The sequence below is a fragment of the Mangifera indica genome, chromosome 16 (genome assembly GCF_011075055.1).
Source record: "Mangifera indica cultivar Alphonso chromosome 16, CATAS_Mindica_2.1, whole genome shotgun sequence".
NCBI classification, from domain to species: domain Eukaryota; kingdom Viridiplantae; phylum Streptophyta; class Magnoliopsida; order Sapindales; family Anacardiaceae; genus Mangifera; species Mangifera indica.
Window position 1 is genome coordinate 414,576 of NC_058152.1, and position 112,804 is coordinate 527,379.

The 112,804-nt window shown below is 34.1% G+C and overlaps 12 protein-coding genes and 1 non-coding gene across 30 annotated transcripts; 6 read left to right on the plus strand and 7 right to left on the minus strand.

The window, feature by feature from the left end:
* Positions 1-10,797: 10,797 nt before the first annotated feature.
* On the plus strand, positions 10,798-12,619 carry LOC123199277 (cytochrome P450 84A1-like). Its single transcript, XM_044614175.1, has 2 exons — positions 10,798-11,783; positions 11,865-12,619. The coding sequence occupies exons 1-2, from the start codon at positions 10,881-10,883 to the stop codon at positions 12,483-12,485; spliced, it is 1,524 nt and encodes a 507-aa protein (XP_044470110.1). The 5' UTR covers positions 10,798-10,880; the 3' UTR covers positions 12,486-12,619.
* A 2,140-nt stretch (positions 12,620-14,759) lies between these two features.
* LOC123199279 (protein FMP32, mitochondrial-like) lies at positions 14,760-18,342 on the minus strand. Of its 5 annotated transcripts, none has more exons than XM_044614178.1 (8): positions 18,241-18,342; positions 17,576-18,137; positions 17,349-17,480; positions 17,122-17,181; positions 15,651-15,727; positions 15,492-15,548; positions 15,320-15,386; positions 14,760-15,235 (listed from the first exon to the last, which is right to left on the minus strand). In XM_044614178.1, exons 2-8 carry the CDS (start codon positions 17,798-17,800, stop codon positions 15,116-15,118), a joined length of 738 nt encoding a protein of 245 aa, XP_044470113.1. In that variant the 5' UTR covers positions 17,801-18,137; positions 18,241-18,342; the 3' UTR covers positions 14,760-15,115. The 5 variants fall into 5 exon arrangements, with proteins under 5 accessions (XP_044470113.1, XP_044470112.1, XP_044470115.1 ...); XM_044614177.1 differs by lacking the exon at positions 18,241-18,342 and having other exon boundaries at positions 17,576-17,882; positions 17,995-18,217; XM_044614180.1 differs by lacking the exon at positions 18,241-18,342 and having other exon boundaries at positions 17,576-17,674; positions 17,995-18,216.
* A 959-nt stretch (positions 18,343-19,301) lies between these two features.
* LOC123199711 lies at positions 19,302-22,860 on the minus strand. The gene is made up of 5 exons (XM_044614762.1): positions 22,549-22,860; positions 21,477-21,679; positions 21,304-21,367; positions 19,935-20,007; positions 19,302-19,817 (listed from the first exon to the last, which is right to left on the minus strand). Exons 1-5 carry the CDS (start codon positions 22,748-22,750, stop codon positions 19,697-19,699), a joined length of 663 nt encoding a protein of 220 aa, XP_044470697.1. The 5' UTR covers positions 22,751-22,860; the 3' UTR covers positions 19,302-19,696.
* Positions 22,861-24,355: 1,495 nt separating this feature from the next.
* LOC123199430 (transmembrane and coiled-coil domain-containing protein 4-like) lies at positions 24,356-33,102 on the minus strand. Of its 3 annotated transcripts, none has more exons than XM_044614435.1 (15): positions 32,714-33,100; positions 31,643-31,724; positions 30,244-30,735; positions 29,687-29,852; positions 29,425-29,577; positions 28,585-28,682; positions 28,315-28,406; positions 27,086-27,156; positions 26,856-26,991; positions 26,154-26,213; positions 25,978-26,060; positions 25,815-25,891; positions 25,625-25,695; positions 24,876-24,933; positions 24,356-24,756 (listed from the first exon to the last, which is right to left on the minus strand). In XM_044614435.1, the coding sequence occupies exons 1-15, from the start codon at positions 32,938-32,940 to the stop codon at positions 24,634-24,636; spliced, it is 1,989 nt and encodes a 662-aa protein (XP_044470370.1). In that variant the 5' UTR covers positions 32,941-33,100; the 3' UTR covers positions 24,356-24,633. The 3 variants fall into 3 exon arrangements, with proteins under 3 accessions (XP_044470370.1, XP_044470371.1, XP_044470373.1); XM_044614436.1 differs by having other exon boundaries at positions 31,624-31,724; positions 32,714-33,099; XM_044614438.1 differs by lacking the exons at positions 24,356-24,756; positions 24,876-24,933; positions 25,625-25,695; positions 25,815-25,891; positions 25,978-26,060 and having other exon boundaries at positions 26,179-26,213; positions 26,824-26,991; positions 32,714-33,102.
* Positions 33,103-35,158: 2,056 nt separating this feature from the next.
* Positions 35,159-42,939, minus strand: LOC123198858 (zinc finger CCCH domain-containing protein 44). 2 transcript variants are annotated; one of them, XM_044613654.1, is made up of 10 exons: positions 42,314-42,939; positions 41,989-42,068; positions 41,574-41,761; positions 40,206-41,160; positions 39,937-40,064; positions 38,769-38,828; positions 38,635-38,685; positions 38,357-38,427; positions 37,489-37,628; positions 35,159-37,379 (listed from the first exon to the last, which is right to left on the minus strand). In XM_044613654.1, exons 1-10 carry the CDS (start codon positions 42,739-42,741, stop codon positions 35,539-35,541), a joined length of 3,942 nt encoding a protein of 1,313 aa, XP_044469589.1. In that variant the 5' UTR covers positions 42,742-42,939; the 3' UTR covers positions 35,159-35,538. The 2 variants fall into 2 exon arrangements, with proteins under 2 accessions (XP_044469589.1, XP_044469587.1); XM_044613652.1 differs by having other exon boundaries at positions 37,474-37,628; positions 42,314-42,935.
* Positions 42,940-49,306: 6,367 nt separating this feature from the next.
* LOC123199826 (PHAF1 protein At3g51130) lies at positions 49,307-53,710 on the plus strand. Its single transcript, XM_044614897.1, has 15 exons — positions 49,307-49,507; positions 49,691-49,773; positions 49,911-49,985; positions 50,163-50,230; positions 50,307-50,412; positions 50,509-50,569; positions 50,659-50,825; positions 50,963-51,025; positions 51,308-51,355; positions 51,439-51,552; positions 51,668-51,767; positions 51,848-51,915; positions 52,835-52,939; positions 53,091-53,155; positions 53,496-53,710. Exons 1-14 carry the CDS (start codon positions 49,405-49,407, stop codon positions 53,136-53,138), a joined length of 1,209 nt encoding a protein of 402 aa, XP_044470832.1. The 5' UTR covers positions 49,307-49,404; the 3' UTR covers positions 53,139-53,155; positions 53,496-53,710.
* A 6,349-nt stretch (positions 53,711-60,059) lies between these two features.
* Positions 60,060-68,212, plus strand: LOC123198682 (probable pre-mRNA-splicing factor ATP-dependent RNA helicase DEAH5). 6 transcript variants are annotated; one of them, XR_006498106.1, is made up of 4 exons: positions 60,060-63,616; positions 64,564-64,974; positions 65,200-65,323; positions 65,443-65,639. XR_006498106.1 is itself a non-coding variant. In XM_044613429.1 (3 exons), exons 1-2 carry the CDS (start codon positions 60,432-60,434, stop codon positions 64,955-64,957), a joined length of 3,579 nt encoding a protein of 1,192 aa, XP_044469364.1. In that variant the 5' UTR covers positions 60,060-60,431; the 3' UTR covers positions 64,958-64,974; positions 67,776-68,212. The 6 variants fall into 6 exon arrangements, 5 of the variants coding, with proteins under 5 accessions (XP_044469364.1, XP_044469363.1, XP_044469365.1 ...); XM_044613429.1 differs by lacking the exons at positions 65,200-65,323; positions 65,443-65,639 and adding an exon at positions 67,776-68,212; XM_044613428.1 differs by lacking the exons at positions 65,200-65,323; positions 65,443-65,639 and adding an exon at positions 65,654-66,007.
* On the minus strand, positions 65,672-68,097 carry LOC123198684 (probable pectinesterase 53). The gene is made up of 4 exons (XM_044613432.1): positions 67,613-68,097; positions 67,337-67,526; positions 66,823-67,265; positions 65,672-65,964 (listed from the first exon to the last, which is right to left on the minus strand). Exons 1-4 carry the CDS (start codon positions 68,095-68,097, stop codon positions 65,817-65,819), a joined length of 1,266 nt encoding a protein of 421 aa, XP_044469367.1. The 3' UTR covers positions 65,672-65,816.
* Positions 68,213-69,965: 1,753 nt separating the features above from the next.
* TRNAE-CUC lies at positions 69,966-70,038 on the plus strand. The gene has a single exon. It is a non-coding gene; the product is annotated as a tRNA-Glu (tRNA).
* Positions 70,039-70,116: 78 nt separating this feature from the next.
* LOC123199119 (protein CHAPERONE-LIKE PROTEIN OF POR1, chloroplastic) lies at positions 70,117-74,371 on the plus strand. Its single transcript, XM_044613969.1, has 5 exons — positions 70,117-70,273; positions 70,926-71,131; positions 71,272-71,363; positions 72,871-73,315; positions 73,950-74,371. Exons 2-5 carry the CDS (start codon positions 70,989-70,991, stop codon positions 74,104-74,106), a joined length of 837 nt encoding a protein of 278 aa, XP_044469904.1. The 5' UTR covers positions 70,117-70,273; positions 70,926-70,988; the 3' UTR covers positions 74,107-74,371.
* An 860-nt stretch (positions 74,372-75,231) lies between these two features.
* LOC123199118 (probable serine protease EDA2) lies at positions 75,232-81,191 on the minus strand. 3 transcript variants are annotated; one of them, XR_006498189.1, is made up of 14 exons: positions 80,788-81,191; positions 79,830-79,958; positions 79,357-79,512; positions 78,571-78,753; positions 78,250-78,366; positions 78,073-78,126; positions 77,928-77,999; positions 77,314-77,519; positions 77,032-77,126; positions 76,844-76,918; positions 76,230-76,313; positions 75,507-75,605; positions 75,331-75,405; positions 75,232-75,275 (listed from the first exon to the last, which is right to left on the minus strand). XR_006498189.1 is itself a non-coding variant. In XM_044613967.1 (13 exons), the coding sequence occupies exons 1-13, from the start codon at positions 80,962-80,964 to the stop codon at positions 75,398-75,400; spliced, it is 1,455 nt and encodes a 484-aa protein (XP_044469902.1). In that variant the 5' UTR covers positions 80,965-81,191; the 3' UTR covers positions 75,232-75,397. The 3 variants fall into 3 exon arrangements, 2 of the variants coding, with proteins under 2 accessions (XP_044469902.1, XP_044469901.1); XM_044613967.1 differs by having other exon boundaries at positions 75,232-75,405; XM_044613966.1 differs by having other exon boundaries at positions 75,232-75,605.
* A 2,182-nt stretch (positions 81,192-83,373) lies between these two features.
* On the plus strand, positions 83,374-90,996 carry LOC123199116 (kinesin-like protein KIN-7G). 4 transcript variants are annotated; one of them, XM_044613963.1, is made up of 15 exons: positions 83,374-83,624; positions 83,724-83,867; positions 84,311-84,764; positions 85,095-85,184; positions 85,271-85,371; positions 85,477-85,590; positions 85,666-85,747; positions 85,830-85,897; positions 85,990-86,052; positions 86,156-86,280; positions 86,957-87,293; positions 88,781-88,897; positions 88,991-89,923; positions 90,075-90,388; positions 90,479-90,996. In XM_044613963.1, the coding sequence occupies exons 3-15, from the start codon at positions 84,554-84,556 to the stop codon at positions 90,798-90,800; spliced, it is 2,877 nt and encodes a 958-aa protein (XP_044469898.1). In that variant the 5' UTR covers positions 83,374-83,624; positions 83,724-83,867; positions 84,311-84,553; the 3' UTR covers positions 90,801-90,996. The 4 variants fall into 4 exon arrangements, with proteins under 4 accessions (XP_044469898.1, XP_044469897.1, XP_044469899.1 ...); XM_044613962.1 differs by having other exon boundaries at positions 83,724-84,764; XM_044613964.1 differs by lacking the exon at positions 83,724-83,867.
* Positions 90,997-91,580: 584 nt separating this feature from the next.
* On the minus strand, positions 91,581-98,404 carry LOC123199115 (protein PHYTOCHROME-DEPENDENT LATE-FLOWERING-like). Its single transcript, XM_044613961.1, has 13 exons — positions 97,823-98,404; positions 97,645-97,699; positions 97,498-97,562; positions 97,326-97,403; positions 96,987-97,067; positions 96,450-96,617; positions 96,266-96,364; positions 95,066-96,183; positions 94,592-94,812; positions 94,353-94,501; positions 93,399-93,437; positions 92,844-93,303; positions 91,581-92,653 (listed from the first exon to the last, which is right to left on the minus strand). The coding sequence occupies exons 1-13, from the start codon at positions 97,973-97,975 to the stop codon at positions 91,695-91,697; spliced, it is 3,645 nt and encodes a 1,214-aa protein (XP_044469896.1). The 5' UTR covers positions 97,976-98,404; the 3' UTR covers positions 91,581-91,694.
* Positions 98,405-112,804: the final 14,400 nt, after the last annotated feature.

A 112,804-nucleotide genomic window follows, 5' to 3' on the forward strand; every position in this document is an offset into this window, starting at 1 on the left:
CTCAAGTGACATAATTACACAATGGTATTCATCTTGCGACAACACTGAAATTTAATTAATGGGAGACTATGAGCATGGAGCGGTGGCTGGTGGGTAAAACATAATTTGAATATTAAGCTTATACATTGATGGATCCTCATGTGAAAATAGGGTGGGGAAAGTAGTTTGCCTTTTGCTTCACGAATCAGAATTGAGATTGGAAGGGCAATTGCTGGCTCCATTTAAAGTGAATTCCAGATAGGGAATTATGTATAGAGCAAGTTGTATATATTTAGAGGGCTAGCTCCTCCATATCATCATTTCTCCACTTCTTCAGGCTAATATTGTAGCCCTGTTCACCAACTTTACAGCTTTCCAAGTTAAAGCCTTGTGATCAAAGTTTCAGGCTTTTTAATTTGCTTGTAAATCAGCTATAGTTTATAAGAAAAAAGACTAGCCCAGACGTTGGAGAACTTGCAGGACTAAAAGGAAAAGATCTTGGGTTGTTTCAGGCCCAATGATGAGCGGACTGATCCGGTTTAACTAACCAAATCAATGTTTTTTCTCACCAAGCACACACTTATGCCGAGACATTTCAATGGACTTGACTAGGCTTGACTTACTCAAGATACATTAAGAAGGCTGGATTTAATTTGGATTAGGTCCGAATAAGGCTCATTTTGAGATCAATTTGAATTTTAAAAAGATTACTTAAAATTGATGAATGAAACTTGAAATTAATTTAAAAACAATTTTATTTTAGATTTGATTTAAATCAAGTCAAATTCAAAAACTTGAATTAGCTTAATTGTTTCATGAAAATGATTTCAATCCTTATTTCAAACTCGTTGCATTCAATCCAAACTCAATAGTTTGGATCAACAATAACCCTATACACAAAAGGTCTATTTTAGATAAACTATTAATATTTAAAGGTATGAATAACTGTATAAATATTAATATTGAAATCTTTGTTGTAATATAATTAGATATATTAAAGGAACAGGTTGACCTGTGACATGATGTGACCCCCTGAATTTTGGTATGATCCGTAAAATTACAAATCGTATTTAATTCATGAATTTTACGAACTGTGTTGAGGACCTTAAGGTCCAACCCACAAGGCCCACTAATAGGTTGGTCTTCCACGGCACGACAAGTCCTGTCTAATTATGGTATATGAATCAGACCATTCAAAATGAATGTGAAACATTACAAAAAAAATCAAAATTGATAAATGAAATGAAATTGACTGGATTTTACATAGCATTGCCGGAATTTTTATTGATATAAGATAGAAATATTTTTGTATAATTTATTTATTCTTTTTGCTGATGTTTTGATTTTTTTGTTTTAAATATTCTGACTATTTTGGTTAACATGGTCTTATCGTTGAAAACAAAATTTTGGTGTCCTTGTAACATATTAATTGTAATTGAAATTTCAATAGTCAGCCAACTTTGAATGAATTTTAAAAGAAAATTGAACATGTGCAGTGACAATTTTCAATATTTGTCATAAAAAAGATTTGAAATTTCTATAGGGACAAAAATGTGCATTCAGATTTATATTCTGACAAAGTCATTGCTGGAAGTGGGTTAAGATTCGAAACAAGTCGGTTCCAACTTTTGCTTATATTTGGTTTGAATGAAATAAATTCGAATTAAAATTTTAACTTGATAATTTTATTTTTCATTAAGGTCCCGTTAGTGTTATTGCATTAAATCTTGTTTTTTGACAAATTTTTTATTTTTTTAGCAATTCTTTTTTTCATTGTTGTGCACCATTTAAATCAATTTAAAATTAAATTTAAGTTTAAACTGACCTAATTGGACAATGATCTAAGGTTAGATTTCATTATCTATTCATTAGTCATTTAATCTTAACATTTTTTAAGTTTAACTCTAAATATGTTGATAGATATAGATTTAAATTGAGATTAAACTAACCTTGTTCGAACTCTTCTTATCTCTAATAGGTATATGTAATTTTTTATGTTCCCGTGTTATTCTAGATTATTTTTCATAATTAAATGGAAAATGCAGAGGCCAAGTTGTGAAAACAAGGGTTTCCATCCTGGACCATTCCTCGTTACCATTTGTCTTATTACGATTAACCAATCTTGATGCCATTTTCAACTTCTCTATCAACCTTAATTCCTGCTTTACGTAACATTTTATTGATTCTACACCAAGCTTTTGTATCATTTTAGATAAGAAAAAAATATACATACACTGTCCTAGTCTCTCAAGTCCACTCTTCCATACGCTGAGTCTTGTGGCATGCAGCTATGGCCTATATCAACAAGCTACCAAAAATGTCCATTCATGTTGAATGAAAGACAGAATCTTTCCACATGTTCACCTCAAGAACTCGCTGTGTTGCTGCGTTACTAGGAGACAATAATCTTCTCAAGTGCCGAAGGTTTTGGGTTAAAAAGTCCAAGGAAATCAGCTGACAGTTTAGATTGTCGTCGCTCAAGTTGCTCGAGTTTGATAGGGAATTGTTCATCCAGGGCAACTGTATCATATTCCGATACTAGTGAAGCAATTAAGAAAATACATTATTATTGTATTTTGCTTTTTTGGCACCAATATACCATCAAATGATACTAGCAATTATGCTCACACCTGGTATTGACATCCCATTTGGAAAAATAAAATAAAATTTTGCCTAGAAGAACATGAAGAAAATGGAGCAATTCTGGTCATGAGCTCATGGTGACCACAGGTTAAGGTGGCAAAACAGCCATTTTCTATAGCCTTTTTTAATTGAAAATTGTGTTTCAATTACTTGTTCAACAGCCTATTTAATTACCTAAACTTTTGGGTGATCTTGCCGGCTGGTTAATCTGTTAATGCTCATCCTTGAGATGTAATTGGAGCAAGCCGCTTTCTTTGACACATAATAAGATCAATAAACGTTTGAAAATGTCACCATCTAACTTACGTTACAGTTCTGACACTTGCGATGTTGATGTCTTACCATTCTTGATTATTTCATTAACAAAATATACTCAAGGGAGCCATCAAATTTGGTAGTTTTTGATCGTGCAAGTAATTCTATATCATAACTTTCAATATATGTTTTACTGACTTTAAGTTTTTGCTTTTGTTCATAGATATTTGGAATTAATGTGAGCATGAAGACTAGAATGGCAAACCCTAGTGAGTAAAAGCCTTTTTGCGTGTTAATCATCGAATGCATGATTTATGGTAGAATTAATTCATCAATTCGTATTTCAATAAAGAAGCAAAAATGTTTCACATTACTTTATAATACTTCTTTTCAATGTGAAGCTGAAGAATTTTATAACTATAAACTTGCTTTTTAAATTCATCACTCAGCAACCATATGAAATAGTAAAATCCAACACCTATATAATTCTTTAATATAGCAAGTACAACTATATAATTCTTATCTTCTTCTTGTATGAATATTTTTTTTGTTTTCTATATTAATTTTTATATTTTATATCATAGATAATAAGTTAATTATATAAAACACTTCTAAAATGCATGTGAACATAATCTTAATTACGATCATCCTCTCACAAATTTTTCTGGCTACGCCCTCTTGCCAATATTATCTTGCTTACAGATTCTCACGTGATATATACATTCAACTTGGGCTTTGCTTTTGAAATTATTGAGAAGATAAAAGATGATATTTTATTTACATGAATCGTAGTAGTCAGTATCTGATTAATAATTGTTTGAAATCATTTCCATCGCCCTTGCCAACTTGGGCATTCTTAAATGAATATAGTATAAACAAAAATGGTTTCCCTCCCCCCTCCCAAGAGCCGGAGGCAAACAATGCTGGCAATTCACCAAATAATATGGGGGTCTAATACAAGTGGATTCCAACTAAGTTAAATTCAAATAAAAATTAAATTAAGTTTGACTAAAATTTATAATAATTATTTTGAGATTCAATTTATTTTATTTGAATTTTAGATTAAAAAATCATTTAAATAAAAAAATTATTAAAAATAATAATAAGATGGGTTGAAAAAAAAAAAAAATCTTCCAGCAGCTTTCATTTCATTTGATGGAATGACAAAAAGTCAACGAGTAGGCCATTGAAAATTTTCATTTTTTTCAGTCAAATTAAGAAATATTTAATTGCGTTTTCATTTCGTATGTATGACACATGAAGTTTTTTTTTTTGTTTTTTGGTTTTTCAAAATGTTTTCATTTAACACGGCGCATACTTCTCAGTCAATGTTCAGTATCGAAGACTATCATTTTTATTTGTTTATAAGAATTATTAATACACCTTGTTATATTTTAATAATTATCGAATGAGTAATTAACATTTTCTTTAAAATATTTTTTCATTCTTAGATTATATAAATAATATTTTTTTTATTTAAACTCAAATTATATTAAAAAATTATCGGTATAAGAGTAAAATAATAAATTTGTTATTTATTAATTTTAAAAATAAACCGTTACAACTTTTTATTAGATTTGAACATTTTAAATATGACAATTTAACCTTTAAAAATACTATTGCATTTTATTTAGTTTTTTGAAAATGTAATTATCATTTTTAAAATTGTTAAGAGGCAAACTGATATTTTAAAATTTTTTAAAAGCTCCCAATTTTTTTTTAATTTCAAATAACCCTCTCAACAATTTCATAAGGACCTTTGATATTTTCAAAAGTTACAATATTATTTTTAATTTTTGTTAATTTAACTACATAATAATTTTAGAAAATAAAATAATAAAGATAAAATAGTAATTTCACTCTTTAATATTATTATTTCGTTAACAAATTTTAATTTTAAAGGAGAAAATGTTATTTATATTTGATTTTATAGTGAAAAATATTACTTATGTCAACGAGAGGTGAAAAAGTGTTTCAAGGGTAAAACTTGGGTAGGAAAATGTAATTCGCTCTTGTCAAATAAATTGTGGTGATTTCTAACTAGACACTATGAAATTCTCAAACTAACAAAACGTATAATTTTATTATTATGATAGTCATTTTAAGTTTTCTATAATTGTTTTTCTAGGATTATGGGATGTTTTTATATTTTCATAGATATTTTAAAGATTTTCAACGTTTTATATCTTAAAGGTGTTCTGCAATTTTGAAATTTTATTAAAAAAATAAGAGTTATTCTTTTTATTTAATATCTGAATATCAAAACAATTCACTGATATTTATCGTATCATTTATTTTCTATTATTTTCGGTCAACGATGATTTTATATTACATCATATTCAAATATTAGAATGCAATAATAATTTACTTTAACACATATTATTAATATATATCAATGTCATCAGAACTATTTTTCTTTTCTTTTTCAGAAACTTAAAAATCTTTTGTCACGAAGGTAAACCAAGATTTCATTTGGTTGACTTGGAGGCTTTAAAATTTGGCTTCTTCTTAGAATTCTTCATTAAATGTCAGCTTTTTCTGCTTAATCGTTGGAGGATGCACGCAGTCTCAGTTACTTGCTGAAATTTAATAAGTTTTATTCATCAAATCACGAGATTCAGTAACAATCTAAAATAATTTCTTTTCAATATTTCGAGTCTGTATTCAACGGAAAAAATGGTTTTGTCAGTATATATGTAGTCTCTTTTTATATTATTAATGGTATTTTTGACTTGAACAATTCAAAGGGGAGCCCACTTAAAATAAAACCTTCATGAGAGTTTGACAGAAACCTTGTTGATTCACACCATACTTCATATGAATGTTCACTGTTCTTGCTCGTTTTGCACCTGGAAACTTGAAAAGCCAGAGAGAATGCACAGCCACATGACTTTGAAAACGTTTTAAATATTTGCTCAATTTATATTAAATTAACAATCCTTAATTTATAGGACCAAAGGTAAAGTTACAATTTTATACATCACATTTTGTATATTAAATTCAAATGTGATTTTCTTTTATATTTCATAAAAAAATACAATAATTATACACAATAAAAAATCGAATGTTCAACTTCATACAATTAGTATCTAACACTTAAGTTCAAGTAAACATTATCCTAAAATAACCGAGTCAACTCTTTAAAAAAAAAAAATCCAACTACGTGATAAATGAATTCCATTTGTGGAGGTGCCATTGTTGAGGTAGGTAGGTATCTTTTGCCCACATGCATGGCTCATTTATATGGTTAGATTAGAAGAATTGAGAAGCCAGCTCAACACACGTCCTTATCGGTCCAAAGCCTCCTTTCTCTTCATTCTTCAATCAGTTTTATGTCATTTTTGACAATACAAACAACTTAAAATCTTTGAATTAGTTTAATATGAAAAGGGAAATTAAACTTTCTTATAATTTTTTAACGTAAAATATCATTTTTACAGCATTTGTGAGTGTAACATTTTTCTATTGAGTCATGTAATAGCAAAAAATTCTACTTACAGTAACTTTTCCCTACTTCTTGTAGGTAATTTTTCTGCATCATCTAGAGTAATGTTCCTGCTTGCTTCTCTTTTACCTCAAACTTATGAATATTACCAAATATACATGATAATGTTCGTTCGAACATGCAATCACCATAAGGCGACAAATTATATATATTTTTAAGAAATGAGTTTACATTTTCTTTATTTATTTATTTTCTCTTGAAAAGATACGTTTTAGTTGGAGATTTTGACCACAACCAACCCTTCTCCTTTCCATTGTGTGTGTGGTCATTTCTGCTGCTCATAGAAAATATATATAAGTTTTGTCAAAGAAGTGTCTAGTCTCAGCAAATGACTAGCCAAGTAAGCATTATATGATGACTAATTATATTATCACAAATAAAACGTTAACCATATCTTCTATTTGAAAATTAGTCTTGAATGCTTCTCTTTAAAAGCGATAAGAAATATAAATTTTGACAGTATTCTTGTCGTTCTTACGTCCTATCCTAATATAATCACATATTATTATCTCCTTCCATTACAGGATTCAATATACTAAGATTTAAGTTATCTCTCTCTATGAAATTATTCAAACAACTCTTTCTCTTTTCTTGTAATTAAATACAAGATAATACACAGAGTAAAGGGAAAGTTCTTTGGTAATTCTTATTGTTACTGTATTGAAATTCTGTACAGTTGAATAACATAAAAATGAATGTAACTTTTTAAGCTGTGTACCAAATCACCTTGAAAAATTAGTTCAATTCATCAAAATTATCACTTCCTTGCACATTATTACACCTCTAATTCTACGTACTTCTCTTATTGTGCAGGTTTTACGCAATCACCATTAGGTGACAAATTATAAACACATATAACTCCAGAGAAAATGATTGATTTTGTCCTCAACCAATTGAGTCTTGTCCACTTTTCACAATTCACTGTTTAGCCTTTCTAATCCCAGTTTAATTCACCGAAAAACCTGGATGACCCCAAGTGTACAGGCTGATGATACCAAGTAGCAAATTATTATCTAGCTTGTGGTGGTCCATTTAATCTCAAAATTTTAACAATTAAGTCAGAAATGATCGAAATCCTTTTCAATCTAATAATAATTAAGCTTTAAGGCTTTAGGGTTTTATTTCCACTTCATTTTCAAGCTTTCACAAAGTGGCTTTCATATTGACATCACTCTAAATGGAATAAAAAAATATAGTGGTGGATATGTTTTATATATTAAAATTATTATGACGTTATAATGATGCTAAAACACGTAATCTAATCTCTATCTTACATATTAAGAATAATTTATTATTTATGTTTTACTTCAATGAAGATTGTTGAACAAAGGGCAGGGTATGTATGTGTTGTAGTTAATAAAGGAAACAATTAGCTTACCTAGAGAAAATACACACGGAAGTTGAGGTTACGTCAAACAGAGTTAATATTATTTAAATATTTTTTTCATTTATAAAAAATATTGTTATTAATAAATTGTTGTATATACAAGAGAAAAAAAAAATTTATATATTAAAATTTTTATTTTTGACAAAAACCCTATTTGATTTTTATTTATAAAACAAACCTTATCAAAATTCTTATTCACGAGAAAAATCCTATTAGGATTCTTATTTATAAAACAAACCCTAATTGAATTCTTATTCCTGGTGAAGAAAACCTTACTAGAATTTTTATTTCTAAAACACTTACTTTTATTATTAATTTTTATGAGAAATCTTAGAACAGTTTGTCATTGGTTAAGCTCAAATTACTTACATGCTTGAGAACGCTTCCTATTGCACCTTCACCCACTGACGAGGCAGTGAGACTTGTATGTGTTAGCATGATGCCTTACAGACGAAATGGTCATCAATTCCAAAAAACAAGAATTTAAATGCTAAAAACATTTTGAATGAAATGGTAAGATGAAATTGTCAACAGTTTTAATGCCTCACAATGACAATGACCCAGAAGAAACTAGTAAGGTGTGGCATCAAAATCCTCTTACCTTTTAGGCATAGAAGTGTAAAATTGCTTTCTCATCACATAATAACACATGAATCGTATTTATTGGTTAATATGAAAGCGTGCCGTATGCAGAAGGGTCAAGAATTAACTAATTAATCAGCAATTAAGTAGACATTAAGCACCCAAAATTATAATTATTGTATACAATAAAAAAACAACAAATATGACAAGTAGGTGGTATCTTATCCAATATTGTGTCTGAACGTTATAATATGGTGTCCAATTTTGGATGTCCTGATCATGTGTACATGACTTTATAATATTTTGATTTTAGTTGTGATGTATATTTACGTATAAACTAATCCATTAATAGTATTTGTTAAAAGTAGGAGTAGCATCAATCACCGTTTGAAAATTAAACTATATTGGCCGGTTTTACCAATTCAACTAAAAACTAGAGGTCAATTTGATCAAAGTGATGGATCAAACAGGGTAGGGACTATGAATCAGGATGAACTACTATTCATCTGTTCATGGTTTGATAGTTTTACCCCATATGTCAAGGTAAAAATAATCAAATTCTTTACAATAGTTTAAACTTGAACGTAACACTTTATCAATGAACATAGTGTGTATTTCATGAGATCTAATTTATTTTCAAGTAAATGTAATTCAGGTTTTATATTTAATAATTAAATAATCAAAATTATTTTGAATATTATTTTGAATATTTATTTAAACAATACTTTGGTCTGATTGTCCAATTTACCCAAACCAATCACTTTATGTCTAATCTAGTCTGACCTCATCCCATTTACCCCTACGCTAATGTAAGCACGATGTCAATGCAATTTTTTTAAGTTTATCTTTTGAATATTATAAGAAAATTTAAAAAATTTACACTTGGCGAGACTTGAATGCAATTCTTATCTATTGACAAAGTGCCTATGTCATAAGGTCAAATTCATTTTCAAGTAAATACAATTTAAAATTTATATTTAACGATTTAGAAATCAAAATTATTTTCAATATTTATTTTAACAGTGCATTGGTATGACCGTTGATTGATCCAAACCGGTCACTTCATCAAGGTAACACCTAATCCGAGTCTGAAAACATTGGCATCAATATTCAAAATTCATTTACTTCTTGTCTCTTTCGAGATTGAGGAAGATGGTTTTATGAAGTTTGGTGAATATGAAATAAAATGGTCGGAAAAGGCACAAGAGGAATGATTTTATTATCACTTCATTCTGCCAACCTCCCGAAAAGCTCCGCAGACCATTTATCCATCAGAACTTCTTATCAATTATATACATACATCTTAATCTTGGAGCAGCTCAGCAGTCCTAATTGCTTAAGTATTATGTTTTCCATCCAAAGTTTGGTCTAAAAACATTTTTTCCACTGCGTAGAATTAGTTATTATGTAGTGATACTGCACATGCAAATTAAGAATTTATATTCTATATTGTATCATTCATTCTTTTATTATCATCACATGCACAACTTTGGAGGTAAAGGTTGAGAGAGTTTGGATAGTTGAACAAGTTATATATAGGGGTGGATTCGATCCAAATCAAGTTTGGGGTTAAAAGTTATAATGTCTAGTTTAAGTTTAAACTCATTTGAGTTGATGTACAATATCATCAAAGATGACCGATAGGGTGAAAGTATCATTAAACGAGTTTAACTATATTATCGGTAAGATAAACAATATCAACGAATAAACATATATACCATTCGATTTCAAATTAAGTTATCAAGTTATAATTCCAGTTCAAAATCAAATTATTTAGATCAAGTCATAAACTAGATCTGAGCAAATATCAAATTGGATCCACCCCTATATATAACCAAACATAAATGATAAGAGTACAAACTCGTTCAAACTAATGTACAATGTCTCTAAATAATCATCAATAGAGTAAATAGTATTATTAAAAAGGTTAATAGTATTACTAATAAAATAAATAATGTTATAAAATAAATAAACAAATCAATTTTGAATTAAAACTTTAATTCAAAATCAAATTATTTAAACCAAACCGTGGATTCGAGCAGATTGTATTCAGCCCCATTTATTGGGCAGGCATACAAGATTGGAGCAGACAGTGTGAAAGTTTGATCAAGTCTTTGCAATTAGTTGCGTACTTAACTTTTACTCATTTAAGAACCGACCTGTGTTCATTATTATTTGACAAAATTGTAAAAGGAAAAAAAAAATCTAAGATATTGTTCCATACAATATAATTATATGTATAAATAATATATATAATTTTATGTATAAATAATAATATATTATTATATAATTAAATATTATTTTATTTATAATTTAAAATTATCAGATCTCTTGATAATATGTTATTGTTAGTATAAAAAATTATATGATATGCACATAATACTGTTCTGTTTATACTAGCTGTCCATGTCCATGCCTTCAAGTTGTATATAAGAATCCATAATATCATACCCAACTTAGCTACATTTTTGAGTTGCAAAACAAGAGCTACGTATATACTCTCTGATTCAAGTTCACCATTGGCGAACCATGGATTCCTTTTTTCAAGCTTTGGAACCTTTAACCACGGCCCTCTTGTTCATGGTTCCCTTACTTTTCTTGTTAGGTCTTGTCTTTCGTCGTAATAAGTTACCTTATCCACCAGGGCCTAAAGGGTGGCCGATTATCGGTAACATGTTGATGATGGACCAGTTAACTCACCGTGGCCTGGCGAAACTCGCTAAGCAATACGGTGGTTTGTTTCATATGCGTATGGGGTACTTGCACATGGTGGTTGTTTCAAATCCTGAAATGGCTCGCCAAGTTCTTCAAGTTCAGGATAACATTTTCTCTAATCGACCCGCCACCATAGCCATCGCTTATCTAACTTATGACAGAGCTGATATGGCGTTTGCTCACTACGGACCCTTTTGGAGACAGATGCGTAAGCTGTGTGTGATGAAACTTTTCAGCCGGAAAAGGGCTGAGTCATGGGAGTCAGTAAGAGATGAGGTTGATGCTCTTGTAAGATCCGTGGCTGAACACAATGGAAAGCCAGTGAACCTGGGGGAGTTGATTTTTTCACTCACTAGCAACATCACTTATCGGGCTGCTTTTGGGTTGAGTTCTTACGATGGCCAAGATGAATTCATCAGTATTTTGCAAGAGTTCTCCAAGCTGTTCGGCGCTTTTAACATTGCTGATTTCATCCCTTCGCTTGGCTGGCTTGATCCTCAAGGCCTCGACACCAGACTCGAAAAGGCTCGTCTGTCTCTTGACAAATTCATCGACAGGATCATCAACGACCACATCAAGGAAAGAAACCATCAAGCTGCAGCCGATATGGTAGACGATTTACTCGCTTTTTACAGTGAAGAAGCAAAAGTTGATGAATCAGAAGATCTACAAAATGCCATCAGACTCACCAGAGATAACATCAAAGCTATTATCATGGTAGGTGAATTTTATATTCAACAGTATAGATTTGTATATGTATCTATATATTAATAAGAACTTGGTATTATTTATATGCAGGATGTGATGTTTGGTGGGACAGAAACAGTGGCGTCGGCGATAGAATGGGCCCTGGCGGAGCTGATGAAAAGCCCGGAGGACTTAAAACTAGCTCAGCAAGAGCTTGCAGACGTTGTTGGATTGGAACGCCGAGTTGAAGAATCAGACTTGGATAATTTAACCTTCCTAAAATGCACAGTTAAAGAAACTTTAAGGCTTCACCCACCAATTCCCCTCCTCCTCCACGAGACCGCAGAAGACGCCGAGGTTTCCGGTTACCGTATTCCGGCCAGGTCACGTGTCATGATCAACGCCTGGGCTATCGGCAGGGACCCCGGCTCATGGGACGATCCAGATACTTTCAAGCCATCGAGGTTCTTGAAACAAGACATGCCTGATTTCAAAGGAAGCCACTTTGAGTTAATACCGTTCGGGTCGGGTCGGAGGTCGTGTCCGGGTATGCAACTCGGGTTATATGCGCTTGAATTGGCGGTGGCGAGTATGCTTCATTGTTTTACGTGGGAGTTGCCCGATGGGATGAAACCGAGTGAGCTCGATATGAGTGATGTGTTTGGACTCACAGCGCCCAGGGCCAGTCGACTCATCGCCGTACCCAGTAAGCGGGTTTTATGTCCTCTTTGAGAGTCCGATAAATCTAGATTCTCTTTTTCTGCCTGTGGATAAACAAGTTTTATTTGGAGCTTCTTGTAAAATCTCTTTTAGGTATGACATTTGAAATAATAATGGTAAAACAAATTATATTTTCTTTTTTTAAACCTTTGTTCGATTTCTATACCTATTCTATTCTATGTTACTCGAAACCTTTTTTTTCTTATTTTTTTGACCTATTCAGGAAAACACTATAAACCTAGTGTTTGTCTCACTACTACTGCGTTTGAGGAATTTTGAACCGTGACAACTGACATATCACAAAAGGAAGGCTTTCAGAGGCTCAGCATAGGTAAAGTAAAATGGAAGTGGGCTGTAGCTCTTAGCTCATACCAATCAAGGCTGATAAAGCCTAATTAATTTACTTGTCTGTCTCCATCTTTATTCATGGGGTCAAGAGGTGGTTCAAAGTCTTAGATTTTTTCCATCCATAATCAAATTGATGAACTATTTCAATATTATCAATTTAAAATAAATATTTGATTAAAAAGGAATGATTCTTAATATATATTTTTTACCTAATGAACTTGGGTTGTGTCATAATAATTTGAATTACAGTTAATCAATGTGTCATTGACATTATATAAAAAAAAATGGCTTATCTTATAATAACGGTAACATGATAATTTGACTAAATTGACTAAACAATTGAATCATGCCTTAGTACAATTCTCTTGATTCAACTATAAGTTGATTTGATATATTGTTTAGATTTTGAATTGTAACTCAATGTAATTCATCAAATTCAACTGCAAATTAATTTAGAGAATTGGTTTGTTTAATAAGATTAACACAAAGATTAAATCAAATCTAAATTGATTCGTCTAATTCAACCATAGGTTAATTCAATTTATTAATTAAATTTTGTTTAAATCTTGACTCAAATTAGAATAGTCATTTGTTTTAATCAGACCAATTCGGCCTACATCCAAACTTTAAAACACTACTTGCATAGAGTTAGGTGCAATGGGTGCACATTATCTTACATAATCAATATATCATTAATCAAGGAGATGGGGAGGTGGTTAGTGGTTTCTGGTCATTCAAAGAGTTGGGACTTGTAAGTATGCGGCCGACGGAAGTAGATGGGTATTCTATAATTTTAGGTGAGAAATAAAAGGACTTAAAGCCTTCCTCTTATGGTGATGTTACTTTGACAGGCACCTCCGCTTATCCAAATTTGTCTTCTCTCTCTCTCTCTCTCTCTTATTTTCAATCTTCAACAACACCTAAAGCCCTGTCTGTTTGTTGTTACACGTTGTGAACAGTGCGACAGATAAATTCGGCCATTGGCTGGGCCGCCCACACTCACCGGTTCCCACCCACCAAATCCAGTTACACCTTTGCCAGTTAAATCTTAACATCTGGAAAAGTAAAACAAAGTTCCAAGTTTAAGTTTTGGTGTTTTTGTCCATATTTGTCTGAGTTAATAGATATGATTATTTATTGTTGGCGGTAGGGGTGGATATCTGACCAAGGAAGCTCAACGGTCAGCTGAAAATCAAACTCGACCTGGTTGAACCGTTGAAAAAAAAATCACTGAAGAAAAGAGAAAATTCACCAACAAACCAATTATCTATGGCGGTGTAAACATGGACAGAGGGTTCAAGTCAATCCAAACCTAAGCTAAAATTTTTTTAACTCAAACTCAACCCATTCAAGCCTAACATTAATCCAAACTAAAGCAACCTCATATGAATCTATCCCCAGTTGGTGGTCATACATACTGGCTCAACCTATTTAATGCCATGGGTGATGATGTGACATTCTCTGCTGGAAGAGACCCCCATGGAGGTCCCTGTTATGCCATTTATGGCAAAAGCATTTTCAATGCAAATGGGCCTCTCCTGATAATGCGGGACCTCGTGTTCAGTATTAAACAAGGTCATGTCATCATGACATACTATTATGCTAAAGGTGTAAATCGAACCAAAACACTCATGGCTAGCTCATGTCAAGTCGAACTTAAATTGATTAATATCAAACCAAATTCAAGCTTGAGTTGTTCAAATTTGGTTGTCAAGCCAAGCTTAAGCTTGAGCCACTTGAGTTAGGCTCTTAAGCTGAGCTCGAGTTAACTATTAATCAGCTCAATAATGGCTACATTGAAAGTAAATTATCAATAAATCCATAAAAGTTATCAAATCTTAACTTACACCCTACACCCCTAATATTATTATCTACATATCACCATATGCTGCCACATGACCCCTTTAAATGTATGTGAAAGACTCATACACAGATCAGTTACATCACTGGAACCCAATTATTTCTGATAATGAAACTGGTAATATTCTCCAGATAACACAAAATAGAAATTCACCTAAAAACGCATAAGACTAGGCAGTTCACAGTCTCACATGATGACTGATACATTCCACCATTTTGAATCTCGAATTAGATTCCAAGGTTTCTCCATGATCAGGAATGAATATATAAATGATTACAAAGTACAAATTTGATGCAAGAGATACAGTAAATAAAGATCTTCTTGCCTCATTTCTTTTTCTAATGAATTTTTTTCATCATTAAATTGCAACAAAAAGTTAAGCTGTTCTTTTTTCCCCTTTTGGGTATTCCACCATTCTGTAATCGATATGTTTTCACATCAAGATACGAACTACAGCAAGACCAACAGCGGAGATGGAAACAAGAGTACCTATGCAGTATTTTATCACATCATATTTTGCTGCTTCCAACTGGGCCCTTAGTTCATGAATTTCCTGAAGATTATAAGAGAAAGGAGCAATCTCAAAAATTCAATTAACTAAGCAGAACTATTTCTCAATTTTGTTCACATGACTCACCCGATCAAGTTTGCTAGTAAGGTGAGAGGTTTCAGCATTCTGGTTTGCTAACTCATCTCTTATCCTCCTACATTTGATGTCACCAGAAGCAATAACATTGACAATGTCAGAGAGATTTAACTGAAAATGGAGCTATGGCATACAACGAAAGCACCAATCAAACTTTCCTTACCCTCTTTCAAGATTCAAATCCAACCGTTGCCCTGCAGTAACTTTGTCAATTTCATACCTACATCACAAACAAGATATTTGCACTATGAAGTGCCAAAGAAACCATAGAATTTTTCAGATGGTAAAATATAAACATAGCTCGCTTTTCTGTAAAACTGACCTCAATTCACTGCGCATCTTCTCTATATCATTACGAAGTTTTTCAGTTTCATGTTGCAGTAAGGCAAAATGATGGTCCTGAATTAAAAGGTTCTTCAGAAAATTATCCACAGAATTAAACAGGTGTGGAAAAGTTAAGTGGAGTCAACTCTATTCGTCATCATAAATAAGGATAGTTCAGATCCAAAAAGAGCTAACAAAGACAAAAGGGTTGTTTTTTTTTTTTTTTCACTTCACACTTTATATCATTTGGTAAGAACTGTTTGGTGAATTTATCTCAAAATAAGTAGAATTTCGAAAAAGATCAAACAACTGAAACTCTAATTCTAATTACATTTAAGATTTAAGAGGTAAGGCTGCAATATTTAATGTAGTTCTCAAAGGACACTTAATGAAAAAGCAACAAACCAAAAAAAAAAAAAAAAATACATGTCAAATGTGCCTCCAGCACTTTTCATTTTGACTCGAAGAGAGGAATTCTAACAGTCTGATATGTGATTCATAAGACATACACACCGAAAAAAGAAAACTAAGGTTTTCTCAAATATATCTCCAGCACCTCTAATTTTGAGTTCCAAGGTGAAACTCTCTAAACAATCATAAATATAATCTCATTAGTGCAAACATGCTGTAGTCTAGGAGTCTGTGAATGAACATAGTTTTAATAATGACGCTATCTTGAAAGGAGACCAGAAAATCATTGTAACTCCTCTTTTGCAACAACAAAGCATTTCAATTTCAAAGGACACAAAATTGACCAGATCACAGGCCTTCAGATTTCAAACAATGTCTATGCTGTCTAAACCAAAACTGAAAATTTTTATTTGTTTTGCATTCTACCCCAAACCACTTCTAAAACAAAGGAAAGGTCTGAGATAGAGTGTCAAGGGTATCAATTCTTGTTAATTTGCTTCATTCAAGGCTTCAAGCAAGTAGATTTTCTTTTAGAAAGTTTATCATCATTAAGGTGTGGTCTCTAATCATAAGTGATTATGATCAATCTAAAATATTCACCATTAAGAAAGGCAAGATGATAAACATAAAAAAAATAATCTCTGGGAAAATGTATATAAAATATAACTACAACAACTTCAACCACTAATGCTGTCGTAAACTGAAATGAGATAAATATTAAAATATGCATAATGAAACCCAAAAGCAACAGAAACTGGCAACAAAAAGACTTGCATAGGCAGAACACATAAAATCACAAGTGAAAACAAAATAAACATACAAACACTAATGCAATTACGTCAAGTGACCACAATGTTGGTCAAATAGATCTTAATCATCACAAAAATGGTAGCATCATTTGCAAGAACTATTTATCAAAAATATAAAACGAAAAGATATACTATTGAACCATGATAACAATCAGCTGTACAAAGGTAAATACAAAAATTACGATCACACCAAGACCTACTGGCCAAGCAGCTCTCCATATAAATCAAATAAAAAGAAAAAGTCAATACCTGCGAACTTTGAACTTGGGATTTGAATTGAGACAAATTGGATTCCTGAACCATTACACTCTACCGACAAATAAAACCACACATCCAGTCAGAAAGTTACACTACAAATAAAATAAAAAAAATTAAACTCATAATCCTAAAATGGCAAGCCATTCTATCATAAATTTCAATAGTCCATCAAAACCAACCTAGCATTAATAAAGTCCAATTATGCATACAAAGCTTACTTTCTGCATCTCTGCCTTTGAAACAACCGATTGAGACACATTTTCCAAGCTGTCATTCAAAACCTCAGTTATGGCAGCTGTTATTGCCTCCGCTTGCTTAGAGGGCACACCTTGCCCCTCCAATCTCCTAACCTAAAAACAGCATAACGCAATGAAAAATCATTAACACAAGGAAACAACCCACCAATAAAAGGCAGCAACAAATCCATTTCAATGAATTCAGTTACCAGTGCCAACGTGTCAACGAGAAACAACCTCCTTCCATTAGATGTCACCAGCTGAGAAATCTGCCTACAGTCGAACCTCTTACGCATTGAAGGCCATAACTGTACGGAAGAAAAATCCGAGGGTGGGGCCCTTTCAGAAGCACCAAATCCTCCGAATCTAATCACATTAATACCTGAATTGGTTCCCATCTGTCCCACACGCTTACAAGCCGCGGCAGCGGCCATTCGATTCGGCAAAGAATATAGAATTTAACGGATAATTTAAAGCCCTAGAATACGGTAATCCCAAATCTGGCTAAACAATATTCTAATTCGAAGACATAAACAGAAAAAAGGAAATATTATTGAAACGACACCGACTAAGTGATGACATAAATTACATATAGAATCAAATTGAAGAATCTGATTATTCAAAATACCTCAGAGACAGACAGCAATTGGCAACAAATTATTTGGATATTGAAGGCAAATAAAGAGTAATTGGATGCGCGTTCTGGTTGGCGACGACGACGGAGCGATGTTCGCGCCTTAGCGGTTGCTTCCTTCTTTGAAAAATCTGACGCTGAATTCAATTAGATAGATTATCGGAGCAAGTTAGTTTGCATCGTGAGAAACGTGCCTGAACAAACTTTGTAGCATTTTTAGAAAGAGTAAATTTTAGTTACCAGCCAAGATTTGAGGAAACTAATTTCCAAGGGCAGGATTTGAGTCCGGCCCAGCCTGAATATGGATTGATTCGAATTGTCAAAGAGATGACATTAGATGATCGTTACTGGGATGAATATTATCACCGGTGGAATAAATAATAGAATCAATGGGTTGAAAAATGTCACCGACAGAATAAACAATATTATTGAAAAAATATTTAAATTAATTTCAAACCAATTATCAAACTAAAACTTTAACTCAAATTGAATCTAATATCAAATTTAGCAAAATTATTTCGATTTTGATTCACTCCTACTTTTTCCTCTAAAATTTAAAAACTAAAAAATAAAGATAAAAATATTATTTTTCTTCCAAAAAAATTCACCAAACTATCATATCACATTTACCTAGCCCGCTCTAGCTATTCTTGTGTAGAAATCATATCGAGTTGTATGATTTCAATGCAATTGCACACAAAAAAAAAAAATGATCAAACCAAAATTCCATCAAACAAAATGTTATACAACAAAATCATACCTCGGATGTGATTTCAATAGTCAAATCCAACTACATTAGTAATAACCTCATTTAAATGTAAAATGATAATTAAAAAACAAAATAATTAAAAATATTATAATATGTTTTAATTTTAATTCGAAAGGTATAAATTATTTTTCGCGAGGGGAAATATAAAATACTCTTTAAAAAAAGGTATTCAAAAGCCAAAAACTAGCAATAATACTTTATAAACAAATGGTGAATATAAACGACACAAACAAACTAATACATTATACATTATCACATATTCATATCATCATTTAATTAAATAATATAATTATAATAATATATCAATTTGTTTATATCTTTTAGTACCCACATTTTGTTTGTATAATTAAAAAGCTATGTGATTAAATAATGGCAATACTAAATACTAAGTTGAAAATTAATTATTTCTATCATTATATGTAGTAACATTATATAACATAGAGTCAAGTTTTTGTCACATGTAAAAGATGTATGAATTGAACTCCTATTTTACATTATGACGGCAAAGACCATTACCATATATGGCCATATATAGTCTTGAAGCCATCTCAAAAATAAATTTATGGGGAAGAAGGGAGGGTAACAATTCATCTTGTACAAGAGAGAACACCATCAAGTAAAGCTATAATTAGACAACCAAAGGTGGTAAATATTACTTTTACTAATGAAACCTCTGTTAGTTGTCACCTCTTCCTACCTAGGTCAACAACTACAACAAACCATAGACACGAATAAGCTGAATCAACTCATCTCTCTCGCGTTTGCATCGGTTATTTATTCCGCAAAGAAGGAAGCAGAGGCAATGGGTGTCGAGCAAGGAACAAACATGAACCAAATATTGAACAAGCATAAATTTATGATGATGCTAATCCTGCTTCTTGGCCACTTTTTTATGCACTGTTTCTTACACACAAGGATGGGCAAACCTTACTTAGGTCGCTTCCGATACGGGTACATAATATCCTCAACACCCTCTTTTACGTAGTTCCCCACTCTCCGCATGTTCTTTGCCACTCCTGATGCAACCAGGTTTGCATTCCTTGTAAACCTGCAGTGTAGAACCAAAAGCAGAAATATAGCCTTCATGTAATTAGTCCATCAATACAAATTCTAGAAACTTAAAAAGTTGGGTTAAAATTATTAATTTCTCAAATAATTTGCTTGCCTGTTCAGGAAGTTTTCTCCTGATTGATGAGCTGGCTTATTATGCACGCGAGATTGAGGGCGTTCATGCATATCTTCAACCAAAAAAAAAAATCCCAAAAAGAAAGTAGATTATAACAAATGAAAAGGTCCCTAATGAACATTTCCTCACCCCCGAAGTAAAAAACCTTCTGCATTCTATTACAAAGTACTAGACTGTTGATTCAAATAGCAAATGGGACATGAGAATATAATCAAAACTTCACCAAGAGAACTATAACAATACTAACCAAAATAGGGAGACCATATAAACCACCACCTTCAGAGATTCATCAAGAACTACTTCATAATTTCAAGAGCGTCCCGGGTTTCAAATTTAGATGTAATACTTTCGTTGTATGGTTATTTTCCTTGCAAATCTTTTTATGTCTTAATGTAATCCTCTTTCCCCTTTATCAGTATATTATCTTAATTCCACTGAGGTTTTAGTTAATATATAAATACACTAAAATCTTCAAAAACAATGCTAGTCCCTGCATGTTAGAAAAGGCATTAAAGAGGATGTGTGCTGACCGTAGACTAAGCACCTACAACCACTACTATTAACAAGGCCATTTGCATGCGGCAAATGCTAGTCATTTATACTACTTATACCAAATAGACATACCCTAAATTGTGCATTTATGAATGCACATGATCATGGATACCCACATGATCTCACCTACCCGCATATTCACAACAAACACACAAAATCAAGAAAGAAAGGATTTTAGAAAATCAAAAAAATGAAACAAATTTGAATCATTCAGGAGACGAAATAACTGTATATATATTCACCACATATCTCAGGCTTAGATTTCTTACAACTCTCTCAGGTTTAAACCAATAGCCATTGCGTTCAAAAGTTCAAACCCCAATCTGCATGGACAAGTGATGGCCTTCGCCAAACAGGGAGGTTAGGGTCTGGAAAAAATCATATTTCTCTTGAATTTACAAGAACCAAAAAAGGTATTATAAAATGGTAGGTTAATCTAATAAAGTTCACATTGAATCATTTGCTTTTATTTTAATTTGGCATACCACAAAAAGTGTAATTCCGAGTAGATTGTCCATCTGACTTTTCTCCCCCTTATGGAAATATTTTCTTTCATTTGTCTATGCCATAATGAAGAAATGGGGGTCCAGAATTCCACAATTTTAAATAGATTAATATTGTTCTATATTAATTATAGTTTTAAAGCGAATCACTAATTAAATCAATTGTGTTCATTGCATTGTTGTATTTCAACAAAAGTGGACACAATGAGCAACAAGAGCAAGACTACATTAAACTGAAGAAATAGAAAAATAATAAATCACAAAAAAACTGTAAACTAAGACAATTCCCTCACCTTCTCTATCGTGAGCACGAGCAGGAGTAGGAGAAGGAGCAGGAGCTTTTCTATCCACTAGAAGCTGCGGTAACTCATACAAGTCAGACAGCATATGTTGGCAATAAAAAGATAGTTAAAAACATAAATAGCCGAACACAATATAAGCAAATCACAAGGCAAAAGAACTTAACCTCCAGGCCAAAACAGACAGGCAATTGTCTTCTTGTCACTCCCTTATCAGTTGAAACATCATTCACATTTGGTAGCATATCAGTTGAAACCGCATTTACATTTTTGTATACAGAGTAACCAACACAAGCATAATAGAAATCTATAAGCACACGCCCATCCTCGGAAGCTTCAAGCTCAGAGTGTCGGATAACATAGTTGGGTACTGGCAAATAAAGCTGAATTAGAATGTGCAATGAAATAAACAGAAAATACAACATCCAGAAAAGATGTTAACCTTGAAATCATACAATTATTCATCTAGCACTCGATTTATTCGAAGGTTAAAATTCCTTTAAAATATGAAAAGGAATCTGATAGGATTCTACCTGCAAATTCAATCAAACACACCAAAACACACAAACAGATGGCCAAAGGATAAGAGAAACTCTGGTTTTATTTATCAACTAGCAGGAGCATCCCACTATATACGCTCAACTTCTTCAATCAGCACAATAAAGAGAACAAAATTGGAATTCAAAAATGGATAGTTCCGGCAATCCAATGAGCCGGAGACCTCCCTAGCATCCAACTAACAAAACAAAAATCCCCTCTGACTAACCAACCGCTTTCTAATTAAACCCCCACTCATGTCTCTCTCTTTCTTTCGATCTGCCGCTTCCAGGTTGCTTCCTCACCTTTTTCATGCGTCTTCCAAAACCCTTACAGCCCTCATCATTTTATCCTTGTCACGTGTTACTTTCTTTCTCCTAGCATGCACCTTGAGAGCAGCGGCAGAACCAAGGGGGTGAAAGGGAGACAGCTGATCCCCCTAAATTTAAAAATTTTTTTAGTTTAGTCCGAGTAAAATATCAATATAACTCTTTTCACCACTTTTTTCATTGTTCATCCTCAACTCTCCTAATTTTTATTAGTTTTATTTCTGGGTTCAAAAATGCTTGAGAGGTCTAACAGAATCAAATTTACAAGCTCTTAACTATGATCGAGCAAGTTTCAAACCATTACACATGTAAAGCAAATTGGAAAATGTAAAGGAGATTGAAAGCTGAAAAGGTGAAAGAGAAATGAGTAGACCTTGAGGAAGAGCACGAGGGATGCCAATGCAACGAGGGTTTCGATGATGGGATTTGAGAGAGGAAGAGTAAAAAAGATATCCCTTACAAGATTTCCCCTTCACGAGTTTTTCAACAAGATCAATTTTTTGTTGTTTTTGTTGTTGTTGTTGTTGTTGTTGCTGTTCGTCGTCTGCTTTTTCTTCTTCTTTAGTCGTATCCATACTCCTTTGCTTGATCAGTCCTCTGTCTGTTTCGCCCTCAGCAGAGGAGGACTCACCTCCGAATCCAAATGCTATCCTATGATATGATAGAACTCGCTTCGACGTCGTTTCGTTCTTGATTCATTCATTAAAATTCACTACATGGGATTGGATTGCCAATCTTACCATGAGAAAGTTTATAGCGAGGCGGATTCAAACCGCTCCGGCTGGACTGTTTGGTTGACGTTTGGTTTGGATAATATTTTATTACTAAAATATAAAGATTACCTTGAAAATAGATTACTTAGAAGATTATTGGGTATAAATATTACTATGTTTGATAAAATTTAGTATGTATAAATAATTATTATATTTGGTTAAAGGTAATAAAAGATTACTAGTAAATTATTTTACTTAAATGTTCTTGAATATAATTATTTTTAAATATTTTTTATATTATTTATCATATTCATTAAAAATAAATTTATTTTTATCTCAAAAAATTAATAAATTATAATAAAATTAAAATTACCTTAGTAATATTTAAATCTCTAAAGTGAAAGTGGTAATATGATTACTGACAAACTAAACAAGAGAATAAAAAATAGATTACCGAGATAATCTTTGATAACTTGAACCAAACATCCTTTTATTGTTTCCTTGGACGATTTTTTTTTTTTAATTACCGGCTCTTCTTATTCTCGTATATTACTGTTTATCAATTTGAGAAGCGGAATTCAAATTCAAATTAATCATTCTAAATTCAAAATTAACCCATTCTAATTCTTATTGGAACTAGACTCAATTGAAATCCACAACAAATTTAGTATTTTCATTATTGTTTTGGGCATTAGCTTTATTAAAATAATATAAAATTACACTTGGAAAAAAATAACCTGATTTTGTTTTTTTTAATTTTATTTTAAGCATTGAATTCTCATAATAAATTGAAAAAACTAAAATCTCAAATTTTTTGTTATAAAACAATTACACTTTTAATATTTTCTATTAAAAATACTTAACAAAACACTGTTTTATTCTATTTTAAAAGTAAGATCGATAGTTTAATAGAAAAAAATATAAAAGTTTATTTCCTTCCATAAGAAAATTTGTTAATTTATTGGCTTCAACAATCCTAATTTAACATAAAATTTTAGTTCTAATCCGATTCAAATTTTGAAAGTCGAGGACCTTTGACCCAATTAAAAGTTTGGTCTGGATTTTCCGAATTGACTAATTATCAAACTAGAAAAGCAATATTGTATAGATAATATTTATTTATAATATGATAGTGTTGTCCATACATTGCTAGGACATAGATTCGAGTCGTAACATAATTTTAAAAAAAAAAAATTACACAAAGCATGCTAAAGTCAACATGCCCTTGAAACCACCGTGATAACGGTGGATTTACTGAATACTGGCACTGTTTATCTGGTTGGACCCAATCCAATGATTAATACCATCAGGCTGCTCACCCAAATTGGACTAACCATCAGGTCCCAATAAAGCCGGTCCGACTAAATGATCTAGTTGGATTTTCATAACCATAAAAAGGAGAAAGATTCCATACTAATGTTACCGTGATCTTTCACCTGAGAATCAAAGATCTGTAGCCTCTACAAATGGGTTAACTCACTCTTGATGATACAGAAACTTGTACATAATTCTTCAATGATTTCAATTTTGTCAAGGCCTCATAGTTTTATTTATAATAATTTACAATGAGCTTCTGGGCATGGCAAGCTATTACTGAACTTGCACAATCAATATGTGAAACTCATACCAGAAGACGCATTAATGGTATGAAGCAGAACAATAAAACAATATACACCCAATTTTGAATATTCAAAACTAAGTGCACCTAAAATTACTTGAAGCATAAACTGTATTTGCAGGAAACCCTACTTTTTGTCAATGTTGCTTCTAAAAACAGGAAAATAAGTATCCAGTTCAAGCTGATCCAGTACCTGCTGAGTTGCCCATAGATAGGAAGAGTGCCCTTCGATGAGATGGGTTACATCAACCTAAAGAGTTAAAAGCATATTCATTAGTATGGCTAAAATGTCAGCCATATAGATTGGAAGCAATCTGAACAATCAAACTCATGGGAGGAAAGAGTTGCGCAAAAGCGGAAACAACTTACATTCTCAATCCCAGGAACATCAATCGCTTGAATTCCGGCTAATCCTTGTGAAAGTAGACTGTTTGAACAAATTTGTTAGTTTCTCCATAAGTAAATCAGTTGAAAACTATAACTTTCCTTTCCTCTAATAAATTAACTAATTGTTTCCTTATGAGGAAACAAAGCTTCAACAAGGGTTGCAAATGGCCTGAGTCGAGCTTGGTGTTATTTAGCTCGATGAACTTGCAAGCTCAACAAATCTTATATCTACACCACTAAAATCTTATTCTCTGATTTTAAATATGGGAGTAACTAATAAACATAGAAATTATAGTGTTTAAATGTAATTTCTCGTGCCGAGCTTGAGTCCTCACTTTCATTCCTAAGCTTAAGCTCAAGTTGGCAACACTCGAATTCACCAAGTTCAAGTTCAAGCTCGAGCTCACAGCTACTCTATCAAATTGAGCTCAAGCCAAACAATATTCGGTTCAACTCATTAGCATCCCTAGCTTCAACCTACTATTGATCAGAATTGCAAATTGGAAACCAAAGATACTTTTTTACCAGACTCAATTGCGCAATTTGTTTTGATTCAGAAAACACCCAATAAATTTCTAGGATCTGAACAAGAACCTCCCGGAAAATAGCAATAAAGTAAACATACAAAAGACTATCACATTACTATCTAGATTGCCGCTCCCAATTATCCAGTAAGTCCTACCAATTACTAACCACACATTTTCTCTCAGTGCATTGTTCATCATGCATACCTTGTGCGGAAGGCAACTCCAAGCATCCAATCATTCGTGGAATAAGCATTAACAAATCTTCCGGCCACCATCTGCAAAACAGTAGGAATTAACATAGAACAACCAAGAAATAATGTATATGGTGTAATGATATATATCCATGCAAAGAAATTGCTTTGAATATGTTTTTTATAACAAAAACTGCAATTACCTTTCTTACAGCTTCCCAGTTCTGATCTTTAATTGAGATGGGTGCTCCAAGAAGAACAACCCGTTCTACAATTCCAGCTGACCAACATTAAGAGCAAATGCATCAGGATCATGCTACCTAATCAATCTCTCATGAAGTACAATTAGTGCTATTTATTTATTACCATTGCGTTCAGTCTCGGACAAACATTCAAGACACTTAAATATTACACGTGCTCCAAGTGAGTAACCTATAAGGGTCACAGGCCTGGAACAGTTGCCAAAAGACAGAGAAATCAAAGAAGTTAATAGAAATTTCAAGGCACTGAACTCTGGTACCAATATCTTTTGGTCAGCATACCTGTTTCCTTGCAGTCCTTTCAGCAACACCTCAGCTAGCAGCCTCCCTGCTTTGTCTGACCTAGAAAATAGCAGGAAAAACAAATTTTGACTACTTACAAGCAACACTACAAGAAAAAACTGGTAACAACCTATCCAGTACTAAGTTTCCTCGGTAGCTTGACATACATATCAGCAAAAGTCCATCTAGAATGCACAGTTAATATGTTTAGGCAGCCTGATAAATGGAACTTACATCCTAGAATAGGAAGTTATATAGCAACAACCAACCCAGTACTAAGTTATATCCCGATAAATGACATTCTCCAAAACATTATTCTTGAAAACTGAAGGCAGTCCCTGTATTTTCATTAGCTATTTAGTTTATTATTCCATAAGACAATGAAAAATTTTAAAGCTTAAACATGATGGCATTAAAATTCAAGATTTGTCCTAAAATGTTCTGTACAATTCAACATTACATCAAAATATTTATTATGTAAACATGCAAAGTTACTCTCAACTGCTTAACATTCTTCATTACTTCTAGAATAATTTTTTTACCAGGTCCTGAATACTTCTACATTTCTACAACAGAAAGTCAGAAGGATAAACAACAAACCCATGACACTGCAAAAATTGCAATTAAACAAGATGGAAGGATAAACAATTTTCCCCTTCTTCCCACGTACATATTCAGCTTACAGTCAAGACAAGAGATAACCTGTCCACAGCAACAGTCCATTTGCTATCTATAAGATCAGCAGCGTAAACTAAAGTTGCTGGCCAAGCTAATGCTGCTATAAGTGAGCTTAATACAGTCATCATTGCGCCTTGCTTCATTAATGCCAAAGCTAAGTCTACAGCAGTGGAAGCAATCTTGAAATCATAAAATAATTGTTCACAATTGCATTAATGACAAGATAATGGCAAAAAAGTGTTCCAAGCAATTACTTGAGGTAAGCCAATCCTGAATTGCAGTGCTCACAGCAATTAGATTTTTGGACTCCCACTGCAGTGCATACCTAAAAATTTATTGGGGTCAGTAGATATGCATTTTTCAAATCCATTTCTGAGCTTCAAAAACTATGAGCATACATTTTGAAATAAAAGAGCTATCAAACAGATCAATTAGAATAAAATAAAGGAAATACAAGACAGATTCAAAATGTCAAGAAGTTTATCTAACCAGGTAACTTCAATACCATGCTTACAAAAAAGAATGTTACTTAGATTCACCAACTTGAGCCGTAGTAGTTAGCATTAGATGCTAATTAAACCCAACCCATTTCTAAGAAATATTCAACTTCAAATCTTTCATTATTTTAAAGGTTCGAAATGGTAAGGAAATTTGTTTATGGGAGGATAAATGGTAAGAGGGTTTTAGCTTGAATCAATGTTGCCCTTTCTTTATAGAGTGGCCCTTAATAGAATGGTATCACTATTTACACCTCTTGATTCTTGTTCCCCACATGAATGCTATAACTTAAACTTCCAAAGGAATTAGATGCGGTTCCATTAATGAGTCCAGAGGAGACAAAAGAGTATGGAAGCTTGACTCTTCAGGCTATTTACTTGCAAACACTACTCTAAGATGTTGAGTAAAGAAAATCCTCCACTTGATTTCAAACAGTTCAACTCTAAGGTGAACAACATAAAAGGATTTTTGAAGCCAATAGAGGAAGAAATCAGGGTTTACTGGGACAAGATCAAAGTTACTGTCATCTCTTTTGGCTTCTGTCTCAAAAGACTTTGAAAAAGCATCTATTGCCTTATTTGTCTTATATGGCTTTGAGCTGGGAGTTGATTATGGTTCTACTCTTGGGTCTGTTCAAGCATTATAAATTTTTCCTTGACAAATATATATTGCAAAAAATATTAATGAAAATAAAGGAATCAGATTCCCTTATCCAATTAAAGGCAGAAACTTTCACTTTATTTGTGGACAATGAACTATCTTGTGCGCCTGGATGCTTTACTCTCTTCAAATGATAGCACACTCCAATAAGAAAATCAACAGTTCCAATTAAGTAAATGCAAGAAACAATATGCCAGAGCCCAGTGGAAATAACTAAATACATAAAATGTGAAAGAATCAATTAATTTCTGGTATAATTAACTTGGAAAAAGAAAACTGACAAGTAGAAATTTCCAGCAAGTGGAAGGTGGTATAGAGTCCATACCTCTCCATATTGTCACGTTTTCCTTCCCAAGGCCTGGTAAAATCCTCCTCATGAAAAACTAATCCAGAGACCATAATTTCAACTGCTAGCCGCTGACAAATAAGTAGAATTACCACTTAAGTTCAGAATAATCAATTAAATATATACAAATACCATTGCTGAAAGGAAAGGAGGGTTAAGAGAGAGAAAGAGTTCATAAAATGAGAAAAAGATCATAAAATAAATACAATTAATAGATTATCCCCAAAAAAGGTGGATGCAGAAACTCACGCCTTGATTATTGTTTTCTCCAATAGGTTTGAATTCAAATTCATCAACGCTTCCAGTTCTCCTAGCCATTTTATACCCCGTAAGTCCAGCTCCAGCAGCTGGTGGCAATATGCAGAACAATAAGCAAATAAATTTTTCATCACAAATAACTCATTTTCCACACAGAGACAGAGGCGGAAATAAAAAAATTTTCATTATAAAAAGAGGGAAAAGATTGCCACACCATTTTCTACGACATAGAAGGAAGTAGACATGTGAATGACGATAGATTTGCATTCTCTCCGTTAAAATCCAATAAAATGTATAAAAGATGATATATAAATTTCTGTCTAAATAATCATGAAATAATCTATCAAATCTATAAAAGAATTTATTATATATAACCATACACTGCAAAGAATTGTCATTTAACATGCACCAGGCCTTAAATAGGTAACGGAAAAACCCCTTGAGAGCACAAATGGAAAGAAAATCAAGCATATCTTGAACTTGTCCATAACAGTGTGGGTCTCCAATTGGTTGAGTATATTCTTGGAGGAGCAAGAATTTAAGGGATCTATTCCTCATATCAATTGTGGCAGAGGAATTTAATCCATGTTTGTCAACAAGGAAAGATGTGGTACTGTGTGTAAGACACCATGCAATAAGTCAAACACAAATTAAACATGTGCCCAATTGTAAACTTATGTTTTCAACATCCATAGATGACCGACTTTTTGCAAATACATATGCAGTGAATGTGTCAAACATATTTGTTTTTCCTTGTAGAGAAAATAAAATGATAACGTGCCCGAGCAGATTCTAGAAGATGCTTGTTAAGACATGTAATCAATAACTCACCTCCAAATGATGCAGCAACGGCAACAGAACCAACAACAGTTCCAGCAGCACTAGCAACTGCAGCAAACCCACTTGCTCCGATTACAGGGATGAGAGTGCCTAATGTTGGAGCTAAAGCACCAAATCCAGCAGCAATTGCTGGAGCAGCTAATCCTGTTTAACAAAAAGATGTGAAGTGAAATGTCCACAATGTCAAAGCTATGAGAAAATTGTTTGGTGTAAAAATTACAACACTTTTTGAAATTTACAGATATTCAAATACCTCCAGTTATTGCCATCAAGGTTCCCCCAGTTAATGCAGCTGCACCAATTATACCACCACGCTTCCATTTAGCCCATTTGCTTTTTGGTGAACTACTTTCTTCCTTTGATTCTTCAGCTTTTCTTAAAGCCATTGCTGAGCAAGCGACCATCATCTCTATGGCCTCCTAGAATATAGAAGTTCCATTAATAAGAAGAATACATAGATCACAATCTTTCAATTTAAAATCAGTAGACATCCTGAAGCACCCATGCAGTGGAAAAAAGAAAAGTGTGTATAACTTCCAGAGAGATAAAACAACTAGATAAAGAAGGGCAAGCAACTGAGAAACATGTGCATAAAATGTAGTATAATATCTTTCTGCATGTTTTAGAGTGCTGAAACCTTTTTCTTATTAAACATAAATATGGACAGCTGACATGAAAATAAATTAATATAATTACTGTAATGATCAAAAGTCATGCTATCAATATTGTTGGTATCAATAGTGGGAGAATTTGATAAACAGATAGTGTAAAAACTGTATGGCACCTGATAAGGATGACTAGCATGCATACCATTTTTATCCAATTGATATTAAGCCACGCTGCCAACAGTCGAAGAGCCACACGATGTCGAGCATCATAACCCTTTCTTCGCTGGTTAATTTTTTTGCTATCGTCAGGTGCGTCTGCCAGACAAGCTGACAGAAGTTCATATAGAACTGTAACTTTCCTCTGATAACCAAGGTTTGTTCCCCCTTCAATGGGTCTCTCATCAACATTACTGCCAGAACTAATAGGAGCACCTTTGGACATATTACTTTCTGAATCTTTCTGAGTGGTCATGTGCTTATTTACTGATTCAGAGACCGACTGCATTTCAGCAGCAGAACATTTCTCACGACATTCAACTTCATATTGTTGATGTTTCTCTTTCTTGGACTCAGAAGATTCAGAATTTGTCTCTAGGCTGCATGCTGTAACATCAACAGCTTTTGCCAAGGCTAATTCCTCATCTGAACTCTGGGAAGAACTATCATCACTTTCTACTGAAAGCAATCTCAAAAACTGTGACAAGATTTATATTCATTGTAGTTAATCAAGATAAGACACAACTAAAATTTTAAGCATGGGCATTAAAGAATCTAAGAAAAAGATGATGGGTAGGGAGAGAAAGGAAAAAACAAAAAGGCAGTAAATTACTGGAAACACTATCCGATTCCTCAAAGCTATAATGTAAACCTTTCACTAATTGAGAGCAAAGGCTATGTTGAGTTCTTTATTTCTATTAAGGAGTATTTGGTTCAAAGTAATAAAAAATTACTCCAATAATCTATTTTTTATTAAAGACTTTGTTTATCAGATAATAAAATATTTTAATAATCTTCTATTACCGATGATAATGTGATAGGTAATATAAAGAGTAATCTAATTATTACCTCCACCTTAAGTATTAAAATATTACTAAAGCATTAATTTTGTTACAATTCTATCCATACTTATTAATTTTTTAAGATAAAAATACCATCATTTTCAATTAATACAACAAGTAACATGAAGAATATTATATAATAATTATACCTAATAACTTTAGGACATTTAAGTAAAATAATATCTTAATATTCTTTTTTATTACATCCAATTAAACATAATAATTATTTAAACTTACTAATTTTTATCAAATAGAGTACTAATTTATATCTAATAATCTTTTAGGTAATTTATCACTGTAGTAATCTTTTGTTTTTTATAATAAAATATTACCCAAACCAAACGCACCCTTAAAACTACATATAACTAGTTTGGTCACAACTTAACCAACAAACTTATTTTAAACATACAGTTCTCTTTCTAAACCATTAAACTGGATATATTAACACCTCAAATTGCATAACAAGCACCATGACCCCGTTAAAAGGAAAAGCCTTGATAGCTTTCTGTGGAACAGAAATATACATGAGACATAAGAACATACAGCTCCAACATGATGCTGAGCAGGACAAGATCCAGCTGTTTCCTCAAGTCCAAGCCATGCTGCTGAATCAATCTCCAGAAATCTGTTCAAAACAAGGTTAACAAAAAACTTGAAAATAGAAGAAACTACTTCTAAACTAACATTTATACAAGGACTAAAGATAATTGGTTATCAATCTATGCTATAAACAATCACAACTCCTTGTGCTATAAGCTCTAAATGGTTAGACAAGATTAAGTTTCAACTAAATGCCAAATGTAGATTGCCCATGAATACTCCTTATGCACAAAACTGTAGACCACGCACTTAAATTAAAACAGAGACCAGTTTTATATGAAGACCACTGTGAATAAGTACACTGCATCTAAACCGTTGGTGCAAATTCCTGCACATGGCAGGCTACTTAAAGTTGCCAGTCCACTTTGGCCTTTGTTGACCTCATAGTTTTGTCTTTAAAAGGGACCTAGCAAAGAAGAGGGAGAAAATGAGTTTATATTAACCCAAAGCCCTCAGCTCCTGTTCAATGGGGAATTTTGGCACCAAAATAAGCAGTATGGGTCCTAAATAAGAAAATTTCAGGCATTAAACCTTATGTTAATTATTTCCCCAAACTTCTGTCAATGACAAAATGAACATTAAGGTACTAACTGACACAATGATCAATAATCAATGCACTGTCGATGGAGAATTTTGGCACCAAAATAAGCAGTATGGGTCCTAAATAAGAAAATTTCAGGCATGAAACCTTATGTTAATTATTTCCCCAAACTTCTGTCCATGACAAAATGAACATTAAGGTACTAACTGACACAATGATCAATAATCAATACACTGTCGATTTTAAAACCAATTAATCAATGATATTATCAATCTTTTCAAATGGCAGCTGAGTCAATGCAAATTAGCACAATTTGAGCTCCCAGAAATTGACCAAACTCAAATGCATTAACAGAACTAAAAATATAGAACTAGTGTATCAGTTCCAATTCCACTACCCGTAATGATTTTTAAAGAGATTATCAATTACAATAAATCATAGTCCTCCAAACAATCATAAACAACCGAAATCACCTGAAAACGGGGCGGAGCAGACCCGACTTTTCATGGACCCAAAGTTCAGGGTCTTCGGAGACCGAGTCACTGCTACTGCTACAACTGCTTCGGTCCTCAGATAAATCTTCTTCCGTGGACAAGCCCAACGGGCGAGTCTGGTGGATCTGCGCCTGGTGGAGAGCAATAGCGAATAGTGCACCGGCTGCATACCGGTGCGTGGGCGAGAGATACGACGTCGTTGACATCAACAAATGTATGAATTATGACAAATCAAACATTTTTATTTTATTTTTGTGATTTATTTATAATTCAATAGTCAAAATTGGGTTTCATAATTTGTACAGGACAGCAGTGCAGTCCTTCAAATTTTGCAACGCTGTACCAGGGAAGCTCTGGAATCAATGTAGGCCTCAGTCCTAATTTTCTATTTGGAAAAGGCGAGGCCGTTCAAGTCAAAAACGACCATCGACCACGTCGTATTACAGATTTTATTTGAATCCGTCCACAGGTTGAATCACTATATATATATTTTTTAACGGCCAAACGACTATGTCCCCCCCAAGGTTTGATGTTTTCTCAAGTTTTCATCCTTTAACTATAGAAATACTAAACACTCACTCATGACTGGTTAGATTTAACAAAACTCTAACGGTAGTAAATTTAATCTCATTTTCCCCCCTAAAAGTTTAAAAACTAACATTTTTTTTCCTTAAGCTAAGTTTGAAAAAATTGCATTTCCCCTCCTAGGGTTTATTTCCAAACCCTTTCACTTTCTCCGACGCCATCACTGACCGTTTACCCCTCCCGACGGTTTCTCTTCCACCTCTGACCCCCCTCAACTCTTGCACTACGTATCCGACGCAGAAAGAAGTCGAGATCGATCGACGCATCCGACGACTGGGAGAAAATTTCTTCGTCTGGGAGAAGACGATCGATCGACGCATCCAATGACTGGGAGAAGCGATCGATCGACACATACGAAGAACTCTTCACTACGCACTACGCATCCGACGACTGGGATTCGTCTTCCCCGACGAAGTTCTTCGTCTTCCACAGCTTCTCCGACTCCGATCGGGAGTCCAAATGAGAGGAAAGAGATCATCGGAAGGAAAGGATGCTTCGGGAGGGAGAAGTCGTCGGCAATGGAGCCAGAGATGTCGCCGAAGATTTCAAAACGAAACCCTAGGGTGAAACTGTGATTTTTTAAAACTTAGGCTGAGAGAAAATTTTAGTTTTTAAAGTTTAAGGGGGCAAAATAGATTCTATTTTAGTTTATTTTTAATATTATAAAGAAAATAACGATTTTACCCTTATTACCATTAGAGTTTTGTTAAATCTAACCGGTCATAGGTGGGTGTTTGATGTTTCCATAGTTAAAGGGTGGAAACTTGAAAAAATATCAAACCTTGGGTGGGAAATAGTCATTTGGCCATTTTTTAACCCCTGTCCATGGCTTATTTATACATTTGCCCATCTTTCGTTATTTTTTTCCATAATATGATGGAAAATGTACTTTTATAATTAATTACCTAATATAGACAAAAATATATATAATATATTATTAATAATTATAATCTCATTATGAAGTGTTGAATTAGATTTCATCCATATAAACTCAAATCATAACTTATATCAAAAAAATCAAGTCTTTTTATACCTTAAGAGTTAACAAAATTAGTAGAGTATTAAAATTTTTACTGTAAAAATTTAGATTCAAGTCTCTATCATATTAACTCTAATCACTATACTTTAAATTTACCTATTTAACAAATATAGATAAGATTCATGATTATCAAAATAAAAAAATTGAGTTTAAACTCAAATAAAATCAAATTCAAATTGATGAATGAGTTAAATTCAAACTAATTCAAATATTTACATTCAAACTAATCTAAAATTGAATTCAAAATCAAATTACTTTTGAATCAAGTTCAAGTCTTTAATTTTATAAATCAAACCAAATTCAAATTTTGATTTGTTCAATTTGTTAATCCCGATTAGAATTTTTTTTTTAATTCAATCCAATCTCAATTAGATCCTCTTTTAGACTTGACCCAAATCAAATGGTGCACTGTCAGAAAACCCCCTTTTTGATACTACATTAGAAATACATGAGTAGGTGAATTTTTATTTTGACTTGGGACTACTGATAAATTAATTTGAAAAGCCATTTATTCTTGTGTAGCTTGCCTGCCGGTAGCCGTGATCCTCGGGTTTATGGTAAAATCTCCCGAGCATAGACAACAAATAACCATAATGCAATTCTAAAAGTCTAAAAACCCAAATTCATCCAATACACCATCTACAGCTAAGTTGAGTCGAGAGAATGGTGGTTGGTTAGATCTCAACTTAATAGCATAAAGACATAGCTTGAACTCAAGCTTGGTTCGACAATAATCAAGTTGAACCTAACATGACACAAGCCAACAAGCCAATCCACGGCAGGTCATTTGCAACACTATCTATAACACTAGATTATTCATGTAAATAAGGTAAACAAAATATACAAATAAATGTTCAAATTTGGTATATGATTACAATTACAAAAACCCTATAAATTTGATTTTGTCCAGTCCCAGGGAACATGTAAGGAATTGAAAGGAATTAGAAGCCATCAATACAGCTAAAAATTAAATATTTAGCACAATCATGGGCCATGACAATTGAGTTGTGCTACTTAAGCTTCTAAACTAATCCCAAAATAGATTTCTGTATTCTACTACTTAACTAACTGATATACTTGCTGCACTGGTTAAAATTGAGAGCATTAACATGAGAAACTTTCCGAAGATGAGCCATGAATCCCATTACTAAATACCACAAAACTACAGTTAAATCCTAAATCATGGGTGAAAGTAACTAGAAGAAGATGTACCATCTTTGTGGAACCCGTTTCCATCAAATTTATAAACTTGCTGACCTTTGGGTGTAAGTCCAAAAGATGCGCCTCCATTTCCATCATGATCCATTATCTTTCCTCCTCCATTCCCATCATCATACGTTGGCTGCCCATTCAACACTGGCCTACCACTACCAAAACTTGAATCCATGGAATCAACATGAAAGTCTCTTGGACTATACCTAGGTTGGCTTCCCCAGATGCCTAGATTTCCCCACTGATTGGTTATCAAATCATCATTCATAATTCCTTGAAACAACCCTCTAAATCCCAAGTCTGCATTTCCCTGCAAAGCTCCCTCACTGATATTTGTAGTTTCAGTTCCAGACCTCCAAGTGGTGTCCATGGTGGCCATCTCCCAACTTGTCACAGGAGGTAAAGGCGGCGAGAAGTTTGAAGCTGCTTCACATTGATTAACTGAATCATCACTGGGGGGCTTTGAAACTTCTTCCAGGATCCCCACTTCATTACTTGTGGAAGAACGCCCAACAGAACTTTTCTGAAGATCAAGAACATCCCCCTGGGATATCCCCTGTGGCTCCTCGTTCACAGGTGACCGAGAAATAATTTGTATATCAGTACCAGGGCTCAGGGAAGTACTTCTGCCTGTATCAGGTCTTGAGCTTAACCCCCTCAGAGGGCTAAAACAATCATTTTCAGCACCACAGTGCAAAGGTGAAGTCGGAGATGCTACCCCATTAAGCGACCGCATTGCTTCATCAACTTCTGCCAAGAGCTCTGAAACAGATTCTTCAGACCAGGCAGTGAATTCCTCAAGTTCAGCAACCACAGCTGGCTGCCAACTAGAAGCATTAGATGCAGGGTGGGATGAAGAGGAATGATCACTGGGCACCGAAGTTGGTGTAGCAGCATGATCATTTGGCACTTCAGTCTGTTTTCCGATAGATGCTACCACAACATCAGACTCCCTCTTGTCTAACGGAGGTTTTGCTGGAGAAGGGGAATACCCACTCCATTTGCCAGCCACATCAGGTAGCTGTGGTCCACCAGCCACTGGACTGGATGCTGTACACCTAGGCTTTTTCATTTCAGAATCTTCACCCAGCACATGACTCTGATTGGCGGTGGAGCTGGGTAGATCAGAGAACTCAACCTCCTGATTCTGATCTATCAATTCAAAAACTTTCACAAAATTCACTAGAGCAGTGTTATCCCAGCCATTTATACAACTATCTATGGGTGGAGATCTTGAATTTTGCTCAAATGAATGCCCCAATTTGGTCTCACCCCCATCCAGGCGCATTTCACACCCCTGATTTTCCTTTACAAGCTGGGACTTCTCCGCCTGGTCTGCAATTTCACAAGAATTCAACAAAGCCACAAAAGAAGTGTTTGAATCCCAGCCATTTGAAGCACTATGAACATGTGGAAGCGTACAGTTTTCTTCAGAAGATGGAACTTTAGTGCCCTTGCTGTGGACCTGATTATTAGCGTGGCCCTCACCAAAGGCCTGTTGGTCACAACAAATTCCAATATTCATTCGACTCTCAGAAGCCTTATCAAATCCCCCATTCAAAGCATCCGTTAGAAGCATAGAATCATCTTGCTTTTGATCTGTCCTCCATACTCGCAAAGTAACAGGGAAATATCCACTATTATTCCATTTACGCAGCTGCGCAATGGAAAATGGTCCCTGACTCTTTCCATTGGGATCTTCATAGTACCATGCATTCTCTTTCTTAAGAAAAGAAGGTTGCATAATACCCACAGAATTTGATGTTAGAAGTTTTCCAGAGGCAACCCCAGAAACTGATTTAGGATTAACTGCATATATAACAGCAAAACTATCATCAAAACTAAAAAGAGGAAAACAAATTTTTAAAGATTTCTTCCATATCAATATGCAAATGCCAGAGACCTGATTTCTTCTCACCAAAATCTCCAACATCATCTTCAGCCTCATAACTCGGATCCATGTGTGGGTCAATATGTACTACTTCCACTCCAAGAAGCCTGTGCTTGTGAGTATCAGGAGAGCTCAAAAGCTCTAAATTCTCTACACATTCTCTGACTGTGCAACATTGTCAAGGAATACTAGACAATGTTATACCAAACTGGATTGCATTACAAGAAACATAAAACAGACAAGAAGGTGAAAGAGAATATGACAAAAAAGAAAGCCAACTCTCCAAATTTTAAAGCCGGATACACCCCCTTTGAGCTCCAAAGAACTGTATAAGGTTAATGTTTGGTAAAAAAATATTAGTTATAAAGTCTGGGAAACATTATAACATTGTTATTCCATATAGCTGAAAACTTGTTTTTGAGGCTTTCTTCAGTTCTAAATCATTATTTTAAAATTTCAACCATTTTATTGATTCAGCAAAATTTAGTACGACTTATCAATATCTTGTCATTTGTAATTTTATAAAAGAATCTCCTTGGTAGATGTGTGAAATTATGGTTCAATTTGAAATAAGCAAACATTTTCCATCTGAAGCACTCCGGGTAAAAATTTACGCTTCCTACATTAATTAGGAAATTTAGAAACTGATTTCTGATTCTCATATCAAAGTCTTCTAACAAAAAAAATATTACCACAGAATTTATGTAAATAAGTTATACCTAAAGGATTTTAGTATGTTGCCCAAAAATTTTTTAACTTTAAATTTGCACAGATATTTACCTGTTTAGTGATCCGAATACAGTGAAATTGAGGGCACTCATTGTGTCCCATTAAAAATTCACAAGCATGGAAAAAGCTCAGATAGGTCCTAATAATATTTAGTAACAAAGGATATTCATTTTCATGTCCCTTTTCACTAGCTTGATCACGGAGATGTATATGCTGCAGTTTCTGTGCTTCCAGTAACTAAAATGGAGAATCAAGACAATACGAAAAAAGTATGATTAAAAAAGGCAAGAAATTTCAAATTTTTAATTAAGTGATAAATATAAAAGCAGAACATTGCATAAATATTGAAAAGCACCAAAAATGAATAGTTCCATACAACAGCTAAGCCACAAATTAGCATTATAACTCACAGATATGCATGGGTATAAACTGCTAAAAACTTACATCATCAATTCTCTGTGATTGTAATTTTAATGCTCTCTCCAGAATCTCTCCCTACAAGAATGCATACATCTTTCAGAAACGGCAGTGCAAATATCAAAGCTCAAAAAGCATACATGAATGGTACACAGAGTTACCACTGTAAAATGTTTCATGAGTCCACATTTGATGCTCTGGCGTAACCGTCTGCATTCATCCTGGGAAACATAATTACACATCAACACACAAGGAAATCCAGTGTACTCCCCAGGGAAATAAGATCAGGTTGATAGCATTTACTAATAAATGGTAAAAACCTAGCAGTGCATTTCCTATGGTACCTATCGTAAGGTACCTAACAATACCCCAAACATTACAAAGCTCACTAAACAGACAAACAATTGTGCAAATATTGACAGTAGATGTCATATTAACAAATAAATTGAGAAAAATACTTGAGAAAATTTCAAGTTAATCATGATGCATCTAATACTCTACATGGTGACCTAGAGAATCTCAACGTCTTCAATGCATTATCATATGTTGTGCCCATATTATTATGTAATGCCATCTTCATGGCTCTCTACTAAATCCTCAACTGTCATGAAACAAATTGAGTTTTCCAACAGGAAAAGCAAACCTGCATGAATAAAATGAAATATGCTTTAAATATACTCTAGCTTCATATGTTTAAATGTATGAATGTCAGGCAATGAGTGACTTTAAGCAAGACTGCCTAAAACTTTAAAAAAAAAAAAAATACGAAGTTCAGCAAAACATTAAACATCTAGGATGATTTGTCGCCACAAATGCTTCCACGATTATAACCAAATTGGCTGAGTGAGAATTGATTTAAAATTCAAATAAATGTAACCAAATGATAGAATGTGATAATCATCATAGTTGTGTGCAACAAATATCTGCACCAATGCCTAAAACTACAGCCACACATAGAATAGTAAGTACCAGTGATGTTGACTTTCAAGGTTAATTAATGGAGTCCACTCAACTCCTAAATTAATACAATAGACACCATGTCCCGATCAGTGTAGCTAATATTCCAATGGAGAAGTTCATTTATCTTATTAGGTCTAGAAGTATATTCTTATGAATGGTTGAAAAAGTTCAACAGCGATGTCATGATTTTTTTTTTATAGAGCAGGATGATGCTCAAACCATTTTGTTTCTCATTCACATGAAGAAAACCTCCAAAAGGTAGAACTGTCATTTTCCATGTATAGAGTGAATCCAATATGCTTGGAAACTCCGAAAGCATAATCCTTTTAATAAATAGGAAAGATGTACACAAGGGTTACGTTATAACACCTCAGAGAACTCCTCATTTGAAATCGCATCAATCGGAAGCAAATCACTCTTTTTCAAATCTTGAACTTCTATCATTAAATCAGTTTTTCTGTCTCCAATTACATATGGTTCAGCTGCCTTGGTTGTACCTGTACACAAAACCCTCAAAAGGTTACAACTTTGTAGCAAGGAAAGTTTTCCAGTGTACAAAATAGTACAGTTTTTAATATCTCTTTTAACTTTAAAAGGCAACTAGGAGCTTTGATACACACACACACACACACATTTACCTGTTACTCTAACAAGCCTATGCATATCTTGCTTTGGATCAGTGCCATTTATCTTTATCCGCACTATTGATCCAACAACCTTCTCTCGAAAATTGTCACTCTCATCGATAAGTTTCTCAGCAAAATTACGTTTCAGGTATACCAGGTTGATGTTGTGCACATCAATTGCTGCATATCCATTAGGATCCATAATAGCTTCTTTATTACTTTTACATGTTTTACGCCTATTAACATTTTCCGATATTAATTGGTCATCATTTTCTGTGTCATTCTCCATCTGGCTAGCAAAGGCATCAGCAACACCTATCATTGTTTGACGAGTCTCTTGATCAAGAAAGTGTGCCTTAAGAATCCCAAGCATTTCAATATGATCCACCCTTTCTCTTCCTAACAAACCACGTAGTCTTGAGTCACAAACAACTAGACACTGCTGATTAGGATCATGTAAATTGTTTTTCTTCACATACTCCTGCAGAAGATCATGGACTTCTGGTGGGGTTATCTTTGATGTATCACCATTTTTCATGAAAGCAACAAACTCTAAGAGACTATCCGTTGCCCATTTTGGCACCTCATGTGGAGAGGTTCCTTCATCACCACCTGATTTTTCTGTACTAAGGGAGTCCGGCTTGTTAAGAAACTCCAGTAGGTTCTCAGTCTTTCTCCTCTTAGCATGATTTGCTTCTGCATTGCCAGAAGAATTTTCTGAACTAGCGCATCTGTTAATATGAGGTGCAATAACATCACCAGATGATTCACACTTAGAAGCCATAAGAAAAGATCTATCAACTTCAACAGAACATTTTCCCTTGAGACTGTTAATAGAAGGTACATTCCAAGGGTTTTTAGCTTGGGTGAGCTCATCCAAAGTTAAATTTAGCTTCTCTTTCAAGCACACCCAGTAAACCTTGAATAGATATTCCCAGCTAGTTTGATCATCAAAATCCACCTGCTCCTGAACCAGGGAAAGGGAAAGTAAACAAAAGGAAATGAGACAGCCAAAAACCGCTATATGAATACGGTAACCTTGTAAAAAAAGTTCAAAGTTTCAAATAGATGAATAAAAGGCACTGGAATGCAACCCAATCTTAAATTACATCCACAAGCTATAAGAACAACAACAGCCAAAAAAATTTAGAAAGAAACCGCATTAGTAGTTGCAGATGGAAATTAGGTATAAACTGATCAAGAACAACGATAGCAACCCAAACAAGAGCAATTTGCAATGGATCCCAAAAACGGGTTCTTTCTTTTAAATATTTGTAAATTACCATTTCAAATATTACCAAGTTAAGAAAAAAACAGCTCACACAACAGAGCAAGCAACTGTAAGTATCAAAATCCTCATAGGAAAGAAATTGAACATACTGATCCTTGATTTCGTAAAGCACTGTTTTCCATCATCATGATAGTTTTCATGCATGCTGCGCAAAGTCCTTTGTTCTCTCTTACACAAAAATAATCAGCATCCTTAATGCATCCCTTGCATAAAGAATATGTACAAGTATAGCAAACATAATGCGAAGACTTCCGACAGGTACTACAGATATGCCACCCTGAAATCAATGACACAGCTGGCAAATTAATAAATGATAAATTCCAAAAAACTACTTATTAAATAAGGAGACAACAAATTGGTAACAAAGAAAAGACTTATAACAGCTAAAGTGAATTCTCAAGTAAAACAAGCATTCAAATAAACACAGCAAGACATAAATCGAAATACATTATACAGGCAAACATATAGAAATTATGCAATATTAATTAAAAAAAATAAACATACCACAGTTCCATTTAGCCTTTGAACGAAAGAATGCTTCGTCCCGCTTGATACATGAAGGATGGTAAGCTTTAGGACATCCCCTAAATTACCAGAACACCAAAAATAGATACATTAACAACTACCATACAAAATTCTAACTCTGGAAACCCTGGCTTTGAAACCCAGAAAATGATCATCATATAAACAAAATTTTAATTGTGTGAGGGAAAATTCTTCAGCTTACAAGTTAGGTAAACCAGATTGCACCAGAAATGTCTAATTTAGATTTCAGAAAATTCTAAGCAAGAAAGATGAGAGAAAAAGAAAGCCAACACTAGTTACTTACCTGCGATCACATAAGACCAGACTGCCACCATCGAAGCAAATAAAGCAAACATCTTCCTCCTCTTTCTTTCTCCTCTGCGACGGCGGTGGCTGACGTTTTTTGGGTTTGACCTGACTAGCTCTGGGAGGGCGTCCCCGTTTCCGATTACTCATTGTCCCAAACTTGACCTCTACATCCACCATACCACCAGCATCTCTGACCGTCAAGCCAGCATCCTGAGCAACTGCACCCTCCGGAGCTTTGACCAGCTGGGTACCGTTAATTTGCTGGATACGATAGCATTGACCGACGCACTTCAGCTCGATTTCCTTCGAATTACTCTCAAAACCTTTCTCTGCCTTAATTTCTGCATCTAAACAAAGCTGACCCAGATTGGAAACCTTTTCCAAAGGCTGACCATGTAACTGTTCCGACTGCTGTATTTCCATACGGGGAAAAATGAAAAAAAGAATTATCAAAATTGGGTGAAGATTTTGCTGATTGTGAAAAATTTGAGAGGAGTTCAGGTGAGATATAAAACCCTAGGTATTTCGGGCAGTGCAACGAAGGAGATGGCGTGAGAAGTCATTGTTTGTGTGTAAATTGAGAGACTCGTTAATGTTGTTTGGTGAATAAAGAGAAAGAAGAGGACGACACTTCTTGTTGTCTTGTTCAGATTGGAGGAAAGAAAAAAACAAAACAAAAAAGGAAAGAGAGAGAAGTGGGCTTGCGAAGTTAACTTGGTGGGCGGTGAATTTTTAGCCTTTTTACTGCAACAGTAAAGAGGAGCTGGGAGGAGGAATGGAGAAGGCAAGCAAGAAGCGTTAAACGCGGATATTGAGTGTCTGATTCTCGAAAATGTCTAATCGCTTCCCTGTCTTGACTGCCACGAGGTTCGTGGGTAATAGTACCAAGGAAAGCAACTCAGTTTCTGGGACCCATCCCTTTTTTTTAAACAGAATTATTTTTCCGTCATTGGACATACAAGTCAGAGAACGTTCAGCTTGAATAATAATTTACTATTAAAATACTGAGGGTTATTTCGAAACGAGGGTATTTAAAAAATTATTGAATATAAATAATTATTATATTTAATAAATTTTAATAGATATAAATAATTATTATATTTGATTAAAAATAATAAAAAAATATTAATAAATTATTTTATTTAAATGTTATTTTATATAATTATCTTTAAATATTTTTTATATTAATTAAAAATAAATTTATTTTTATATCAAAAAATTAATAAATAATAATATAATTATAATAAAATTAATATTATCTTGTAATCTTTTAATACTTAAGGTGAAAGTTGTAATCAGATTATCATCTATATTACTTATCACGTTAACATTAGTAATAGAAGATTACCATAATCTTTTATTATTGACAAACTAAACAAAATAATAAAATATAGATTACTAAAGTAATCTTTAAATTTTAGAACCGAACAACCCCTTAAACAAAACCTTTAGAATATGGTTATTGGTGTAATACTTATTTCATAAGCCAATAAGGTACATGTGAAAAAATAATATATATTATAAATTATATCAAATTATTATGACATAATATATTGTAATGTAATACATATTATTAATATCAATTTATATATATTTTAAAAATATCAATATAATATAAATGTATATAAAAAAAATTTAAATTTTTAAGGATTTTATAATATTTTTTGTGATATTGATGATAATTAAAAATTTTTATTATTTTATTATTAAAAATGTTTATCTTACAATATGATAAATGATGCAAAAAGTTAGAATATATAATATATTATTCGATTACAATGTTTTCAGATACTGTTAGGGTTATAAACAAGTTGAACTGCTTATCAGTTACTCACTAATCACAGCTTCACTCATCTTGAGCTGAGTTTGATTCGATTATTGTTGATTTCAATTCAAAAGGCTCTAGTTTAATTTTCGAATTGACTTCAAGTTTGTTATTGTTTCGCTCAATGAACTAATGAACTCACAATAAAGTTTAAGTATAATATTAATAAACCTTTAAAAGTTAAAATCTTATACTTATATTGTTTAAATCTCATTTTTTGAATCCCAACTCTATATATAAAAGGTAAATGATTAAAATATAAGTTAAAGGGTTTAATAATAATCTATCAAACTAAGTTTGAATTGTTCCTATCTTGATCTCGAATTTGAGCCAACAACTTTTTGGCTCTGTAAACTTGAGTTTCACTTAAATGTGACTAAATCAAGCTTGAGTTAAACAAAAATAAACTCAGTTCAAGCACCATATGCCCTTAATGAGGTAATGCCTCTCTATTTAGGGTGTGTCTAGTTTTGATAAGTTTTTATCACCAAAAATAATAAACAATTATAAAAATAAATTAATTACAATATTAAAAGTGTAAAGTATTAAATTGTTTTATAAATTTATATGTATAAATAATTATAAAAACACTTTTTATAATTATTTTTTGTGAACATATTGTAAAAATGAGTAGTAACGTGAAAGAGGTTAATCATAAATAAATCCTCAAACTCGAATTGAATTATCAAATAATAGCATAACTCTTACTCAAATTTGAGAGTTTATGAGTTTCATTATACTTATTTTCTCTTATTTTTCTTCTTCTTTTCTAGAGTTTTTTTTTTTTTTTAATTACTTTTCTTCTTCTTGAAGTTCAAGCAATTTTTGTTTAAATCATTTTTCAAACTTAATTCAAATCGGATTAACTTTTTAACCCCTCCACCCCAACTTTACCTCTTTTAGCAATAATAATTTTTAGTTATTGAATGGGTTGGGTTTGTCTTTTGGGGAGACAAGACAACTGTTCAAATTTGGGAGAATACAAAGAATGTAGTTGAATATTTCAGTCTAATCTGCTTTTGATTTAGTGATGTAAATGGGTTAGGTTCTTGACTTGATAGAGAATAAAAAAATGTAAATCATTTATTTATTTCTAAATAAGACGCTAATTAGTGATTACTGCTTTCTGACTCACATTTTACCGGTAGAAGTGGCAGTGGGCTGGCTGCCATGTGGCACGGCACATGAATATGTGAGTTATATCAAGGCTTATTCTAATGCCAATTATATTGAAACCTCATGAGAAGGCTTGTGAACATTTACAAAATAAAGAATAATTGAAGAAGGCCAAAGGACTATTTCCCACCTAAAATATGCTATTTTCTCAAATTTTTATTTTTTAATTTTAAAAATTTTAAATACTCATCTATAAATAATTAAAATTAATGAAATTTTAACCTTTTAAAATTTTATCTCTATTTGCCCTCATAAATTTTAAAAACTAAAAGTTTTCCCCCAACCTAAGTTTTAAAAAATCACAGTTTTTCTCTAAGATTTAGTTTCCAGATATCTGACGTCATTGTCAATGGTCTCTCCCTCTCGAAGCTTTCTCTCCCTCCAATAGTCTCTCTCCATCCATTTGAACACCTGATCGACGTCGAAAGAGGCGTGAAAAACAAAAACAAAGTTGTCATCTTTGTCTGGGAAGATGATCATCTTCCTAAAAGAATACCTCTGGAAAGACGAAGAGCTTCATCTTCCCCAAAGAAGCTCTTCGTTTTTCATGTCTTCTCCGACATCGATCGGGTGTCTAAATGGGTGGAAAGAGACTGCTAGAGGGAGAGGTTGCCGACAACGGCTTCTGAGATGACACCAAATATCTGAAAACTAAACCCTAAGGGAAAACTGTCATTTTTTAAAATTTAGATTAGGGAAAACTTTTAATTTTTAAAGTTTAAAGGGGCAAACAATGATTATATTTTAGTTTATTTTTAATATTATAAATAAAATAATGATTTTATCCCTATTGTTGTTAATTTTAACCAGTCATTGGTAGTTATTTGAAATTTTTAAAATTAAAAGGAAGAAACGTGGAAAAGTAGCATCTTTAATAGTACACACAAAATTATATTATTGATTTTAATAGTGTATTTTGTTTGTAACAATGAACTCTTACTTAAGTTAAACTACTCATTTTACGTTTAATAAAGAACAACATTTTTTACTTAGTTGAGTCTAAATCGACCAAACCAAATAGGATAAAACCCTAGATTTGGTTATTAACCCCACAACTATAATTCTTCATAACCAACTCTACAATATTACATCAAATAAGTTAGAAGCTTAATTTTGATACGCATCTAATGAATTAAAAACTTACACCTTTTTGTTGTTTGGTAACTCGTTTTTATCATTTAAACTAACCCTTTGAACCATTAATACGTATAGAACTCTGCTTATTACAGTTGTTTCACTCTAATCTTTGTTTCTTCTCCCTATTTTTGTGCAAGTTTTAAAGCAAAAGTGAAAAGGGAAAACAAATCATAAAAAAGAAGCCTTTCAAGGGTTATCATGTTCAAATGAAAGTAGTAAAAGGAGTTCAATAATTTCAATGATGACAGAGAGGACATTTTCCATTTTCATGAATTGTTATGTCATTTTACAACACCTAGGGTGGGTTTGCTTCTTTCATAAAAATGACAACTTTTACAAGGTTGGTAAAAACAACCAATTTATTTCAAGGTTATATTTTTCAGTGGCCATTTTTCTATGCCCGGCTGGCTTTATTTGGAGGACCTATTGAATTTGCGTGCAAGTTCGATGTCAATTGAAGTTGGGCACACCATATTAGACCAACAAATTGAAAGGGGTTTCACGTGGAAGCGTGTAAAATTACAAGTTTGAAATATCACAATGCAACATCGGCCTATCACCATGCTTGTATTTAATGTGTACTCAATTTACCCACAAATATTGAGAAAATAATAAAACTATATATACTCAGTTTAAAGTATTTAATTAAATATTTAAATAATATATTATTATATAAATTGATAATTTTAAATTAAGAATAAAATAATATTTAATTGCATGATAATATATTATTTCAGTATCCAATTAAAAATTTAAAACTAAATACAAATAATTTTACTTCTAAGAAAACTATGTGCAAACAAGTTATGCACATTTTATATAAACAAATTGTATAAATTGATATATGAGATTGTAATTAAGTGATATAATTATTTATTTTTTTATATTTTATAATTATTTAATTAAATATTATTATCTCAATTTATATAATTTATTTATTTATATAATATTATTAAGGAGTTTAGGAAGTTTCGGATCCAAGAAGCTAGTGCCAACAAACACCACAAATGAATGACAATGGAGGATGGGCAATCAATAAATTTTAAGCCTAAAAAGCCTTGCCTCTGCATGAGGCCCTTAGAAATAGTCGAGGAGGGCATCCATCTAGCACTATGGACAACAAGTGGTTCATGTAATAAATTGAGTGCATGTTGTAGGCCATGCCCACTCACCCATCAAATCAAATCAATCTTGTTTGTAAGTCTAATGTATAGTCTACACTTTGATATACACCCTTTATGTTTGAAGAGAACGCTCGAGTAAAAAATAAAATAGATATTAATTAAAAAAGTAAAAATTTAAGTCCTATTATATATATATATATATATATATATATATATATATATATATATATATATTTACACTTAGCTAATCTAAAATGTGATTATGATTCTTTTTATTTAAAAAAAAAAGTGGTTACTAATTATTTTATCCAAAAAAAAAAAGAAATGCTTTTGGTAATTCAATGGGGCTGTTTGGTTATGGGTTTTAAAGATTACCTTAGTAATCTATCTTTTATTCCTTTGTTTGGTTTGTCAATAATAAAAAATTACAGTAATTTTCTATTACCTATGCTGATGTGACAGGTAATATATGTGGTAATCTGATTACCACATTCACCTTAGGTATTTAAAAATTACCAAGGTAATCTTGATTTTATTATAATTATATTAGTATTTATTAATTTTTTGAGGTAAAAATAAATTTATTTTTAATTAATATGACAAATAATATGAAAAATATTTAAAAATAATTATATTTAAGGGCATTTAAGTAAAATAATTTACTAGTAATCTTTTTTTACTTTTAACCAAACACAATAATTATTTATACCTATCAAATTTTATCAAATATAGTAATTATTTATACCTAGTAATCTTTTAAGTAATTTATCTTCAAGATAATCTTTCTATTTTGGTAATAAAACACTACCCAAACCAAACGTCCTATATATATGTTTTCACAACCGTAAAAGTAAGACATAGAAAATTAAATATTAAATAAAAATAAAATATAAAGTATAAATACAAAATCATAAAATCTGATGGGTCAACATGAAATTTTAGGGGTTTTGTTTATCTTTTCATAAACTAAATTAATTTTCATTTTAAATCAAGACAGTCAACTAATTCTCTCTAAGTTCCTTCGTTCTATCATTGATTCTCTCAATTTGTCATTTCAATGAGATTATATTCTATCTCTATTATCTACTATTGTGAGATTACCCAATTATCTCTTATCCATGCATTAAGATAAGACAATTACCCAATTACTAAAACCCAAGAGTGTCTACTTTTGTAATTATATTACTTTTCTTTTTTCTTATATTATAAATACAAAGATTATACATAGAATATAATTTTACAATTCATGCTTGCAGGATATTGAAATTTCACCCAATATTCAATAACATAACATGGACAAAGGTTTCCAAGTTATTCGTATTGCATTCATTTAAGGAAAAATACTTTTAGACAAATTTTATATTAAAAAAACATAAAATAAAATATTGAATATGAACTTTTCAAATTACATGAGAAATAAATGGTTACGGGTATATAAGTTCGTGAACTCAAAAATTTTGGATTGTAAAAACCAAAAATAAACTTTGATAAACGAATGTGTTTAATTGGAACAATATCTTAACCCAAAACATCCACAAGTTTTTATTGAATTTACATAAAAAATAAAAAATATTTAAATCTTGTTTTGGTTTCTTAAATGACAAGAAAATGAATTACTAAATTGGGAGAGAATATATTTTTTACGGGCAGACCTACGTGGTCCCATCGGTCGAACATGTTTAATGATGACGTGTCATCTTTGGGAATCCAAGCGAACCGTATAGAGATTGCCTTGGCTTAAACTCCATAATTTAAAGCTCGTTCGGTTTCTTTCGCGATATTGATCGAGATAGAGAAGAAGAAAGCCTATCAATCGTAATTCCAATGTTGCAGAGTCAGCGTTCCAGACGACGTTGCGAGGGCACCGCCATGGGCGCCATCGTTCTCGATCTCCGTCCCGGTCAAGGAATCGGACCTTTCTCACTCGGTAATCAATTTAATCAATTAATTCAATCGGATTAGACTATGATTATCAGTCAATTACCTTTTGGACTCTTTGTGATTGATTATTCGGAGCTCAAATTTTAATCGTTCTTCTTTCGGTTTAGCGATGACCGTGAGACGCAAAATTTCATTTTCTGTGTGTTGATTGATTTGAATATTGTTCTAGGGATGCCGATATGCGAGGCATTTGCTCAAATAGAACTGCATCCGAACATTTACGACGTTGTTCATGTGAAGTATTTTGACGAGGTTTGGCCGAATGAATTAAATTAATAACGTAAAACTTTGCTAATTGTTGAATTGAAATAATTTGGTCATTTTTTGCACACATTACTGTTTGTATGGTTAGGGCACCTAGAATTGATTGCTGTGCCTGTTTTATGTAGGAGCCACTTAAGCTTGATATTGTTATTAGCTTTCCGGATCATGGTTTTCATCTACGTTTTGATCCCTGGTCTCAGGTATGATCTCCTTTTATTTACTTGTTTGTCTATACTTTTGGATCTGTTACTTATCTGTTATTTCACGAGACTGTTAATATTACTTCACATTTGATTGTATGGCCATCTTAATTATTGCTATGTTATCTAAATGTTTCTTGTGTTTTGAGATTTTCAAATTTTGAATGCCTGTATCAGAGACTACGGCTTATTGAAATTTTTGATGTCAAACGGCTTCAAATGCGCTATGCAACTTCTTTGATAGGGTGAGTTCTGTTCTGAACTTCAATCTTCAAGGTTTTATTTAAGTGATTTACTGATAAAACATACTCCTAAATGCAGGGGTCCATCAACTCTTGCTACTTTTGTAGCTGTATATGCACTTTTCGGGCCAACTTTTCCTGGAATTTATGACAGAGATAGAAGTGTCTATACATTATTCTACCCAGTATGTACCCTGATGCATGATTATCTGCATGCTAGTTATATTTTTGCAAATATGTATACTTTATTCTGTCATTTATTCGATTTTGGTATTTTACAGGGGTTGTCCTTTGCTTTTCCCATTCCCAGCCAGTATGGGGATTGCTGCCAAGACAGAGAAGGTGTTAATTTGCTATATTTCAGTAATTTAACCTTGCAATACCAAATTTTAAATTATAATTTGTTAATAATATCCTATTTTTCTTGAAAGCTGAGTTGCCGTTGGAGTTTCCAGATGGCACGACTCCAGTTACTTGTCGTGTGTCTATATATGACAGTTCTCCTGACAAAAAAGTTGGTGTTGGATCATTAATGGATAAGGCTATTGCTCCTCCAATGCCTATTGGAAGCCTGTACATGGAAGAGGTGCATGCTAAGGTTTGAAATCATTATTCATGAGTTCTTCCTTTATATCTGTTTATATATGTTATCTTCGCTTGGTGAATTTCTACTTGCTTGATTTTTATATATGATTTCTGATTTGAAATTAGTGAGTTACATATTTGCATTTTCAGCTTGGGGAGGAGTTGTACTTTACAGTTGGGGGCCAGCATATTCCTTTTGGTGCATCACCACAGGTTCATTTTAGATTTTATGCTGTTTTGAATAGTATGTTGTGCATAAGATCTTTTGTTGTTTTGTAATCTAATTCTACTGGTACATGCTTACATATTTTCTTCATTATGTACTAGCTATTAAACATCAATTGAAATTAACAGTTTTTGATGACTAGTATTGTCATTCTTAGTTTTAAACTTGCATTGAAGCAACTTGCAATAGTTTTGATAAATCGTACTCATCACTCCTTTTGTACAAGATAAAAATTTATGGAACTTGAAGGAGCTTCCTCTTTTGTGCAGGATGTGTGGACTGAGCTAGGCCGCCCTTGTGGAATCCATCAAAAGCAGGTTTTCTCAAGTAACAAACCTTTGACATGAAAGGTCGGGCTTTGTATAGAGTTTGAGTTGTTAATTTAGATTTTTCCTTACAGGTAGACCAGATGGTGATTCATTCGGCCTCAGACCCTAGGCCACGGACAACACTTTGTGGCGATTACTTCTACAACTACTTCACTCGTGGTTTGGACATTTTATTTGATGGGCAGGTATGTGCTCCTCTAGTTGAGAGTGTTGTGAGAAATGCTTTCTTTTATAATCAGGATATATTGACTCATAATCTTGGCTCTAAGAAGTTGTTGAACCATTGTTTTGGCCTTGCAGACCCATAAAATTAGAAAGTTTGTTCTACATACAAACTATCCTGGCCATTCTGATTTCAATTCATACGTGAAGTGCAATTTTATTGTCCTTGGTTCCGACTGTAAGTTTTATATCAAATGGTTCTGATAAAGGCTGTTTTCGGCTCAGAAATTAATTGATTACTACTTTTCTTGTCTGTAGTTGAGGGGACAGACGCACATAGCTATAAAAACAAGATTACTCCTAGCACTAAATGGGAGCAGGTGAAGGTAATATCCTTGTAAATTGAATATCTTATTCCTCTTAATGTTTGCATTAGGTGATCTAATAAAGAAGCCCTTAGTGTAAAATTTGACAGTGTGAGCTGCACTAGAAAACCTGCTTTTTTGCCCCTTTAAAGACCTAAAACCATTTTTTGCTGGAGCACTTCCTTAATGGCTTATCCTTGTAAATTGAATTGAATATCTTATTTCTCTTAATGTTTCCATTAAGTGATCTAATAAAGAGGACCTCAGGGTAAAAATTTGACAGCGTGAGCTGCATTTGAAATTGTGCATTTTCGCTCCCTTGAAAACCTAAAACGGTTGTTTTCTGGAGCAATTCCTTAATTTGTTGAACTGGTTGGAAAAAACTTTTTGAATAGTTTAAAAAGGATTAAATAAGCAGCATGGGTTAGATTATACAAGAAGGTTCTATTTTTATTTTTTTAATAATTATTTTAGTTTCTACTGCTGTTCTTTTCGATTTCTTTCCATAAAAAAGGCTTTGTGATCCATAATGTTGTTTCTTTCATGTTTTTCCTCTTTGATCTCCATGGAACCTTGGTCATTATTTTAACATGCAACACAACCTTTTGTCATATTCCATGTAATTAATCTGTGTCTCAATAGCATGATTACTTAGATGTTTGATGGTTTGTCTTAGGTGTGTAATTTGTCTGTTCTCGTTGTAATTTTGAGTGAATTTATTTGTTTCACTTTAGTTTTTTTTAAATTATGATGGTGTTTAGGAATGATTATATGATTGTATGCCAAGGCATGCACATTTATACTCATTCTCGCACTTGTGTGAGGTTGATTGGTTGAGTTCTCACTGTTGTTTATTGAAATCAAGAATTTGGTTGCCACTCACAGCTCACAACCTTTTGTCATTTTTCATGTGGTAATTAATCTGTGTACTTTCCTACAGGAGATCCTGGGGGATTGTGGTAGAGCGGCTATACAAACACAAGGGTCAACTAGCAATCCTTTTGGATCAACTTTTGTTTATGGCTATCAAAATATTGCATTCGAGGTGAGCAATTAGGATACTCTTTGATTTTCCTTTATTACCCACTACTACTGATGCTATCTTCATCATGATGCAATACTAATTTGCTAATTTCTAGTTTTGTTCACACTATCAGAGAAATTATTGCTTATAAATATCTCTTATGCTTTGGTAGGTGATGAAGAATGGGTATATTGCAACTGTAACTCTGTTTCAATCATGATAATTATTACTCCCCCGGTATGCTTCTCCTCTGTAACCCCATTTATTAGTAGAAGTTAAACTATATATATGAACAAACCTTATTAACTTATTTATACAAATTGACATGACAATATAAGATTAAATGATTTTGAAGTGAAACAAAAAATAAAGAATCATATCATCTAATCACATATTATCCCGTTAGTTTGTATAGTTAATTTAGTAAAATTTATTTATACATATAGTTTTATTTTTATTGGTAATGTTGTGTATGATTTATTGCATCTCTTATTGTCCGCCCACTTAGTAGAGCCTTAAATTTAGGCTCTGTAAATTGTTGTTGATCAATATAGTTGATTATTATATTTATTTCCAGGTTTGGCCCATCTGGATGATGTCAATACACAAAATTAAGGGGCAGGTGCATTTATATGGCGTGTCTAAACCCAAATAAATCAAATTAGGGGAAAAAGTGTTATCATTGTACAGCTATATGTGTATTAATTCGTACAGTTATTCTTAATTGTAATTACTGGATGTAACTTGTGTAGTTGACTTTTGTATAATTGAAATAATGTACTTTGTTCTCAAGTTGTTTTTTGGTTTAAGCTTTTTAAGACTAGTTTGTCTATAATTGCATTGTACTTTCTTGTGGCTCATCTGTTTTTAACTCTGGGTCTGGTGATCCTAAGTACTAATGTTAATTTCAATATTACTTCATGTACTAATACTAAATACAAATATGGGTGTAAACGTTGACATGTTATTATCTGATTAAATGATTTTGATTTAAAGATAACGTAACATTTAATCATATGATGATTATTGATCAATGATGTTTGTATTGATGATTGAGTGGATAGATGTGGAAAGTGTAAAATAGATGGATTCATTGAAGTTGAGAGTGAGACTAGAGCAGGCATTAGAGGCGGCGAAGGTGTGGTTAGTGGCGATGGAAGTGGAGGTGAAGGTGAAGAGTTGGGAAGAGTTGGGGGATTTGTTTAGCATTGGCTGTTTCCAATGTGCGAGGTAGATTATAAAATGTATTATTATTCTTTGTAACAACTCCATAATTAAGGTTAGTGTTTTCAATAACAAAATTAAATAATGGGTGGTAAAATGCCATTTTAGAAGTTTGATAGGGAGAAAGTGTCAATAAACAAACTTTTGGTGGAAAATAGTTGGGATGGATTTGAATCGAGTTGAGGTTGAACATAGTTTGGTTTGATTTTGGCTTGAGTTCATTATACAGATATTGAGACAAATTTGAGTTGATTGGAAATATCATTGGAAGGTATACACTGAAATGAATAGTATTTTTAAAGAGAAAAATTGTTTATTTTTACCGTGCTTGGACATTTTTCTTTGTCAATAATTCAAGTTGAATAAGTGGTGGGAAATTTTTCTTCAGCTACCTGTATACATTTCTTCAAATCAGACTTGAAATACTTTCAAACACTAATGCCTGCACATTGTAAATGGATTCCCTTCGATGTACCATGAATTTCTTTGAGAATATTCAGTCGGGTTCTTGGAAGCAAATATTCAGTATTTCAGTTATATAATTATTGTTAGCGTAATATTATGTATATACATTTTTTATGCATAAATATATAGACACATAAATGTATCATTATATGATTAATTGTTACTTTATTTTTAATTCATAATTATTTAATCATATTATGACATACTTATGTGTATATATTTATGTATAAAAAAATGTATACACATAATTTTATTGTTATTGTTAGGGCTCAAAATATTGAGAAATATATCATTAGCTATATATATATATATATTATCTCTGAGAAACATTATTAGTATGGCCAAATGACAGTTATTTTGATAAAACAATAATTTCACATATTTTAAGTTTGAAAAGTTCATTTATTTTGTGTAATTTTAATGTTTTGATATAGTCATTTTTAAATCATTTTTCAAGTTTTGTCTATTAAACTGAATCATTGGTTGTATTAAGGTTTGTTATAATCTACTGTAATACAAGAGTAAGTATGAGGTTTATGTGACGAAAGATAATATTCCGCTATTAAGTTTGAATAAAATCAATGATATGATTTGATTTTATCAAATTCTTAAATTATGAAATTTGATTGATTCAATAAATTATCATCTAATTTCTAAATTAAGGGATTTGATTTTTTGTCTAGTTTGAAATTATGAAATTTGATTAATTTAAGATATTATTATATAATTCCTAATTGAAGGGATTTGATTTTATTAAAATTTTAAATTATGAGATTTGATTGATTTAGGATATTACTCTAATTAATTGTAATTACTTTATATATATATATATATATATATATATATATATATATATATATATATATATATATATATATATATCAATGAAAAAGATGGAGAGCATGATTACTTTGTAAATTATGCATATTGCTTACCATTTGATACTCAGGCAATTATTCACTATTTTGCTAGAAAATATTCTTTTGAGTTTTTAATAACTTTGCATGTAATGCTTGCTAAATTGGTAATTATTTGTGCAATATATATACAGTGTGCTAAATACATCTTCATTTCATAAATACATATATTTGCCCCCCTGAAATTCATTTCAAAACTTTCACATCTTCATTTCCTTTCTTCTTCAAAACCCACATGGGCAAGAAAATGAAGCTTCCTAATTTTCTCTCCAAAAATAATAGCACCACAAGATTAGCAAGATCATCTTCTTGGCCATGGCCTTCTTGTCACCAACCAAGAACTCCTTCTTTTAGAACCAATAATAATATAATAACACCATCAATTCAGCCTATAAGTTAGATTTGCTTGATGATCATCATCACCAAGCAACTCCTCATTCTTCATGGTTCACCGCCACTTCGACGGCCTCACAGGAAGAATGGAGAGCGGTTGATTCCTCTGTGGAGAGTGTCATCAAAGGCTTGAAATTTGAAACTGGGAGGCTGTTTTTTGAGCCGGGTGAGACGAGTTCAATCCTGGAGGAAGCAAAGACAGGAGGGTTTCTGTTTAAAAACAAACAAACAACTTAATGAACAAATGAAGGATTCAAGTTGAATTAGAATTGAATGATCAAATTAAAACTTTAATTTAAATTCGATTCAAACTGAGTTAAATACCAATTAAGTTCAAATTGGGAGCATAGCACACGGATACTTCCTAAGTCAAGCATAAGTGGAACTAAAACTAGAGAGGATTCAAACTGATTTAAAACAGTGTTTTCTGCTGCAATTATATGATGGAAGCATAGCAAAATGATCCTTTTTAAGTATTAATTAGAAGTGAAACAATGTTATTTTGGTTTAAGTGATTAAAAATCCAATCAAGCTTGAGTTTTACTTACAATTTTGAGTTCTACTTTGAGCAACTATAAAGCTTCTCAAACTCAGTCTTAAGCTTATGGATAACCATACTAACAAGTTTGCAGAGGTCTAAATTTGAGTTTGATTCCACTTGGAATTCACTGATAATCACAATGGAACCATTAAAAAGCAAAAGAGTGTGATTAGCTTTTTTCGCGAGGGCTGTCAAGAGCAGCACAGGAAGCTAAGAAAATCGGGGAATGGGTAGAGTAGGAGGGGTTGAAATGTAGTGAGTGGAATCCATTGGTGTCACTTCTTGGAATTAGAGATGAGAGTGTTGAATCCAATGGTGTCTTGTCTTGTTCTGTGGATACATTTTCGGTGGCGTAAGGCATCACTCGCCCATACCCTTTACGACTTCCAGGTTCCAATGCTAGGCCCCAGGGGTCTTTTCTTTGTAGTTATAAGTCTTGTGCTGCGCACTAAACTTGGTTTCAGAACGAAATTCTAATACACCACGGATGACATCAGATTTGACAAGAAATCGAAGTATCCGAACCGATGCCCTTTGAACTTGGTAACAAACCAAATTGAACTCAAATATTTTTTTTTAAAGCTTAAATAAAATAAAAAATAAATTAATTTGAATTTATTGAATTAAAATTAAAAATAATTTGAATTTATAGTTAAGTTTGAGACTCATTGATAAAACAATATTATTTTGTTTAATAATAAAAAAAATCGACATCGTTTTGATCATTACTTAATTGATTTAAATCGAATTATAAGTCATATTTTCTTTAGTGCAAGTTTGATTATGTTTCACAAACGAACTAACTTTTCTATCTTTAATTCAATTTAAGTTTGATTTAAATAAATTCAAATTGAATCAAGTCAACTTTCAAGATTAAACCAACTCTATTCGAGTCTAACCCTTATTTTAACTTCCCCAAAATCATGTCTCTAAATAAGGTTTGAATTTGATATGAACTATTTGAGTTCAAATTTGATTTTAGATTGAATAAGTCAAAGATTAAACTTGTTTACATAAAATAAATAAATCGAGTTTGAATTGATTCAAATAATCAAATTCTTGTCAGTCAAATTAAATTTGAAATTAAATTAGTTTCAATTTGAATTCAAATTTTTGCTCATTGATCTTATACTAATTTTTTAAAATTCAAAACATTATTGAATTGAGCATAATTCAAGCTTGATTCAGATCAGACTGAATTCAACCCTATTTTCAACTCCAATCTAATGGGTCCTCATCCCCACGACTCAGGATTCGGGTTTTTGTTATAAGCATAAACCTAATTCTGTGGTGTGTTGTGCAGTCTTGTCTAATATGTTGGACCGACCCAATCGATCCAACATAATTTTCCTAAGCCAACCAAATTCTCATAATTTTTCAAATATGCAGCATGTGTTACACTAGGTTGACACGAACCTCGAAATGTGAGATCTATTACTACTTTTTGATAGGTTTATTTAATACTATGATAACATTACCATAATATATTTACGTGAGATATATTTATTCTACACCTATCACAAAACCATTGACATATTTCATAAAAATAGCATGTAATTCAAGTTATTTCGCACAAATTTCAATTGATCAAAATTGAGCTCTAAATCTAAAAAATCTATCACAAAGTAGTTAAATCTTAATATTATACCCTATTAAACATGATTAGGGACGATACACTATCATCTTCTTTTTTTTTTTTAATTTTATCACAAAAAATTTAGTGAAATTGTTGAAATTGCTTTTAAATTTTTTGAGCACATACAATTTTAGTAGGCATGCAAGGTGAGAATGAGGGATTTCATACGTTAGAAACAAATTTATAAGCTAGTTTATATATGAACATTTTCATTAAAAGGGCAATAGGTCAGTTATCTTTGGGACAAAACATTATTTTCTACCCAAGTTTTATCTTAATCTAAAAAATATATTTACAATAGATGAAAAATCTAAATACACATCCATCTCTAAATTGTCATTAAATATAAGAGTAAAACTGTTATTTAATAATAATATTAAAAAATATATAATTTTATCTCATTTTCCTTCTCAGATTTTAAAAATTAACATTTCACCCTATACGTAAACTTTGAAAAGTGATTTTTTTCCCTTAAATCTCTAAGTTTTTTTCTCCACCCACCAGTGATCGGTGCGACGCGTTGGTGGACAATAGAGCATCGTCTATAGATTTGGATGACGAAGTGTTATTTAGATCTGGATAATTGTGAGGTGTCCTTTAAATGACTCTGTCTTGTTTCTCCATTGTTCATCAAAGAAAGTGGCTGATTTTTAAAACTTTATTTTTTTAATATTACTGATAAAATGAGAATTTTACCTTGTTAACTCTAACAAAAAATTTATGGGTGTGTCATAATAAATTAAAACTTGGGTGAATATTTGAGCTTTTATCTATCATAAGTATATATTGTCATTTCACCAAAACTTGGGTGGAAAATACTCCTTTGGCCATTTTATTATTGAACACCCAAAAAGTTAGCCTATCTCTAATTTAGTCATTTTAGTTAATTTCCTTTCTTTTTATCCTCTTTTACAAGAGAATGGATGAACCCAATTGGTGAATTGAGGATCAAGAAGATAGTGTTCAAATACTATTTATTTTAAATTAAAAATACCCATTGGGCCAATTGAAAAAGAAGAAAAAATGAGTAATATTATATATTTTTATTTATATATTATTAAATAATTAAGTGTTATTTTATTTTTAATTTAAAAATATTTATATATATATATATATATAAATAAATGTATATATATTTATTATATAGAATAATAATAATGTATACTTTTATGGTGAAAAAATATGCTTTGGTTGGCTCCAAAAACAAAGACGTTTGGGGCTTGCGTTGCTTAGGTTGTTTCCGAAAACAGAACAAAACTATTGTCGAGCCATGACTTGTGAAGAAACTGATGGTGCACAATACGCGCTTGTAATGCGCTTAGGTCTAGCCATTTATTATCCGTCCAAATTTCTTATTATTTATTTAGTAATAATTAATTAAATTAAACATAGCCGGCTGCAGCCGCTTCTTCTCGGTTCAATTCATTACACTTTTCTGGTCTTCGTTCTCCCTTCTTCTCTCGACTTCTTTCTGAAGACAATTTCTCACTCCTCTCGATATGAGAAGTGAGGCAACAGCAACCGTCCCTACGGCCAAATCTTTTGAACTCCCCAACATTGCATACACCAGTGGCGGAATAAAGCTAGAATCTGCAGCAGTAAAAAAAAAAAAAAAAGTAAGCCCGTTAAATATTTTTAAACTAGTCGATCGCAATATTAAAAACTTTTTACGTATACAGGCCAAGAATTGGTGGCAAGTTAGCCAGTTTGGCGTAACTGATCCCTTGAGGGATTGCGAGACTGGCAATAGTGATCCCGGCGATTTCATCTGCTTTCAAGAACTGAAAACTGTAACGAGGAGCCCATTCAAAAATGGGCAGAAGATACTGAAGGCCTAAAATGAATTTTAGGTTGTTTCCTGCAAATTTGTAATATTTCTATGCTTTGTTGCAATTTTGTAAATGGCCAAGGGGCAAAGTGTAATTGTGCCCCTTGACTATAAAACCCCGTGAAAATATTAGCTGCTATTCATTTTCTATTAAAAACAGTTTTTCTTTTTCTTCCAGACTTTTCTTTTCTTTCATTTGCTCTCTCTCGTCTCTGACTTAATCTCATGACCTAGGGTTTGGTTTCTATAATTTCTTAACTAAATCGTAGTAATAGGAAAGTCTCAGCATTTCCAAATGACTATTTCCCACACGGTTGATCTGAAAGACAATTTCTCACTCCTCTCTTAATCTTTTTGCTATCTCACCAGAGGCGACCAAATAATTTTCCGCGCTGATAGCTCAGAACGACGTCCAGGGCAACGTTTCCTTGCTTTTATCAAACTCTCTACCTCAGCCATCAGGTACTCGACAAACCCTAACTTTTCTGAGTTATGTATTGCTAACCACAATGGATTCGCCCACCGGAGATGATGGTCTTAAGAAATTGGAATATTTATCTCTTGTCTCTAAAGTTTGTTCAGAGTTAGAAACCCATTTAGGGTTTGGAGACAAAGTCTTAGCCGAGTTTATCACCGAGCTAGGTCGTAATTGTGAAACTGTTGAGGAATTTGACTCTAAGTTGAAAGAAAATGGTGCCGAAATGCCAGATTACTTTGTACGCACATTGCTAACTATTATACACGCAATCCTTCCTCTAACGTCAAAGTCGGATGAGGATGTGATGAAAGAGATTGGTGGTGATGGCAAGAAAACCAAGTTCAAAGCTCTTGCGATTGCGGATGGTAAAGAGAGAGTGAAAGAACTTGAGAGAGAGATGGAAGAGGAAGCTCGTGAGCGGCGTCAAGAGGATCAGGAAAGGGAAGATGAATACAGGCGAAGAGACAGAGACAGAGACAGAGATAGGAGAGTCAGAGAACGAGACAGGAGGGATGGAGATAGAGATAGAGATAGAAATAGGGATAGAGATGGTAGAGACAGAGATAGGGACAGACATAGAGACAGAGATTATGATGATGGTGATAGGAGTAGAAGGCACAAGGATAGAGACAGGCATGAGAGGAGTAGGAGACATGATTATGATGATTACAAAGAGAATGGGGCTGACAGAGAGAGTAATGAAGCTGGAGATAGGAGAGCTGGACGGTACAGGTACAATGATCCTGAGTTGTATAACGTGTACAAGGGGAGAGTATCAAGAGTGATGGACACAGGTTGTTTTGTTCAACTGAGTGATTTTAAGGGTAAGGAGGGTTTGGTTCATGTTTCACAGATGGCAACTAGGAGGATTGGTAATGCTAAAGATGTTGTAAAGCGGGATCAGGAGGTTTATGTGAAGGTGATTTCAGTGTCTGGTCAGAAGTTGAGTCTTTCTATGAGGGATGTTGATCAGAATACTGGTAAGGACTTGCTTCCATTGAAGAAGAGTGAGGATGATGCATCTAGAATTAATCCTTCTGCATCAAAAGATGAGCCAATGGCTAGGACAGGTCTATCAGGGATTAGAATTGTGGAGGAGGATGATGCGGTTCCATCACGCAGGCCATTGAAGAGAATGAGCTCCCCTGAGAAATGGGAAGCAAAACAGTTGATTGCTTCAGGGGTTATATCTGTGAACGAGTACCCGATGTATGATGAAGAAGGGGATGGGATGGTTTATCAGGAAGAGGGTGCTGAGGAAGAGCTTGAGATTGAACTGAATGAGGATGAACCTGCATTTTTACAAGGACAGACCAGGTATTCTGTGGACATGTCACCGGTGAAAATTTTCAAGAATCCAGAAGGGTCTTTGAGCCGTGCTGCTGCTCTCCAATCTGCTCTCATAAAGGAGCGAAGAGAAGTCCGGGAACAACAGCAGAGGACAATGCTCGATTCTATACCAAAGGATTTGAATCGTCCTTGGGAAGACCCAATGCCGGAGACTGGTGAGAGGCATCTCGCACAGGAGCTTAGGGGTGTTGGTTTATCAGCTTATGACATGCCTGAATGGAAGAAGGATGCATTTGGGAAAGCATTGACTTTTGGGCAGAGGTCAAAGCTCTCAATCCAAGAACAGAGGCAGAGCTTACCAATTTATAAATTGAAGAAGGAATTAATTCAGGCTGTACATGATAATCAGGTTTTGGTAGTCATTGGTGAGACAGGTTCAGGTAAGACTACCCAAGTAACTCAGTATCTTGCAGAGGCTGGTTACACTACAAGAGGTAAGATTGGTTGTACACAGCCCCGTAGGGTGGCTGCAATGTCTGTGGCCAAGCGAGTTGCTGAAGAATTTGGCTGTCGTTTGGGGGAGGAGGTTGGATATGCTATAAGATTTGAAGATTGTACTGGACCAGACACTGTCATCAAATACATGACTGATGGCATGCTTCTTAGGGAGATTTTGATTGATGACAACCTTTCTCAATATTCAGTCATTATGCTTGACGAAGCTCACGAAAGGACAATCCACACTGATGTTCTTTTTGGGTTACTTAAGCAGCTTGTGAGGCGCAGGCCAGATCTTCGTCTAATTGTCACGTCTGCCACGTTAGATGCAGAGAAATTTTCTGGCTATTTCTTTAACTGCAACATTTTTACAATTCCTGGGAGAACTTTCCCTGTTGAAATATTATACACCAAGCAGCCAGAAAGTGATTATTTAGATGCATCACTGATCACTGTCCTGCAGATCCACTTGACAGAACCCGAAGGTGATATCCTCCTTTTCTTGACTGGTCAGGAGGAAATTGATTTTGCATGCCAGTCTTTGTATGAAAGGATGAAAGGTTTAGGTAAAAATGTTCCGGAACTGATTATTTTACCAGTTTACAGTGCCCTCCCCAGTGAAATGCAGTCAAGAATTTTTGATCCTGCCCCTCCAGGAAAGAGAAAAGTGGTTGTGGCCACTAATATTGCTGAGGCTTCTTTGACTATTGATGGAATATTTTATGTTATTGATCCTGGGTTTGCAAAACAGAATGTTTATAATCCAAAGCAAGGGCTTGATTCGCTGGTCATAACGCCAATTTCACAAGCATCAGCCAAGCAACGAGCTGGACGTGCTGGCCGTACTGGGCCTGGAAAATGTTACCGTCTATACACAGAGAGTGCATATCGCAATGAGATGTCACCTACTACGATTCCAGAAATTCAGAGGATCAATCTTGGATTTACTACGCTTACGATGAAGGCTATGGGAATAAATGATCTTTTGTCATTTGATTTTATGGATCCACCTTCACCGCAAGCTCTCATATCTGCTATGGAGCAGCTGTATAGTCTTGGAGCTCTGGATGAGGAGGGGCTTCTGACAAAATTGGGTAGGAAAATGGCTGAATTTCCTCTAGATCCACCTTTATCAAAGATGTTGTTGGCCAGTGTGGACCTTGGATGTAGTGATGAGATATTGACTATCATTGCAATGATTCAAACTGGCAACATATTCTACAGGCCAAGGGAAAAACAAGCACAAGCGGACCAGAAGAGGGCCAAATTTTTTCAGCCTGAGGGAGATCATTTGACGTTGCTAGCTGTATATGAGGCATGGAAAGCTAAGAATTTTTCAGGGCCATGGTGCTTTGAGAATTTTGTTCAGTCTCGATCCCTGAGGAGAGCACAGGATGTCAGAAAGCAACTTCTCAGCATTATGGATAAGTAAGTTTTTTATGTTTTCAATTTTACATTTGTTTTCACTCTTATCTCTTGCAATGAGCTATTCCTTTAATTGCTGCATTTTAGTTGTAATGAAATTTTGAAGTTAGTCATATTGCTTTTCTAGGTCTCTTGGTAGATTAAGTGGAATAATTCTTTCTCATTTGCTCAGTAATATTAGTATAGGCAGTAAAGATAATTGCATGATTGGTGTTATTCGTGTGCTATTGCTTGTTAAGTGTCATTACATTTTGGTGCTTAGTGCGTAACTATTTATCTGGTTAGTACACCAGTAAACATCACAATTCTCTCGGGTATAGCTGGTAGAATTATTGTAATAGTGGTTGAGACAATGGCTTATTAACTGGAATTTGTTACTCTTAGTAAGTTAATAATTATCTAGTGATCTTGTCGACTCTAACTTTCGTTTTTTGGCTGCTGCTGAGTGTTAAATATTACTTCTTGACTTTTAGTGTGTTTGGTCCTGTGGTGGATTTGTATCATTTTAAGCAGCATGTTGTGCAAAGGTTAAATCTTGTGGCGGCATATCTATTTTAGGCAGAAAAAAAAATCCTTGGATTTACTCAATTACATTTGATTTCCTCGCTTTATGCTTTCCACTCAGCTCATTTAATTTATTTAGTTGAAATGGCCCGCCTCTGGATGCTTTTCTGCGCTTTCTGTTGCTTGTCATGTATCCATATCCATTACTGGATAGCTATATTACATAATGTTGTATGCACTGTAAATAATAGCATGAAGCGCTTAGTAATTATGTATTGTAATGCTTGAAAATTAGTGTTGTTTGTTGGACGCAATTTTGCGGGACCTTTCTCTAGTTTTATCATTCTTTAGTAACTATGAAATGATAGTTGTAGACTATCTGCATTATAGTGAACAAACCAGAACTCTTTCTTATGCACATCAAACTTGAAATTCTTTTGTTCCAGATATAAATTGGACGTTGTGAGTGCTGGAAAGAACTTTACAAAGATAAGGAAGGCGATTACGGCTGGATTCTTCTTTCATGCAGCCAGAAAGGATCCACAGGAGGGCTATCGGACTCTAGTCGAGAATCAGCCCGTATATATCCATCCAAGCAGTGCTCTCTTTCAGAGACAACCTGACTGGGTTATCTACCATGAACTTGTCATGACTACAAAAGAGTACATGCGTGAAGTAACAGTTATAGATCCAAAGTGGCTAGTGGAACTGGCACCAAGATTCTTCAAGGTTTCAGATCCCACAAAAATGAGCAAGCGCAAGCGTCAAGAACGCATCGAACCACTTTATGATCGATACCATGAGCCTAATTCTTGGAGGTTGAGTAAAAGGCGTGCATAATGAGTGGTTCATTAATGGTCAGTATCAACCTGAACCTGCCTGTTTGATTTTATTCCTTCTACTGATTGTATACGTGCTTTGTAGAATTTTATTTATTTGTTTTTATCACCCTTGGCGATGAACCTTGAGGCTGACCCAAATTTAACTGTTAGTTCTTAAAAATTTTTGTATTTGGCTTCGTCAGTGCCCTGAATGATCACCAAGGAAGCATCTTACGCATGTGTTCTTCTGTTTACTTTCAGGTTATTATTTCATACGATTTGTTGATTGTAGAGCTGGATGCTATCCCAGCTCAACTCGAATAGAATGATCTGAGTTTGAGTAGAGGTGGCTCCTGCTTGAGATTGAGTTGTCAGAAAGTCATTAGTAGATTCATCAGTTTTTTTGTTGACTTTTCATCTTCTCTGAATTTTTTCTTCTTCTTAGGCTACTTCTTTGGTGATTATTCTTCTTTATCTTCGACGATACTTTTTCTTCTTTGGCAGTTACTGCAATGAACTCATCACTAGAGCAAACCAATCTAGCTTGACTGGAATCGACCTGATCTCGAGTGAGCCTTGGCTCGGCTTGGATAAGATCAAATCTAACTCTAGTTGATTAGTGGCTTTAGCTAGTGTCTTTTGTTAGCTTTATGATTGTCATTTTATACTAATCAAGTTATGCTGAAGGTTTTTTGACTCTACTTATCAAAACCAGATGGAGAAAACCCCCGGAATATGTTGCATGAGGAATGATCGAGCAGCTTGTAAATTCTTGCAGTTATTTTCAGATTCTGAACTTTGGCATTTAGGCTGAGATCAAGAGTTGCATTTTAACAGCTGAAAAATATAAAAAATTATAGTAAGTACAACTGAAGCCACTAGATAGGAATCCATTCAAGTCCATCTATGAAATCAATTGAAATAAAAGGTTGAGCTTCTTGTTGAGTGAGCTCCCTAGACCATGTAACGCGCCCTCCATAATCTGCCCCTGGTCCTGAACACTTGTACTGTCCAAAAAATACGGTCCTGCAAGACATTAGAATAAAAACTGTCATCGATTTCTGGCTCATTATAGTGTGACTTCATCTAAACACAAGCAAAAGCAGTACCAATGAATTTGATCATCTGTTGATTGGGTTTTATAGTTGGGTTGGATTTGAATCGAATTTGTTTAAGCTTGAAATGAGTCGTTTTTTTGCATAACTTGAGTTCAAGATAGGGGTTGTTATTGTTGAGCTCAAGCCTAAGGTACTCAATTTGAAATCATTAAAACGACATCATTTAATTAGAGTGCATAAAAATGATATTGTTTTTGTGAATTTATTCAATACTAAGATTGGATCTGAACTAAACTAACTTTGATTAAGTTAAACTCGAATTGAAAGGGTTGACTTATTTTTTAAATCAAGTCAAACTCAAACTAGAGGGGTTTGAGTTTGCTCGACTTACGAGCCAAGTGAATGACTTAATTCAGTTCAAGTTTGACTCATAGTTTAATTCAGTTTATGTCAAATAATTGTTAAAATAACACTGTTTTATCAATAAGTTGTAAACTTGATTCACGATTCAGAGCTATAAATTTGAGTCATGAACTCAAATTGAGTTTTTAATTTCAAACTTAGATATCAAGTCAAATTTGAGTTGTTTTTAATTTTGACTCAATAAGCTTGAATTGAATTTGAGTTAAGGGGTGTTTGACTTTGGGTCGATTCATATCCACCCTTACTCAATACTATACCAAACTTGAACTCGATTAATTTAAAACTTATCGAGTTTAAATTAGATTTGAGTCTAACTTCTCAAATCAAATCGAACTTATATAAGCTTAAGCTCAAGTTTCGATTGAATCTAGCCTATTTCATAGCGAAGAGTAAAGCAACATACATTTCTCTGTTCTTATCTCCCCAATTGTACCATCCTCTAGGAGTGATGATTTTGTCCATGTAAGTATAAGAAAACACCACTCTAGAGAAACTGCCCCATGCCCTACCCAAGTAGAGGGCACCTGACCCTGTAACCTTGCAATTCACAAACGAGAAACCAGTTTCCTCAAGCAAGCTCTCCCTCTTTTGGGCTGTCAAAGCTCCATAGCTGTTGGTTTTGGCATGTAAATGGCAGTCTTTATAGTAGGAACGGCCGTTCCCGAATACAAAATCCACCGATCCTTCAATGTAACATTTCCTAAAATAATGCCTCCCCAAGTGATCATAAAGTGTGTCCTGTGCCCCAATAAAATTGCAGCTTATAAACGCTGCTCTGTCTGCCGAGATTCTCAGTGCCACTGCTTGCTTCCCCAGAGCTCCTGATGGTGGCGATGGCGCCTTGTTCTGTTAACAACATCACAATTTTGTCACAAAACCAGGAGAAATAAAAGGGGGAAGATGAAAATATTGGTAACCTTGAAGGTGATGTTCTTGGCAATGAAGTAAGGAGAGTTAACAGCAAATGTTGCAGAAGCAAAGGTGCCCAGTGGGCGGCCACCCCGTCCCCTTCCATCTGCTGTGTCGTTCCACTCTATCACTGTCCTCTCTGCTCCACCGCCCACTAGGGTAATGTATGCCATGGTTGCAGGAACCTCAACCTTCTCCCTAATCAAATTACCAAAACTGAAAATTTAACTAACCAAGCATGATATTTTCGATTTTTCAAAAGAACTGACAAACTCATTTATCACCTGTAAATTCCTGAACTGATATAGATGACAACCCGGCAGAGATTCACAACGGGAAGCGAATTGATGGCTTTTTGAACTGTAACAAAATCTCCAAGTCTGGGGTTTTTGTTAACTTTAATGATTCTACAAGGCTTGAACTTGTTCTTTCCTTTCTGAAACACAGGTTGCTTCATGGAGGCTTGCTGTGTAACCCACTTCATGTATGCATTTTCAACAGCAATGAACTCATTAGACATGTTTGAGGCAGCCCAAGAATTTGCTCTTTCCAGCAATGAAACCAACAAGAGTAGCTTCAAAAACATTGTAGAAGAAAGACAGGGAGAGAGAGAGAGAGAGAGCAAGAGAAATATGAGGTTTGAAGTAATACTAGCAGGTAAGGTTAAAAGGGTTTGCAGTGAGAAGTTCAAAAATAAAAAAGTAGGGAGTGGCAGAGGAATCTGGCTTGGTGTGGCTTTATCTGTATTGGCTATTACTATCATTTCCATTAGACCAAGCAGCGAGTTTCAGTCCAGGAATGGCGTTTCTGCTTGGCTCTCTTGCTGTACTTAGAATTGTTTCTATTGTTAAGTAATAAAATTGTGGTTTGGCAGCTGTTCTGCACCTGTAATGATCATTCATAAGGAATTTCCGTGATTGAACTTCGTCCCCAGTTACTGTTGACTGTGCGGCAACATAAATTTATTGCCGAGACTTGAAAATAAACACACAAATGAGCCATGTAACAATGCTCTCAACTTATCTTTGGAGGTTTTTTTTTTTGGGTTCAGAGTTAGGGATAAATTCGCAGGCGAGTCTAAAAATGGTATGACTTAAATTTTATTTCAATCTAAAAAATCTAGCTTAAGATGATAATGAGTTGTTGGAAAGTTGTTAGAAAGAGAATAAAATCATCAAAGATGAAAAAGAAAAAGAACGACCAAATAAGATAGATTTGTTATTGCCAATAAAAAGTCATTAAAGAAATAAAAAATTGTTGTAAAAGTTTGATCTATTAGTGACTTTTTATCGATTTGACAAAATCTAATTTACTTGATTTAAATTTCAGATAAGATTATTCTAATTTGATTTTAAGTTTATTCAAATATAATTTATTTTGTCTTAATTTTATTCTAATACAATTCTATATGTTACATAATAAATAATAAGTGTAATAAACATATAACATAATAATAGGTTCAATTTTACTTCGTTTGAATCCAATCTTTTTTTCTACATTGGAAATAGTAAATAGTTAATGGTGGAGGAGACAATTAGCATGATGGGTGTGATCCATTTTCTCAATTTCACTTGTTTGTTGAGGGAAGCATGTTGGTAATGCGATCGGAGAAAGGACAAGGAAAATGGGTGAGTTTTGGGTAGTGGCATGGCAAAAGGTGTCGATGATGAGTAATGAGTGACAACTGACAAGTCTATGGATGATGAAGTTGCATTGACATTGGCACCATGATTCACTTCAATTGTGTGATAGCGTGATGACTTTGTTTTTCCAACAAAGAGAATAAGATAAAGCCCTACAAGGAACCCTATAACCAAGCCCATCTCAAACCCTAAATTTTGCGCATTTGTACATGGGTAGATATTAATGGGTATAAACAAACCAACATGTCACTGGTGGTTTGTTTGCCCAAAAATGAGAATAAGCCCTATGAAGGAACCCTGTAACCATGTAATTCAAAACGCTTTTACTACTTTGAGTATTATCCAGCTGAAAGCCTAAATTTTGTCTTACCGTCTAAGTTAACAATTAGATACTAATGAGTATTAGCAGGTATAAACAAATTAACATATCATAATTTAATTGAATAATTTTAAATTTGAGATAAAATAAAAAATTAAATTATTTAATTACATGATGATATATCAATTTATTTATACCCATTAATAAGATTGTGTTTACATATAGTATTAGTTCTAAGTTAATAATTGATTAATAATTATTAAAGGATATTACAAAAATTACATCAAATACCAAATACTAAATAAACCATATAATTTGTTCAAATTCTACAATTAGGAATAGATTCAAGTTGAGTTGACTCAAGGTCTAATTTGATTTTGGCTCGAATGAATTAAACTTAATATAGAACTCTAACTTGTCAGTTCTATTTGAATTAAACTCATTTACCCTTCCAATAATATTATTCATCGCACTAACAACCCTCTGATGATACTATGTATTAATTCAAAGAAACTCAAACTTGAATTAAGTATTATAAATTTAAACAAAGCTTAAGCCAACCTTTGTTTGAGCTTGGTTTAATACTTCAACTTTTATCCATCACATGATTCATATCTACAACTCAAAGCTTAAATATATTCGTAATATATTCATATAATTGGCATAAAACCAAAATCCGTTGTAGTCTAGGTGGTTAGGATACTCGGCTCTCACCCGAGAGACCCGGGTTCAAGTCCCGGCAACGGAAGTTTTTTTAATGTTTTTTATTTCACAAAACGCTCCGTTTTTGCAACGGCGCTTCGTTTTGTATGTCGGCCAACTCGGGTCGGGTTCAGTTCAGTCTAGCTAAGGGCTGAGATATTAGGCGGAAACGCAGCGTATTATATCCTTATAGATTTGTCCGGCTGCTGCCAGCTCTGGTCGAAGCAGGGTTTAGTGTTTTCCCTAAGCCCTCACTCGGCCTTCTCTTCAGTCATATCCAGGTGAGCTGTTTTCTTCTTATCATTTTGTCCCTTTTTTTAAACTTTAGTTTTCAGAATTCTCTCTTTTTTCATGTCACTTAGAAAGGCAAACCTTTATTGGAATTTGTAAAGTTCAATTGATTGATTGTTGGGGCTGATTTTTAAAGCAGTGTTGAACTGCTTTAATCCTTGCAATTGGGGTTTAATTTATCGAGAGACCTTAATGTCATTGCAAGTGGAGTGAAATTGATATTCCTCAATCAAACAACTGTATGTTGTTAACTTGTTAAGTATGGGTTGTATTTGGAAGAGGACTTGGAAAATTAAAAATGTTTTAATCCTTTAATCATGTTGGGAATTCATGAGAACCTCATATTCATTGTCAAAATGAGTCTGTGAAAAAGTAGAATAAGGTTTTTGTTTTGGAAAAAAGTGAAAATGTTTGTTGGCTGATAGATGAGTTTTCAATTGCTTGGTGTTGACTATGTTGTTCTTCAAGGAAGAGAAATGTTGTGGAAGATCACTCTTTTTTCTGCCACAATTTTATCTTGTTTCCACTGAAATTTTAATACGAATTTTTTTTTTTTTTTTTTTTATAATCAAAATGAATCTTAATGCTGCAGTTGTTTGATATACATATATATATATGTATATATATATGTTTTTTTTGCAGCCTCTTATTGTCTTCTTTCAAGTGATTTGGGCTTTAGCAGTGAACTTCTTAAGTATTGTAACAATGTCTGTGTATGGATTGACCGGTTGTCCCTCAAGGTGTTGTCTTAGAACACCTGTAGGTGGCCTGGGTCCACTGAAGCGAGTTTCAGCTCTTCCTAGCTCTTGGAAACCTAAAGATAAGATTGCAGTGACCTGTCTGGAAAGGTATTGCTTAATTATTACAGGCTGAAGTAGCTATCTTGTGTATTTTTGTTTAATAAAATATCTATATTTCCTGGCAAAAGGAAAAAATGAATGGTGGTTGTCTCGGTCATGATTTTTTTTCCCCTCTTGCAATCGTACAGATATTATTGGCTTGGTTCTGCTCAAGGATGCAACAAACAACGAACTCACATGATCAAGTGTACAATGGGTGCTTCTTCAAATGGATCAGCTGGTAATATTTGATTCATTGACAACTGCATAATTGATATGGGGACCTATAGTCAACTCATAATTCAGAAAATTTAGTTGCAAGATCATAATTATAGAATCCTGGTAATATTCATGTTTAGTAGGCTAAGCTGATCCTTACCTTTGGGCAAAATTTGATGTCTACAGTTTGCTAGTAACGCTAGGCTGGCAACTTTACTTTCTTGTGTTCCATTAGTTTGTTGGTCTTGGTTTAAAGCAGTCTTTACTAATGAAATACGTGATATTGTTTAGTGCATGATAATGGATGGTGGAAGCATCTGTGAACTCAAACTTTGTAAATAAAAATATAAGATTTATCAATTTAAATTCACCTGTGGAAGTGATTTGGTACATAGATTGTACAGATTAGGAGTGATTTAAGCCCACAAATGTTAAATTTAGCTGCAAATCTGAAATGACATGAACATATCGGTCTCAGCCTCCTTCCTTCATGCTCATGTGCACATAAAATAAGTGTTGACTTACTGATATAGTCCTTTCTTAAGCATCAGGTTTATGCATAAGAACTTTTAAGTAAGTTGAACCATTTTTTGGGTCCTATATGCCTATTAGCCTTTTTCGGTTCCTGCTTCTTGCATTATCTTGTGGTTTATGATTTTTTTTTTTAATTCAATCAGTATATGATTATCGACAACTGCATGATTGATGTCGGGACCAATAGTCAACTCATAATGCTGAAATTTTCATTGCAAGGCAATGGTTATAGAATCCTGGTCAAATATTCATGTTTAGTAGGCTAATTTGATCCTTACATTATGGTGAAATTTTGATGTCTGTGGTTTGCTAGGAATGCTAGGTTGGCCAGTTTACTTTCATGAGATGCATTAGTTTCTTGGTCTTTGTTGAAAGTGGTCTTTACTAATGAAATATGTGATACTGTTTAATGCATGATTAATGGCTGGTGGAAGCATTGGTGAACTCACCAGTTTAAAAAAACAAAGATTTAAGATTTTACATATTGGATGATATATGCCCTCACCTGTGAAGGTGATTTGGTACGTAGATTCAACAGATTTTGTTTCTGTAGTGATTAGGCCCATAACAGTAATTTTAGCTTCACATCTGAAATGACATGAATGTTTCTATCTAAACTGCCTTCTATCATGCCTATGTGCTCATGAAATGATTGTGGACTTATAGGTATGGTCCTTTTCCCTTAAGTACTAGATTTATCCACAAGAACTTTTAACTAAGTTGAACAACTTCTTTGGTCCAACATATGCCTCCTAGCCTTTTCTATTGTTCTGGCATTATATCTTGGTTAATGATAAAAAAAAATAACATTTCAATTTATAAATTCATGTTGAATCATGTATATGACCTGACCCTCCCCCATCCTTTTGGTGTTTCCTATCATATATATGCTTTTTTCTGTGCTCTTGTTACTGATCCTTTCTGGTAATATGTTTTATCTTAATTGATACACATGCACTTTCTAAGACTCTTCTTATCTGCCTGTCCAAGTTCAGATATCTTCCCCAGAATCAATGTTCGTGATCCGTTCAAAAGACTGGGAATAAGCCGGGAGGCTTCTGAAGATGAAATTCAAGCTGCAAGGTACTTCCTTATTCAGAAATATGCAGGGCACAAACCAAGTGTAGATGCCATCGAATCTGCCCATGACAAAATAATAATGCAGAAGTTTTATGAGAGGAAGAATCCAAAAATTGACATGAAGAAAAAGGTAAGGGAAGTCCGTCAGTCCCGTGTTGTGCAGGCTGTCATGAGCAGGTTCCAAACTCCATACACAAAAATCATCATAAAAACATCTATTGCCTTTATAGTGCTTGGGGTGCTCACTGTGCTCTTTCCAACTGAAGAGGGTCCGACTCTTCAGGTAGCCTTGTCTCTGATTGCCACCATATACTTCATACATGAGCGGCTGAAGAGCAAACTCCGAGCTTTTCTTTATTCGTAAGTTCTTGATGTCTGTTTAATTTCTTTTAGATCTATCAAATATGTTCTGTTATGTTCCTGATGTTTATTTATATAGGGGATTTGATAATCTCCAAAGCTAAAATTTCTGAATCATTTGTGAGGTCATGATGAGTGAACGTGTCTCCTCTAAGGTCATGGTTCTCCCATGTTGTGGTTGGGGATGCAAATGAGCTGAGCCAAGTCAAGGAGTACGTGCCTTGAGCTCGGCTCGATTACATATATAAAGAGCTCGAGATAAAGACGGCTCAGCTTAAAATATTATATTTATATGTTTTTCAATTATCCCTTACATTCAAAGTTAAGATATAAGATTTTTAAAGTGTAAGTTTAAGTTTGAAATATCTTAAGGTTTTATTAATATTTTATTTGAACCAAGTCATAAGCTTGTGAACTCACCGAGCAAGCCAACATCAAGCTCAAGCTTGTCTCAAGAGACGCACTTACGCTGGGCTCATTTGCAGCCCTAGTTGTGGTTGCTGATTACAGTCTTGCAGAGTCACAACATTCTGTCTAGATTTTAAATGCATCGATTATAAAACCCTGCCATTTCAAACTCTGAATTATTGCCATAGAAAAAGGTTTGAATCATGTCCTTGTTGCTTTGGTGCAGTGCTGGAGCTTTTATTTTCTCGTGGTTGCTGGGAACTTTCTTGATGGTATCTGTGATTCCACCCATACCTCTGATTAAAGGATTGAGGAGTTTTGAAGTGACAACCTCATTGATAACCTATGTGCTACTCTGGGTTTCATCAACTTATCTTAAGTAATGCCAGAAAATTGCTATTATAGACCCCAGTTTTGTTGGAGTAGACAGCAAGATTTTCTTGATTAACTTATTGTTTCAAAGGTTTTGGAATTTTCTTACTATGGGCCATGCAACATTTCTAATCACACAGCCTTGAAGCTTTAGGCAACAATTCGTAGGACCTCCCTGTTTATAAAAAGAAGATTGTGAAATTGTCTTTTTTTTTTTTCGGAGAAAGGATGTAAAACTTGAAAAGTTAACGAGGAGGTTGAGGATTTCATGATTTATCACTTCTTTTTAATCATGGTTAAGAAAACTGGTTCAAATAATCAAACCAGTTCGATTGAGACCTGTAGACCAATGCGGCTTAGTTAAGCAGTCTAATAACATCAGCCATTAAACCGCTATGAACTGTGATTCAATCAGGTAAACCATTCTGGTTTGCAATTTAACAGGGATTTTGCCCCTGGTTCTTGGTTATGTCAATGTCAGTGTTATATCATATTGACGCTGTACCGAAGCCACCATATGTTATGTTGATGTCAACATGACATTATGTTGACATCGGAAAACATTTAGTAAAATTGGGTTCCTCCTAGCAATTGCTAATAAAGGAGTAACACAATTGATGCCATTAATTTCATTAAAGATTGACAGTCAGACTGACTAATCGGAACTGGATAAAACGTAGATGAGGCTTTGACCGGGTCCATATTTGATCTGATAATTAAAACATTGTAGTTTCATTCTGAATCAATATTCTTGATCAAACAGGTGGATTTAAATTTGTTAAACTTCAAATGACTATCCAGGTCTCGCCTTTTGGGTGATTGATTGTGTTCCTGATAGGCCAAAAGAAAGAAAATATATGACAGACCCTCCAACAATTATGTCTCAAAAGATCTTATATTTCTTTTGGTCTATTGACGAGAAAACCCAATGATTAATTTCAAAATGTTAAGGGTAGTTTGAATGCTAAAAATGGAGATAACCAAACACGAGAATATAGGTTCGAAACTCATTGATTATATATTAAAATCAAATTTTTGACTTATCAAGTGTACTGGTGAAACCTATAATTGGACCTAGGGTTTTCACTTGATATAATCGGTTTAGACCTGATTAGGTCGAAAAGGTAACTCTCAACTAGATGTTTAATGTTCACATATTACTTATCACATCAATTCACACCAAACTTTAAAAGAGAAATTTGCTATGCAGCTCGACATGAGATGGCAATTCACACCAAACTTCACAGTCAAACAGTAATGTTTGGTATATACAACACAAGATGCCTACTGATGGATCAGCCTTTACATACCTGTTGAGATGGCAATGCATGCTGTCTGAGTCAGTTAAACAGATTGATTACAACATCTCTTCATCTGTCACAAGGCCATCACATTCACATAAAACTCCTACCTGCTTCTTGGCACTCAGACAGCCACAAATCAATGTTCTCTATGATATGCTGCCTTACTTTCTGGACTGCGTCAGGAGAGCTGCAGTTCTGGGCATTACCTGTAATGGAAAAAGGACACAAAATTTCAGACAATTATAAATACAACACCAAGTGAGAGAGAACAAATTTATGAGTTACAGGCATTATAGCCGGGCATGGTTGGCAGAAGGCCATAACAAGCATCAACCTCTCAATCCGCTGTCACTATTTTATGTTATAACATTCTCACAGGTATATGGCTTTTATTAATCCTTATAACATGATGAAAAACCAGTTGAACAAAATATTTCATTAACATGACCACTTAGTCTGCCTCTGGGAAAGCCAGTAGCAGAAGATACCACCAAGATACATATGGAACTCTGTTTTCAGATTGGCTATCTCATGCCTGTGTATATTTTTTAAGCAAATATTAAAAATTTAAAAGTCCAAAACTACAAAGAAATTGAACAGAAGAATGAATCTTTTCATCTTTAAGTTCTCCAGGACAGCAACCCTCAATGCTTTGGAAAGGGTGGTTCTAAACAGATCAAGTACCATGGTAACCATATGTAACTACTCAAGAACATGACATATTCAGTCAAGTAATCCTGTGGCAAACTTCTGACAGTTCAATTGTTTTAGAATTTAAACCAGAACTACAGGTTGAAGAAACAAAAAAGTCAATAATGAACTGTAAATACCTTCAATGCTTAGGGGAGACTGGGGACATCCTCTCATATCAGTTCCGTGGCCACAATTATGACAAGTGATGACATATGAAGGCACTGTACAGTTCAAATGGACACATCTTAGTAGAAGAGTACAAATAAAAGGGTGGATGCTAGTTATCCAAAGAATCAGGACATTGCATAGTAATGCTCCATAGCAGGGTCCTTAATTATTCTCATTGAACAACCATTATATCAACATGGATAATCAACACATATACCATTAAATTTGCCATATCACCACAAATATATGGGAAGATAATCACAACTTAAAGACGTGGTTTAGAAATAATGTCGAAGAGAATCCATATTACCACAGAACAGACACTTTTACAAAGAAGTAGATGACACAAGCTTAATATGGATCACCACCAAAAATGTTTGTGCCTATTAGAATTTCAAAATTACTGGTAAGATGGACCAGAGTGGTCTATTTAGAAGCCTAGTAATCTACTGTTGTCAACACCATGTACTTATGCACACAGTCAAACTGAGGAAATAACATAAACAATAAAATTTCTAACCAACTTATTTTCCCCCCTTATCTTTCTTTGACTGGGTTCTCTTCAAAATAACTGGCAACTTACTATCTGGAGATGAAATTTGTTTGGATGCATGACGCCAGGGATCCTGTGAGCCATTTGTAAAAATAATTTTTGAACCTGCATACCCATTTGGTAAGAACATTTGAACTATGAACAAAGATAAAAAAGAAAGAATAAAAAGTTGCTGCTTGACAATCCAACACAGAGATTAGAAGGTTAAGCGTCTAGACCAGCAATTCTTGTGCCTCCATAGTATATATTTGTCATATCAACATCTGGATAGATGCCCTCTCCAAAGACATTCTTGCACAGGTCCAAATGGTATCTGCCACATAAGAGGAGCGATTTGTGTAATCAGTTAGGTAGAAGGGATAACTCAAAGGAGAAAAATGAGCGAACATTCCATTTCTTTTGTGTCTTTTGGTAAATAGATAATTCTATGCTAATTATTTACACATAAATAGAGTGTATAATAGAATAAACATAACAAAATATACTAATTAACAGCACACCTTGTATCCACTTTTGAAGAGCGAATGCTATCATTTGAAGGTGCTACCTGAAAGTATGCAACTTCTGTGCAAACTTGAAACCACCACAACCGATCACTACTCCCTTCACTAACAGCAGTATTTTTCAGGTGCTTCTGATTATATGTCTGAACACTAACACCAAACTTCCCAAGGTAATAGTCTTTAACATATTTGGCATAGGCATCCTACATGAGAGGGGAGAGAGAACCTTAGAATTATATTAAAAATTAGAGAAAGATGATAAAGGAATCTCAATCTGCCAATTAAACATAAGCTACTGTGTCTGTTGACTGCACAACTTAAAGAATAATGATAAAGACAGATAAATCAACTGAGTGTTCAATCAATCTATTCATGAAACTGGATATTCTGAACCATCATTTTTTTGGGCTGCACAAAGAACATGATGGATGTAATGACTATGTCTCATAATTTATCTTATACAAGACACCAATCCAACTCACTCATAGAACCGGTTATAACAAATGGCTAGTAAATCAAAATCTCAGCAGCATTATAAGTAAATAAGCAAAAGCTGTTATGATTATCTAACACAATTAAAAGAGATAAATGGCAAGAAAGAGAAGCAATACCACTAAATCCTCTCCAGCCTTCTTAGCTTCAACAAGGGGGGCACATAGTGTATCTGGATTTCCATATTGAAACTGAAAAATTTAACTTGAAGATCATTAACGTGAAAATATCCAGCAACAGAACAGAATAAGAAACTACACTCACCGCAATAACGGCTGCATCAGCCAGAAAATAAAGGAAATCACCATCAATCGCCAGCTGCAAGCGTATCCAATACGTTTAAAATCCGTAATAAGCAGTAAGAGTTTCTTCATTGCTTTTGCACTTGACATAAGTTTCAGGAACATATCAATGAACCAGAGCAAGGAAAGAAAATCAAACCTCGCCTGCATTGAACAATTTCTTCAACGCTTTTCCATTTGAAGCAAGCCTTTGCTCCACAAGTTGAGTAGTTTCTTGTAGTGCAGCTTTACATTCAGCACCAGCTGATACACCAATCTGTACAAAAACAACACGAGTGAAAGGTAATGGCAAGATTTACAAAATTAGGAGAACTATTCAAACAAAACTTAAGCTCAAAGACCAAAAGACAAAATTCAGCAAGATCTAAACTTGGAGGGGGGAAAAAAAAAGAATAAGCACAAATTTTCAAGATATATCTTTTCAATGAACATGGATTCATCAAATTAAATTTCTCTCTACCTGCTGATCAAATTCTGTGAAGTTGTAGACAGCAAGTACAACAGCAGAACTTGCCAGACTTCCACATGTTAGATGAGGGAACTTCAGCCGAAACCATGCACTAAGAGCTCCTGAGTATGAGATACCAAAAACAAACCATGGATTCTCAATACTTACTCTATTATGCTTCAGGTTCAAAGATTCCTACAAAAATTAGTATCATCACATTAACTATGAGTTTGATAGAAATAAAGATTATACAAATTCTTTAAGCAAGATTTGAGATACATAATGGCAGAATGAAATTTACCTCATATACATGAAAATACCGTACACATGGCCTTACCATGTAATAAGAATTAGCAAATGAAAGGAAGATAAACAGATCTATACCTCTTGTTCCACAGGCAACTTGCATATTCATGCAGAAATGCAAATAAATACAGCATAGGGCACCCACGGCATGGAAAATTTCAGATGCACATCTTTGTTTGTATTTCTATATGTAGGCATGCACAAGAGAAAATGCCAAACAACATAAAAAATAAAATTTCCCAACATACAAATTGATAACAAACTATCAAGTATTGTTGATTTTATATTCATGTTCATTAACATGGACCCAAAAAGAGAAAAACAAAGAAAGGAACGAGAAAAAATTTAGGGAGGAGAAGACAAAAAATCCCTTGTTCTGCCAGAAAATTTCTTCTCCAGATTATTTCACAGGAACAGCAGTGAGACTCATTGTAGGTGGATATCATCTGAAGTGCACTGGGAAATCCAGTTCAGAAATTATATGGTAATTACCTGGTAACGCTGACGGAATACAGCCAAGTCGAAGAGTGCCTGCTTAGATGAAAGAAATCTTAAATTTTCTGTTGTCAGTGATTTAAAGGGTGAGCTCTTGCCATAGTAACGATGCTCAAGTGAAACAACAGCTGCTCCAAACTTCTTTGCCAAAACCTGTAGAATGGTAGATGGTTTATAATTGTTTTTTCATCAAACTAGTAATACCTAATTCACAAGAACAATGAGTTTCGGTCATTCAATGAACTGTGAAAAAACTCTATTGAGTTGTCAGGTCACATTTGTCAATTTAAATACAGCCAAAATGTCGCTCTTTGTTTTAATCCAATACTGATACAAATTGAATATCTTTATTTTTTGATAAGCCATTAATTCTAGTTTAAAACTACAGGTATTCATCAAGTAGCCTGCTTAAGACTATTTAACATAAATTCAGCTTTAAATTGCAACTAAGGATAAGAGCTGAAACTTACGCTGATATAGTCATTAGTTATGCCATTGCACGCAGATTCACCACAGATTTTCAAAAAAATAGGACCATTCTCTGCAGGTTTGAAGTAGTCAAGGAATTCATAATATCGCTGCTCAAATTGACGGTGATCCTGCAATTAAAAGTCCCGTTTAAGCAAAATTTGCAACTACACTTCAACAAAAAAGAAATCCTTATAAAATTCAACTCTACAGGCTCAATTACAAAATTCCAAGCCGATTTGATCACTTAGTTATAGGAGTAGATTGTGAATAATGTGATACTTTGTGCCTGTTTAGTACAACTTATGATTATTGAATTATGATTATAGGAACAACTGATTATGTAATAATCAATTCTTGCCAGTTTGGTACAACTTACGATTATTGAATTATAAATAATTATAGTCTAATTGTGAGTGTCCAGCAAATAACTAAAAAGCTGATTTTTTGCGTTAAATATTAAATATATCTAGTGCTTTATCAGTTTATCTTGTGGATTAGAAAGGTAAAAAAATAATTAAGAAAAAAACTAAAGTCTTAGGACTTGGACATTTTAACTCAAATAATCGTCTTTTTAAATTATTTTTAAAACAGTAACAATTGGATTATGATTATTAATAATCACAAAACATGCAAAATTGATTATTACAAAATCAATTATTGCTATCACAATCCGATAATCATAAGCTATACTAATCCGGCACTAAAAATGTGATTATAATATGCAATTGAATTATTGAAATAAACTATCTTAAACATGTTATAATTGATGATTTAACCCAAAAATCTGGATTAAATAAGCTATAATAAAGAGAAGCTTTATTAATTCTAAAAATGATAAGATAATTAAAAAAAATACACTAAAAGGTTGGAGATATCAATATGGAACTATCAACGTATAATATACGAAGATAAATGCAGAAAATTATGGCAGAAGGATAATACAGAGGGAACGCATACATAAGGAGAGAAATGATCGAGAGTCTGATTGAACCAGAGTTCTTTGGTGGTCAAGTAGTTGCTGCTGCCAGACTCAGACAATCTGTTAAGAAAGGTCGACGGCGGCACAAATCCGTGCGAGACTCTCCACAGCATCGACAACATGAACAACACCGTTGTCAACGTCGTCGTTTCCATTCGCTCTTCTTTCTCACTGAAGAACGCCGAGCAGTCGGTAGATAAGTTAACTTGCTTAAGCACGCGACTCTCCTCCACGTGCACGACACTTGCTTCTTATTTGTATTTTTAGTTTACTTCGAGATGGGTTTTTGCCTTGGGTCATATATTAGCTAGGTTGCAAACTGTTCAGAGCTTGTGAGGTGTTCACAACTTAACTCAGATCCAACTAGGTTTAATTATTGTCAAATTCAATTTGATCTTCGATGGTTTAAGTTTGATTTTCAATTTGAATTCAAATTTATTATTAATAGGTATGAGTTTATAAGCTTATAATTTACATAAAATATTAATAAATTTTTAATATTATATTTATATCTTTTTAAAAATATTAATATTATTAATAGGTATGAATTCAAACAGGATCAAATCCACTTTGGACAGACCTTAGCCCCACGAAATATGAGAAATTTCTCTGATACTTCGCCCAAAGAACGCCATTGAAGCCCAGACAAACTCAAAGCTGGGCTACAAAAGATGATTCGGGCTCGGCCCAGAAATATATTTTGGATGTTCAATGCTGCTGCTGACTCAAGAGGAAATTTCACAACAGCAACCAAATCGCAAATCTAAAGCCCACATCATATTTTAATGTGCCCATTACTTTAACATAATAAAAAGATAAATACGACTTAATTCATATTTTTTTTAAATTTAATTGTGCGGGAATTTCTTCCATATGCATTATTCGTACAGAAATTTACAAACAAACTTGAATCAAATCGAATATATATTGGAGATCAAACTGTACCGGTTCAACTCACAACCCATTGTAAAAGACACCACTGTCGGCAATGAACTAAATTGGAAAAGAAGGAAGATTGAATTATGGGTAGAAAAAGATGCACATGCAGATGCATTGATAAAAGAAGTCCGGTTTCTCCTTTAACAGGTTAATTATTAACAACGAAGTTTCATACACATGGATGGACCGGACTAATTTTAGTGCATCACATGGGGTGTTTTTCATGCACACCTGGTCAAGTAGTCCCCACTTCTTCAATACATTTTGGCAGCTTTTTCTCTGTCTCCCTTATGTGGGGGAAAGAAATCAATCCCAACCCAACTAATATTTATCACTCCAAAGGCCTAACTAATACACTTTCACATTAAAAATTGTACTCGTATCTTGGTATGTATTATTTTTATAATAATTGTACACCGGCAACTTGATTAATGGTGCTTTCTTCTTGTTTTTATTCCATCCTTTTAATAAGGATGATGATTGAAGTTTGTGGCAGGTGAAAGCCATACATCACTCTTCACCAGATTGCCTTAATGCGACAGTGCTATCCTACTTACTTACAATTAAGAAGATTGTAGATGTATTTGATAATATGGTTGGGGGTATTTTTGTATAGGGTTTGATCTAATCTAAGTTAATTTGATTCGAATATATTATTTAATTTGAATTAACTGAATTCAAGCTAAAGTTTTAACTTAATAACTCAATTTGAGTTTGACTTATTTGATTATTTGTTGATAATATATATCCATCTAGTGATATTATTCACTTTTTTAGTGATTTTGTTTATTCCACCGACAACCCTTTGGTGACAATGTATTCAACTCAAACGAGTTTAAATTGGATATTATAGATTTAATCCAAACTCAAGTCAAGTCTAAATTTAGTTTGGATTGAATCTATCCCTATTTTTATACTAATAAGTGTGTATTGAAGTTAAATTACTTCTTTAGGTCAACCATTCACACTGAAAAATGAGAACTCATGAAAAAAATGGTCTAGTATCTAGAAATTCATAAAAAAAACTTTGCAACCTAACCTATAGATTGATATTTGCTTATTGTTGTGCACTTAGAATTTTTCTTGGTTAAACTCACAAAAACAACACTAAAAGACAACCAGCTATATAAATTACATGCATTAGTTACCCATGTGATCTACTCGCAAGCCCATGACACAATATGCGTATTATACCTTCTATCCAAGGGATAATTCTTGGCTATTACAATACTTCCCCGCAATCCGCAATCCACAATCTTCTCAATATATTTTTTTTATCTCTTATTATTGTAATATTAAGATCACATTTTATCAAATCGGGAGCGTTGGATCATCTACTTTTTCTAATACAATAACTTGTCTTGATTTATATAGTAATATCTAGTATTTAAATATGTAATTACATATATAACCCTACATCTTTTTTTACAAATTAAACTATTAAAGATTGTACAAAGATTTAGGGACAATACTTTTTATATATCTTAGTAGAATATCAAACCACCATTGGAATGTTATTTTGTGCATCTTTTATCGATGCAATTTTTAGCATCAACCCTTAACTGACGATTGACCGCTCGAGGGTAGATGTAAATGTTTTTAAATAGAAACAAATGCAACCCTAAAATTAGTGAAAATAATATTTGGGACTTTTTCAATGTCTTCAAGTTATTCGAAAATTTGGGCTGAAGCGCAAGTTTAGGGCAGATTGGTAAATATAACATGGTGAGTCAGTTAATAACGATTCAGCTTCGCGCGGTAGTTTTAATTCAGAGGCCAATATTGAAGAAGCCGACGCCATAGTCATACATATTTTCTTGTAAAATTTCAAATACAGAGACGGAGAGGAAGGATGTTCTCTCCATCTCTGCAAGAGGTGAGATGAGCTCGAAGCATTTTCAATGGTTTGAATGGAAGAAACTTTGAATTTGGTTCATGATATTGTTATGATTAACTTTTTTTTTTTTTATTTTAGGGTTCAAATTGGTTGCCTTATGAAGTTGTGCTGTTCCTAGGTAGATTCTATATTTGGGATTCTACCTGATTCATATGCTTTGGATTTTGCGGTCAACGAGAATAAATTTCATACAACTAAGGAACAGCCACAAAGAAGAATTTTGTAAGAAACCCAAATAAATCATTGACAATTTGAACGAACAGTTTGTGCACATGGAGCTAGTGAAGAAGAATCTTGGAAAAATTACAAACATTCCTTGAAAACGACTCTCATTTTTAGTTTCTACTAGTTAAAAAATATTGTCTCGCAACTATTTTTTTTTTTAATTAATTTGCAAGCTATTTTATATTTGGGAAGACTTTTGACAGACTGTAATTGGGGACCATTTGGGAAAAGTTCAAATGAAGTATTAAATTTCCATAAACAACTGTTACCTTGTTTGTTTCGTAGAATACTAATAGCTGATGATTGACGATTTGTGTTTTATATGACTTGTTTGAATTAAAAATAAGTCAAATTAAGATATGGGTGTCTGGGATGAGACAGAACACAGAGGAAATGGTGGGTTGATTTAGCACTAATCCATGATTAGTCTGTTGATGCAGATGATTGTAAGGTATGAAGAAAGTTATGTGGCCCTTGTGTTTTGTAGAAGACCATCAATTGCTTTATTATTGAACCTGAATGGTGATTCATCACTTGAATAGTGAAGAAAAAGTTGTGAGGTGGTGAGGAAAAAAAAAAGCAAAAAATACAGTCTTGGTCAAAGTACTTTGATTTCTTTGTAGATGGTCGCATATTATATATGTACTTTAGAGTTCGTTTTGTGAAGAAAGGAAAAGTTGAAGATGGGAGCAGCCAATGAGGAGGAGCCCATGCAAGGACCAAGCAGCAATGTCGAAAGAATTTTTGTTTCAGTTCGATTGCGGCCTTTGAATGAGAAGGAAATTGCTAGAAATGATGTGTCAGACTGGGAATGCATCAATGATACCACTATCATATACAGGAACAGTCTTACGGTTGCTGAAAGGTCCATGTATCCAACTGCTTATACATTTGGTAAGGAATTATCTGAATATAAAGTTGGTTCAAGTTTCTTAATATGTGAATTTAGTAGAGGACTGACCATTGTAAATCGATAGAACTTCACCACATTTTCCATAAATTTGTCTCATATGGATATTATTTGCTGTCTATGAATTTATTGATGAGGGTTCGTAGTCCAATCTTTAGTTTCCAGATATATTGTTTTTTTTTTAAGGCTGCATTGATTTTTGTCAACTCTTTTTGTTAAGATTGCATCTGTTAGTTTCTTATCTTTGAAGAATTGGTGTGCTCACACTCTTCTGATCTGATTTTTCTGGGCTATATGTTGGTTTTTGGTTCTAGACAGGGTGTTTAGTCATGATTGCACTACAAGGAAGGTGTATGAGGAAGGAGTCAAGGAGGTGGCTCTTTCAGCAGTCAGTGGCATAAACTGTGAGCATGCTTGTCTCCTTCTGTACCAGTTTTATGAACTTTGCCTTGAATTCCATCAACTAAATTTTACATCCACTTATTTTCAGCAAGTGTTTTTGCTTATGGGCAAACAAGCAGTGGAAAGACGTACACAATGACTGCAATCACTGAGTACAGCATGGCAGATATATATGACTACATAGATAGCGTAATGACAACCTTAATATGTTTATTAATTTTCCTTAGATGCAATTATGCTCATTTTCATAATTATTCATTGTCCCATTCAAATAAACGTGTTTCCTTTTTGTAGCACAAAGAAAGAGTATTCATTTTGAAGTTCTCTGCTATGGAGATTTATAATGAATCTGTTAGAGACCTTCTCAGTACAGACAGCACTCCACTTAGACTCCTCGATGATCCAGAGGTAAATTTAATTATTGGCTAGATGAACTTTTTTTTTTAAAAATATTTTACTATGCTAATGTATCAATCTTAATAGAAAGGAACTATTGTTGAGAAACTCACAGAGGAAACTCTGAAGAGCTGGAGTCATTTTAAGGATCTTCTATCCATCTGTGAAGGTATGAATCGCTTGAAGTGATGCTGGTTTGTCTGCATATCCCATCAATGTTTATTTATATATAGCCTACTGCATTTTGGCAGCTCAAAGGCAGATTGGGGAGACTTCTCTGAATGAAACAAGCTCCAGATCTCATCAGATCTTGAGACTGGTAATTATGATTTATTTTTACAGAATTTTGTATGCAACACTGCTTGGTAAACTACACGGTATTCTTTCTATTGACTTATGTTTCTGTTTCAGACAATTGAAAGCTCTGCACGTGAGTCCTTTGGCAATAGTACTAGCTGCCTTGCAGCCACTGTGGTATGCAATATTACATTTTTTCCATGAATGATTTGATTTGTAATATTACTAAAGCTGAAATAAAGATAGTGAACATTCTCTTCTTTTTAATTTTCCTTCGCAGAATTTTGTTGATCTTGCCGGAAGTGAACGTGCTTCTCAGGCTTTATCAGTTGGCACAAGATTGAAAGAAGGTTCCCACATAAATCGTAGTTTACTGACACTAGGAACTGTTATCCGTAAGCTAAGGTTAGTTTGTGTTCATAAGAGCTTGTCATATGGAATGATAAATTTCTTCAGCTACCTGTCCACTTAAATATAGTGTATTGTAGAAGGAAAACAAAAAGTGCCAATAGGACAACTAAAGTGCATTTAGCTTGTTGTAACCTTAGTATAGATGCATTGTAATAATGAGAATCGTATGCACCAATAGGTTTCTGCACCTTTTCAAAAAATTGTGACCTTCTGTTTGATTAAAAGTGTATCATGTTACTATGCTGTAGCATTTCTGTTGCCTCCTTGAAGAAAATGTATTATGTTGTACTGCAGATTTGCTGTACTTAAAAATCATTGCTGATGTTTCCTTGTTCAGTATGTACCTTCTGAGTTTAATATGTTACGATGTGTTGGCCTTAAAACTTTACATAACATCCTTTTCTTCCAATAGTTTGTAGTGTGTTATCAGAAACTTCAATATCTTAGGATGCTGTGATTGATTGACTTACTACATCAGGGACTGCCATGTTTCTTAACTGTATTTCATTTTTGCATACAGAATGTTAGTCACTGTGGTTTTCTTTCTTTCTCTCTTTTTTAATCCTTTTGTTTAAGCATTTGTAACTAGAGCTCTAGCATTCAGTGAATCTTGAATAACTTTATATTGTATTTTAATATTTATCCATATAGCTTCTATGGTTGTATGCAGCAAGGGAAGAAGTGGACATGTTCCTTATAGAGATTCAAAGCTAACTCGCATACTGCAGTCCTCCTTAGGAGGAAATACTAGAACTGCCATCATCTGTACCCTGAGCCCTGCACGAATTCATGTTGAGCAATCCAGGAATACCCTCTTGTTTGCAAGTTGTGCTAAAGAAGTGGCTACTAATGCACAAGTCAATATAGTCATGTCTGATAAAGCACTGGTAAAACATTTGCAACGAGAATTGTCTAGATTGGAGAATGAGTTGAGAACTTCAGGAGCAATTTCTAATATATCTGATTATGCTGCAATTCTCAGAGAAAAAGACATCGAAATAGAAAAGGTGATCCAATAGTCTCCTAGTACTTAGTACAACCTTTTAGTACAAAATTATTAAAGAACCATTTCATATCTAACATTAGGACAGATAGCTATATTGTGTTAGTAGGGACACAATATCAAGAAATGATATATGCATGAGGCTTCTGCCTTCTAATTTAGTTGTTAGTAGTTTCGGGTACTTCTATAAACCAATGAAAATTAAATTGCAAATTTCCAACATTTTGAGCCATTATTTCAGTATGTTTTTTATTTTGCTGTGATGCTCCTTCAATTACCACATAGTTATCATTAATATTGCATTTTCAAAAATTATACTCTTTTACGTTCATTTCCCTCATGCTTTCTACTTGTTTATAGATCTTTGTCTCAAAATTCTTTCTTTTCCTGGTTCTGCTGCATTCAGCTACCATAACTTGAAATATATCTCCACTACCAGAATCATATATTCCTTATGGTTGCCCAATCCTTCACCTATAATTTCTATCATCTCTGCTTTTCATTTTCTCTTATAAAGTGTACAGTTTATTGGAAAAACTTTTTGACATTTGATACGAACCTTAGAAGAACTATGCATCAAAAACTAGTTATTGATATGGAAGAGTTCAAGGCCATATAAACCCCACACTAGTTGCCCAAACTTTTTAGTGTGGGATCAAAGTCTCATATTTTATTATGTGGAATCCAAGTTTCATACTTTGTACTTGGGATCCTAACATTCTACCACGCTTCCTAGTCCCAGCGTCTATGCAGGCTAGCCGTGTGCTAACTCCCTGCTAGCCCCCGGTGAATACTGCAATATCGAATTCACCACCCGCGTCACATGATTGTGGCTGGGACATATGGTGATTGCTCTGATACCAAATGATACTTTGCACTTGAGATCCTAACATTCGACCACGCTTCGTAGCCCCAACGCCTATAGGGCTAGCCGTGTGCTAACTCCTTGCTAGCCTTTGGTGAATATTGCAATATTGGATTCACCACCCGCGTTGCATGATTGTGGCTGAGAGACATAGTGATTGCTCTGATGCCAAATGATACAAACCTCAGGAAAATCATATCTAAAAAACTAGCTATTGAGATGAGAGAGTTTAATGTCATATAAACTCCACACTAATTGCTCATACTTTCTAATGTGAGATCTAAGACTCATACCTTATACTTGGGATCCTAGCAATATTCTTATCATACATGCATGAAAAAGGTTTAGTGTCCTCACTCGATTTTAACTTTGCTTGAGTCTTGGATCAAAGGCCTCTTGGATTCAATTGTTTTTATTTTCTAGTTTTCTAGTACTTCTCATTTCTTGATTTATTATTGTCGTTAGTAACAGCTGTCTTTCTTTGGCATAGTACCTTGGAAATGCATTGATTCATATCTTTGAGTGCTTGGCACATAAACCTGACCTCATGCTACAAAATTTTCCATTAATTTAAGCAGTGAGCAACTTTCTTTTTGTCTAAAACCTTGAGTTACCTTTTTATGCAGCTAAAAAGAGAATTAAGTGAGATGACTCTGCAACGAGACTTGGCTCTTAGTCAAGTTGAGGATCTACTACAAGAGGCCAGAAATAGATCAAAGGATAGAACTCCAATGGTGGTATATGTGAGTGAAGTATAGCTTTCATCTTCTACATTCATTTACATCTTGATTCATCTTTCCGATCCTAATTTTAAACTGTCCAATTTCCTCATCCAGGCAGGTCTTGATCATCAGTACCCAAAATTGCGAATTCGAAATTCATTGGATTCTCCAAAGTCGGAGACCCCTGTTTTTGAGGACCCTCCCTATCTAGGTATCAGTGTTAGATCTTCTGATGAATCTCCATACTCAAATGGACACAGCAGGAGTAGTTCTGCCATCTTACAACAGAATTCCCCTGGCTCTTGTTCCTTTCAAGAGGGCAAAGTGAGTGTTCCCAACTTTGTTGGAATTGATCTGTCTCAGGAGGAGATTGAGGCAGAAATTAACGAAAATGTAGAGGACATTTACAAGGATGTTCGATGCATTCAGACTGAAGAAAGCTCAAGTAGATATTCAGACTCAAATGTTTCAGAGTCTAGCATCAATAGGTATAGAGATTCAAATGCAACATGTAATGAAGTAAAGCCAGCTACCACTGGATTGACTGAGGCTGAGGATGAAGAAGTGAAGCCAGCTACCTCTGGATTGACTGAGGCTGACTATGAAGAAGTGAAGCCAGCTACCTCTGAATTGACTGAGACTGAGAATGAAGACAGAGAAAAGAGAGAGATGAGGTCACCGACCTTGAAAGAAGAGAAAGGGTGGAAGAACATCCTTCCAGATTCTGTTTTTCCTACCCCAAAAGAACCATCTCCACAGTTGTTCGAAGAAGACATGAGTAGCTCAAGAAATTTCAAGTTAGGAAGGAGTAGCAGTTGTAAAGCGAGACTCATAACTAGCGTGTCTTTAGATCCATTTGAGAGCCTGCACAGAAAATTTTCTGCACTGAGATATGCTGCTGACTCAGAGAACTTGTCAAGAAATGAGCCAATTGCAAAGAATGTTGAAATTTCAGATGGTGCAGAAAGTACCAGTGATAGCACCTTCATTTTGTCCAAAGAGGGATGCACTGATCCTCAGGATGAGCAGCAACTCGCTGTTTGTGAGGTGAGTGCTTGTTTATTTCTTGACATTATTCTTTATAGTACTATAGATACAAGGTATTGCATGCTGAAGTGGAAATTATTTAAAAAACTGTCTGGTAATATCAAATCCAGTTGTTTATTTTACTTTGGATATGATGCATATAAATAAACAGGAGGCAGAAACAAAGCCCGTTGAACCTGCAAAGAGTGTGAGAGATGTTGGCTTGGATCCAATGGAGACTGAACTGATAGACACTTTGAAGTGGCCTGATGAATTCAAGAGATTACAAAGAGAGATTGTTGAACTTTGGCATGATTGTAATGTCTCATTGGTTCACAGGACCTACTTCTTCCTTGTATGTAAAGGAGATCCAAAAGATTCGTTGTTCGTGGAGGTAGAGCACAACAGACTGTCCTTTCTAAAGGAAACATTTTCTAGGGGTAATGAATGTGTAGAAGACGGTAAAACTGTGTCCCGAGATTCAAGGTATTGTGATTGCATTACAAGTATCTAAATCTGTATTACATATTAACTGCAAAAGTAAATATTTAATATGAATTGGGTTTTGTTTCTTAGCTTAAAGGCTCTACAAAAAGAGAGGTATATACTTAGCCAGAAAATGCAGAACAAGCTCTCCAAGGAACAGAGACACAACCTATTCCTGAAATGGGGTATTGGGTTAAAAACAAAGCATAGGAGATGGAAGTTAGCCAATCTCTTATGGAGTGATCCAAAAGACTTGAACCATGTAGCAGAAAGTGCTTCTGTCATCGAGAAGCTGATTAATTTTACAAAGCCAGAGCACATTTTAAAGGAGGCCTGTAGTCTCAGCCTCACATCACGGCCCTCAAAAAAGAAGTTTAAATTTTTTAGAAGCAATGCTAAGTCTCTCCTGTAAGTTGATTGTTGACAGCTCTATCGGTAATATTTCCATCTCACTTGTTGATTTCTCAATCTTCACTGATTTTTTGTATCTTATTTTCTGGTTTGATGCAGTTCTTTTTGTGAAAAAGTTGTAAACCTCAAGCTACAAAAATGATGTATATTTTTAAAGCTAATATCTCAAAGTGAGATTTTTTTTCCTTTTTTAAAAACCTGAGTGTCTTGAATGTTTTTTGAGCAGGTAAAAAGTTAAATGACAATAAGAGAACATTGCTAATGCCAAGAATTTTCTACTGTATTTGAAATACCTGAATGTCATGAGGAGAACATTCCTGATAATGACAATGATTAGACTTATGACTTGTCCATCAAACAGAACATTCCCAATCCAAGGAAAATTCTGTTACCTTTGACAAACCTGAATTGTCCTGGAGAGAATTAGGTGTGGATTTGTGTAGAGTTAAACCCGGCTCAAACTCGAATTGAATCCAAAAAATCTAGCTCGACGTTGCCAGATAAGTTGTCAGAAAAGAAGGGTTCCTGCCCTAGAGAGAACATTCCTAATAATGACAATAATTAGACTTGTCCATTTAAAGAGACAACTACTAAAGTACTAAGCCTTCATTCATGAAAATTTTCCAAACAAAGGAATTATCCTCCTTTCTTTAACACACCTGGATATCATGAAGGTTTCTTCAGAAAATAAAATTTAAAAGATAATTACAACTAGTTACACTTTATCAATTAAAGAGAAAATTGAAAGCCAAGCACGCATTACCAACAGATAAGGTAGATATGAGAGATAAAAGAAGACATGAGATATTTATGAGAGAGGAATATCGTATAGCATCAGAATGCGTGAACAGTGAGCATTAAAGTAAGAAATTAGACATCCAGACTTGCCTAAGCGTTAGCTTTTATTTACACAGTGCAAATCCATAGGAGAGTTTGTAATGCTACCAACTGAACCAAGGGTTTGAGAGCTCAACTGTGGGCTAGTTGGACAAGGCTCTTGGTTACCAGCACTAATGGCATGGATTGCCCCAGAGCTCAACTGCTGTGGACTCAATGGAGTTATTTGACTGAGTTGTTGTGGACTCAACTGTTGCTGAGGTTGTTGATTCAACTGTGTTATCCCCAAGGTTGATGGTGAGCCAACTTGAGATGGTGAAACAACAGCCTGCAGAGGTGATGCTGTTTCTTGTGGTGGCTGCTGTAACTGTTGTTGCTGCTGGCGCATTTGGTGCTGTAGTTGTTGCATCTGTTGCTGAAGTTGTTGTTGTTGCATCTGTTGCTGCTGTTGTTGGCTCATGTATGGATTCATCATTGGCATTAACTTTGGCGGCCCCATTGGTGTACGCTGCATGGGATTCATGTTAGTCCGGTTTAGATTCTGGCCCAACATTGATGAAAGACCACTAGAGCCTGAGAGCATCTGCCTAGCTCCCGGCATCCCAGAAATGCTTGATTGAGGGGGCCCTAACATTCTTTGATTACTCTTGAATTTTGATGCCATAAATACTGCTTCTTCTGGAGTTATTTTTCCAGATCGAAGTTGTTGGCCAATAACGTTGGTGATGTTTGCTGCTTGGTTAAGATTCATAGAATTTGCAGCCACATTACCTATACTAGATATTGGGGCTGACATTCCTGTTCCTCCTAATCCCCTTGCACTTCCCATACTTATTGCATTGCTCAAGCCTCCAAGCCCAACCATGTTATTTCCCATGTTTCCCATACCTACAGCAGGTCCAAGTCCCATCATCATTTTCCTCTGCATTTGTGTCTGTTGTTGCTGTTGCTGTTGCTGTTGTGGCTGCAACATTTGAAGTTGGAGAGCTGAAGGCTTGTTGTTGACCATATGATTACCTGTGGAAAATTCACGAAATCAACTAAGATATTTAGTTCAATCCATTCCTGATTTTGTGAATTAGGATAAGCAGTTCAAATTTCTAACTAGCTATTTCATTATGCTTATCCATTAGTTGTAAACTGCCTATAATTATATATTTCAATGTGCTGAATTTATATAAATGAAAACTATCATTGTTTATATTACCCAATTGCATGCTTGCATTCAAGTTTGAGACCGAATTTGGGCCAAGCATTATCGCTGATCTCTGAAACTGTTGTTGTTGCTGCTGCATTGAGGGGTGATGGTTTGAAGGTTGCTGTTGTTGCTGTGACTGAACTGATTGCTGTGAGTCAAGCTGCTGTGGCCTCACAGGCATTGAAACTCCGGACATGAGTCCTTGAGACATCTGTACAGCATGAGGGTTTCCGGGAGGAAGCATCCTGGTGCTTGCTAGAAGATTCTGTGACGAATCTAAACCATTACTTGGCTTTGCAACTTCATTGGATATTGCCTGACCAGAAACTGCTTTGGCATGCTGCTGCATCTCAGCTCCTGAATTATTTGGTGAAACACCGACACTACTAGGTGGGCCGCCTGACATTAAACTCATACGTTTGGGTTTTATTTGCGTAAGATCTTCCACAAGACATCCCTCACGTAACATCTGCATTCAACAAGAAGATCTAACTTAAACCAAAATACAGAGATACCATGAAATCTTAAGTTTCCTTCAAAACATCAAGGCCATTTAGAAAGTACCAGTGAGCTAAATTGTGTCGCAAGCAAATCTGCCGAGTGCTGTTACAAGGATTAATCAAATTCATATCTCAAAACAATAATAATAGTTATAGATGGTGAAAGGTCAATACTTGCAGTGGTCATCACTCATGATAAAATACATAAGCAATCAACAACCATTGATCATCATATACATAATTACTACTTGTTGCAACCCCAGCTTATACTTGTTGATTAAACTGGATTGAATCAGAATTTCGTATTGAATGAATATAATATTTATTGATGGAAAGAATGATTACAATTGAACAACCCAATATCTCAAGCTCTCCACCAAGAGATTACTGATGGTGATTCACCTCCCGGAAAACAGAGCTACTCTTCATTAAATTAACAACCTAACCCTTCAATATAAATCCTAAATGGACTCCTAATATACTATTCATAATTTTGTCAAATATTTAATAAATTCATAAATTACTAAATTACAAAATTATGCGGGGGGCCTTACACTAACATTGTTCATCAACAGTTAATAACTACTGAAATTTACAATAAACTCAATCAATTGTGCAATAAAATATTACAACCTTGACTCATCATATGAAATAACTAATGTTCTTTATCACCTGTATCTACTAATTAAACTAAATCAAATGAGTTAAAAGGATAGAGAGTGCATCCACGTGAAAAGTTATTTTAAACAAAATATACATCACATTTGTTTGACCAAAGTAGAAGCATAGTCAAGAAGAGCTGCTCACTCGCGGCTCAGCTCGTGCCAAGTCAGGCTCGACTCGATTATGGTCGAGCTGAGCTTTAGCTTTTTGTTGGTCAGCTTGGCTCGGCTTGAGTGAAATATTGATAAAACTCTAAAATTTTCAAATTTTGCACTTACACCCTAAAATACCAAGAAAATTTTAACTTTTCAGCTTCCAGACTAATAGAAATATGTAATTTATGAAAAAAACTTACAGTATTGGGTAGTATAGGAAGATACTCCTCCACGGCCAGAATATCGCCATCTTCTTTGTCTCCACAATACATTGCTACAGTGCCATCATTTGCCTTCTCCAACAGGACCAATCTAGTTCGTAACCGATGAACAATAGATACAACATTTCCTGAAAGCAAAAAATGATGCATAGTCAGAGAGAAGAAAGGATTTGATATTGAAGAAAACCAAAAATCCAACAAGAAATCGAACAACAGACCTTGAACTACACGTTCTGTGTTTACAAAATTTAAAACTCTGGACTTGGAGACATTCATACTGCCACCAAGCAATGACTTCGACAATGGCCTCAACTCATCTATAAAATCCTCGTTATTCGAAACACTACGGAGACAAGCCGACAGATTTTGGGTTGAATACGAATTTGGCTTTCTCATACGACAATCATCAACTTTATTCTTTCTAGAATTAAGTTGATACCTGAAAAGACAACCAAACAAAATATAAAGTAATGACCAAGATGAAATTTATGATGAAGAAAACCTATCAAATTCATGAAATATAAAAATTTAATATTCTTGATGCTTTTAATTGTATCGTCATGCAATTCAAACATTTCCACTTTTTTACATTAAACTGTTGATGTTCATATGCAGAATCAGAAAAACATCACACAGAAAGTAAACTGTTATAATACAATACTTTTCTGAGATTAGTGGAATAGATATTACACCTCAAGACCACATTTTCTATTTTTGAAAACTTATCGAGGATGGATTGATCACTCAATGGCGGTGTTCCAACTGAAGGACTATTTGCATTAGGTGGAGCACTAATATTACTAACACTAGCAGGAGAACCAACGCCAGTAATTCCTGGGGTCTTAGGGAGAGAATTTGATCTTCTTTTAGCTGCAGTTTGAACCTGATGTTGGCGCTGCATTGATTCATTTGCACTAGATACAGCAGGAACCGAGGTTACTACAGACTTTTCTTTGTGTGATGCAAGTGAAGCGGATGTTGCAACAACTCCAAAGTGTGGTCCAACTGAACCACTAGAAAATTCTCCTGACTTTGAAGATAGTGGAGATTGAGGCAAAGCCCCAGAAGACAGCCGTGGACTTTGAGCTGTCTTCCTTTTTTGGAACTGTTCCTCCTTTCTCAAATCTTTTTCAACATGTTGAACCATATTATTCCATGGCTGAGCGAAACTAGTCCTCATAAATGCATGATGTGGTAATCTCTGTTGAACTCGTGATTGTTGAGCTTCCAAATGACTAGCATCTGGTCCCACTACAGGTTGCTCTAACATTGTCTTCTTCCAACTTACATCAGCTCCATGGAGATTGTCCATAGACGTTCCAATTTGCTGATGTTGAATTCCATCAGCGCCTAGGGGGTTAAGCCTAGCTCTCTTATTATAACCGGATAAAGGAGACAATTGTCCATCTTGACTCTCCCTTTTCGCCTGAAAAGAAGCAGTAGAGTTCATATTTTCAGCATGGGAGATCATCTCCTGTCCAACAGACAAAGCTCCAGATGGGTTGACAACAGAACTTGGCCCATGATCTTGCATACCTGATATCCCCACCCCAATTTGATACCTTGATTGTTGGGTTACTAGAGGTACTAATGGTACAGAAGCATCAGGTACATAATTTTTAGGCTTCAATGGCAACAACTGATTTGGAACCAGATTTTGAGTAGCCATATTCTCATTGACATGTGGCAACATAATGTCAGAAATCATCCCAGACTCTTCCAACCTGCCATGGGAGCTTTCTGGAACTCTATTAGCTTCTCGCATCTGCTTGAATCTCTTTTTCCGTAGACTTCTCACAGATAAATCAAGCTGCGATTAAAGATATCAGAGTTTAGCAACATATTGCTAATTCCTCCATCAAAAACTATAAAGAGACATTCTAATTCATTACCTTTTCATTAACTAAATTAGTAGAAAGCCTATCCAATTTGGGAGTAGGATCTAGACAGAGTTGTGGATTCATAGCATTCACAATCTCAGACTCTACATCCTGTAGCCAAAAGTTGATATTGCATCAGAACCCCATGAGATAATAGAAATTTTATGTCATAGGCAAGAGTGAACATAATGCTTACCATCAAATCAGCATATGACCAAGAATCGTTTGATACCAAAGAAACATCCTTCACTACATTCTCCAAAGTCACCCGAAGGCGTACTTTCTTAAAAATAGGGAATCCAGCCATTGGTGAAGAAGTAGAATTAAATCCTTGCTCATATTCATGCTTCCTATAATCTCGCACCTGTAGTCCCAAAATAATAAAAATATGTGCAATATGATATGTAAATTTTTGTCACTTATAAATTAATTAGATGTTAAAAAGTACTAATGCTTAGGAAAGTAAACACTGGATGGTATTGTTTAGACCAAAAAACCTTTGTTGAGAAATTCTCAATTTTATGAAAAATTAAGAGAGCGCATAAAAAATAAATAAGAAGATTAGATTATTCTGTGAAAAAATAACAATTTTTTTATCAATTGAAATTATATTTTAGAACCAATGGATAAATGCATAATGTATATATAAACAAACAAACAGAAACTAATTTAAATTAGCCTACCCATATAATGTAGGTCAATACTAGTGACAGAATATAACTAAACAACTTACCTCACACATGAGTGTTCCACCAACATATTTGCCAGCTATACTATCAGGAAAATCTATAGGCAATTGGCCAGACTCCATAGCCTTGAATTACATTTAAACATACGGAGAGAAAAAATTAGTAAAAAATCATGAAAAGGTAAGAAAATGCAGAGCATTATTCTATTACAAATGACGATTTTTTAATGTATATAATATAAATTTAAGTTCCAAGATGACAATGTCTGATAAATGTTGCCATATAAGAATAACATATCAAACATCACCATTCTACACAAATGCAGAAATATTCTTTAAGAAATTTCTGAGAGTAATAACAAGAGAAAATAATAAGATACTTACCACTAATAAGATATCAGAAGCTTTATCATATGGAAGTAACTTCTTTGGAGCTTCTTGAACTTGATGCATAGCTTCTTTCTAAAAATCCAAAATTCTATGAGCTTAAGACCTATATCATAGAAATAGTAATTCTAATTTACTTTCTAAAATATTAAGGTTGCTTTCAACAAACCTCCAGGATTTTTTCAATAAAGAATCCATCCGAGTACAGGTTCAATAAAACAGAAGCTTCATGACCTGTCAAAAAAAAAAAAAAAATAGCAACACAATCATGATCCAGTTATAAGAAATAACCAAGTTAACTAACAGTTAATCTGACCTGCAGACATGCCAAACGCTTCATCACAATGAGAAGCTCCAACAACATCCTCCCCCTAAATCACAGAAAATCAATGGTGAGTAAATAAGCTGTATGCAATAGTATAATTTGAAATTGAATTCTTCCTCTTTCATACAATTTAATTTGAAAGAGACTCCTTCAATTTTAATAAAGTTACCTCTGGTTTTCGGGTTCGAGAGCTTTGCCTTGAATTCTCTGAAACATCACCAATACATGCCTCTGAAACTTGATTTATACAATTCCCTGATTTGACAGCAGGTTCCGGACGATACCTTTTACGTTTCGTTGTAAGCTTAAACGAAAAACCCATAATTTTCCCACGGATCTAAAAACTATATCTTTTTGATCATAAGCACTCGGAAGGCTTTAATTTTTCATGCCGTAACTAAATACAAACTTGAAGTACGGCGATAAATTTGTGTTTTTCGACACCTTAATTGCAAGAATTAGAGAGTTTGACTGTTTGGACAGCGAGAAAAGTGAAGGAAAATAAGAGAAAGACGACAAAATACATAAATTAAACAAAATAATTCATGAGCAAGACTCTAGAAGCTCAATTGAGACAAACCAGATGGTAGTTTCCAAGAGATTGAGGTTTTGGGGATGTTTGGACAGAGAGAAAGCGTGGATGAAAAAAGAAAGAAAGTAGTCAAGAAAGCAGAAACCCTACGAGAAAATGACTCAACGAGGATGTAATGGAGATTATGCGAAGTTATGTTTCTGCAGAAGCTCGTACGGGAAACAAACAAATATTATTCTAATTAAACTCGAGTTTGTAGTTTTTATTAGGGAAATTTTAAAAAATAGCCAAAATGCCCTTCTATTAAGCAAAAATACCCAAAATTACTATTTTCAAGCCAAAATGCCCAAAATCACTGTTTCAAAGAAAAAAAGCCTATGACTTTTTTTAATATCAAAACTACCCTTCCCCTCATATTTATATAACTCTCCCACTTATATGGGGTTTTAATATAATTTTAGATAACTATGAGGGGTTTTTAGATATTTTACATTATAAAGACATTTTGATATTTATTTATTTATTTCAAACTTTTTCTAAAATGTCAAAATTATCCTTCCCTTCATTTATATAACTCCCCTCACTCATTATGGGGGTTAAAATAATTTTAGATAAATATGGGGGGTTTTTGGATATTTTACATTGTAAAGGCATTTTCATATTTATTTATTTATTTCAAACTTTTTCTAAAATGTCAAAATTACCCTTCCCCTCATCTATATAAACCCTCCTCACTCATTTTATTTACACACACTTCTCATATCACTCAAACACTCACTCTCACTTTCATTTTTTTTCAACATCAATTAGTAGAGATTCGTTCGGACGAAAGAAGTTTGTATTTCTGTATTCGACTCAAAAAAATACTATTTATCAAAAAAGGTATTTATGTCAATCTTAGTCTAAAACTTAATTTCATTTGTTAAGTTTAGTTTTTATCCCATAATATGAGGGTTAAATGCAATGCTTCACAAGTATAGGGGGTTAAATGTAATTTAGGATAAATATGGGGTTTTTGGATATTTTACATTATAAAGACATTTTGATATTTATTTATTTATTTACTTTTTCTAAAATGTCAAAATTACCCTTCCTCTCATCTATATAAACCCTCCTCATTCCCTTTATTTACACACACTTCTCATATCACTTAAACACTCACTCTCACTTTCATTTTTATTCAACATCAATTAGTAGGGATTCGTTCGGACGGAAGAAGTTCGTATTTTTGTGTTCGACTCAAAAAAACACTATTTATCAAAAAAAGGTATTTATGTCAATCTTAGTCTAAAACTTAATTTCATTTGTTAAGTTTAGTTTTTATGTCATAATATGAGGGTTAAATGCAATGTTTCACAAGTATAGGGGGTTAAATATAATTTAGGATAAATATGGGGGGTGTTTAGATATTTTACATTATAAAGGCATTTTGATATTTATTTATTTATTTATTTACTTTTTCTAAAATGTCAAAATTACCCTTTCTCTCATCTATATAAACTCTCATCATTCCCTTTATTTACACACACTTCTTATATCACTCAAACACTCACTCTCATTTTCATTTTTATTCAACATCAATTAGTAGGGATTCGTTCGGACGGAAGAAGTTCGTATTTTTGTGTTCGACTCGAAAAAATACTATTTATCAAAAAAATGTATTTATGTCAATCTTAGTCTAAAACTTAATTTCATTTGTTAAGTTTAGTTTTTATGTCATAATATGAGGGTTAAATGCAATGTTTCACAAGTATAGGGCGTTAAAATAATTTAGGATAAATATGGGGGTTTTTTAGATATTTTACATTATAAAGGCATTTTGATATTTATTTATTTATTTATTTAATTACTTTTTCTAAAATGTCAAAATTACCCTTCCTCTTATCTATATAAACCCTCCTCATTCCCTTTATTTACACACACTTCTCATATCACTCAAACACTCACTCTCACTTTCATTTTTATTCAACATCAATTAGTAGGGATTCGTTCGGACGGAAGAAGTTCGTATTTTTGTGTTCGACTCGAAAAAATACTATTTAGCAAAAAAAGGTATTTATGTCAATCTTAGTCTAAAACTTAATTTCATTTATTAAGTTTAGTTTTTATGCTATAATATGGGGGTTAAATACAATGCTTCACAAGTATAGGGGGTTAAAATAATTTAGGATAAATATGGGGGGTTTTTAGATATTTGACATTATAAAGGCATTTTGATATTTATTTATTTAATTACTTTTTCTAAAATGTCAAATGAAATGTTATTAAAATTAGAGCGCATTTTCATATTAAACATGGTAGGCGCATTATAATTGAAATTATAGGTTTTTTCGAGTTTCACTCCTTTAGGATATATCAATTTACATTTTCCAGATTTTTACAGAATTTTTCGATTGTTGCCATACTAGGGTATTTCAACTTTTAGATTCCGATTTTTAGTTCCGTTTTTTTGAATTTCATCCTTTTAGGATATATCGATTCGTATTTTTAAGATTTCTGAAGAATTTTTCGATTGATGTTATTTTAGGGTATTTCAACTTTTAGAATTCAAATTTCAATTCTGTTTTTTTGAATTTCACCGTTTTAGGATATATCAACTTGTATTTTTCAGATTTTCGAAGAATTGTTCGATTATTACCATTCTAGGGTATTTCAACTTTTAGAATTTGAATTTCAGTTCTGTTTTTTTGAATTTTATCGTGTTCAAGATATATCCACTAGTATTTTCCAGATTTCTGAAGAAATTTTTTATTATTGACATTTTAAAGCATTTCAAAGTATAGAATTTGAATATCTATTTCAAAGTATAGATATTATAAAAACGTTTTAAATGGAACGTTACAAACAGATAGATGCATTTTGAAGGATAAAATAGCATACGAAAGTGTTATATAAATTGTTATATAAATTGTCAAATAATTATAGGGGGATAAATAAATTATTAGAAAAATATTAGGAGTTTTTTTTAATTATTAATAATTGTACGACTGTTTTTCATAGTTATTATTGATTTTTTTATTATAAATGAATAATTATCTTCAAAAACTGGTCATTGCAGAATTCATAATTAAAATGGATGGTTATGCATCAGTTCGTTATCAGGGAGAATGGATTCAAGGTCGCAACAACACAATGAAATATGTTGGAGGAGCCAAACAATTGATTAAAATCCCTTATGGAACAACATTCGAGGGATTTATTGAGCTTTTGACGGAGTCTTGCAGTATTGATCCAATGAAAAACTACATTCAAGTATCAATGAAGCCAAGAAAAATTGAGCTCGACGGCCCCATCCAGATCCAAAATGATGAAGATGTCCAGGGTCTTCTTGATATGTCCCAGTACTTTCAGGAATGTATTTCTATATTTGTTACATGTACCCCAATTGAAAGGCAGGAGGATAAAGATGAAGATGAAGATGAAAACGAAAGTAGTTGGGTCAAAAAAGAATATGATTTAGAAAAGTTGATTGATTTCAGTAATGACCCGTTGTATATTGCAAACTCATGGGCTCATGGAGAAAAAGATATAGTTCCCTATTGGGGTGACTTTGATGGAAATGATATGTCCGACATTCCTTCAGAAGATGTAGAGCCTGAGTATATGACATCAGTTACCGAGGGTATGGATAATTTACAGCTTGAAGATCCTATTTCAGAGGGTGAAAATTATTTTGGGCCATTTTTTGACAATGTCCCCACTGATCCATTTAGGTGGCTTCCTGATTTTCCTCCACAGCCATCAACATCATCAGGTAGTTCCAGATCGATCCGAGAGGAGCATGGTGTTAAGATAGGGGATATTTTTCATAATAAAGTCCAATTGAAAGACGCTATGAAGCAATTCGCCTTACTGAAAGGATTTCAATTTGATGTCAGGATTTCAATTTGATGTCAAAAAGTCTAACAAGAAACGGTGGGAAATTAAGTGCACGGTCAAAAACTGTAAGTGATATATACATGCAACCAAGTCCATTGTTGGTGATGTGTGGGGTATCAACCAAGTCCATGTTTTAGATTCCGATTTTTAGTTCCGTTTTTTCGAATTTCATCCTTTTAGGATATATCGATTCGTATTTTTAAGATTTCTGAAGAATTTTTCGATTGATGTTATTTTAGGGTATTTCAACTTTTAGAATTCAAATTTCAATTCTGTTTTTTTGAATTTCACCGTTTTAGGATATATCAACTTGTATTTTTTAGATTTTCGAAGAATTGTTCGATTATTACCATTCTAGGGTATTTCAACTTTTAGAATTTGAATTTCAGTTCTGTTTTTTTGAATTTTATCGTGTTCAAGATATATCCACTAGTATTTTCCAGATTTCTGAAGAAATTTTTTATTATTGACATTTTAAAGTATTTCAAAGTATAGAATTTGAATATCTATTTCAAAGTATAGATATTATAAAAACGTTTTAAATGGAACGTTACAAACAGATAGATGCATTTTGAAGGATAAAATAGCATACGAAAGTGTTATATAAATTGTTATATAAATTGTCAAATAATTATAGGGGGATAAATAAATTATTAGAAAAATATTATGAGTTTTTTTTTAATTATTAATAATTGTACGACTGTTTTTCATAGTTATTATTGATTTTTTTATTATAAATGAATAATTATCTTCAAAAACTGGTCATTGCAGGATTCATAATTAAAATGGATGGTTATGCATCAGTTCGTTATCAGGGAGAATGGATTCAAGGTCGCAACAACACAATGAAATATGTTGGAGGAGCCAAACAATTGATTAAAATCCTTTATGGAACAACATTCGAGGGATTTATTGAGCTTTTGACGGAGTCTTGCAGTATTGATCCAATGAAAAACTACATTCAAGTATCAATGAAGCCAAGAAAAATTGAGCTCGACGGCCCCATCCAGATCCAAAATGATGAAGATGTCCAGGGTCTTCTTGATATGTCCCAGTACTTTCAGGAATGTATTTCTATATTTGTTACATGTACCCCAATTGAAAGGCAGGAGGATAAAGATGAAGATGAAGATGAAAACGAAAGTAGTTGGGTCAAAAAAGAATATGATTTAGAAAAGTTGATTGATTTCAGTAATGACCCGTTGTATATTGCAAACTCATGGGTTCATGGAGAAAAAGATATAGTTCCCTATTGGGGTGACTTTGATGGAAATGATATGTCCGACATTCCTTCAGAAGATGTAGAGCCTGAGTATATGACATCAGTTACCGAGGGTATGGATAATTTACAGCTTGAAGATCCTATTTCAGGGGGTGAAAATTATTTTGGGCCATTTTTTGACAATGTCCCCACTGATCCATTTAGGTGGCTTCCTGATTTTCCTCCACAGCCATCAACATCATCAGGTAGTTCCAGATCGATCCGAGAGGAGCATGGTGTTAAGATAGGGGATATTTTTCATAATAAAGTCCAATTGAAAGACGCTATGAAGCAATTCGCCTTACTGAAAGGATTTCAATTTGATGTCAAAAAGTCTGACAAGAAATGGTGGGAAATTAAGTGCACGGTCAAAAATTGTAAGTGATATATACATGCAACCAAGTCCATTGTTGGTGATGTGTGGGGTATCAACTCTATGAATCCTACCCACACATGTTTAGTTGATCAAATCTTGCCACATCACAGACAAGCTGGCGCCCGAGCTTTAGGTCAATTAATGAGATCAAAGTTTGTGATGATTGATCAAATTTATTGGCCCAAAGAAATAATTGTAGACATCGCCGACCGATATAAAATTGATATTTCCTACTCACAAGCTTGGCGGGCAAGAAATTGGGCTATCAATTTATTGAGGGGTTCACCGGAGGAATCTTTTATGCTGTTACCAGATTATTGTTATAATTTACAACGTACTAATCCGGGCACCGTTACTGCTATTGAAACAGATGATGAGCATCGATTTACAAATTTTTTCATGGCGTTAGGATGTTTCGTTCGTGTGTTTAGTCAATATCTTCGCCCCGTTATTTGCATTGACGTTGCTTTCCTTAAAGGTCGATATCTAGGGCATTTATTTATTGCAGTGGCTCTTGATGGTAATAATCAAATATACCCTATTGGTTTCGGTGTCGGCAAAAAAGAAGATCACGACACGTGGTGTTGGTTCCTTATGAGAATTAAAGAATGCATCTCTGACCTCTATGAGCTTGCAATAATCTTCGATCGACATCATGCTATCTACTTGGCAATGACTGAAGTCTTACCAGATATCCACCATGGATGCTATTGTCATTACCTTCTGTGTAACATGCGGGCAAAGTATAAACGGGACTCAAAGGTATATTGTAAACAAGTAATTAAAATTATAACAGTTTTTCATTTTCAAACATTTTGCTTACAATGAGTTTTCATATTTTTTACCATCTTACAGGTCGCGGGTGCATATTGGAAAGCCGCTAAATCATACACAGAGTCTGAATTTGGTTCGATGATGCAATCCATTGACTCAATGAACCCTTAAGCTGGAGCTTATCTACGGGATGTCGGCTTTCACGTTGGAGTTGAGCATACTTTCCAGGACATCGATACAATATCATGACCACAAATATTGCTGAGTCATTTAATGCCCTTGTCAGACATGCACAGGGCCTACCTATAACCATGCTCTTGGAGTTTATTCGTGGTACCATGCAACGATGGTTTTACGAGAGGAGAACTCATGCAAGTAAGTATCAAATCGATCTTAATTAAAAGTTGTCTCATATATTTTTTTCCACTTTGTTAATCATATTACCAAATGTGTTCTTAATATTTTTTCCGAATTACAGGTGAATGTCATAACTTTCTCACCCCTTGGGCAGAAGAGAAGATCAGCAATCGCCTTTCAAAGTCTGCAAGTCTAGAGGTTCGATCGATTACACATTCTCGGTATCAGGTTGTTGGATTTGGTGGATTCATGGGTATTGTGGACTTTGGTGATATGTCTTGCACGTGTAGAAAGTTTCAGCTTTCACGTATTTCGTGCAAGCATGCCATTGCAGTTGCACGACATATGAGACTCACGAATGTGCACGCATGGGTTCATCCATTCTTCCGCACCGACATTACCATGCAATATATCAGGAACCGATCAATCCTCTTGGAAATCAATCTGATTGGTTACACTCACCGGAGGAGAGAGTTATATTGCCCCCTGTCCTTGATAGTCGTCGTGCAGGTCATCCATCAAACAGAAATCGACGTCCATCGCAAAGAGAAATAGTAACACCGAGGATTTGTAGTCGTTGCAATGAATCGGGGCATACACGAACCCACTGTAAATCCCCAGCACCGGTCCCGAGCTCCGCCCCGCAGCATTCATCTACAAAAGGCAAAGGAACGAGATCTTGACATGCTTATACTCAATTTTGTTTGTTATATGATTTTTCATTGTGGAACTGATATATAACCGATATACTTTTATTATTGTTTCAAACGTGTACTTGTATTGTCATTTGATGTAATAAATTTAGTGTTTCTTATGAGTTATTTTTGTATTACTTTATTTCCTCTAATTGTTTTAAGTTTGTACATGTTTGAGTAATCATATGTTATTATTGTTTTTTCAGGTCAAGATGATTTAGAAAATGAAATCAAATACGAAACATATCCATATATAACATCTGAAAAAGTATACCATACACATAGATATATACGACTAAACAATAAATATGTACATCTAAACATAGGAAGAACGATAAATATACATTCGTGAGCTACTCGATGTAGTGAAAGTACAACTGCGTCACTAATCGTCGACGCATAGAGGTAGACGACTCTCGGGGGAAAACGTAGCTTCGTGACAACGCCAAACACTCAAAAAATCGCAACATAAACACGCCACAGTCACCGGAGCCTAACCCCTGCTGAGGGACATCCGACGCTCGATGCAAAGTGAGGGGGTCACGTCGTGGAGTCCTCCTAGAAGCTGTCCAAAAAGTCGTCGCCTCTAATAACACGGGAATAAAGGTCATGTACGGTCGCATGCGCTGCTCCAGAGTCTCTATATTCCCCGAAAATGAAACATTTGAATCGTACACCGTAATCGACTACTCACGAAAATCTATAACTCCGGCGACCCAATGTGCGTTCTCGAAATTTATAGGGATGAAAACCTATAAACAGCGAGACATTTGAGTTATGAATAGTTGTCTTTATGTTCTTGAATGTAATAGAAATATATATAAAATATATTTGATCGGCCATCCCCCATGGTTTGTACAACAATCTCGGGGTGTACGTTGCATCGACCATCCTCGTGAAGAGCCCTGAAAACTCGAACTTGCCAATCTGTGTGGTCTGTCAACTCCTCCAAGCCATCTCAATATGGCCTCTAAAGAATGTGTGGGCAGTCGTCCAACGTTGTGATATAGTCGACTGATGATCGTCCTGCTGTCGACGTAATAAAGTCAAAAAAGAATCCACATGCTAAAATGGTATAAACAAGTTCACGTGTTAGTTATTAATAAATATATCAAGCTTTTTATCAAATTATATAGTATAGACAACTCACATCGTCGGTCAACCACTCGCGTAACTCTACAACAAGCCTCCAGAAGCTGTCCTTCGACTTCGATCCGATGAAATAGACATCATATGAGTCGAAAGCCGTAGCGCTGGTGTACCACGTGAGGAAAGATTCCTCACGCTCAGAGGCAGAGGATGGAATGGTCGTAGGTTACCGTTTCGCCCTCCCTTTGAGTGGATTCGTATACGGGGTGCAAACCAGCGGACCCTTCTGAACGATTCGGTCACGTGCTGTACGAATGATCTGCATGATCCCAAAAAAAAATTAATTCATCATTCATCCTACGTAACAATTAGCATTAATCGATTTATCTTACCGTCTCCAAGTATGCGGAAGAAGGTTTAGTTGGAGAATCCTGAATCATGGTCAAGTCCACCACGCGTGCTCCCTCGGCGGACTAGAAAATATAAATTTTGAACATCTCAATGACCAATATATACAACTATTTATATACTAAGTATGATTGATATACCTCAATAGGGATGACCTCAAAATCGTCCTCCTGGAAGTCCTCCTTCTGTGAACCAATATCTACTATTTTTTTGGTCGAGCTCGGGATATCAGCAAGTAACCATAATCGCTCGTCCTGAAAAACAGTCAAAACATCATCAAATAAATAATATAATTGAAAAGACAGATCAATCAATGACAATTTAAAAATAAAGTTAACCTGAACTTTCGGGGAAGGTGTTCAGGGAGAACCCTCGATCGATGCAACAGAAGGACTAACCGGTGCGTCCTCCGGGCAACTACCCTAACATATTGTAATAATAACTTAATTAGTGATATTTCATATATAACAATACTATAATATAATAATGACATTTAACAATAAATATAAATTTCAAATATTATACGGACCTCGTGTGGGTGACGGGATGGTATTGCGATATCAACGGGGGATGTCGGTGGGATATCCTCGTCCCTCTCCTGTGCGAATGTAATAATAGTTGTTAGAATTATAACACTGTAGACATTTTATATAAGTAATAAATTATAAGTGGTTTTACAACCTGAGCGACGGAGGCTGGATATGTACGCGTGACGATGTCCTCCAAACGAGTCATACGATCCTCTAATCGAGTCATCTGGGAAGAGATATCATCGCGAAAACTCGATATCTCACGTAAAATCGTAGCACCCCAGTGCGCTAAGGTAGCATCAGATGTAGAAATACTGGGTGATACGAATCGGGGACACTGCTCTGTGGCATGATGGGTAGTGCGGTCCTCCACTCCAAGATGCTCCTCCACGCTGGGGTGGTCCTCCAATCCAGGATGGTCTGTCGTCCATGGGCTCTGAACAACAGGGGAACATATAGGCTGCTCCATAACAGGAGGCTGAATAGGCTCCTCATGTGTCTGTGGAGTCTCTACGGGTACATCTGAAGGTCCCGAGGATGGAGGAGCCTCATCTCTAGTCACGGTCGGAACCGAAGAAGATGAGGAAGAATCAGCATCGGGTAAACCGGTGTACTCACGAATCTTAGCGTACCACGGTAAACCCTTCTCGATCGATGATGACTCAAGAGGGAATGTGACATCCTCCTAATGATGAAGATATATAAGTCAAAATAATTGTAACAAATAATAAATTAATCGACTTATTAATTTACTAGTACATACCGGATCACCAGTGAAAATACGACCTATATGAGTCCAAACAGGGACGTCTCGCGTACGCCACCTCAACATCCGTGGGGACGCATAGAGATCGACAAGGTCAATCCAATCGTGTAACGTCTCTAAAGTCTCATATATCCAATACTGTAATATAATCATTTACGAGGTAAATAAATCAATTTATATTTTTGTCAATTAATATATATAAATAAAATATAAAACTTACCAGAAATGCGAAAGGAAATCCATAAAGGTCGTATTTACGGATTTCCTGCATCCGTCCAGAACAGACTCTTTCACTCGCCTGTGACATAGAATCATATGTCATCTGTCATACAGCGACGCCCCACGGGTAAGAATTAAACTCGTCCAAATGATCAACTAACTGTAAGTACTCCGTGGACACCTTCTTTCGTCGATCATTGCCCAACAAAACCATATGTAGAATATACAACAAGGTGAGCTTGACAGCGTCAATATCGTCATCCCCCCATTGCCTCGATAAGAAAATACGCTCGATGTCGTGATACTGCACCTTCGGACAACCGCGAAAGTACGTAGATCTGATTCTATGTCCGGAGGAGTGAGAAATATATGAAGAAACATCGGTCCGACGGCTAAACGAAAGCCTTGTCACCAACGCAAACTCGAACGGGCTAAACCTCACATCAACTTCGCTAACCCTAAACCAAAACTCGTCTCTGGCAAAGGGTGGATGTAATTGTCGGAGTAAAAATGCATGAACCAATATCCCACAGAATTTGGTTTCGGGTAAACGAAGGAAGGACCTGAAACATGTCCTCTCAAATAGTCGCAGCTGCCGAGGGGTCAATGTAGAAGAAATCCGGGATAATGCAGTACGTTGTGCACGAGATATCGCATCTGCCCGGAAGTGTTTGGACTCATCGGGAATGCGCAGCTCTGTGTCAACCCGTCTTCTTTTGTGAGAAATATCCTGTAACAATCACATAAAATTTGTTAGACATTCATAAAAATAAATATGTAAACAAATGTATTAGTGAAAAAAACATAAAAAGATGAGAAATACCAAATAATTAAAAAGGAAATGACAAAACTTAACAAATAAGAACTGAAATTCGAGTTCTATACGTTCAACTGCCGTAGAATGTTAACAATCTTCAAAGTTATCATGAAATGACGAAAAATAGAAAAAACGAAACTGAAATTCAAATTGTGTAGGTTGAAATACCTTGAAGTGACGATAATCAGAAAATTGTTTAAAAATTTTGAAAATATGAATCAATATATCCTAAAATGGTTAAATTCGAAAAAATGAAACTGAAATTCGAATTCTATACATTGAAATACCTGAAAGTAATGATAATCAGAAAATGGTTCGGGAATATTGAAAATACGAATCGATATATCTTAAAATGGTTAAATTCGAAAAAACGAAACTGAAATTTGAATTCTAAACCTTGAAATACCTGAAAGTAATGATAATCGAAAAATGGTTCGGGAATATTGAAAATACGAATCGATATATCCTAAAATGGTTAAATTCAAAAAAACGAAACTGAAATTTGAATTCTATACGCTGAAATACCTGAATGTGACGATAATCAGAAAATGATTCAAAAATATTGAAAATACGAATCAATATATCCTAAAATGGTTCAATTCGAAAAAATGAAACTAAAATTCAAATTCTATACGTTGAAATACCTTAAAATGACGATAACCGAAAAATGGTTCGGAAATCTTGAAAATACGAATCGATATATCTTAAAATGGTGAAATTAGAAAAAACGGAACTGAAATTCGAATCTATACGTTGAAATACCTTAAAGTGATGATAATCAAAAAATAGTCCGGATATCGTGAAAATACGAATCGATATATCCTAAAATGGTGAAATTCGAAAAAACGGAACTGAAAAGCGAATTCTATACGTTGAAATACATAAAAGGCACGATAATAGGAAAAATGGTTCGAAAATCTTGAAAATACGAATCGATATATCCTAAATTGGTAAAATTCAAAAAAGGGAACTGGAAATCGAATTCTATACGTTGAAACACCTTAAAGTGACCATACTCGGAAAATCATTCGAAAATCGTCAAAATACGAATCGATATATCCTAAAATGGTGAAATTCGAAAAAATGGAACTGAAATTCGAATTCTATACGCTGAAATACCTTAAAGTGACAATAATTGAAAAATCGTTCGTAGATCATGAAAATACGATTCGATATATCCTGAAATGGTGAAATTCGAAAAATGGAGTTGAAATTCGAATTCTATACGTTGAAATACCTTAAAGTTACGATAATCGAAAAATCATTCGGAACTCATGAAAGTACGAATTCATATATCCTAAGATGGTGAAATTCGGAAAAACGGAACTGAAATTCGAATTCTATACGTTGAAATACCTTAAAGTGAGCATACTCGGAAAATCATTCGGAAATCGTCAAAATACGAATCGATATATCCTAAAATGGTGAAATTCGAAAAAACAGAACTGAAATTCGAATTCTATACGCTAAAATACCTTAAAGTGACAATAATTAAAAAATCGTTCGGAGATCATGAAAATACAATTCGATATATCCTGAAATGGTGAAATTCAGAAAAAACGGAGCTAAAATACGAACTCTATCAGTTGAAATACCTATGAATATCGCTAACCGAAAAATCATTTGAAAAATTGAAAAAATCGATTCGATATATTCTATAAACGAAAATATCGAAATTTTAAGTTGAAATAACGTCGTTACATCGTAAATTGTGTTAAAAAGCACCAAAATTCTAAAACTCGAATTTAAAATTTGAAAAATACATATAGAAAAACCTAAAACAGAAAAAACGGATATAAAATTCGAAAACTACACGATCGAAAACCGTGGATAAGAAAATTCGCAATTTAACCCCTCATGAAAATTCTTTAATTTAAAAGGTCCAATGTTATATAAAAAATTTCCATAAAACCCCCTCTGTTGCAATGAATCTCATCAGACTCCCCAAGGTTTTAAAAAACCCACTTTACCCCCTAACTAGACTTGCAAAGGACGCTGCCGTGGGAAAATTCGTCCTGCCGTGGGAAATTCCGTTCCCACGGCAGACTGCCGATCCATTCGGCAGCCAATTTCGCTTCATTTTTTGTCGTTTCGACCTCCGATTTTTACATAAATCAACTCTACACATTGTATTACATAAAACCCCTCAATCAATTCAACAAAAACAACCAAAAATCCAAACATTTTAAACAATATTCAAAGCGTAAACCCTAAACTTTCAAACCCAAAATTCTCAATCAAATCTCAATTATATCAGCAATAAATTGATCCAAACAAGATTACGGGAGATATACTAACCTTCTTTGCCATTTACGGTTGCCGGGAAGCTTGAAAATCGACGGAAATGACCTTTGTCGTGGGATTGACGTGGGAGGAGGAAAAATTGTGGAATTTTCGTGGAAATACACAGTAAAAACAGAACTTGCCGTGGGAAGAAATGAAATTTTGGTGTGTTTATAAAGGGGGGCAGTTTCGTAATTTTGCTTTTCCCACGACAACCTGCGAAATTTCAAAAAAACCCGACGTGGGCTAAGCATTTCCCCGACACCCCAATGTGTTAAAAAAGCCAGTTTACACCCCCCAAACCCATTGTCCATTCAACTGTCGTGGGAGAATTTGTCCTGCCGTGGGAAACTTCGTTCCCACGGCAGACTGTCGATCCATTCGGCAGCCAATTTCGGCCAATTTTTGGTCGTTTCGACCTCCAATTTTTACATAAATCAAATCTAAACATTGTATAACATAAAACCCCTCAATCAATTCAACAAAAACAACCAAAAATTGAAACATTTTAAGCATTGTTCAAACCGTAAACCCTAAAATTTCAAACCCAAAATTCTCAATAATATCAGCAATAACTTGATCCAAAAAAGATTACGGGAGATATACTAACCTTATTTGTCATTTGCGGTTACCGGAACGAAAGAAAATCGACGAAAATGATGTTCGCCGTGGGATTGCCGTGGGAGGTGGGAAGCTTTGGAATTTTCTCTCACTTGTACAGTGAAAATTTGCTGGCTTTTTATATGGGGGCAGTTTCGTCATTTCACAAAACATGGGTATTTTTGCTTAAACCTAAATTTTTTGGGCAATTTCGCTTTGACCCCTTTAATTTTGTCTAATTTTAATAATTTCCCTTTTTATTATGAGTTCAAGCTTAAATTTACATCTTTTGGGTTATAGTTCAAATGTTTCATAAACTCAATCAAATCGAGCTTGACCATTGTAATACTTGGGTTGGTTAGACTTAGTTTGATTACAATCACAATTTGAGTTCAATATGAACAAATGTAAACTTTGTATAAACTCAATAATGACAAGTTAAAATTTAAACTTGACTTATATAAGTAGGGTTTAAGTTGAAAAATTTTCAATTATAAATCGATATTTACAAATTGTAGTTAAAATTTTATTAAAATCCAAATGAACCCACTTTTAAGGGTGTAAA

What these genes read in the sequence shown, in the direction of transcription:
- LOC123199277 (XM_044614175.1), top strand. Translation starts at nt 10,881, where the DNA reads ATGGATTCCTTTTTTCAAGCTTTGGAACCTTTAACCACGGCCCTCTTG. An exon ending in ACATCAAAGCTATTATCATG is followed by an intron (nt 11,784 to 11,864) that starts GTAGGTGAATTT and finishes ATTTATATGCAG; the next exon opens with GATGTGATGTTTGGTGGGAC.
- LOC123199279 (XM_044614178.1), bottom strand. Translation starts at nt 17,800, where the DNA reads ATGGCCGCTGCCGCGGCTTGTAAGCGTGTGGGACAGATGGGAACCAAT. An exon ending in TCGTTGACACGTTGGCACTG is followed by an intron (nt 17,481 to 17,575) that starts GTAACTGAATTC and finishes TGCTGTTTTTAG; the next exon opens with GTTAGGAGATTGGAGGGGCA. An exon ending in AAGATGCGCAGTGAATTGAG is followed by an intron (nt 15,549 to 15,650) that starts GTCAGTTTTACA and finishes TTTGTGATGTAG; the next exon opens with GTATGAAATTGACAAAGTTA.
- LOC123199711 (XM_044614762.1), bottom strand. Translation starts at nt 22,750, where the DNA reads ATGGATACGACTAAAGAAGAAGAAAAAGCAGACGACGAACAGCAACAA. An exon ending in CCCTCGTGCTCTTCCTCAAG is followed by an intron (nt 21,680 to 22,548) that starts GTCTACTCATTT and finishes TTTATTTGCCAG; the next exon opens with TACCCAACTATGTTATCCGA. An exon ending in GGAGAAAACTTCCTGAACAG is followed by an intron (nt 19,818 to 19,934) that starts GCAAGCAAATTA and finishes TCTACACTGCAG; the next exon opens with GTTTACAAGGAATGCAAACC.
- LOC123199430 (XM_044614435.1), bottom strand. Translation starts at nt 32,940, where the DNA reads ATGTCAACGACGTCGTATCTCTCGCCCACGCACCGGTATGCAGCCGGT. An exon ending in CTGCTCCGCCCCGTTTTCAG is followed by an intron (nt 31,725 to 32,713) that starts GTGATTTCGGTT and finishes TGTTTTGAACAG; the next exon opens with ATTTCTGGAGATTGATTCAG. An exon ending in CGTTGCTGCATCATTTGGAG is followed by an intron (nt 28,683 to 29,424) that starts GTGAGTTATTGA and finishes TATTGCCACCAG; the next exon opens with CTGCTGGAGCTGGACTTACG.
- LOC123198858 (XM_044613652.1), bottom strand. Translation starts at nt 42,741, where the DNA reads ATGGAAATACAGCAGTCGGAACAGTTACATGGTCAGCCTTTGGAAAAG. An exon ending in TAGGCTTGTTAGAGTAACAG is followed by an intron (nt 40,065 to 40,205) that starts GTAAATGTGTGT and finishes TTTTGTGTACAG; the next exon opens with GTACAACCAAGGCAGCTGAA. An exon ending in TCATGAAACATTTTACAGTG is followed by an intron (nt 38,686 to 38,768) that starts GTAACTCTGTGT and finishes GCATTCTTGTAG; the next exon opens with GGAGAGATTCTGGAGAGAGC.
- LOC123199826 (XM_044614897.1), top strand. Translation starts at nt 49,405, where the DNA reads ATGTTGCAGAGTCAGCGTTCCAGACGACGTTGCGAGGGCACCGCCATG. An exon ending in TTGCTGCCAAGACAGAGAAG is followed by an intron (nt 50,570 to 50,658) that starts GTGTTAATTTGC and finishes TTTTCTTGAAAG; the next exon opens with CTGAGTTGCCGTTGGAGTTT. An exon ending in TGGAAGAGGTGCATGCTAAG is followed by an intron (nt 50,826 to 50,962) that starts GTTTGAAATCAT and finishes TTGCATTTTCAG; the next exon opens with CTTGGGGAGGAGTTGTACTT.
- LOC123198682 (XM_044613429.1), top strand. Translation starts at nt 60,432, where the DNA reads ATGGATTCGCCCACCGGAGATGATGGTCTTAAGAAATTGGAATATTTA. An exon ending in CTTCTCAGCATTATGGATAA is followed by an intron (nt 63,617 to 64,563) that starts GTAAGTTTTTTA and finishes CTTTTGTTCCAG; the next exon opens with ATATAAATTGGACGTTGTGA.
- LOC123198684 (XM_044613432.1), bottom strand. Translation starts at nt 68,097, where the DNA reads ATGGAAATGATAGTAATAGCCAATACAGATAAAGCCACACCAAGCCAG. An exon ending in ATCAGTTCAGGAATTTACAG is followed by an intron (nt 67,527 to 67,612) that starts GTGATAAATGAG and finishes TAATTTGATTAG; the next exon opens with GGAGAAGGTTGAGGTTCCTG. An exon ending in CCAAGAACATCACCTTCAAG is followed by an intron (nt 67,266 to 67,336) that starts GTTACCAATATT and finishes TGTTGTTAACAG; the next exon opens with AACAAGGCGCCATCGCCACC.
- LOC123199119 (XM_044613969.1), top strand. Translation starts at nt 70,989, where the DNA reads ATGTCTGTGTATGGATTGACCGGTTGTCCCTCAAGGTGTTGTCTTAGA. An exon ending in GCAGTGACCTGTCTGGAAAG is followed by an intron (nt 71,132 to 71,271) that starts GTATTGCTTAAT and finishes GCAATCGTACAG; the next exon opens with ATATTATTGGCTTGGTTCTG. An exon ending in TTCTTCAAATGGATCAGCTG is followed by an intron (nt 71,364 to 72,870) that starts GTAATATTTGAT and finishes GTCCAAGTTCAG; the next exon opens with ATATCTTCCCCAGAATCAAT.
- LOC123199118 (XM_044613966.1), bottom strand. Translation starts at nt 80,964, where the DNA reads ATGGAAACGACGACGTTGACAACGGTGTTGTTCATGTTGTCGATGCTG. An exon ending in TCGATCATTTCTCTCCTTAT is followed by an intron (nt 79,959 to 80,787) that starts GTATGCGTTCCC and finishes TTTTAATTGCAG; the next exon opens with GATCACCGTCAATTTGAGCA. An exon ending in CTGATGCAGCCGTTATTGCG is followed by an intron (nt 78,000 to 78,072) that starts GTGAGTGTAGTT and finishes TAAATTTTTCAG; the next exon opens with TTTCAATATGGAAATCCAGA.
- LOC123199116 (XM_044613962.1), top strand. Translation starts at nt 84,554, where the DNA reads ATGGGAGCAGCCAATGAGGAGGAGCCCATGCAAGGACCAAGCAGCAAT. An exon ending in GACTCCTCGATGATCCAGAG is followed by an intron (nt 85,591 to 85,665) that starts GTAAATTTAATT and finishes CAATCTTAATAG; the next exon opens with AAAGGAACTATTGTTGAGAA. An exon ending in TCTTCTATCCATCTGTGAAG is followed by an intron (nt 85,748 to 85,829) that starts GTATGAATCGCT and finishes GCATTTTGGCAG; the next exon opens with CTCAAAGGCAGATTGGGGAG.
- LOC123199115 (XM_044613961.1), bottom strand. Translation starts at nt 97,975, where the DNA reads ATGGGTTTTTCGTTTAAGCTTACAACGAAACGTAAAAGGTATCGTCCG. An exon ending in CTCGAACCCGAAAACCAGAG is followed by an intron (nt 97,700 to 97,822) that starts GTAACTTTATTA and finishes TCTGTGATTTAG; the next exon opens with GGGGAGGATGTTGTTGGAGC. An exon ending in AGCGTTTGGCATGTCTGCAG is followed by an intron (nt 97,563 to 97,644) that starts GTCAGATTAACT and finishes TTTTTTTGACAG; the next exon opens with GTCATGAAGCTTCTGTTTTA.